A 144,179-nucleotide genomic window follows, 5' to 3' on the forward strand; every position below is an offset into this window, starting at 1 on the left:
CTTCAGTCGCTTTCTGCGCAGTACTCTGATATCATGAGAAAAATGCACTAAGATTAAGAGGAGGCTACAAGCTATCATAGGTGACAATCCACCTGGTTCAATAATTACACACGCTGTATATGTGCCAATACGTGTATGATTGCTGACACCTAAAAGATGTACTGATAATCATTCAGAGCTCTTCGCAATGCTGCTGCACTGAGAAACTATAAATGAAAAGTACACCAGGTTTTTTTCGTGCCATACTAATTTTTCATATTTTCTAGTGATACGAATAATCATGGTGACTGCACAAGAATCGTATCACCGAAATTTCAGTATATAGCTCGATACAAAAATACCTATAGTGAAAGTATGTCTAAGATACTATTGCAATATTCTTGTATAACGATACTGCCCAGGAGTAGTAATCAACAATCATGATGCGCTGTTATTCAAGTGAAGATCGTCTTGCAGCTTGAAGCTTCATCTTGTACATCCTTCAGACCACATAATCATTTTCGTCGGTAATGATTTGATTTGTGGAGTTTGACGTCCCAAAAGCACCATTTTATTATGAGAGACGCCGTAGTGGAGGGCTCCGGAAATTTCGACCACCTCGGGTTCTTTAACATGCACCCAAATCTGAGTACACGGGCCTACAACATTTCCGCCTCCATCGGAAATGCAGCTGCCACAGCCGGGATTTGATCCCACGACCTGCGGGTCAGCAGCCGAGTACCTTAGCCACTAGACCACCATGGTAGCGCATTTTCGTCGCTATCTCTATCCCTTATTCTATCACTGTGCCATACGCAAGTCAAATATTTATTATCAGCTAGCTTGTACCCGTACCTGATAATAATCAACCCTGTTTCACTCACATATATGGAAACACTGAGGCATTTATTTAGTCGGAGCTCTCTCACGCCATGCAATTGAAGCGTGGATTTCCTGACTTCATGGACTTGAAAAATCCGGATAAATTTCCCCAGCTCCTCGTATCACTTTCCACGGCTTAACTGATGACAAAATGCCTATTGATTTTTTTTCTCATTATGCACTTTTAGTGAGCTGTTGTTTATGAGTTTGCGATATATTTTTACTGAATTTTGTATATTTATGCATTATGCTTGCTCATGTATGCAGTATGTTTAGAACTCCAATACATTTCTGTGATCTTGTTTATGGTATGTTTATTAATTTATTGTAATTTTGTGTGCGCAGTACATTGAACTACCTGTTTTTTATACTGTAGTAATTATACTGCCTGTGTAATTATTGGTATGTAATCTCATACTGTCTTACTCATTCTGTGTTAAATTAATATTTACTAGAGAAATTGCCCAAAATTTTGTTTAGCCTAAACGCTTTACTGAATCAACCAGACAGGGACTTGGTGTACTTGTTTATACTTTGGTATTGTTCATTCACCTTTGTTGCTGCAAAAAGCCCATGATGTTAAGAAAATGAGCACACTTTAAAGGGACACTAAAGAGCGAACCAATTGTATAAGTAAGGTAGTTTTCATGTAGTTAAAACACCATGCTTGCTGCGAAAAGACGCATAATAAGCAAGAACACGCGCACAAAGGAAATGCAGGTGGCAAGACAACCTTGAAATTCTCACACCATTTTCTGTAACGTCACAAAAATTAACAGTGCCTACTAGGGCCTATGTAGTTCTTAATCAGTAAAAATTAGGTATATTGTCTTCTAAGGGGCCTTAAAATCAAGATTACCATGTGTGAAGAAATTTCCTTAGGCCAGTTGCACCGAAATATGATGAATACACTTTGAAATTTCTGACGTGACACGTGCTAATTTCAACGCAAAATGTAAAAATGAAACTTTCAACTTGATTCTTACCTGTATCATTAAACCATGATGCTGAAGTAAAGGACACTACAGTTTTCAGAGTACAATATATCAATCTGAACCAATTCAATATTTCCCTTTAGTTTACCTTTAAAGCATTTACAAGCTTTAGATGTAAACTCGTCATTCTTGGAAATGTATCAGTGGAGGTGAAATTGCTTGGGGCCCGTGTACCTACATTTTAGTGCATGCAATGGTGTTGGGGATGAGGGTGCAAAAGGGGTACTTGCTTCCCTGAAGCAGCTGTAGCACTTGCCCCTACCCTACCTATACCAGCACCCTTCTCCCCCAACTAAGATGCTACACAAGTTTGCACCCCTCTTGTTCAAAACGCTGCCGACGACCTTGGGTGCATTAAGAACACCAAATGGTAGAAATTTCCAGAGCCATCCCTTACGATGCCTCCTAATCATATTGTAGTTCTAAGACATAAAACTTCTGAAAATATTATTATGATTTAGGTGTAATGAGTGTGCTCTCCAGTGCTGTCACATATCCCATAATTCAGTTAATTATTCATTAGTGTTCATGTGGTTATATGTAATACATTTGATGAAATAGTACTTCATCACCTGCATTCTATGCAGCATGTTTCAGCCACAGAGAGTTATTCTTGAGAAATTACATTATAACAGTTTATTTGCACTAAACGGGTTAATTATGTTGCCGAACGATTGCTGCAGTGGAGGATCTTATTTACATACATTGACCCCCAAAACAAGATATTGGAATATATTTTTGAACAATAACCTTAAAAATCATTTGGATATAAAAAGTGCTTTTTTATCAAGCCAATTAAAGGTAATGAATAGAGTTAACAATTGTGAGTGTACCTGAATTGACTTGGTTCAGTTTGCTCAAGAATTGCCGACGACATGAATAACTTGAGTGCTTGAGCATCACCTGAAAGAAAAAAGAAAATTTGCCACCATTTTTGAAACTGCAGCTCTCTTATGAAGTCTGTAGCCAGGATTAATTGGGGGGGGGAGAGGGGGGCTCTTACTGAACGCTTTGAAAAACACGTTTATTAGCTAACGTGGTTGCTTGGGCGAGTTGGTACGACTTTTTATGTGAATCACGTTTATTAGCATTTTTGGTAAAATACGCACCATCAAAATTTGGGGGGGGGGGGGTGCTCTTCTTTCCCTTCTGGCTACGGGCCTGTCTTACAAACTAGAACTACTTCGATTGTACGGAAGGGCGTCCGCAGAACGTTTTACAAGGGCGTGCATTTATGGCGGTTTGAGGGTGAGGGGAGGGAGCCGGGTCATTTCACGGCCGCTGGATCACAGCGCATTTGCTGCCTTGACGTGACTCCAGAGATTAGTTTGTAGTGTGTTATAACCTGCAGAGTTGGCCGGCATTCTTGAATTACCTCTCACATGTATATGCCCGCCCCGAGTTTGCAAACCAGCGTGTGTCAAAACCACTGGGCGTGCGCACAAATTTGATGCTTACGGCCGTTTGGGACTTCCACATGTTATTCTTGACGACTTACGGTTCCCCTCTGCTCATCGCAAAAAACTCAAGCAGACATTATATGCGCACTGCTTTACTTTTTTGACGATACCCAACTTTATACGAGCCTCTGAGGCCCACACGGGTGTTTGTTTACCTTCCGCAGCGACGAACTCTCAACGCGTCCGTGTACCTATCACGTGATGTTTGTTGACATCTCTTTTCTCCTTGCCGGCCTACCTGACAGCTTTTGGTGTTTGTTTGTTTTTTCCTGTAGAGGCAGCGCGCGCTTGGAGCAGACGAGCATTCCCGAATCCCCTCTCCAATCCTCTCTCGCATTCCGATTTATTCACTCCATACTCCCCACACCCTACTTGGATGGCTTTTGTAGTCAACTAGTTAAAAACACTAAGTGAACTTTCTGGTTAATGAAGGGTGCGCTTTACGAGCCTTACTAACTGCTGTCTAGTAAAAAGATTTCGTGAAGAGGGTAAAATACGCTCGAAACTAGTAAATGCATACTTTTAGTAACCATTCACTAACTATTTAAAGAGTGTACCTCTTCGAATGCAGCCATTTGTGAGGTAAATTCTTTTTTAACACGAAAGTGTTTAATGCCAGCGTTCACGAAGACTTCACGGACGTACATCCATCACGGAAATGACTTCGAAAAATGCACATGAACAGAAGACAAAGTTCTGTGAATAGGACTCAGAACCACCAGCGACAACAGTGGCCGGGCACGCTACTTAGGTCTCATACTTTGTAATTTTTGAAAACACTTCTTTTTACCAACCACTGCTCTCCGCAAGTTCTCTTGGTAAAGTGTAGTATTGCCTCATGTTCATGACATGTACAATTGGTTCCTTCAACGTGTCGTTTCTGCCCGTCTGTTCTATTCGTTGCGTTTTCCATTAGAGAAATGCAACTTTGTCAACGTCTTAACGCACCTCCAGGTGACGACCTAATCCAAAACGTCACCGTGGCTTATAGCATCCATCTATACTAAAAATTGCACTGCATGCAGAGAGCGACGCACCTCCTTCGTCTAGATGTAACTCCGCGTTTCCCGCTAACGCTCACCCCGCGAAAAGTCGGCGCCGGCCACCAGAGAGAACACAAAACACGTAGCGTTCCCCTCAAACTGGGTAGCGGCGTTCTATAACTAACTATCCGCGAGTAAGCGACCTTAGCCGAAGTTTGGCGTAGAGTCCGTAACGCTCCTCAGGCCACCACACCGCTTTGTTTGTTTGCGCTCTCACCGTTTAGATCTACGACAAGCATTCAAGATCCCCGAGGGCAGCAAAGCCGCTAAACGTTTAGAACCGGCTTGTACTTGCCACGGAACATAAAACAAGCACAATACCTTTGAAGTCTAAAAGATGCATTGATAAACAGCGATGGGCTCTAGGGGCAGCTTTCGGCCGTATATCCCCTTGGTACGTCTCCAAATGTGACTTCAATCATGACGTCAATGAAAACGCTGCCGTGAAAGGGATGCCCTTGGATTCACATTTGGTGCTCCCTTGTAGATGGTATCTGTAAAGTATGAATTATTAAACAAACAATCTCTTCTTACGTCAGCAGTTAAAAGACAAAAAATTTTTCGGTATAGGAACTCGATTTTTGTAGCTTTTATTTGCATGTACGATGTAGTTATTTCTACATTTATTGATCGTTCATGCCGTTGATGCGAGAGCGAGAAAACGTCACTGTAATTATATGCTGAATAAATGGTGCCAACAAAGGTTGCGTAAGAACGCCGTCTTGTGTTGTTCGCACACTTTTGTTTTTTTCTATAAAGTAAGCTATATTAGGCAGCAATAAATAGCCGATCCTTCATGTCATTGCACAATGTTATCTTTCTTTTATTTTTACGTTGGTGCTAGTACAGCGTTTCGCCACCAGGCACCACAACTGGAGTAGAGATGCCACCGCGTCGTGTCTCGTGCAAACGCATGCTGCGGCTGCATTCGAAGCTGCTATATGGCTCGGCTTTAAGCTGTATTCGCATTTTTTAAGATGGAAGGGAAATTCGGAAACAAGAATCGTGAAGCACTTGTTGTTCTAGACACCTAGCTCATTTTGAAAGGCATGTGTCGTTCGCGACTACTTGATCGTGGTCCTCGCGCATCATCAGCTAGGCCGATACCAGGTAGTTGATGCCAGTAATCCGCGCAAGATCGTTTTGTCATTATGGCGTTTGCTTGACTGAGAGTTGCTTTTTTCACTTACTGAAAGTCGAATTTTAAGAGAAGTCTTTGCCAGAAGCAAATATTAAAAGATCGGGGCCTAATTTTACCGATGCTTGCTACTCTATAATGGTGTAGCACATTATGCGAAAGTCTGCAGTACATTCACAAAATAGCACCAAATGTCACTAGACTGCTTCCAGGGATATAGATGATCATCCGTTCCCATCGCAAAGCATTTAATCTGTTGCCACCGAGAAAAAGCAAGTGTCAGAAAATTAGGAACTATGGCAGGTGACTTCTCCATTTGGCAGATGAAACAATGATATCATCGTGAAATAAACAAGAACAGCACCATATGCGGCGCAATTTCTGCGATCATTGCCTGTGTTTTGAACAGGTGCTGTTAAAGTCTGAAGTCTATTGCCGACTTTCAACTTGAGGCAAGGTGACAGGTATGAAAAGTGCGGCTTGTGGTCAGTTACTTGTACTTGTCTGTATATTCGTGGACGGAATGTTGTAGCCTTAATATCCGGCTGTTCAGCTCTGTTTCTTTCTCATTCCCTCTGGCATCTTGATTTGATAGCGAGGAGACTTGAGCCGAATGCCTGTGTGGTGCCCAAGGGCTACCATTCAGCTTCGAGGCGTAATATTAGCGTTGCACACGGCAGCGTGGCTGTTGATAGACTCATTTGTTGACTGTTCTGATGCAGCGCACTCCCATTTAGTGATACCAATTCCAATGTTGTCAAACGTGAAGGGTAGTCTTCAGCCCGCACTACTTATATTCTATAAAATACTAGAGTTGTATATGACGGCTACATATTAGAGTGCATTACAAAGATTTATTTGCCTTATTAGTGCAAGAACGCTCTCCCCGAACACCAGAGGAAGATAAAGTTTTACGGAGGTACAGCCGTATAGTACATTAAGGCGATAGCTTTAAATGCCTCCATAAAAGCGAAAATTCATCGCCGGTGGCGTCCAGCGTCTTCTAGCGTCGACGGCGTGAACACGAGTGATTCAAGAAATCATTACGTGAAAACGAAATCATATGGCGTCACATATAAATGTTTGTGACGTATCGAAAAGTCACATAATTTGACGGCCCCAATATCATCGCTTGGTCGAAATGGGCCAATCATGAGGGCAGTGCATGACCAGTTGCAGGGCAGGAAGCTAGCTTTGTCTCCAATCCTTAAGGCAGTAAGAAAACCATGTTGGGCGTAGAAATAACCCGGCTAGAAGTAGGAAACATTTAGTGCATGAATCGGAATAAAAACGAGGATAGTTCACGCCTTTCAGTGGTCTCGAGTGAATCCACGAGGGGACCGGCGAGTTTTTTTTTTTTTCAACGAATGAGAAATGAAAAAGATAGTCTGATTTTTTCCCGACAAATTTGCAGTAGTACACTGCAGTATAATATACTGAGACATGTAAGTAATGGGGTTGCAATAGCTTGAAAGAGAAAATAAAACGCGAATGCATGAAATTCCGACGCATATATCGAACCGGTTGCACGGCCTGACACAGCCAGGTGAAAACAGCGCGCCGCTATGATCGTGTTACTTTTCATCCTCCCTACATCCATGAAAGCCATCTAGAAGCATGACTGCAAATTAACTCGCATGAAAACATGAATTCACGAGCTTCCTAATACACGCGGCCGTTCAGAGCCAGCATCCCGTAGTCAACATTGCAGCGCCATCATGCGGCGACGGCGAGCGGAAGCGGAGCGCGCGCTCGACGGCCTGAAAAGAGCGTTCGCCCGGGCATGAAAAAAATACAGTAGGCACTGGTCAAGTATATCACGTTGCATAGTGGGAATCACTTTTGCGCGTGTACTATGCGAACACGCCATCAATTAGGCTAATGCTTTCTTTTGCCTGGTTAATAGACATGTTGTTTTGATGTTACCCTTTATTTTGAAAGAAACGATAATAAAACAAGAATAAGTCAATTAAAAAAATAAGTGGATAGGTCACCTCAAAATCAATGGCAGTAGCACTTCCAACAATTCACTGCTGGAAGTGAGTAAACGTCAAAAGTCAACAGACTAAAAATACATCTCTCCGTGAGACAAGCAAACTTTCCAAATTTGTTTTGAACAAAATATCCAAAAGCAGCACAGTTGTCCCCCCCCCCCCTTTCTGCTGTAAAAAGCTGAATGCACACTTAACACTTCTTTTTTCAGATGAGAACAAACGATGTCGCTTTCCAGCCACATGGAAAGAGATCTCCCACATGGAAAGAGCCGCATGGAAAGAGATCATGAAAGAAAGGAGAGTTAACAAAGCGAATGACAGAGAGTTTGGTCAATGCAAATCAAACGATTGTATTTACGGCGCCGAAGAAAGCACGCGGCACAAATAATGGGAGCCAGAGGAAATCCCTCCCCCCCCCCCAAAAAAAAGGAAAGAAACGATTGGTCATAAATGTGATCCAGCAGTTCAAAATGCCGGTTGTTTGTAACTATGTATTCAATTATTTCAAAAACGCAACAATGCTTTCAGCGCATTTGACGCGGAAGATGCTTTTTACCAGCTTTTCAGATTTATTGCTCCTAATAAAGGGGAAATTGTAACGGCTGAGTGAATGCTAGAAACTATTTTATGTCGGCAACTTATTCTTCCCTGGCGCCGTTATTAGCTGAAACGTAATACACCGGAAAGCAGCCTATTACTACCCGAACATCACAATTCAATTGGTACAAAAAAATATATTGAGTCTCCTGCAGTTCGATGACGCTTGTTCGTGTCCACCACGTCGGGAATTCCAGGACACGACTATAGTCGCCGCTTGGCGGAACTCAAGGATGATCTCTGTGGAATTACTTTTTTTAATTATAAACTGAAGAGCCGCAAAAGAGGTAGCGAGTTTTGTAGCCGCCGATGACGTGAGTGAGTTGCCTTGAATTGGATGTGTGAGTGGGAATAACCACTATTCATGCTGTGCTTGCAGAGTAAGGGCGCGTTCATACTTGGCCTCGACAAGAGTGAAAGTGGCGAAACTCTCCAAAAACTGGCTCGTTTCGGTGCCCAAGCGGCCGGAAAACCACGCCGCGCAGCCGGTGCGAAAAAATCGTTTCGAGACCGACTCTCCAGCCAAGCGAAACCAGATACGATTTCCGCTTCATTGCCTTGGCTGCCCTAGATTAAACCACGTGACCTTACTAGCAGGCCGCAGATTTAACATGGCTGCAAAGGCATCGGTGGTGGCTCGCATCAGCTCAAATTGCAAACTACCCGTGCAGCAAGACAAAACTTGATGTTCTCAATGAGAACGCGTTCATCAGGAGCCTGGTTTGAATTATGATCGTCGAGAACTCTGGAATCAGACGGTGCAGCAGAAGCAAGTCGGCATGCCCCAGCGTGCCTCACGTTTTTGTACAGCTAGCCGAATCCGCCACCGATGCTGCGTTCGCTCATGTTGTTTCTCCTGGCTTATTTCTCAAAGCAATGTTTGAAAAGGTGCGATCTGTTTGTTTTCACTACATTGCGTGAATAGCTGGAATTCGGTACCAACTTTAGTTCTAAGAAAGCAGGCAAAATCGAATTAATTCTAAAGGTAGTGAAGGCAACGGTGGCGGGATGGGGCAGAACGAATATAAACATCTTCGACAGGCGCAGTCGTGGGTTTCATTCAGGCCACTCTGGCGTTTTCGTTTTCTCTTCACTTATCAAGCGTGAACGTGCCCTCACACTTGAGACGATTGTTAATTCAGGCTTTATCAGTTAACAAATCACTCAAGCTAGTAAAAACGTGTAGTAATAAAACACCGTTTTTTTGATCGTGTTAAAAGGGCTGCCAGTTTTATTACCTCTGCGCAGGCGCGCCTTGTCGAGTTTATGTATGCTGCATAAACTCAACAACGCGCGCTTGCGAAGCCCCGGAGGTCAGACCGGCACTGCCAAATGATGCTGTACTAAGCCGCTGCGCACGGTTCGACTATTTGAGTAAATACAACAAAGGCGAAGCGTGTACGCCGCGACCATGAACTTCCTTCTTAATGTATGCGCGCGTCAGTGGTTCCACCTGCTGTCTGTTGATTATTTTACCTACTACTCATTCATGCTTCATTATTCATCAATCGCTTGACGTTCGCATTTGTTTATTTTTATTGGCAAATTGCAATGACCTGGTGCATGTTTGCTTGTGATTCCAGTGGTTTCTGCGCACTGCCTATATTTTCATTCTGACCAGAATCGACCATTAAACCGACGTATAAAACGACGATACTTGTTGTGGAGGCAACCCTTCAAAAATTACGTCTACTAACGTGTCCTATTTTCACAGAAGTTTCTTTGTTTAAACTGGGGTTACTTTCAGGGTACCTTTAAAAGTCCTGTCCTTATCTGTCACAAAAACACACACGCAAGAACACGGGATAGCCTCTATATGGGTCAATGCTATTTTACTACCTGGTACGACAGTGATATATGGCAGACGTCGACCCATGCTTACTTTTTCTAACGAAGTAAAGTGAACTCTCTTGTTCGTATTGCGTATTTCTGTACTGAGCCCCACACTATTCAGTCTTGTTATGATTGACCTCGTAAAAACTATACCAGAGTCTGTGCAGATATCTATTTATGCAGATGATATTGGTGTCTGGACATCTGGTGTATTACGCCAGCAGGTACGTGCGAAACTTCAAAAAGCAGCGAACTCGATTTCGGGGTTCCTAAGACAACAAAGCGTCGAGATTTTTCCAGACAAATCAGCGCATGTTGAGTTCACGTGGAAGGCAATGGCGTCATATCCCATCACCATCAATGAACAAATTGTCTGCTATGCCCACACACATGGATTATTGGAGCTCACCATTGATTAAAATCTGTGCTGGAGTCTCCATGTGGCCGCTCTAAAGAAGGGCCTAACAAGCATCCCCCAACTTTTCAACGTCTTCGGATGAAAATGTCGGTTACGTCAGTACATGCAATGTTGCAGCTATACAGAACATTGTTCATGGGGTACCTGCAGTACAGCTTGCCGGTTTTGACGAACGCCTGCAAAACCAGCATAAGTACAGCCACGGCCACGTCTGCGTAGATCATGCGAGCACCTGGTTTTTGCGCTGCGGGGTAAAACCTCGTGGCATTTTCGGGCTCTGAAGTGTTGTATCAGAAGCATGTGTGGCCTAGATGTCAGGCTGACAACATCAAATCCCGAAACTGCATCGAGGTTTCACCCCACGGAGCAAAAATCGCCTCCTCGCGTGCTCAACACGAACGTGGTCGCGGCTGTACAATGAAAAACGCTCAGGGACAGGCACTCAGTGTTTGTATAAGGCTACCACGCTGCACATCTACAAAGAGACTATCACAATCGCCAAAGTTATTCCGGCCTCAGTGCACATTACTCTAGAGGTGCATGGAGCGCTATTAGGCACCTCACTAGCGCCCTGCCCAGCACCTCGCTTCGCTTCGAGAAGACCAACCGAGCGCCTTCTTCTGTAAGAGAATATTGAATTACCGTGAGTGCCTTCCAGCAAGCCACACACCTCCGGAACGTATCCTGACACCTCCTTGGTGTTTGGACCGACCAAACCTATGCTTAACAGTGCCAGAAACTCGCAAAAAGGTGGATCTATCGCCACCAGATTTAAAGCAGTTCACTCTATTTATGCTGCACAAAGGATACAAACACCACGTTAAACTTTGTAAGGATGGTTCAACAAATGTTAGGGGATCTGCCGGAGCCATGATCTTCCCAGTAAAAGCTGAAACCACCCAATTTCAAACGTCTCACAAAACAACATCGAAAGCCTTAAACCTCGCACCACTCCGTTGTGCACTTCGCACGGTTTATCAAGAAGCACCTCTGAAATGGTGCATGTTCAACTCTTCGAAACCAGCTTTGTATTCCATTCAAGCTGCGCTACGTCCTGGACCTCATGAGCTATTACTGTTAGAAACAAGACAACTATATCAACAAGTACCACAAAAAGGACATGATGTGACTTTTCAATGGTTACCATACCGCTGCAGAATCATCGTTAACGAACATGCCAAAGATGCATCAAAGAACGCTCACGCAAATGACGGTATAAATTCCGTTCCACTTTCAAGAAGCGACGCAGCAACCAAAATTAATACGCTCACGCATGATGTTGCCAAGTCTCTGTGAAACACGCCCGGATTTATCCACAACCGTCTTCACCACCTGAAGCCATACCTATGACTTACCATTCCATCTGGCTTATCCAGATCTGAGACAACCGTTCGCTGCCGCATGTGGCTTGGCGTGTCTCACACGAACGCCTTTGCTGCCGCATCGGATGGGCAGACAATGCTGCGTGTGACTTTCAGCACTGATGAAATATTCGACCATAATTTGTGTCAGTGTCCTCAGTACAACTGTCAGAGACAGTCCCTATCAGCAGTGTTTGCACACCTAGACGACCAGCCGCTTTCCGAAAAATTAATTTCAGAATGCCGGAAAGATTCAGCTTCACGCCGAAAAGCGTCGAAGGCCCTCTTGAAGTTTGTGCGATCGACCCGCTTGGTCGAACAACTGTGACGTTCTAGTGTGTGTGTATTTTTGCTTCCTCCCGCTCTCTTTTTCTCTCTCATTCGTTTTCCTTACTTTTCTGTCCCTCATTCCTCGTTTTCCACTGCAAGGTAGCAAACCGGATATTTAATTTCTGGTGAACCTTGCCTTTCTTCATGCCATACTTCTTGTCTACTTTAATAAGAAAGTCAAATTAAAATTGTTTCTCTTCGGAGAATTTGTTTCTCTGTGAGTGAATTTATCAATGTACAAAAGCCTATATATCTACATTTACGCAAAGCGCATCTACAGAAAAGTTCAGCAAAGGTTTAACAACATCTGGAGATTTCACGTGGCGAAACCACAATATGATACATGAAATACCGTAGCGAAAGGCAACGCGAATGTTTACCATCTGATATTCTTCACCACACACTGGCATTGCCCATTACAAGACTTTTTATAGTGTTTCGCCTCCATTGAAACGTCACCACCACGGCCGGGATATCGAGACCGCAATCTGGGAGTCGGCTGTCGAACACCGTGACCCCTACAAAACCGTGGCGGACTTTATCAATGTTTTAAATGTATTCAGGTGCACTACAAGGAGATGAGACCAGAGGTATGCTTTGCTAATATTCATTTATATTGATGAGTTCCCTAGTTCTCCTAGGCTACGTGATTATCTTTGCAAACATTGAAGACAGTGAGAGAAATTGTAGAGGGGAAAGCAAAACTGGAGGGTAGTTGGTATCAAGGATAAACTTAACACAAAATAAACAAACAAGAAAGCATACTGATGTGTAGCAAAAAGCTTGGAACATAAAGATGGAAAAGAAAGAAGGACATATGGCGCTTATCTGCCTTTCTTCATTTACCGTCTTTATGTTTCGAGGATTGCGAAACAACTTGTCCAGCCAACTTGCGCATCGGAACTAGCACAGGAAAACTTTTTCCTGGTGAAAGCGTGATATGAATCTCAGTTTAAAAAGTGGTACACATTAAATACACAGGCATATCATCCCTAACGTTTCTTGCCTTCAACAACTGTGATAATGCACATGTCGGTTTCCACAATTTTAATTGCATTCGTGCTAGCTCGAAGCATATTTTATTCTCCGTGAGCGATGTTGAACGTAGGTGGTCCATCGTGATGCAGAAACGTCTGGTTGCCGTATAGACAGTAGCTATAGACAATTTTTCTAAGGGCACAATCCTCCTCGTCGTAGTCACCGCCTTCCTACCCCTGGAGCTATCGCCAATAACCCACCTCTGCGATGAACAACGGTGTCTGTGTAAGTGCCACATCAATATGCGAGTGAAGCAACATCACTGCATTGCATCTGGAAGGGCCTTACCTGCCATTTGCCTTATAGTGAGAAATTGCGTCATCAACGAGTCGCCGAGCTCACGAGCTCTCCTTTGTGACTACAAGGTTACCCTTTAGATGTTACGCCATTAAGCCTATACGACGTGAAATCGCAGAAATTTAGCGTCTAAGGTCTGATATTAGCTCATCATTGTGCACCATGGTTCGCAGGGAAAGGGCGAAGCGACACGACGAATACGGCACGGCAAATGCGTGCGTCCGTGTTTCCGTTAGTGCTCAGCCATGAACGTTCACGAACTTGCGCATCCTGTTTCTATTCTTAACGGAAAATCTGTTTATAATGATCCCGAATATGACCAAAACGTTCTTTTTCATTGGTTGCCTGGTCGCTACAATGTCGTTTGCAATGCCCTCGCTGGTGTTGCCACTGATATTCACTTGCGACAGGGTAGTGAGCCGGTATAAGAACTGGCTAACCTCTTTGTTCTTCCGCTCATTTATTTCCTCCTCCTTTTCATTTGTGACATTGCTGATACGATAGTCAACAGAAAAGAGGCAACAAGAAAACTTGAATAGATGGCTCCTCAAACCACCAAGAAATTCACTGGTATTCATCGTGTGTGTCGTAGTGCCGATGCGCGTGATCTTAAATAATAAAGTAAGAAAAAGTAGAAAAGCATTAAAAGAAAAAAATGTGAGCCTGTTACGCAAATGATCGATTCAATCTAGAGACTGTCTTATCATACTGTTTTAAAACTGAGAGGTAGCATTTCCTGCATCGCCCCGCCGCGGTGGTCTAGTCGCTAAGGTACTCGGCTGCTGACCCGCAGGTCGCGGGATCGAATCCCGGCTGCGGCGGTTGCGTTTCCGATGAAGGCGGAAATGTTGTAGGCGCGTGTGCTCAGATTTGGGCACACGTTAAAGAACCCCAGGTTGTCGAAATTTCCGGAGCCCTCCACTATGGCATCTCTCATAATAATAAGGTGGTTTTGGGACGTTGAACCTCACATATCAATCAATGAATCAATCAATCAGCATTTTTGGATCAAAGAGAAAGCCTGCGAATAAACAAAAAAAAAACCTCACATTACTACACCTTGACGCACCATAATAACACACCGTAGCATTTAAAGATTTTGGGCGCTGCAGAAGACAAAAAAACTAGGCAATGACCTATACATTCGCTTCTTTAAGGTACACACCTGCCGTTTGTGTTGGTTGCATGGCAAAAAGCAACACGAGTGCTGGCTGATGATAACGAAAGAGTTGCCACTGCATCTCCTGCGTCGCAAGAGTGGGAAAAAAATTATTTCGTATGTGGCATACGTCACGCTCGAGAGCAATTCAATAGCGATGCTTGTGAGATAATCTCACGTTTTGAAAAGCTCTTTTTTAATATCTCACAGTTTATTAAATTTTTAATGTTTAGTACTTTCAAAAGCGTAAATCACAAGTTTCCTGGTGTGCTGTTATAATCGCTTTCGAGATTTCATTCACTAGAAATCTTTTGAAGTTTGTTAACCAAGATCAATCACAAAACAAAAAGAAATGCTAGAAAGTTGTGGTTTTCTCTAATGAGTAATTTAGAGTAGGGGTTTTTGAAGTGTAGAAAATATTCTAAGAGCCTTTGCTATTACCGGCACACATGGGAAGCCGACGTTTTCAGTTTCGTAGTGAAACAATCGGTACGTCACCGAACAACCGGCACTATTTGATCCGACCACTCAAGAACTTAGAGAGCGCAACAATATGGCGGCGCCCCGGCGAGAGCTAGTAGCGGAACTGACCATGCGAGCACGGCTTGGATGTTCGGATAATATCACAACAAAAAAAGGCTTTGTGCCAGATAATATGTTGAAACAATGCAGAAATTTTACAAGAACTCACAAGTAACAACAAACCTACGGTCCACTTACGGCAGTTTTTTTTTACATAGGCTATATAAAAGCGCCAACTTTTCAACTTTACTGTATACGTCTAATAAACAGAGCCACTACTCACAAAAACATTTTAAGCTAAAGTTTTTCGTCAGAAAATAATTCAGACAATTACAATGCAAGACATATTACAAGCGAAGTGACTTAGATAATGAAAAAACGCTCTCACGCGGGGAAAGTTTCATGAATTCGACTTCAGGCTTACTATACGTAGAACAACTATAGATCCTTTATATTTTTCATTTAAATACCTGTTTTCGAAGAGCAAATTTCTACTTGCATTTCAAAAAAAATGATCCCCGATTATGTGTGACATTATTGTTTCGTCATTTGCTCTAATACCAGATGAGCATTGTCTAAGGTTCGACAAAATCACGTAGACGAGGGTGATTCACTTAAGAAATGAAAGAGGCACTGAGCTTGTTCAAAATAAAATAAACAAAGCAAACTTGAAAATGTGAATGCCTGTGTAATTCCAAGTAACACTTCGTGAGTTGGTGAGATCCCAGCCATGACTTCCACATTTCGATGGAGGTTAACTTGTTGAGAACACCAGGTCGAAAATTTCCGAAGCCCCTCCAGCACATCGTCTCTCGTAATCATAGCGTGGTTTTTTGGACGCAAGGCCCCCATGAATATTACACATTTTTCAAAGTTAGGCGTATATATACGCAAGCAGCCTACGTCTGCAGCGTGGCCGCGGAAAAGCGGTGCGCATGCGTGGTACGTAACGTAGCTATAAAAGATGCGTTGCGTACGCCCGTAACAAGACGCTGCGTACGCAACGTAACGCTTACTACGCAGCGTTCTCGAAAAACTTCCAAGAAACCAGAAAAGAGAGCTCATGATAGGTGGCTGCAGTGCACCGCTCAACGCTTGGAGACAGCCACAGTGAACTCGATGTGAGTCATGTGTATACTCGAGATAGAAAGGGCATGCTTCCATGCCAGACAAGGTACATGCAAGCGTCCCGTTGCGGCGCCCTTGCGAATTTGAAGACATAGCCTAGCATTTCACAAAAATCCTCAAGCAATCGAATTCGACAGAATGCGTGCGGAAACGCGTTAACCTTTGTTTGTCAGGTTTCTCGGCAAATGACCATGCAAAAAAGTATGCTTGGTAAGTACTGTTATTCATGCTGAAACATAGGGCAGCATGAAAGCTCACCATTGTGTGAGCTTTCACTCGGTCAAAGTGCTGCTAGTAGGTCGGAATGTCAAGAATACCTGCAGCGAATAGGACCAGTTGCTGCAGGGTATGCCAAGCCTCGCGTTCACTGCCACGATGGATAGAACGCTGTGTTCGATCCAGTTTGCCCGTGCCCTACCAACTGCTGTTTCTACGTTGTGAACCCATTTCAGTACTGTGCACACAGAGTAACATTGACCGTACATGGCGAAGGTCACCACGCGACCAGTGCACCCAAGAACGATGCTGAAAGTACGCATCGAACAGCATGGTTTGACGTGTATGCGCAGGAAGCCGTGACACAGGCCATGAAGAGGTCATGCGTGCCAGTCACAGAGGCCACCTTTTTACTAGAACGTAGCGTACTTGTCACATCAGTGGCACTGATAAGCATGTGAATACGTTTACATCATGCCTACGACTTATCTGAAGTAAATTGAAACGCAGCAAGGTGCGTTAAACTGAAAGTGTTGTAAGCCACATCGCTTGCAGTGTACTCATCGTATTTTGCACAGCGTTAACGACTTTTGCATACGCCCAGCTAAAGGTGTCTATTATTGATGATAGTGCAAATGAGAGAGAAGAAAACTTTTGTCGGAGAAGAAGCTGCATGAAACTGAAGTACCCTCGTCCACATCAACAGATAAGCACCACATGTTTTTGCCGACGTGTTCACCCCAAGTTGCGCCACGTGCATTTACTATTCAAAACACGCAACACCACTTCTCTGAGTTTTAAGTAGCGGAATAACCGATGCATCAGCGCAGCGACTGTCGACAGATGCCTCGGTTATTCCTGTTCTGCGTGTTTTACTGTAAAAGAAAAAGGTAACAAAAATAATAAATGAGGAAGTCGCATGGTGTGGCTCTTTCGTTTCTTGTTTTAGCCTCGGAAACACGATTGCTTGCAAGTCCTTGGCGGTAGCTCGAATATGAGGCAGATTTAGTCCGACAAACTCTTCAGTGGTTTTATAGCCTTGAAGAAAAAGCTAGTTTTTCGCAGTACGCACTGCATTTCCAGCATTTAACATCATCTCAGTGGCACTTCGCAGAGATGAGCCCACATTTTCAAACGTGGTAGCGCTTACGCTACAGCAGTTCACGAGTGCACATGGGAGCTAATCATGTTGAGGGACATGCCATTTAGGAATGCTGCCATTCAATAATATTGAGCAAATACAAACGAAAACATTCGGAACTACGTATGGCTCCTGGTTTATAGTCGCTGTAAGTCTTGAGGACGTCTACTGTGTTTTCGTGGCCACTGTTGCCCACCATATTAATTGGCCGTCTCAAGTATCCGCCGTGAAGGCCACCTTTGTCTTTAAATTTGGCGAAAATAAATGGAACCTGCGCTAAATTATGTTTGCATTGACGTGAGGTGGCATAAATGTTGAAGCATATAAACGTTGGATTGTGAAATCGGAAACACACTTATTGCAGAATGGACAAAGACCAGCCGTCAACACTGAGAAGCATATATATTGCGCTTGTCCGTGTTCAGTGCTTAGCCTTGCCTATATGTAGATGCGCTCTGCGCATGTGAAGCAATTCTTGGAGAACTGCAGGCACTTTGAGCGTTTCTATCTACCTATCTATCTGTCTATCTTTCTATCTATTTGTCTATTTATCTGTCTATCTAGCTGCCTACGTACGGGTTATCTCATGTTTTGTTCCTCAACTTTAGGTAGACCAAAATCATTATGGGGGCTAACAGAGTTTGATGAATATGTTTGGCTAAGCGTGATTTGTATAACGTAAAACTATCGTTGCGTACGACATCAGACACATTTCTCCAGACACGTGTGGCACATCTGTATACCACGGGCTATGCGGCTATGAGCCAAAGGGGATTGACATTATTTATCTACGCAGGAGCGGCAAGAACATACATTGGTAATTTAAATGTGGAAGCGTTAAAGAAAACTGCAATGGGCAATACCAACCCGACGAGTACAGAGTAAACATTATGATCTCAGCGGAAATTGAACCCAAGCATTTTGAGTGGCATTTTGAGTGGCAATCAAAAATTTTACCACAGAGCCACGCCCCGCCAAGGTGGTTTTATTTATTTATTTTCAATACTGCCAGTCTAATTCCGAGACCATAGCAGGTGGGCGTACAGACTGCACATGCAGGCGGTACATTAACAGCGCAGAAAACGGAAACAGGAATGCAGTGAAATGACAGTCATCACAAAGTATAAGAGCGAAAAATATACAAATTGTTTACATTTGCAAAGACAAAGAAACCATCACCAAAAAGAAGAGAAATTTTGCATGAAGTGCAGTGGTACACAGGCAAACAAATAGCAAACTTCCAATCACTCCAGTTAACACTTGTACACTCCACTAATACGCTTTCACTGGTGGCGCAATGCTTCTGGTAATGCGAGTATTGCCGCATTAAGAGAACATATTTTCTAATTTTGGTGCAAAGTCGGATACCAATTTCGCACTAGTTATGGAGGAATCCAGACAGTTCCATTCCCTTATGGCAAGTGGAAAAAAGGAGTGCTTGAACGTTACGGTGCTCGACTGCTGGCCCGAAGGTGGCGAGACCGAAATCGGTTGCAGCGGCTTCATGTTCAGTAGAGACGGAATCGCTTCAGGCCTGTGTACCTAGATTTAGGTGCATGTAAAAAAAAAACAGGAGGTCTCAATTTCCGGAGCCCTCCACTTCGTCGTCTCTCATACTCATTTCATGGTTTTGAGCCATCAAACACAAGACATTATTACCATGGCCTGGCATGGCATGGCTCTATAGCTACCGAACGTCTCTAAACTGCTTCGAGAAAGAACCATATACAGGCGTAATATAGGTGGAACGCCTATTCTGGTTGCAGTGCTGGGTGTCAAATTTCCTCAACTCTACATATCTACTCCGTTGATACAGGTGGCACGGCAGGTTGCGTAAATTGTGCAATTAGGTGCTACCCACTACAATGCATTTAAATAGCTCTAGCCAGGTCTATACGTACTTGCAAACACAAGAAGCACTCGCTATACCATAGCATATTACTGCTTCTGGTGTTGGTAATACCCACGATATTATTACAACCTCGGCGTCATCACAACTGATATAAAAAACATAAGTCATTGCTCAGCTTATGTTGGTGTGTACAAAATTTGTACATATCTTAAGCGTCATTTTATAATGTTTCACTCAATAATGAAAATCACACGATAGTCTCCTTCCCTCTGCAAGCTTCGCTCGCATAATATCGATTCCTACGGTACGTGACTTCTGCCATTTTTTTTACATGCAAATGCACAAAGAACCACTTTTACGCACTTCAATCGTGGTGATATCTGTAATCACGCTGTGTGAAATGAGCTTGGCACTTGGAGGTATTGCTCCTACAAAAGAGATCGTAAGGATACATAATGTTTGCTATTATCTTTTCCTTTTAGTCTTTCACGCATTCTTGCTTTTTTTTTAGTTTACGAGTTGTTTTTTTCCCTTCAGTGGTCATGGCTACATATGTGTATGCCACTTGTTTTTATTGCCAGTAGTGTCAACTTCTGGCCAAACGAAAGTAAGATGCATTGTTCATTTGACGAACTGAACCTTCTTTATGGTCAATATAGCTTGGCTTAACCTCAGGGTGCTGCGTGTGATTGAAAGCGATCAATTCGGTAAAGGTACTACGATGTTCTATAAGTCGTTCGATCTGCTACGTCAAAAGTTAATTTTCTGTACTTCAAATAGTGTAATCAAAAACTACTTGCTCACACACTTGGGGGCCTATGTTTTCATTCTTTTTATATCAAAGTAAAACACGACTGAGCAGAATAACTGAATATTTATAAACATGTCAGCTAAAATTACCAACCAAAACTTACCGAAACTGACAAATTGCTTTATTTTGTTTTTCTTGAGATATATTATTGAGTGTCTTGGGATAATGCTATGTGAATTCGACCCATTAATAGACACTGCAACTTAACTGGTGCCTGAAGGTTAGTTTTATTTGAAATGATGATGATTTTGATAGCTGATTCGATAAGAAGGGTTTCACGTCCCAAAACCATCATATGATTGTTAGAGATGTTAAAGTGGAGGACTCCAGATGTTTCGACCACCTGCAGCTTCGGCCTCCTTAACGTGCACCTAAATCTGAGCACACGAGCCTGCTGCATTTTCGCCTGCTTCCAAAATGCAGCCGCCGCAGCCGGGATTGAGTCCTAGGAGCTGCGGGTCAGCAGCCGAATTTAAATGGAGAATAGGAGAGGTCGATGCTTCATTAATAGCATTGGCTACTCCTTTTCGATAACGAGAGAAAATTCTCTGTAATAAAATAATGATAGGGCACAAAATATTGTACATTCAAACATTATACGTGCATATACGGTAGTATACTACACCAAATGAAAGTTTATATACAAAAACCGAGTTTTTATGAATGCTAGTGAAGTACAAATTTAATGGCCAAAAGTAATTCGCATGTGGGCGCCCCAGAGTAATCTGTATAGATTGGCACACACTTAAAGATAACACACCAAGACAAATGGTTATACATAACATGAAACATACCAACAAAATACTACCCATCTGCTTTCAGTATTAGCACACCATCGCTGACAACATCATTGACGTTCTAATCTCCATAAAATATTTGACATTTCAAGAACCTTCATGAAAGCTAGAAGAGCTGTTTTCTGAAGAGCCGCAGTTGGCCATGGACCAAGCATTTTCTTCACACCGAGTGGTATTCTATGTAAGCGCAACAAACAGGCCTGTAAAATAATTCGGCGTGAAGCATTTTTAGCACTTGATGACGTACATATTCGTCAGTGTGGCTGTATTAGCACTTAGGAGTAAAGGCAGGATTTATCCTGTACAGGAAGTTTCGCGTAAATGCTGTATCAAGCCGCAGGTGGTGACATGTTGTGAATTTCTCATTTTCACTCAAATCCGTTGAAATGAGCAGTGTTATGCAAAGGTTCATGAAATCTAAGTCAGAGCTTTTAGATTGCTCATAAAGATACCCTTTTTCTTTGATGAGATTGCGGGATATATGTCTCAGGAGGGGGTGGATTTTATATGATGACAGGGGAAGACTATGATAAAACAAGCGCTAAAAATACACACACTCAGAGAGGACACAGACAAGCGCTTACTAGCAACTGAAAATTTCATTTTGAGGCGAACACTAATAAACACATCACACGCATGTACGTCATTCCCAACTACTCCTGTACATGCGTGTGATGTATTTATTAGTGTTCGTTTAGAAATAAAATTTCCAGTTGCTAGTAAGCACTTGTCTGTGTCCTCTCTGAGTGTGTGTATTTTTAGCCCTTGTTTCATCATAAACCTTTACCAACACGCCCAACTGGCAGTCATCCTAGGGGAAGACTAATTACCTATGCGTTATTGTGAGCCCGATTTGCAGCTGTTTCCGTTGTAGTATTTCCTGTAATGTTGCTGTGACTGGGTATTCATTGAATTTCAAATGTGTGCATATATTAGTGCGTTGCTGAGATTGTCGGCTATAATAATCTGCTCGTCCATGTTCCTATATATAAATAACAAAAACTTTCACGATAATACTATTGCTTTTTGTGTTTCAGACACCTATAGTTAGAGCAGAGTAATGAAAAGTCTCATACAAGCAGTCAATTTACGCACGTCGACTCACTCAGCTTTCAACGAAGCTGTGAACAATGAGGGCAATAGAAATACGCCTGTTTGGTGTGCACGTCAACGACATTAAAAATGAGTGGACAATAAGCAGTTAAAGAAAATTATAAAGGCTACCTGATGTGCTTCCCTAGATACATAGTTTGACACATTCCTCAGCATCAGAAAAAAGAAAAAAATTGGGGGGGGGAGGATATGGAAATCGCTACGTATAATGGGGTAAGCACCTCTTTGTGCCCGGCCATTTTCAAATAGCATGAGCTTTATTTTGTTTTTACCGACGTGTTTTCGTTTCTCATTATCTCTTCCTTCCTGTCACCTTCGAGGTCGACCAGGTGACGTCGCGCGCTGGCCAACATCCAGGTGAAACCAGCTTCCTCTGGACGACGGAGTCTGCGGCTATCCTCACGGCATGGCGATGGGGAGAGTGAGTGCGTTGACGAATGTTGACACCGGTGATCTTGAGCGGCGCGCAGAGAGAGGAGGAGCGAAAGGCCGCAGCGTTTCTACGGCAAGATTAGGTTGGGCTGCCCCCTGACATTCACTCCCGGGCTTCCAGTTGACTCAGTACGAGGATGAGGGTGTGCCCAATCCAGCCTTTTCCGACGTTTTACCTTTACGTCCAGCATTTACGCGCATGTTTTTTTAGAGAGGAGGATTGCTGCCGCTCTGCGCATTCGAAGCTCTCGCAGTGAGTCGTCAACACGCATTTCCATCGTTTGCGCGCATTGCGCTCGCCGGAAAAGTAAAGTCCGTTGATCATTATGCATGTTTTATGTGCGTATAATAATTGCAATAGGTGACTACCTTTTTATCAACCGGGAGAAATCATCGCTACGTCGGTAAAGGGTCACTCGTTTAAGCTTCCGTGGCGCCATCGTTCTACAAGAGGCTGTGGATTACAAAACCAAGGCTTTAATTTACATTCTCACCCATTCTATTCCGGCTGCAAACTATTCATTTCCATGAAATGGTTTCGCGAAGTGCATTCACCGCGTGGCGCCGACGCGCAAATATGTTGCTCGCTCTCTTGTTTACGCTTATGGCCGGCCCCATGCTGTGTAAATGCTCGCCCTACGACACAGATTTACAGACAGTGATGACATTCACAACGGCTACTACAGTTTCTGCTGCGGACACAGAAGCCAGCTACGTGAACACGCTCAAGGAATGGATCGGCAAGGCAATGGACCAATCTTCTCCAGAGTTTACCCGCAAGCTTCTAAAGGCCGAGGTGTCGACTGACTGCAGCTTCGGCCTCCTCAAGCTTGTGCGAGCAATCAGGAACCTCGATCCTTGGGCGATCAGGCGTAAGTTGAATCTGACATTTTTTTTGTTTACGTAGCCTGTGAGCTATATTACCAAAAAAAAAACAACAACAGCAGGGTCAGAGAAACACGACCACTCACTGTCGGGGTTCGTTCGACGCAACTGTCACGTATATCTTCCTATTTCGCGCCATTGGTCACATCCGCTTGTGGCTGTGAGTAAATGCAGTGACGTTGGACCGATCGGCCACTAACACCAGTTAACAATGTTTCGTTAACGCCCGAGCAGACAACAACATTTTGTCAGTGAACTACCTACACACGGTATCGTATCAGTTGATGCACTTTTGGTAATGAGTTCACCTGATTAGCGCGCGGCGAACTGCTCCATTATTCATCAAACATTCGATGCTTGGGGTGTATGAATTATATTACTTTGAATTTCTGCAGTTCATTCAAAAGGACAAGTTATACAAACAAATTTGTGCCGAAACATTACACTACCATTTGCCAGAACAAAAGAAGCGAGCACCCAGAACGAGAACCTATTAGGGAAAACAAAGTGCTGCGTACGCAACACGTCACGTGATAACGGTTTTTGCAGATAAATTGCACTTTAGGGCTAGCAAAGCAGCCTCTGAAAAACAAAAAAACCTAATACTAACCACTGGTACACGCTATCTAAACCAATAGGTCGAGTCTCATGCCTTGACCAATTCAGAAATCATTCAATAATTAGTATTTTGACTGCAGTATTCTAAAGTTTTTTTCTCGGTGCATCCACATGCACTTTGTTTCTCAATCTTAAATTTTTTTTTGCCTATTTCATTTGGTTATGAATCACTATGTGAGTGAGGTGTAATTCTGCAAACGTTCTATGTCAACTTTTTGTCTTTGTGTCTGTAGAATTTTCGTATGTGCACTTGCCAGCTACTTGTAGTCGATTTCTATATAACCATTGTATTGGTTTTGATTTTTGTCTGTTTTGTCTGTGCTCATATTGAAGCTCAGCATGCACTGCGGAATGACAGGGGCTTTTGTCAGGCTGATTGCATTTAGCCTTTGCCCCTGCAGTGAGTTCTGTAATGTTCTTACTGTAAATAAAGTACTGTAGATAAATAATAAATTAATAAACTTTTACAGAGCCCTTCATTGTAGTCGTACACGCTAAATGAAAATAACCTGAAATAACCTCAAAAACTGGGTAAACCATTTGTCTTCTAGCGCACTACCTTTCCCGTTTTTTTTTACCACCTACTACCGAGGTAAAAATTTACTCTTTGCTAACTGAGTTTTTGAACGTAGGGAGAGTAGTAATTACTTACCCCAGTGAGGTTTTCGGCGAGTATAGAGAAAGTAAATTTTTACTGCCTTCACAATTTTTTGAGGTGATTACTGGGAGTTATTTCCGGTGGTAAAAAAATAAAAATTGACTTGTGCATTCGCCCAGAGTTGACAAATTTATTAAATAGCAGAATTGATTTAATTTATTGAACGGCAGAATTGGTGACACATAGATTCACATACAGACAAACACGCGCACACAACAAATGCAGAATAATACACCACTGGAACAGACTGCACGCGTTGCTCGACTACACTTCGAAAATCCGGCATATATAGGCACGACTTTTTGACCGGCCATGTAGCACCAGTAGGAGAGCTCTTTTTTTGCATCGATTAACAACAACGTTTGAAGGTGCAAGCGTAAGCTTAAGGTGGGCTGCAGGGCACTAAATGTCACACCGACCTTTTATTATAAATCAACACGATCTCACCTTTTTGATTATCCAATATTTACTTGGCACACCGGGCTCATGGCCCCACGTGTGTTAGCACTGCTGATGCACAATTCCATAAAATATACCTAAGTACGGACAAACCATGGTAGCTCAATGATTTTCATTGAGCGACGGTGCACAAACACAGTAGCAGCACGTATTCATCAGAACGGGCGTAGTAGAGCGGTCCACGCCTGCATACAAGCTGCTTACCGACGGCGTTCTAGGCCTTTTCGAGGAGCACGGCTATCCGATGAAACACAGCTGGCGATCACAGACCACATATCCTGTGCGAATTTCGTCGTCATTTCAGACACAAATGAACACGTGACCACTATCTTACGGGGACGGGGCGGTGTATGCATACTTCCAACGAAAGACCACCGTCCGGGCAGGTCCGGGTTTTCTTCGTGCTCACCGGCCGCCGCTTGTTGGTTCCGTCTGCCTCTTATCGGCTTCGTGCTATATGTTTGAGAACAGTTGTTGCATGAGGTGGGCGATTCGGGCAGCACTTTACTCATGCAGACATCGCCTACTATGAAACAAAATATGTGCGATGCTTCTTTCGCCTGCCCCGGCGACACACTCCCACTGGTCACCGGCGGCCGCGGCTCGGTGCCGACGACAGAGTGAAGCATTTTGCTTATTGCTTCTCCAGTAGGCAAGCACGGACGATGACACCAGATTGATTTTGTTACTACTGGCAGATCTTCGCGATTCGGCTCGGAAGCGAGATATCCGCGACGTGCAGGTTCGGAGGCACTCCGAAGAGCACGGTCGCTCGATGATGTAGGAAACCCGTGAGATCCATCAGCCCAACCAGACACACAGATACCGAGCTTCTTGCACTGTCTGTCTCCAAGGCCAACGCCGAGCAAAAGCCAACAATTTGCGAAAATATGCAGGACAACTTTCCACAGCAGGTTTTCGTTCTTTTTTTCTTTTTTTGAGAGCCTCCCCGTCTTTTTTTTCGTTCAAAGAATGCTGTTCTCGCTTGTTGTGCTTATGCTGCCCCCAGTTCCAGTAAAAGTGCGTTGACTCGAGGTCAGTCCAGAGGCACGGCGACGCAAAAAAAAAAAAACATCTGTGGGCTTCGCGTACCTTCAGTATTCACTGAGAGCGTCACAAGGGGCGTATGGGGCAAAAGCCGCAGAAGCAGCTGCCCCTTGCAGTCACGTGTTAATAAGGTCTGAAACGCAGGTTAAAAATCACCTAATAGAAAACTCCCTACGTGGTATAACTGGATTTTGACATCCTTTTATTACTTGCCTGAGAGGTGGTGGTAAAACTAGGTCATGTACCATCTTTTCCTCCTACGCGAGGTAGTAATTTTAAACGCGAGAGAGTTTTCAGAGGTCATGAGCCTTGAAAAACCCCAAACTCGGATAGTTTTTGCTTACAGTGCATAAACCACCGCAGGGTAAAGGCATCGAGTTACAAGTCATGGAAGTGACACCTTGTTACCCATAAACTTTATGTGTTAACTGCTAGGTGGGCTGAAATGCCCCGTATACTTATTGTTGAAATGTTATTTTCATGTCTAGCAGTAACTGACGCTCTAACGATCTGACAGAACTCCACGAAAAAGCAAACCATCTGAACAATATAAGTTAAAATGTGTTTTTATATTTATTCATTTATTTATCAGTGCCTTACAATGATTTTGGAGTTATTGTGTAAAACGATGGTAAGCAAATGCACAACTGAGAGATATGTACATCGGAAAAACATTATTTCGTGCCATATGCACAACTCAACTCACAAACTTAGAAACGTTGATTGATTGACATGTGGGGTTTAACGTTTGACGCCACTGACTCGATATGTAGGTTTAACGTTTGACACAACTTTTATTTTCATCAAATATTCTTATGTACACAAGCAGCACCTCTTGTGCTATCAATCTCATCTCTACCTTTTTTATTATTATTCGAAATTTTGAATAACAGATATTTTGAGCACTCGCCACTGAGCACAAAGATTGCTAATTCAAGACGTATAAATTCTGCAACACAATAAAGTAGCTTTCTGTTTACGGAATACTATTAAAAATTCACCAATAATCACGATAATTTCTATTGCGAATTTTCAGTCAAACATTATGTGGTGGCTTCGCCAACTGTGTTTGGAGTTTTTGCTATGCGTTGTTGTAGCAATGTGACATTCATTAAATATTGCCCCAGAATTTTCCAGCGGTCGAGTGCTACAAACACCGTGAGTGCATTGCAGGCGTCGCCAAACAAGCGAAATGCCGACAGCCCCATTACGACAAGCGAAGTCAGCCGCATTGCAAGTGGCAGCCATGTATGTGCGCACGAGCTCCGACCGAGAAGCCAGCGTCCCAGTGATATGGACAAACTGCGCGCTCGCTTCTTTTCGTATTGGTTCGCTCTGTGGCTTACCCTGACAAAGCCAATGTCCACGGCAATGTTTCTCAACGCAGGAACGAGCGCCGAAGGGTTGCGCTCTCAAAAAATAACAATTTTCAACGTACACTCGCGTGGCTAGTGGGATTTCGGGCAATTCATAATATTTCTTGGAATAATCAACTGGTTACACGACACTAAATTGAAAATTCTGCGTGAAAGTATCACGGAATGGTTGGGCCACAATGTCATTTGTTTTTACGGGAACGTGATTATAAAGACAGTAATAATGTAATGTGCGTCCTGATAAACATGACGCCGTTAACGAAGCATTTCACGATTGCGTAATGTCCGTGCAATAGGCAATAACCATGGGGAAGGATATGACAGTCGAATATGCACATCCAATCTGTCCTGCTCTTTCTTACTCGTAACAGGGCAGGAACTCTTGACGGAGCCTGGCAAGTTATATCTTAATTATTTTCGACCTACAGAGTAAAGATAGAAGTGTGGCAGCCTATAAAATCTATTGTGGGCTATGAGGTCTATTGTCGAATCCTCTCATAATGGCCGAGCAAATGCATATTGGCCGGTGAAGGGGTTTTTTAAAACACGATAATCTATTTGGGGAACTTCAAAGCAAAATTTTTGGTCTGTCCGTCTGTCTTTCTATCTGTCAGTGGACTTGTCTCTTTGTCCGCTGAAACAATACTCGGAACGGCCAAAATCCAACCCCATCCACAGCGCCCACCAATATTGCTCAAGTTTCATGGTTCATACTTGTGCGTTTGTGGATTCAAAAGCAATTATTGCGCATATCTGAGGTACAATAACAACGCGTTCATATTCTGTATGTATCTATTTATACTAAAAAAGACATACATAAGTGATTCTAATGACCGTAGCGTTTATGACGCTGCGCTGACAATGCAACGCTTGCATGAAAAGGCAATTAAGTGTTTCCAACGCTTTGCTAAGATGACATGGTGGGGGCACCTACCCGTCACCTCGTGTTCTACACCTTATTACCTCAGAGACGGGCGTGCACGCCGCGCTTCGTCTTCCAAGATAACTGCGACATAGCGCTCATGCCTCACCTGTGACGTGCCTCGATGCGCTCATTCGCTTCCGCTGCACGCATCAAGGCACTCTCACACAGTGCCTCCCGAATACCACTCACCAAGTTTCTCGCGCAGAATATGAAATTAAAGTTTTGTTCACTCTTTCCTGACGCAAGACTATTCGCAGTGAAACATGCTGATACGGGGCCATTTTTTTAACCAGCTCACCTTGAATCTGCGTGAGAGACTCGCCAATGTGTTCGTTTCGCTCGAGGCCATAAACCTGTCGCAAGAGACCTAGGAATTTAGAGCTACGTTGCTTGGCTCTAACGCCTGAATTGTGCTGGGATTTTGCAAATTAGTTTTATTCTCATTTTCTGTTTGATGAACACCAATCAACCAAACAACAAGCCAATGAGATGTTTCCAGAGATATTGTGCAGGTAGTTTATTCCCAATGCGGTCTAAAAGAAAAAGCCCATGTCACGGGGGTTAGTGATTAAGAGAATGTAATGAGAAAAGCAATACTGAATGTTTTTACTTAAAACAGACAGTTAAAAAAACCCTAGCATTTACGAAATGTCAGTGGACACGAGCAAAAAATTTGTCCAAGCCACTGAAATTTGAAGTGATCACACGCGCTTCAAGTCAATCGTGAGTTTCAGCAACGTCAATTTGACGCATCCCTCGTCCATTAACGTTAAATTGGCGCGATTAGTTCCGCAAGGTACGTCATTCCGCGCGGTGATTGATTCCCATCCACCTATCTCTGCTCACTTCAGCGATTAGAGGCACACACGTTTCCGGGTATCAAACTAGGGGAGAAAGGCAACATTGAATACCTCTTTTCAACGTCTTTCTTCATTTTTTTTCTTAAACACAACGCAGCTGTATTTCGGTCACACAACTTGTCCGCACGCATCCAAGCATGTACGCACACAATGGTGCTTGATTGGTAAGGGGGGTTTAACGCCCCAAAACCACTTTGTGATCATGAGAGACGCCGCAGTGGAGGGTTCCGGAAATTTCGACCCCCTGGGGTTCTTTAACGTTTACTGAAATATGAGCACACAGACCTACAGTATTTTCACCTCCATCACAGCAGTAAATGGGAAGATGCGATTGGTTGAGTGCTTGTGAAAATGTTATTTATAAGCAGGTGCTATGTAGGAACTGAAAGTGTATGGTGCAATCATAGTTTTATATATACATTCCTAAAGACAAAAGTGCGAAGCGTGAAATATGCTTTCAAAATAAAAAGACAGCAAACAATTGGTTGTTCTCGCAGCATCAACGAGGGTGTAGCTCAGAGGTAGAGCACTTGCATCTCGCAGCATCGATTAACAAAATGATTCGAGCAGCATTATGAAAGTATTCAAGCTTACTGAAAGCGTGCAAAAGTGGCTCTCAGAACATTTATTTTAATGTTTCACAAATTCGGGAATACTGCCGGGCGGGGTGGTCAACGCTAAATCTTCCCCGCAGATACGGCTACAGTAACTGAGTAGAGCGAAGAGAATGAGCTGACTATAAAAAATTTGAGCGCCGCAAATGTGAAAGCCCACCACTTAATGGTTACCCCAAACAATTACGGGCCCAACCGGTATGACGGAACCAAGAAAAAACCCACGCGTTGCCGCGCCTCATGGACAACATAGTACGCAGGACTTTAGGACCAATTGATGGCTATCGACAGTTTCGTGCCAGACTTCTGGGAAAGCGTTTGCGCCTGAGTCGGCGAGGTCACTTCACGCCTATTTATTGACGCATCTCTCAGATAAGCGTGTGTAAGCGTGAAAAGCCGAAGCAAGTATGCCTAATCATTGAAACCTGTTTACTCGCGCTGAAGCCAGCATCTGCATTTGTGTTGTTGTGAAGCAACCAGAATAGAATTGCGTTACCAATGGTCTCAGGGCATTATTCTAAACTTTTTTTTTGCTGCCTGCTTATGGCATGTCAATGAGGATATAAAGACACAAGTAAACCTAGAAATTGCCTTGCCTTTTTTCTTTGGTCTTGTATACCTCCCGCACGGCGAACGTTTCTGCTATTGAAACGACAGAGGTTGAGTAACGGTCACGTACTTGAAGCGGCCGCTGGCGTTACACGTTTTACAGTTGCTAACGCACGGCAATCCAGGATATCTAAAATTTCAAAATATTACAAGAAAACACTTTTTCAAGTTTAAGTCTCGGCCACACTGACCATAATAACGAATGGGCATGTGTTTATGTAGGTAAGTCCTGAGGTAATTAATAATTACTATTCTGTATAGTGACAGATCTGCCACGACACATACAGACGTTAGATCCCAAAACTCGACTGCAATTTGCGTATACAGACAGCTTCCTGTACAAGATACACGAATTCAAACAGCCCGCTGGCGTGGCCAGGGGGAGGGGGCACACCGGACCCGCGCCCCGTTCCCTTGAATGCTTTTTTCGCCATAGTGTGAGCAGCGCAAAAAACCATTTGCCTTCCTGGCGCCCACCTCAGATCAAGACGGTGCCCCCCTCCTCTTTCCTGAAAGAAATTTCTGAATACGCCCCTGAGCTAGTCGGAATACTGCTTTGGTCACGAAAACAAGAATTTCAGGCATACTGTTTGAAAGAATCTATGTATAGTCTGAAAGCGTCTATCTACTAACGCAGCTTTATTTACAGTGTTTCGGCAAGCTAAATTGTCTTCGACAGGGCAACAGCGTTGCCTTAGCGAATAAAAGTTCACTAGCAAAAACGTTGGCTTCATTGGCATTCTCTGTAATAGTTTTTAGAATTATTTAGTCTATCACGTGTGTCTGAGTGACAGTATTAGATTTACTCGCAAATGTTTCATGAGCAGAAAGCAGCCTATAATTATTTGACTTCATGTTAACTACACGCCCAAAGTAAAAGAAACTAAAACTATGTAGCCGAGTCAACTCGAATTCAAGATTTTTAAAAAAAATGTATTTTCTTACAGGAGCTTGGCTGTCATCTTCACCAATTTGTCAAGCGATACTGCACTTCTGTCAGGCTTGCACTTCTGTCAGGCTTGCACATCTGTCAGGCTTACAGGTTTACTCATGTGCACTGATGTAAAATCAATACCTGCGTAAATTATGGCACAAAATTCTTGTGGTCACCTGTTGCCTTTAGGAAACGCTGAAAAAAATTCCCCGAACTACAAATCCCGGGGTTGATGATATGTGAAGTTGAACGTCCCAAAACCATCATTTGATTATGAGAGACGCCGTAGTGGACTCCGGATATTTCGATCACCTGGGGTTCTTTAACGTGCGCCCAAATCTGAGCACGCGGGCCTACAGTATTTCCGCCTCCATCGGAAATGCAGCCGCTGCAGCCGGTATTCAATCCAGCGACCTGCGGGTCAGCAGCCGAGTACCTTAGCCACTAGACCACGGCGGCGGGGACAAATCCCGAGGTTAACACACCGCAGAGCCGCGGAAAGAATGTGTTGCCTGATTAAGTCATCTTGGACGAATGCACGGTTGCCTTGTTCGGCATAGCTCACTGCGGCTTCCTTTCTCTGCCCACCACAACTTGCTGTCTTTATGTTTCTCATAGTTGAAACGCCAATCGAGCGAGATAACTGAGCGTGACCCAACTTCTAATATCGCCGAGCGAGGGGCGAGAAGGAGTGGAGGCAAGCGCTCCGAACGCAAGTCAATCCCTCACCGTGCTTCATCTGACTTAAAATTCATGAAATAAGGATTAAGAAAAGTCATGAACAAACGAGATTTTCTTTATGGGGTATTGTATTATTTATTTTGTAAAACTTGTGAAAGCCACTAAATGCGAGCATTCACGCCAACCTCACTCCGTTCAACAGGATCTTGAGATTCCCGGCAACCACTATGGGTGTGTATGTTCTTTCAAACCAAAACTAGCGCTGAGTTTTAGGGGCCTGGTTAAGCAATGGTAAGATGGTACGGTTAGAAAAAGCAGAACCTTCGACAAAAAAAGCAGCTGCCCCGTGCGAATGCGATGCGAGACCGGAGGCAGCATTCTACGAAGCCGTTGCATTTTCGTTTTTTTTTTTACTTTTCGGGCTGACGAGAAACATGACGGAGGTGGAGATGGTGATATTGTCGTTAAGCAAGGATATTGAAAGCACAATGGCAGTAATTCATGAAGAGTTCTTTAGTCGTACTTTCATTGTACTACGTGTAAATGCTCTTCTGGATACTTGCAAGCATTATGTCACAATTGGGGGGGTGGGTTGAAAAGTTAATCGCTCGTAAATCGTCTTCATTTGGAATATCATGTTTAATAACTGCCTGTTCGAGCGAAATGTCTACAAGTAAACAGAACGATTAAAAAAGCGTTCGGTGTTTTAATAGCTAACTCTTGAATAATATGAATACTAGTTATTAGAAAGAGATCAAAGTGCTTTTATTGAGACGTCATGGGCAATTTCGCGGTGTGCTCAAAGAGCCCTCTAGTCTCTATACAGAACAAGTCGGCACACTTTCTGTCGCATTTAGCTGCATTCCTGGAGTAATTTAGTGGCACAGATCTGCTATTTTTGACTTCAGTCTCTCTGGCTTTGTCGCCGTTTCGGTTTACACGCGGTATCCAATGTATCGCCTTAGAAAAAGATTCTGTGGAGTCGAATCTGGTGACATAGCTGGCCAATCGACAGGCCCAATATGGATTTTTCACTTCTCAAAAAATTTTAGGTCAAGCCATGTGCGAGTCTGCCGCAGCTGTGTGGGGAACCGAATCTTGTTTGAACCAGATAATTAAGCTGCGCTATAGAAATGTTGCAGGTGAAGTCACTCAGTGAGCTATTTATCGCTAACGTAGCGTTTTGTGGTGAGTTTTACGTCAACAAAAACCGGACCAATCGTTTTGCAGTCGTAAATGTCACACAAAACACTGAAAGCCACTGAACCCGGTGTTGTACCTGCAACAGCTAGTGAAGATTTGTAGTGCTACACTAATTGGCGTTGTGAGCGCGCTCTTGGGCATGGCGCGAAAAGTGAGCTTCGTCGGCCCAGAGTATGTTATTCAGAAAGCCGGTATTATTTTATGCTAGAGCCCTGCAAGGCCCGGGCTGGTGCTGGCTAGGGTCCATGAGCTTCGGGCTTGGGTAAGGCTCAGGCCTGAGTCAGGCCCGTATTGGGCCCGGGTAAGATGTGCGCGTTTGCATATATATATATATATATATATATATATATATATATATATATAAATCATTTCGAGTATGCCGCTGCGCTCGCATGCCCGCCACGCCTGTTTCCGCCAGCCTGGCTTGTAGACTGGTAAACGCGACTAGTGTCAATGATACTTCAGAAGCTGTTTTTCATGCATTTTAAGTGTCAGATGCAGAGTGCCTCTTATCATAGGTTAGGCAATCGATACAAATGGGCCGATTTTTGTGCTAGCATGTCGGTTGCAAATGTTCAGCATTTGGCAATAGGGAAGTATTATTTAGAATTTAACTCAAATGCCCCTTCTATAGAGAGAATTTTTGCTTTTTTTTACGGCCTCCTAGGCCTTTGCTTATTTCGCCAGTAATTCATACGGTTCCTCATTTGTAGAAACGCGTGTGCTATCATAGCGTTCAAAAACCTGAATGGGCCCTCGCGACGACCAATGGATTTCAACGAAATTCACTTAATACGTTTATTCGCACGTTTGTGCCATTCACGCCAAATTTCACGCTTGAGAGTTTCGCAGATTCTGTTCAATTGAATTCATAGCTTGCCTCTAAACACTGACCTTGCTTGCCAAATAATGGCAACACTGTGTGTGTGACGTTGATTCTTGAAAAGCGAAAGTTACGGAACTGACGTGCCACTACAGCGTCTGCTTTTCTGCGATGAATTGTGTGGGTTCGGCCAGTGCTTCTTTGGTTTAGCGTGCCATTTCCTTTTCCTTATAGGCGGGTATGTGATAGCTGGCAAGTAGTGTAGGGTTCACTATTCGCCCTATATTACCCACAACAGAGTAAGCGTTTCAGCCGATCACCACAGGCACAAACTAAAACGGCGTGGACATGGAGTACCATCTGGCGGCGTTATGTGCAAGCAGGCAAGCTCGGGCAAAAGATGTCACACGTTGACGCGCACTTGATTGGGTTTCAATATTGGTATATTGGTTTTTCACTAAATAAAAATTCTTTTCAAATTTGTTGAGCATTTTAGCTATCGGACGCGTGGCAAGAATGCCGCAGGAATACAAACGCATAGTTACTCTGACATAGTCAAAACATCGTCGGAGTCATCGAGGACGGAAAAACTGAGGAGAGGTCCTATCTTATCCCAATGCATTGCGAGAGGTGTGGCGGAAGTGACGTCCAATTTATGGGACAAACAAACCACTATGGAGCAAACAAAACAGCAGACTGTCCGTGGCGTGCTCTCAGTGCTGATCCGGTTCTGCCCGGACTTACAGCCCGGTGTAAACTTAATGCGTATTGTATGGTTTGCATTCAGTAAAATGTTGCCAGCACACCTTTGCGAAACTGTTCGTGCGTGGCAAGCCCGAGCACGGAGTACTGAAATACTTCGTGGAGTGTTTTTTGTGCAACAGCACAGAAAGCACCGGTACGTGTAGTATTCAAAATCATTCAGCCGCTGCATCATCGTATTCGAACTCACCCGGCAGTGACTTGCACGTTCTACTCGCTATAAGGCTTTTTTTCTCTCTCTCAGCCAGATTTCCCGACCTTCGGGCCGATTAGCAGTTCTTTTCTCGTATATAGTGTCAGTGTGGCAATGCACGATTTCGAGAGCTTGCTTCACAGCTATTCCGTGCAACGCCCGCCTAGTACTTCACGTACTTCACGTCGGCAAGAAGGTACCACTGTATTGTATACGCGATCGTGCACGTAAAGTTTGTATTTCCAGTGCGCGTGCACACAACTAACACGCAGCGAGCGCACACCGTACAATACATACATATTTAGTCTGATAACAAGAAAAGTTTATTGTCCTTCCGTATGAATGACACAACTTCTAAAACGTGACACGATGCCTACAAAACTAAAAATGAAAGTTCGCGTCTGTTTTAGCTCAGTTCAAGAAATGAGTAAGAACCATTGTAGCACACAGCTGAGAACTCCGCATGCAAATATTATGCATTATTGATCAACAGTGAAGCGAATATACGTGAAAAGTGCCACCAGGTACATCCGGCGGTGCAGGCGATTCGCACCGAGTATACACACAGCTGGGCATCGCACAGCTTTCCTAAAACACGCAAAAGAAGCAGCACTCGTGCATTGACACGCTGCCGGCAGAGAACACCTACCACTCCGCCGGCGCCTGCGGCGACTGCTTGCCGGAAATCGTGAAGTGTTTATCTGCTTTTTCACTAGGAGGTAGTGCGGGTGTTTGCGATGCAGCGGCTTCACGAATATGACGTCATGGCCTCTCCTATATTTTTCCTTCCTCCATGGCCGGAGTTGGCCTTTGAGGAAGAAGATGATTATGACAATGATTTGCTGTTGTACCAGTTGTAACAAGAACGTGTAGCGGCTCAGGTGTTTGGCAACTTATCCCGCATAAGTGTTTCACGCCACCAGCGACCCTTCGAGTTCAAGAATTTTTAATCCCTTGAGACTCCTTCCCCGAATTCTGCCGTTTCTGGACATTAACAAAACAACAACACACATCAAAACTGGAGACATCAGCCCCTTCTCCTGTAAGAAATTTACGTGTACAGGTTGCGTGGCGTTACTGGTTCTCTTATTGTTGTCCGCAAAGGTCCAAGTTACTTCTGTCCTATAGTTTTGCAAGCTACATAGTTGTTTTATTGGGGACCTGATGGGGCCACATGCACTGCGTACCCCATGTTTGTTGAAAATTCTAATAATGTCTGTCACCTGGCTCATCGAAGTGTCTCTGGAGGACACGTGGGTTCTGTGTACTTAACTTCTTTTTCCCCCGCCATAGCGCCCGCTTTTTACTTTCTGCCCCACACCTCCTTCTCCTTTGTTGTCGCTGCCAGAAGCTGCATGCCTGCAACACCACGCACGAGCTGCAGACAGCCAAACTTTGCTCCTTTCGCGCCCCAAAGCCTTCGGGCATCAGCGACTGGGAAACCCACTCTACCACTTTTGGTCCCTGCGGAGGATTGAACTCCGGATAACCGACAAGCAGCATTCAACGGGGAGGGCTAAAGGAGCCGGGAGTGGGTTCACTTCGGCGCTCTAAATGACACTTGCTTTGAAAGGCTTTAGTCCAGTCTTGCGTTAGGACAAAATTTTCAAACACGGAAGGCTGTCACAAGAAGACGACGAGATAGGCACCTCGAGAAAACAGCGAAGACGGTGGCTCACTCGCTAACAGAGGCGGCTCGCTTTGACCCACTTATATGACATTGCGGTGACGGCGCCTCGTAGAAGAAGGGTGGGGGAAAAAACCTTGTTGTTTTGAGTGTGCAAACATAGTGAACGTTGGAGACAGTTGCCTGGCGAGTAGTCAACATGACAGCTTTAATTTATGTAACGCTGCCCAGCCTGGTGTACCCCTGCAAGAAACAGCTAGAGCGCATAATTTCTTATTGACTTGTGTCATAATTGACGTTTGTAGGATACTTTAATACTTTCATTCAGCAGTCCAAGCTAGTATGCAATTTATGTAGACTCAAACAGTAAACGTTTGCAATTCTTTTCACTTTGTGGGGGTAGTTTTTTGTAGTAATTATTTGAAATGCAAAAATAAGACTGCGTTGTTAGCACTGCGTACGTCAGACAGCCAGCAATGGCTCCAGTTATAGCTGATATTATTTTGCAGAAGTATTACGAGTGTAATTAACCGCAAGTATACAGAGCACCAGTGAAAGTTATGACACTGAAACAACTTCCCAACACACTCACTAGAAATTATCGTGTGTGTGGTAGGTATCTTCACAATAACGCCAAATTGAAGAGTGCCTCATTTGTGCGCAATGCATAACTGGCTCTAAGGGACCGGGCCGGGCCTGGCCCAAAACTTTGGGGCCTGAGCTGGGCTTGGGTCATATTTAAAAACGCCGGGCCAGGCCGGGCTGGGTCTGACCGGAGCATAGTGTTTTCGAGCCAGGCCTGGCCTGGGCTGGAAATATCGGCCCGTGCATTGCTGTACCTTCCGCCTGCATCAATATGAAATTGCAGAAGTCAAGGCACCTTTAAATATATCATCCTTCCAACTGCTGATGCAGGTAGGTGAACATGATAAGTTTAAAGTCCTCCGCTCTTGAGTATACGCCCAAACACTACTACCGGAAACGGCGATCTCAATGCTGGCGTCACGCACGCTTGCGTGGCGATTAGCTGCCATGAAAGCAAGAATGTCTGTTCTATGCAACTCATTGAGACCTTTTCTGGGCTGACGCGGCTTTCTGAACATGACCATCTCGTTTAGAGTTTCGTGATTTGTCACCAATGTCAAACTATTTGCCCGCATTGAAGGTCCCAGCTCGGAAAAAAAAAACCTTCCCACTTCTCTCTTTTTTACGCTCGGCCAAGATCGACAGTCATATTCACATATTTTTTATTCGCATATCATATTCGCACGTTCTTTCCTAAAACGAACTGCGCAGCGCATATTGCCGGTGTTCTTTTCATATCATCCCTACATCACAATGTCACCTTCTTTTCCCCCTCCGTCAAGTTTATAATTATCCCGTAAAGAAAGGGGAAAAAAATCGGCAGATCCCACGTACCATGGTAATAGAAACATGAATTTTCGCTACTCCAGAAGCGGTAAGCTCATAGTATCCCTGGATAAATGTACATAAACTAATTTCAGCGCATCACGCCTAAGTACAATTGCCGTTAACCAAACGTGGTGGCTGTAATATTCGAGAACCTATATAACGTTTATAATTTTCGATAACCAGCAGTGTATCAAAAATAGATGTTATAAGAAACATCAGGGTCTATTTGAAAACTAGTTCCGAAACCTAGTGTGACTATGAGGTAGAATACTTGATCTTCATGCAGAATGCTGGGGTTCAACCCATGCTGGAACGCTGACATTCATTCTTTCTGTTTGCCGGGTCAACGTTGCCGATTTCAGCGTTTTTAGCACTCACGTGTTAAAATTTCTCGTATGTGTTCTCGCCGTTCCTGGATAGATTTACACTCTCGATCATGTGGCACACACCCCCATACCTGTGGCACATACCCGCGGCTGGAGGAAGAGGTTGTTTGACGATGTACACGATGGAATTGGAAATTATTCATTTCATGAACAGTCATATTCGTCAAGCCATCTTACCCTTCCATGCGAATTTTGGGTTACTCCAAGTTGAACTGGTGATCATGAGAGCAGCCAGAGGTAGGCAGCTAAATAGATAGGTAGATAGATATTAGACGCTCAAAGCGCCTGCAGTTCGCCAAAAAATGTTTCGCATTTTAATAATGCTGGCGCTGTGCCAACTGCTGCCTTTGAGGGCACTGAAAACACCACTCATGAGGCGGTAATCACGCGGTATATTAAAAAAATTGAGCACTTTGAATAAAGTCTAAAAGTAAAAAGCGCAGTTATCTTGCCGCCAAAAAAAGTTTATTTCTGGATAACCGCTAGAAGTTTTGTGTTTAAAACCATTCGCAAGAGTCACTATTTAAAACGTTCATTAAGCAAACTTTGTTAATTGCCAAGCCTGGCGGATCAAAACAAATATTGCTAATTGCTATGTACGGCTCAGAACAATACTGCGCTGATTGGAGACACGGAGTGCTGTTGTTTAATTTCTTATTATTTGGTGCTTTCTAGGTGAAACATCCTGTATAGAAAAAATAGTTATGAAATGTACATGAGAAATGAGGATATGTTGTGGAAAATCAATCTATTAAAGAGATTTATGTTCATATTGTAACAATGCTGTGACGTTGTCGAAGGAAGCAGACTGTACGTCGAATATGAAACTGTTTTTTGGGCCAAACTTGTGGCCGGTACGAAAACTCAAATTACAGCAATACACTGGCAGCGGTGAACAGAGCATCGGCCGTCGATCAACTGACAAGCGATGAAGCGTGTCCGCATTTGTACATGTACCATCAAATATTTCATTGTTATCGCCAGCACACACATAACTTCCTTAAGAAACTGTAATGTTAGCGTTAGGCGCGTTATCGCATTGGAAGCTTTTACGAGTATATCGATTGTTCTTGATCAATGACGTGGTTTGTGCATAGCAGAATTTACAGTGTAACAGGGTGTTAACAAAATTCCAGAAATGAATGTAGCAATATATTCACCCCACAGAACACGTTGAAACTGCTACCAAACAGTAAAGCAACCCATCAGTGTAGAGGAACGCTTGATATTCAAATATAGCACTGATACTACTGTCGAGATATACGCTTGTAAAGTAAGCTGCCAAAATACGCTGGCTCTTTAGTCTGTTTTTACGAAATCTGGTCAAACAGTTCGGGTCAACATCAATGCAACACCAGTGCAATTTTTACCAAATCCGTGGTGAATCAAGCCAGTCGTCATATTTTGGTTAAAAAAAGGCTTCACTACATTGTGCCACCGAATACGCATTTGAAATTAGTGCAGTACTGTCGACTATTTTTAAATTTTAGGTACTAGATCTTGAGTTACACAACCCAAGCTTTGTAGTTATTCACAACAAATGGAGAGCAATGAACTTGTTTTCTGCTAAGCTCGATAACTTACCGGCGGACCAATACACACAATGGAGCAACATACTGCTTCTAAGTACGGCTGACAGAAGGGACAAGGTGAAGCATCCTAAAGAAAAATGGTTGGGACCGCAATAGTACAACACCACCTCACAAGAAACTCAATGAGCAAGAAGCATGGGACTACCATCGTTAGCGTCGTTTACAGACTAGCATATATCTTCATTTCCACCAACTGCATGTAATATATTCATAGATATATGTGCCTGGGCACAACCCAACACAACCCCACATAACATACACGTGCTGGGAGACACCGGTCGCTGTGTATACACTTGGCACACACAATCTATGTATACGTGCTCATCGTATAGGCGCATCTTCCCGATCTCGCCCTGGAAAGCCATCTGGTGACCCTCAGTCAGGTCCGGAAAGACGATGTGACAAGCGGGGCCATCGAATAAGAGGTGCCACTGCCGTAATCTATGTACTGTTTTCGTTCATTGGAGTCTATTTTCTCGAACAAGTATACAGGCAGATAAGCTATTTCAAATCTTCCTTGATACTCTTAATTTTGAGATCAGTTGATTGCGACATGTTCTATTTTTACTTTTTGAAATGACACAGACTCATGCTTAGTACGTGCACTTCGTATACTACAAATAAGCATCTTCGTTTCATATGATCCTGTAGCATCAAGGTTTCCGAACGAATGACTATGTTGCATAAACAATAGCCAAGATTACTTGACCGTAATTGAATAGAAAGTTGGGCGAGTTGGTGTGTATTCATATTAAAAGAAAGGCGGCGCACAAAAAGACGGAGACAAAGAAGAGAACCACACACAGCGCTGCACTCACAACTGAAAGTTTAATCCGAGCAACAAGAATTCAAAAAGTAATAGCCGCGCATGACAAGTGAGGTACAACGAGATTAAATGATACGCTCATCAATAAAAGTGAACTCTTTTTTGTGCAATGTAACCGAGGTCTGGCATACGCAAGCATCACTTAACTTGTTAATATGATAGGCTTCAGACACATCACGGGGGAATTGATCGTGGTGCTTAAAAATAATAACAGTGTTAGACAGATCAGGTGTGCACCCACACCTTCATTATGTGGGACAGACGGGCCGCTGTGTCCAGAAAAGGTTGCGGGAGCACTATCTCTCTTCGCATAACGGCACGCCTTCCCATTTGGCTTCGCATTGTGCCACGTGTGGGTGCACACCTGATCTGTCTAACACTGTTATTATTTTTAAGCACCACGATCAATTCACCCGTGAGGTGTCTGAAGCCTATCATATTAACAAGTTAAGTGATGCTTGCGTATGCCAGACCTCGGTTACATTGCACAAAAAAGAGTTCACTTTTATTGATGAGCGTATCATTTAATCTCGTTGTACCTCACTTGTCAGTGCGTTGTCATTAAATCTCGTTGTACCTCACTTGTCAGTTGTGAGTGCAGCGCTGTGTGTGGTTCTCTTTGTCTCCGTCTTTTTGTGCGCCGCCTTTCTTTTAATTTTACCGTAATTATAATGCATATAAATACGAACTGTTAAACACAGCCATCCCTCTCTTTTCTTACATTGTGAAGTCTTGTCATATTGTGTCCCAAAAAGCTGCCAAGATCCCCTTAATCGTCATTTACGTTTCTTATGCATGCAGCTTGTTATATTTGTATGGAGCCCAAATTTTATATGAATCAAATTGAGATCAGCGGTCAAGTCGAAATAATAGATAACTTCACGAAAAACAGTGACGTTAGGCATGTATTTTGATACCCAGCTCATAATTGCCTTGCACATAAGGGGGAGGGAGAAGTGAGAAAGAAACAAGATATGCAAAACATTCGCAGGAGGTTGCAAATATCGGCCCCTTAACGAAAAGCAAGCCTGCGGCAATGCTCCTATTAATTGTTCGGCCAGTGTTACCTACTTCTTCTTAATCTGAATGCTTACGTAACCTTGATGTGCTGCTGCAGTTGTCTGTCACTGCGCAATTCAATCAGCTTTGTAAGCGGCGGGATCATTGCAGTGTTCGATGCATCAGGCAAGTACCCTACGGGAGCTCTTCAGGCAACGCGGGCGGATTTCGGAGCGTTCGACGAGTGTCTCGAGACTGTGCTGCTGGATCGCGACGGGGACGTAGAAGCCCGCGGCCAGTACTGCAGCCTGCTCGTCTACGCTCGGAACAACAGTGACGCGGAGAATTACATCCTGCCGGCCATCGAGCTGGCCCATCCAAAAGTAAGTCATGCCAGACCAGGACACACTTGTGATATTTTTTTTGCGGAAGCTTCAAACGCTGCATCAAACGTGAACATGGTCCTTTTTCGGGTCCGAACAGCATCTCTAGTTCAAAGCCAGAAATCAAAACTGGTGTCTCTTGACCTCCGAAATAGTGCGATAGACCATCTCAGAGGCCTTCACTGACGGCTTTCGTTTAGGGAAATTTTCGCAATTTTGTGACACGAGATGTCACTTGTTCCACACTTGTCGTAGAACAAGTGAATCCTCAAACTCTTCTTTAAGAAAAAAAAATAAATATAGTTTTTGGTTCATTATATATTACGGCTTGGTGGCGCTAGCCACCGCCCGATCTAAAGGGTACAGCCATATCCATCCATTTATCCATCGTCGTGGTTCGGGCACCAAAAATATTGGCACGTGCCTCGTCGGTGCCAGCGTGCCTATGTAAACTCATCATCATCATCAGTAGCAGCAGCGACAGCCTGACTACGCCCCCACGGGGCAAAGGCCCTCCTATGTTCCAAAAATCAACCCGGTGTGGCGCTATCTGCTGCCACGTTATACCTGCATATTTGGAAATCTCATCGGCCCCCCCAGGATTGACAGATCTGGCTACTTTGCGCGAGATTGGGTACTTTTAAAAGGCCGCAGCGACAAAAAAATATACTTAGGCTACTTGTATACATCCTGCCTATTGTTCTGACTCTAGCATCAACAGGTAATAAACGTTAAAACCACGAGCAACTATAGAAAAAAAGCTCATTCACAGTGCCGGCTATGGTTCCACCGGCGTAACTGCATTTCTAAAGACGATAGTCTTTCTTGGAGACCTTCGAAGCAAAAAGTTTGGTCTGTCTGTTTTTCTGTATATTTCTCTGTTTGTTGGCCCTTAACGGTACTTTAAACGGCACCAAAGTGCCCAAATGATACTCCAAACAGCGAGCCCCATCCGCAGCGCCCAGCAATATTAATCAAGACTTAGCGTTCATACTTGTGCGATTGTCAATAAAAAGCAATTAGTGCGCATATATGAGGCACCATAACAACACGTCAATATTCTGTATGTGTGTCTTTTACTAGAAAAGGCGTACATAAGTAATTCTAAGGCCCGTATTCACAAACGCTCCTTCACTAAAGTGCCCCCCTCGACTTGACGAAGTCAAGGCGGAGCGTGCTGTTCTACTCAAGGAGCCGGTGCATTTCATGAACGCTCCTCCACACTTCCTTCGCCAAGAGAGGCTTCGGAAATGCTCCCTCCACTTGAGTGAACTGCATGGGCCGAGAAAAGCGCCTGATAACGAGAGTATTCGCAATTGTGGTTAAGAAATGCCTATCTCTGTATAATAAATAAACTCTTTTCTTACTCAAGCTTTTTTAATAAATTGACATTACAGCAAAATACATGTATTTAGAGTGGTAGCATGGTTTCCCTAAGCCTTGATCCGGTAGAGTTAGTGAAACCCCCGCTTCAAGTCTCGCAACAGTTGCGCCCAGGCTGCTGAATGAACAGCTGAATGCGTTTCGTCTGCTGCTGAACGTTTCTACGTACTTAGTTTATTTCGTCTCGTGTGCGTCTATTAATTGCAGTTTATATTTACGGTAGTGTCTGAGTGGGTGTTTGAGACCCTGCTTTCACCGGGGTGACTAACGAACTTCGTGAGTGATGGCAGGAAGCGGAACATATGGTTTTTTGCTTTGTTTACTTTCGCTTTGCTGAGAGCCTTCTGATCACTAGTGTAGCCACCAAACGTATAACGCGGTGGAGTGAGTAATTTCTACTTTATATCATATTACATTGGTGTGCTTTTAGTATGCACCTCCGACAAAGATTACTTGTACGTGAATTCGTTTTTGCTGCGGGAGTACGTGAACAGTTCCTGATTTCAGGAAATTGTGCTATGTTCATTTTTCTCAATTACTGCGAATTTCAACGTGGCACTTTCGTAGTTCCTCTGCATGTAATAGAAATTTCGGAAGACAATGCTCACAACTTCCATTCAAGGTTATACCCGGTAGCGTTCATTTGATTGACATGTGGGATTTAACGTCCCATAACCACCGTTTGATTATGAGAGACGCAGGGTAGCGTTAAAAAGTAGGCATGGTACACTCGTGGCTGAGCGTTTGAATTAGACTGCTATGCAAATTAACAAAAGCGATCGTGTGCCTTTCTTCAATTATTAGCGAAAACATCATATTAAAGTTGTTTTTTAATTAGCAACATATATAGACAGTTAACAATGCGTGTTTGTGTTTTTTGTGTTTCAATTTTAACATTTCAATCTTCCAAGGATGCCTGAGTAAGCAGTTATTTTTTCCATCTTCATTTCGCCCTGCATTTGTGGACGCTCTATAATGACAGATTAGAATAGACGTAACCTTTAAATCTCTGTAGCTTCCGTCTCCAAGTTCACACAGCGACCCCGTCTTAAAACTTTTGTCCTGATTCTTTACCTGCAAGCTAAGAAGCACATCCGTTAAAGCAGGAAATACCTTTGCACTTATGTTTTGGCTTTTATTTGTAGAATATTATTGCCGGGAATACCTCTTGAAGGTGATCGTGTTTTCTGTGCTTTATTCTAAAGCCTTGGAAGTACATAATTTATGGAAGGTGGTGTATTCTATTGGAAATGATAAAATTGAAGACGCTTCTGACTTTTGGCGCTGTTTTGTCTTAAAAACGGCAGTGGTGGTTCACTGAACCTTGGAAAAAGTGTCGTCAAGAAGCAGAGTTACTCTGCTGATTTAACGAAGACCAGTGCAACAAAGTGGTAAAAAATGCTCGAGAGTATTGGAGACATCGCGGATATATCTGGTCAAACCCCTGTAAATGAAATATCCGTTATCGTTGAAACATTAGCAAGTCTACACGCTGGAACCACGCCATCTCCGTTTCATGGAAGGGGAGTGGTGCTGGTGTATATAAAACAAGCTTGATTTTGTAGAACTGCTCTCCTGTAGAATCGTAGAAGAGGTTTTTGTGATTCTGTCTCATCCTTGAAAGACAAAAATGACAATAATTACGTATTCAAAAATAAACAAAGTAGAAATTTCGAATGGCAAAATAAACCTTTATTACATTTGGCTGATGAAGAGCCATGTGGCAAACGCAAATGTGCAGCTGAAAAGTGTGAATTAATCAAGCATATGCAGCTGACACACTGTCGAAATAAATTTTGAGATTGTAAGACATCATAAATAAGACCGAGGTAGTAGACACCATAGCGTGTCTTTTGCAGTGCAGCTGCACGCATTCACTGCAGATTTCGTCCTTGTGTATACAGTCATGCAAACTCTGCAATGCAATGCGAATACGGCACGTTTTAGGAAACTTTTCCTCTGTGTTCTTCCGTCGGCAGCCTGGCCCCTGCACAAAAGAGGCAAGACATATTATTATAAAAACCTAATAGCTAGAACACCAAAGCCACATTTTTTATTTCTTGGGATGCACTCATACAATATATTACTTGATTTAAAGAACCGCCATGGTTGAGTTATTGAGCTTTGCCTTTTTTGACACATGTTTGGCTCAGGCACTTTGGCCGCTCACCAGGCATATGGTTATGTAATTCCATAACCTAATTGCACAAATCAATGGCGTAGCTAGCAATATCTCTCCGGGGGGTGGGAGGTTCAACCATAAAAAAAGTCTTATAATGCATCTGCTGTGTTTCTATTTCGTATGTTTGCGTCTTTATACGACACTCCATGCATTCTTGCATGCGTGTGCTTGTTTCACCGAGCGCGAGCCTCTACTTGATTCACTAAAGCTGTGTGTGGTTGTTCATTGGTATTGTGACCTGCATAGACATTGTATATCGAAGCTATGTTTCACGCGTTGTAGCAACAACAGCACACTCAATGGGCCCAACTGCATTGAGTTTTGTTCTTCCTGAACTGTCTAATAGTAATCTGACCTGAGCAGGGGAGAAATGAACAAAAGAAAGAAAAAGGAGAACTTACCTTCTCGCAGATACCAACGATCATCTAACGAAAGCGTGCTTCGCCGTATATTTCGGCTAGGGTAGCAAAGATTCACCGGAGAAGAAGCCGCTCAGGAGTATCGTGAATGCAGCGCATCGACAGTTAGCTATTACGTTTCCTCTCAGCTTGTTTGTCAAGCTTTCGCGCGACGCTTGAAATGGTGTGGTGTGCAAGCTTCATCGAAACACTTGAAAGCACTGGCATTCACAGTAAGTCTTAGAGCACTCGCACGACGAGTACACGCACGGCCGAAGGCAGGTAATCCACTGGCTCATGCGCGAAACACAACACATCACGGCACTGGTGAGCGCTCCGCTTGACACCACGCCCGCCTGTCCCGGCGCCACAGTAGCCGTTGTCCAACCGTTACAAGACAGCTCCGTAGTGAACGTGCTCCGTCACTGTTGAAAGAACGCGGCGGTGGCAGCCAACTTGATTGATAAACGCTGTCAAAGCGAGACGGGCTCCGCCATCGACGTGATGTTGGCGCAGAAACTTCACTCGAGGAACGATTCAACGTAGCTCGACCGCTTCCTTGACAATCTCGAGGAAACGCTCGAGATTTTCTCAAGTGAAGGAAGCGTTTTAAGTGAAGGGCAGTTTGTGAAAGGGAAAACGCCAGTCAAGGAGCGTTTCGAGGGAAGGGTCGAGTCGAGGAGCGTTTGTGAATACGGGGGCACGGACCATAGCGTTTATCACGTTGCGCTGACCATGCAATGCTTGCACGAAAAGGCAAGTGTTTCTAACGCTTTGCTAAGACGGCATGGTGGTGGCACCTACCCGTCGCCTTGCGTTTCTCACCTTATCACCTGCGAGACGGGCGCACAGGGCGTGCATGCTTCGTTTTCCAAAATAACTGCCAGATAGCGCTCATGTCTCACGTGTGACGTGACTTCATGAGCTCGTTCGCCTTCGCTGCACGCTCGAGGCACTCTAGCGCAGCGCCTTCAGAATACCATTCACCCATTTTCTTGCGCAGAACATCTGCGCATTTCTTGCGCAGAACATTGCGACATCTGCAGTGTAACTTCGACGACATCTGCAGTGTAACTTGTAGATACGGGGCCGATGTTTTTAGTCAGCATGCCGGAAGCAATTGTGTGCGCATTAATTTTTCTAGGCCACCATGGTTTTCGTATTATTGCTGGGAATGTTTTGTTCACTCTCTCCACACGCAAGACTATCGTCTTTAAACGACATCTGCAGTGTAACTTGTAGATACGGGGCCAATGTTTTTACTCAGCATGCCGGAAGCAATTGTGTGCGCATTAATTTTTCCAGGCCACCATGGTTTTCGTATTATTGTTGGGAATCATATAGGTTTGGCAGCACTGTAACGTAGCTGGCGGGGTACTCGTTCAAGCTTTCTATCTGCTATCCGCCTCACGCACTAACGGTCTAAAGTGTACAGCTAGAGCCATCCTAAGCAAACGTTGGGGAAAAGCAGATGCGTGCGGCCGATAAAAGCTTCGCGCAAAGTGCATCCATCTCGCTGTTTTTGCAGTAATTTTTTGTTATGGTTCAGGATTATTACTTTCACTGCTGGTGCTGTTGCACTTATCAGTCATGATGCCTTTTATGTCGCCTGCTCTATTTTATTTGTTTTGAAATGACAAGCTCGTTTTTTATCATTGTGCGCAGGCACAATGTACTGCATGTGCTTCTTACGTGGTAGCGTCTAAGCTGAAGTTTGCGTAGGATGTTCATTGATTGATTGATATGCGGGGTGTAACGTCCCAACACCACCATATGATCATGAGAGGCGCCGTAGTGGAGGGCTCCGGAAATTTCGAACACCTGGGGTTTTTTAACGTGCAACCGAATCTGGGCACACGGGCCCACAATATTTCCGCCTCCATCAGAAATGCAGCCACCGCAGCCGGGATTCAATGCGTAGGATGTTGGTACAGACACAATAAAAAAATTTGCATGCGAAGAGCCCAGCTGTTCATGTTTTTCCAGTAACTATACCTGTATACTGCACATCTAGTCTTCTGTTAAGGGGCCATTAGTGATAAGCGCTTTCAAAATTTTGCCAAAAGACGTATTTTGTTGCCCCGAGTCCGTATTAGAGAGCCAGTACAGCACCTTCATCAAGTGGAGAATATAAGTGCCGAAATGCCAGCATTGACATTCTGGATCAAAGTCTAAACCTACGGAGATGCATCACGTGCAAATCTTATAGAAGCCAATGCAGACAAGGTAATTAAACATTTATTGCGATTGCAAATATGTGAACAGTCTCGGCTGGTTCTTACCGTCATGGTCACCACCACCGCCGGAGCCGCCGTCATTCACATATATGTATATGTATGTATATACCGGGTGTTCAAAATGAAGAATAGTAATAGCGCACTGAAAACGAGGACACAAGGAAGGAACACACACACACACACACATGCATAGCGCAACTTTCAGCAGTTTTATTTTGCGATACCAAGGCTATTTATAGAGCCAAAATAAACAATAAATATGCGCACATCTGTTGCACAGAAGAATAGGATTACTAAGCATCAAGGCGAGCACCAAGAAAAGCAAATATCTTTCTTTTCAGCGCTATAGAGCTGATACGCATGTCACCCAACTTCTCTATCGCCCCGGCTTCTATATGATGTCACGTATAAGCTGATTTCCGTTTCGTGCCATAATTCTGCATTTTTCAAACAGAGCAAAACAAGCACACTTTCTACAGTGTACTGCTAAGAAACCGCCTGCCACTTTTCTAACATCGTAATGGTGTTCACGCAACCGTTCATTTAGGCAACGGCCGGTCTGACCGACGTAGCAGCGGCCATGAGATAACAGCAGGCAATGCACTACACACAGAGCGCAATCAGCTTCGCCGTGGTGGTCTAGTGGTTATAAGGTACTCGGCTTCTGACCCGCAGGTCACGGGATCAAATACTTGTTATGGCGGCTGCAGTTCCGATGGAGGCAGAAATCATGTAGGCCCGTATGCTCAGATTTGGGTGCACGTTAAAAACCCCAGGCGGTCTAAGTTTCCGAAGCCCTCCACTACAGCATCTCTAATAATCATATAGTGGTTTTGGGACGCAAAACCCCACATATCAGTCAATCAGAGCGCAATGAACAGACTTGTTTTTGTGCTTCATTTGGTACCCCCTTTTTTCGTTTGCATGCCTCGTCGTGATCACACACAACCGTTCCAACTTATTTGGCACAGAAAAAAGCTCATACACTTTGGCCCACTGCGCAATCTTTCTCAGATTATGGGGAACCACGTGTACATAAGGTATTAGCCTTGTGCGATTTCCTTTCCCAATTATTCTCGCAACAGGATGGGCTTCGTTTCTGCAGTCCTTCGGAATACATTCAGCCACCAAAACGAGCAAAGGCTGAGAAAATCCTGCATCCAGAAGCCTCCTTCGTTGCTGGTTGAAACTGAATTGTACCATATTCTACCAGCAACGAAGGAGGCTGCTGGATGCAGGGTTTCTTCAGTTTTTGCTGGATGCATGATTTCCGAAGCCTTTGCACGCCTGTGTTCTGAGATATCCGGTACCAACGTTAGATTGTCTTTCGCATTATTACGCATGCAAGGTAGTGAGGGTCAGCGCAAAGCTACTCCCTAAAGGGGCGCATCTGTTTCGTGTCGTGTTAAGTGTGGGAAGAGGGTGTAAGCATAGGCATACAAGGTAACAATTGCCTGTGTCCTCTCAGCCGGGAAAATCAAAATGTGACAGCGTGGTGCTCCATGAGCCTTACGCATGATCATGATGAACGCGATAACAGGAGACCATTTCTTGTGACTTTAGATCACACGGAGTTAACTTGTTGTTAACGCGTTAGCTTGACCGTCCTGTACTAGGGTACCTCTGGTAGCATAGAGTCTCTTCACTGAAGGTCTTCCAAGTAAATTCACGTGAAGTCCTTTCGAGCTAATATGGCTCCTTGTGGCGTGAGCTTTTATACCAAACAGAAAGTAGACGTGATGCTCATAATTGCTGAAATGAATGGCAGCGTTTCGTGAGCGATAGAGCTTTACGCGTCTCGCCACTCACACCATGCCTTTCCAATAAGGTTCACTTTCATAAACCAATTTCGACACTTTTGCACAACAGACTTTGTCCACCTTTCAAGAGGGAGCACGAAGGTAATAATTGAAGACGACTTTGAAATCGACGTTATCGCGTGCGCAACCCCGATGCCAGAGCTCAGTATTGGACAGATGGCTGATCAATGCAGTCAGAGCGTCGGAACAGTCACAAATGTTCTAAGAAGGAACAAGTTCTATCCATATCACGTTCAACTTCATCAGGACCTAAATGAGGCGGACTTTGAAAGGCAAGTTAACTTCTGCGATTGGGGCCTCATCAAAACTGATCAAAAAATGACTTTTCGCATAAAATAATTTGCACTGATGAAGGTTGGTTTTGCCTAACAGGAAGTGTTAATCTCCACAACGCCCATTATTGGGCACAAGAAAACTCACACTGGCTGAGACAGCACAAGCATCAATTGCACTGGAATGTGAATGTATGGTGCGGCATACCTAGGGACAGGATCATCGGACCTCACTTTTTTGAGGACAACTCGAGTGAAAAGTTTTACACAGAAGAAATATTAAGTATTGTCATTGATGATCTTGTCTGCAGTCTTTCACTGAGTGACCTGCACCAAGTATCATTTCAGCCTGATGGAGAACCACCACAATTTTCTACGGGGACTGGTTAGACAGATGTTTTTCACTACATTGGATTGGGCGCGCAGAAGCAATGTTTCGGCCGCCAAGACCTCCTGACCTTTCTCCACTCGAATTTTTCCTTTGGTGCTACGTTAAAGATCGAGTTTACATAACCGAGCCCAGCGATGTTAATGACATGAAGGACAGAATCTCATCTGCCTGTGCGAGTATTCCTGCAGAAGTAGCATGCCGAATCACCGATTGAACGCGAGAGTGGTTTATGCCTTGCGTTGCTGCCGAAGGCCGATATTTTAACACTTTTTGGGCACTGACGTCTTGAGAGGTGAAGAGTTTTTAGGAGATTTGTGCATGATCGAATTAAGCTTATGTAGCAGCATGAAATATGCATTAGCAAGGATGAAACTGTTTCAGTTATTATTGGTGGAGTTGTTCCTCTTCATTTCAATAGAAGTTACAGTACTTGGACATCAGTAGTAACGTTGTTCGCGTGGACTAGGCAACGACCTCACACGTTTCTCTAGTCATTGTTATGCACGCGCACTGGCATCCAGATTCTCCGCTCGCACCGTTATTTCGGCATGGTATCTGCCACTATCGTTAGAGGCTCTGCAGTTGCGTGTTACGACACTGGTTGAAAAGGTCAATGCCTCTTCTATTTTATCAATGCCAGCCAGATGCGCCCAATCCAGCTATTCCCCCCCCTCTCCTCTAGCCCTTTCCCGCTTTCCCCATCGCCTAGCCTTCGGCTGTGCTTTGCGGTCATGGGAGAGAGTAGCCCCTCATGCAGTGTCTCATGACGGAAACCATATGAAGTAATCTTTTGTTCAATTGTGTACCGGTCCGTGGGGCAGCGTCTTGCATTCCTTGTGTTTAAAATATTATCAGTCACGCTAGCTTGGTGAAATATACGGTGTTTTTTATATAGCGTGTCGTCGTTGGTGGCGCTATGCGGACAACCAATAGGAAAGCGTTTCTGCAACGTTTCTACATGTTCTGCTCTGTGACGTGGTGGCGGCATTGTCTCGAGCCAGAAAGAAGCAGCATGAAGGAGCGAATCTTACAGACGTTTAATATTGGTGCGGGGAACAAGTCAATCGCATCTTCGGGAAAAAGTGCTTGGACGTAATTGTGGCGCTTGCAGCGCGACCCCTCATATAACACCGCATCACGACCACTCTCTGAATTAAGGTGGACCTACGGCTCCCGTCGAGAAGCGCGCGTTCGCACTGTTATTGAAATAAAAAAGGCGTTGCAAGGATTCATCGATTTTTATTTCGGTGGCTGAGAGGGCATGGCTAACTGTTATCACCTATGCCTACACTTTCACCCTTCTCATACACTAAGTATCGAACACAACAGATTTGTCACTTTAGGGAGGACCTTTGCGCTTACCCTCACCCTCTTGCATGCGTAATCATGCGAATGACAGTTAAACTTTGGAGCCGCATATCTTTGAGCACAGGTGTGCTAGCGAAAATCTTCCAACTGAAACTGCGTAAAAGCACCACTGCCTACATTTTTTCATATAAACATGATAACTTAACGGCAGCCAGTAAAAATGTAATTAATAAATTTTAGTTAATTGCTCTGCGACTGTGATCAATAACATTTACCTTTCTGTCACCCTGGCCGTTTAACGCATTTGCACAAGTGGTTCTGACATGTGTTCGAGCGCCTAAATAAAAAAAAATTTGAAGCTTTACTTTCAACACCATTTACATAACAAGAATACGCAAGTCTTCTCTTTTTGCGGAGCAAACATCACCTTTACGGCTGGGGTCGTCTGCGAGCGCGTTTATCTCATGAGTGAACAAGGGGGGTGTGGGGCTTGTGGTTGCTATCGTGGCAACCATCGGTGCGCAACTTGTGCTTTTCCCCCCAGAATGCAGGAGCTTCTACGGGCTGTGTTATCACCACGATATACGGTGCCAAAAAGTGTACATGGAGCGGCCGTGTTCTCTTACACACTATTCTGTAGAGTTACGTGAGATCGTATCTAAATGAGTTGGCTGCAAGCCTCACTTCGTAAATCAACGGCGTCGCTACGCATGAGCCTTGTTGTGGTCATTTACTGTGGCAGCGCCGTAGAAAACTTGGTCACTTAAGAAGCGCATGTTTACTACAAATAATATTGCTCCTACAGATGCTGGCCTTGCTTGGTAAAACATTCGAATATGTTGCTGTCACATTCATTGCATTTCCCTTTCCGCGAAACTGTGATTTTTTTTGTTTTCTCTAAGTCTCACACTAAAGCGGAGCGAATGTTTTCTTTTGTGCCTCTTACAGAAACCGACCCAAATGTTCACTAAAACCTACTCTAAAGTCGACGTTGATTGTTGAAATGGTAGTTCAGAAACCTCGTAGTGTTACTTTTATGCCAAGGAAGTGCTTATTTTGAAACTAAATTACGTTTTAGTGGCCCGCATAGCGTTAGCGCACTTCAAACTACCCACCCAAGCAGCACGCCTCACATCACTCTTGCCATGCACAACGTTGTCCGGCTTTATTGCGCGGCCGCCGACACCAGAAGCAGCAGAACAAAAGCAGTGAGAACCACAGCAGCAACAATGGTAATTCAACAATTTCCTGCCATTCGCTCAGAGATGGCAGACGTTATTGGTCCAACTGAGACCCGCTAGATAGCACAGCCTATCTTGTTCAACTATGCAAAAATTGAGTTTTCCAACCACTACGTTGTTCAGGATGTTCTTTTTCCATGAATCAAACAGAAACCAACAAGCAGCGTTTTATTACGCGTCTTTATGAACGGAAGGTTCTTTATTTAGTGCAGGTAGTCAAATTACTAGTGAATAAATGTAGGCGTTTTGTCTGACGTCAACGGGATCATATTTAGGATGTCGTATTGTGGCGCATGTATTCTTGTACATTTAATTTGATTTTTCGCTAAGTAGGGCACTGCTGTTGATAATATTGTCGTTTTAAACGTTGTGGTACATTCAGTTTTCACTCTGATGTACAATGCTGTTTGATTTTAGTGTCCCTTTCAGGTATGTAATGTCGCACAAACGTCTCGCGATCACCTGGATCAAATTCAGACTATGTCTGAAAGGTGTTACAAGCTCTGTATTATCGTGATAAAAAAACTGCGCTACATTCACTGCGAAATACGAAATGCTTTGCTCACTCTACATGAACAGGGTCGGGGTGAGAGCTGGCAAAAGTGAACTGTATTATAAACACTTGATGGTCGGTGCCCTATTAACTGCCAATACTCTAGTCCTAAGTACAGACAAGACGCAGCTGTTATATACCTTCTTTTTGAGAGATTGTGGCACTCTACCAGTCATAATATTAGAATGCTTGCCGATTGTGCTCCACCCCATTCTTACTCTTCTAGTTACTTCAGCCTCGTGCTTTGGCTCCGCGGTTGCTACATGTCTTAAGTAGAAGTACTCTGTCACAACTTCGACCACACTGCTACCTATCTAGAATCGCTGTTCTCTTCCGAGGTTGTTGTTCATTACAGTAGCCAGAGCAACCATGACTATAATGTAAGAGCTAGCAGTAACCCAGATGACATCCAGGAACACAATGGCTCGCAACCAGGAACGCAATGGCTCACTGACAGACTGTTTTCAGTTCTTTTTTGTGTGTTAATAAGAGACACTTTCTAAGGCCGATTTCGCCAACTTCTTTCATGTTTTACGCTTTAACTTTTTTTTAAGTAGAGAGCGTATAACAACGTCTCTAAGAATGGGCTGCTTGCCTTTCACAGCACGTTGTGTAAAGACTTGTTCACTCCTTCGACTAGCACCGGTCAAGCCACAATTTGTACCTGGGGACAAAAATGTGACCGAAGGCGACCGATGTTCACACGGGCGAGTGGGACCTACCGGTCACGACATAGAAGTCACGTGCCCTCACCACACCTTCGTCTCGCAGAACCAACTAACGTGCTGTTCCCGCATACATTCGATTGGTTGCAAAGTTTCTGACCAAAATTACATGACTGAAGAGTCGGGCAGCGATAATGCTTAGCCTAGTCAGTAGCTTTGCGACCATAGCGGCCATTTGCAACCAGCTGCTTCACGAATAACTTGTTCTCGTGATCATTGCTATAGTTTTAGAAAAATCAAAACGGAAGGACAAGGAGGTTAGCCAGGGTTGCTTGTTAGGTGTGAACCGACGTCAAGGGCAGAAATTTGTCATGCAGCAACATTTAAAGGAACAGTGCAAGAGCAACAGCTTGAATCTCTCTAACGACTTTCTAAAGTTGACATTTCAATGTCATCACAAGAACACGCCGAAGCACTGAACAGAAAATTCGCGTGCAAAAAAATACTGAGCAAAATCGACATCGCTGATGTCGCAAATTTTACAAGTAATCATCATAATAATAATTGTTGGGTTTTAACATCCCAAAAGCACCATATGGTTATGAGAGTTGCCGTAGTTCAGGGCTCCGGAAATTTCGACCTCCTGGGGTTCTGTAACATGCGCATAAATCTAAGCACACGGGCCTTGAGCACTTTCATCTCCATCGAAAATTCGGCCGCCGCGGCCGGGATTCTTTTACGCGACCTGCGGGTCAGCAGCTGAGTGGCTTAGCCACTAGACCAACGCTGCGGGTCTTTCGAATATTATAATAGCTGTTTTGGTTGCCAGCTGCACTCAAACAGACCCCGCGGCCCATTCTAGGAAAAACGATTCAGGAAATCAAAACTGATGGATTCGGGCCAACAACACTTGTAACGATGCCATTATTGTCGCCGAGTAGCAATTAAGCAACCACTGCCGAGAGCTGGAATGAGGCAATTACGCACGAAGTCGATCGCGCGTAAGCACGTCAAAGAATACGCATCCCGAACATCGTACACAAGCTGGCCTGCTACATGCCAACCAATGGCCGAAAGGAAGAAAGAAGGCCGGGGGGGGGGGGGGCGATGATATATTTTTTTTGGCCTTGTATGCTGTCATGAAGAGCCGCTATGAACATTTTTTTAACATTTTATATTTCAGCTCAGCGATGAATCTCTTCTTGCAGCGAAGCTGCTTATTGCTATAGACCTATTCCAGGCTTGTTAACAGTGACAGGTGCCATTGGCATACTGATTGATTGATATGTGGGGTTTATCGTCCCAAAACCACCATATTTCATATTTATCGTCGCAAACCACCATATTCCACCATATTTATTATCCCAAAACCACCATATGATTATGAGAGACGCTGTAGTGGAGGACTCCGGAAATTTCGATCACCTGGGGTTCTTTAACGTGCACCCAAATCTGAGCACACGGGCCTACAACAGTTCCGCCTCCATCGGAAATGCAGCCGCCGCAGCCGGGATTCGATCCCCCGACCGGCGGGTCAGCAGCCGAGTACCTTAGCCACTAGACCACCGCGGCGGCGCGCCGTCGACATACTAAGGCGCTTATATAGGGCCATCGTATTCAGGCGCTGTGCTTGGAGGAAGCTTCGTAGTTGTTACTTGGCTGTCGTTCCAGTTTTAATGTAATATAAGAGGGGGTGGCGGCCAACTTTGGGCTGAGCGGAGCTGCCTGCCACGACTTGCTGCAAGCGGTTCAGTAAATTTAGAGCACCTACCACTCTTTACAAACAAGGAATAGGTCTATTGGAAAAACCTAAATTCGGCCGTCTAGGTCGGCAAAACTCCTAGCGGGTATGTGCCACCGATATTGAACAAACACCACTGCTCACCGCTGGTCTTTCGAAATTGAGAAGGTGTTCGTAAGCATAACTGTGTGTGCCACAAATATGACCAGATCCCAGTATTCACCAATGCTCTACAGAAAATGAAGAATAGGACACATGTGTGGCCACACACACAAACATTTGCGGGCCGATGTGACGAATAATTTGGCAGGCACTAATTAGCCATCCAAACTAGCTCAATCATATGCACCGGGGCCATTTCGGCTTCGCTGGTTGCCCATTCGTACGGAGTGCATTAAGGGGGGGGGGGGGGGTATTTTTAACGTATTCTTGAGAAACTATAGGCCTCATTTAAATGTTTGCCTGCGTAAGTATTCGCTAACAAATATGCATGCTTTACTTGCAAACTCTCGAGTGCGAAGTGAAAACTAGTTCAGTTGCGATCAAAGCACCACAGTGAACGTGCCATCTCCACTAAAGTGCTCGTGAAGACGAGTATGAGGGCATGGAAACGACAGATTCCCAAGAGGCTTTAAAGAATTCATTTCACCAGTGTGAATAAAAAAGTGCGATAAATCAAATCATAAAAAATAACAAGCTTCACACTACTACATCTTGACTGCTTTTTAGATGCACCGCGCTGAGGTCCGTACGTCTACGCAACTTCGCTTGCTAAACAGTGTAAAAAAAAAAACACTGTCGACTGCGATTGGCGTACTGACTAATTGCCCCTTATAAGTGATGAGAAGCATCTCCGTGGTATAGACCATTCATAGGACATACAAACCTTGTAACGCTCAATAAACCCATGACTGTACACTGCGTTTTATTGAGTATTTATTCTGCCTCAGTTCACTGAACTGTTATCTGGCCCTACCTTATAACAATCAATGTCTTGTGAGTCTGAATGCAGAACGAGAAGCCGGTGTAACAATAGCGGTACCTGCTCGAGTTCCCCTCGATTTCATCCCACTTCCTGTCTGCCATCTCGTTTGCATAATACTGTAGTTCTAAATATTTGACTGATGCCCCGCCACGGTAGTCTAGTGGCTAAGGTACTCGGCTGCTGACCCGCAGGTCGCGAGATCAAATCCCGGCCGTGGCGGCTGCATTTCCGATGGAGGCGGAAATGGTGTAGGCCCGTGTGTTCAGATTTGGGTGCACGTTAAAGAACCCCAGGTGGTAAAAATTTCCGGAGTCCTCCACTACGGCGTTTCTCATAATCATATGGTGGTTTTGGGACGTTAAACCCCACAAATCAATCAATCAAATCAAATATTTGACTGATGTTTTCCAACAGAGTGGCCTAACAACAGCAGACTGCCACTCAGTCATGTGTGCCACACCAACCACTGTGCCAGTATTCATGTTACGTGTGATGATTGCAATACAACTTTTAATAAAAATACATCACCTAGAGCAGAGGTGGCCCAAGAACATACTCAATAAAAACTTTTAAAAAATATGGCATGAAGCGATCCCGTCGCTTCTGGCCCGTGGCGGCCGCTTGACTGGCTTCGTGCCGTACTTTTTAAATTTTTTATTAAGTACGTTCGTGGGCTAGACAGGCGTGACTTGTCTAAAGCATTCTTTTCGTGAAACAGCGCATGTGTTCACCATGGATGTGTTAAAACATAACCATGAAACAGAAACTGTATTTAGGAATCAGCGTCCTATTTTTACCCATTTCGGTGATCGGTGTAAACATTTTGTGCGCATTCTGGTGCCAGTTATCCTTCGGAAATGACCTCCAGATGAAGTAAAGGTTAATTTCCTTCTAATGCCCCTTCCTCCCGCACTCTTACCGTTCTCCCTGTACCGGCCCTTGCTGGAAGAAAGTGCGTGAGTGCGGAAGTAAGTTTGAGTAAGTAAGCGGAAGTAAGTTTGATACTCCTGAGCTAGGGAGACAGGGCCAGAAAAAAGACAAAAGAGCAGGAAGAATAGCTAGAGACCTACCCCACCTCCTCCTCTGCAATTGTTAAGCGTGTACTTTGGAAGAAAGCTTCGACAAGATAAGACATCCAGGATCCACTCGCCATTCATAAAGTATATGCACAACCCCATGCTCCAAGGCATCTCTAGGTATTGGCACGTTCATGGCCGACTTTGCGCAATAATTTCACAATCGTGTCACTACGCTTTTGGCATGCTCACATGCGCCAGATGTTTTAGTTAATGTGTTTGCATTCTCCTTCCGGCTGAAACTTTAAAGTACTGTTTGAATGACCAATGATCATCTCAGCTCTTTGTTCTTCTTTTTGCAGGTGATAAAATTTAAGAACTACTTCTACGACACCAGATTCCCCACATTTCGGTTGGCGGTGTGCACCATGAACTTCTGCAATGAACAAGAACTGCAGGAGTTGGCTAAAGCAAGTACGTCAGCATTAGAACTTCAATTTCAGTTAAAAAAAAAATATGCTAAACTCTGAATTGCGCTCTCAGTGAGTCATTCATTGAGGATTTCTTTCTTTCTATTTATGTTTTGCAGCTTGGTTTCCCCATGCAGTGCAGGCTCTTCAAGGCCGCTTAACACAATCATACTACATTTTTAATCTACCGGCTTCCGCAATGGAATTGAGAGACAGTTAATTATATGCATGTTTCTTTTTTTATCAGCGTTGCTAATTCTGCAGTTGCCTCATAGTGTTAGTCAAAGCCCACTTCCTTCACCATAAGCGCGATAACAGTTTCCTGTTATTAAGACTGTCTTTAAAAACTTCAAGGACACACATGATTTGCTCTTCACGGCGTGCATGCACTTTTGCGACGTTTGTGGACGTGTCACTTGTTTTTTGACAAAGTGTATGGGGGAGCCATCAATGGTAACATTTGCAGTAGGCGTTTTGTGTACCTCGATCTGACTTCAAGAGGATTGAACCTTTCGGAAAGTAGACAACGAATGCACGAAATCATTACGGCAGGGCTATAGCATCACCTACAGGGTCGTTTGAGTTGAGCACCAACTAGGCGGCTTTTTTCGTTCCGAATGTTTGAAGATACCACATACCTCGTCTTGACTGACGCGTACTGTGCACCGACCATGAACGACAACATTATTTTGCAGTGTCAGTGTTTCCTGGTTTTCGCAGTTATTCCTCCTGTGATGGATTTCCAGGTCAAGTACTGCTCGACCAATGAATACCACCGTCCAACTCTGACGGAGCAAGTCATCCTGTGAGTGTACCATGAAAGTCAAGCGAATAAGAAATGCGTATATTGAAGATATATATGTTCAACAATACCATAACCGGTCTTGGGTGAATGAACCATGCTGCACCACGTGAGTTCTCGTTGGTGTGCCGGCTTCGGTAATAGTAAGTACTGCATCGTGCATGGCTGAAATATTCTCTTACTAAAGCTTTCCGCATAAGACGCTTTTGAGAGTACAGGCTCTATTCATCGAAGATCCTTTTCGAACATGCAAAAAATTCATTGAACATCCTATTCGAGCTTTTTATAAGGTTTTCCAGCACTGCAAAAAATTATTTTTCTTATATTTTCTTTTTTTGTTAAGCTCGGACTGCGCTTGAATTATAATGTCTCAAATCTCACCTACCTTCTCGTAAATAGATAATTGTGGCAGAGTAAAAACTTGGCAGCCTTGGCAAATTTAATACTTCGCTTCTATATCCGCGATCACAATACAGCTCTTTGGCCAGTTACTATTTTCATTTGCTTCCCTCTTTCGACAACATCAAAACGCTGTAAGCTGTGGCCGAAATACTCTGCTACGAACGATTACAGCTAAGGTGTTTCATTTCGACAACAGATATATGAATAATCGCGCCTCGTTTCTGCATCTCTGCCATGTTCCGTACAATACCAAATCGATCCCATCGAACGTCCTACACGGAGTAAAACTAGGTGCGCGAGCGTCCCGAACAGATGCAGCTGAAGCAGAGATGGAACGAGCCGGCCATCACTGTCACACAAATGGCGTATGCGATAAAATCGACTCTCTGGTTAAATTTCTGAAATTGATTAGATTTGGTGTGATATGTCCCAAAAGCACCCTGCATATATGATTATGGGAGACGCCGTAGTGGATAGCTCTGAAAACTTCGACTAGCTAGGGTTCTTTAACGGGCTCCCGAATCTAAGCACGCGGGCCCAGCATTTTTGTCTCGATAGAAAATGCAGCTGCCGCAGCCGGGGTTTCATCCCGCGACCTACAGATCAGCAGCCGAATAGTTCAGCCGATGGACCACCGGGGTGGGGCTTCTGGAATAGAGCTAATACCACCACCCCCACGCGTATGAGAACTGCCGTCGGCGGCTCCGCAAGCAGATAGCAAACACCTCACTCATCTCTCGCCGGGCTAAGAGCATGATGTTCACGTCGCTGGAGTGCAAAGTGCGAACTTTGATTGAAGCCATGTGGCTCCGAACGCTGGTGCACACGCTACCACGACAAGCACCAGTAGACGGCTCTCATATCCTTGTACTTGAGGTGATGTGCTCTCACCGCTTACTTCGCGTTCGGAAGGCAGTGAGCACAGAAAGTGCTCCGCTCTCAGGGGGAGCCGTTTTTTCTTACACGAGGGTTCAGTTTCACGCGAGCTCGGGCACAACAGAGTTAGCTGCTATCCTGACTTCGTAAAACATTCCAGGTTTTAAATGCGAAGCCTTCCTGTTGTAAACTTTGGCGACTTGAGCGTATCTATATCTATCTATCTATCTATCTATCTATCTATCTATCTATCTATCTATCTATCTATCTATCTATCTATCTATCTATCTATCTATCTATCTATCTATCTATCTATCTATCTATCTATCTATCTAGCTAGCTAGCTAGCTAGCTATCTATCTAGCCGCCTACGACACTTAGCTCTCCTGTTCCTTCCGATAATGGTATCGATGTCAAAATTGGTATGGTATATCAAGACTGTATGATCACATTGATGAGCATGGGTTACTAGTCATGACATCAAAATCATGACAAGTATGTCATGAATGTTATGGTGCTGCTTCTCCTACGGTGGTTTCGTTCACAGGCTATATTGCAGAACTGGAATGGTATAACTTTACTGCACGGTGAACGTAAGTGAGAACGTGTAAATGATGACATGCATGTCATGACCACACGCCATGCTCATGGTGCGCGCGCGGTTGTTTCACCAGCTTCACATATACTAAATTTGGTATTACAGGACGTGAAGGATGACAATGTTATATGAGTGCTGCAAACATGATTATCATGAGATATGTGTCATGTAACATAGGACTACTTGCTACGTTCATAGCACACTCGCGGCCATTCTGCTAGCTCCCCATATATAGTATATATAGGGTTTAACGCCCCAAAACCACCGTATGATTATGAGACACGCCGCAGTGGAGGGCTCCGCAAAATTCGACCACTTGTTGTTCTTTAACGTGCACCCAAATCTAAGCACATGGGCCTACAGCATTTTCACGTCCAACGAAAATGCAGCTGGTGCAACCAAGTGCTCCACATATAGCGAATTCGGTATATCGTTACGTTAGCAGACTATGACGAAGGTAAATGACGCCTCCAAACATAATAATCATGACATCAAAGTCTTGTACGGCATAATTTACGTAAGCCTCGTAATGTTGTGCTGATTTTAAAGCGACATATCAACCTTTGTTATTCATGCTTCGCATATCATCGATTCCCACTGTACGTGGGATCTGCCAATTTTTAGCTACTGTTGTGTGTGTGTTTGTGCGTGTGTGCATTTGTGCGTTTGTGTGTGTGTGTGTGTGTGTGCGTGTGCGTGCGTGTGTGTTTGTGTGTGTGTGTGTGTGTCTGTGTGTGTGTGTGTGATTAATGAGCCATGTTTATTTACTTTCAACCCGGGTGTTTCAGGTGGCATACATAACCTTGACGCGGCAGTTATAACCGGTCTTCGCAGTCAGCAAGCGACTGCCAGTTCTCCTGGCTGATTAAGGGTTCACGCTATAGCCGCCGGCATGCAATGGGGACAGGTTGAAGGCTATGGTCCCCATTCGTTTCAGCTGGCCTGCTGTCGCTGCTTGAGCATGTGTTCAACTCTATGCGATACAAAGGAAGGTCCCCGCCACGGTGGTCAAGTGGCTACGATACTTGGATGCTGACCCACAGGTCGGGGGGTCAAATTCCGGCTGCGGCGGCTGCATTTCCAATGGAGGTGGACATGCTGTAGGCCCGTGTGCTCAGATTTTGTGAATGTTAAATAACCCCAGGTGGCCGAAATTTTCGGAGCCCTCCACTACGGCATCTCTCATAATAATATGGTGGTTTTGGGCTTTTAAACACTACGTATCAATGAATGAATACAAAGGAGCTTATATTGACCAACATATCAAAGGTTGAGCCCAAGCACAGACGAGAACCAGTGTCGTAACAGAAAGAAAGTGCGCGTACTCCAATGCCGTGTCGGTATATGTCATTCTTACGCTTTCTACTTCAATCTCTCTCATTCCTTTAGTGGCAACAGTTGCCGCATATGCATACTTTCTTTAATTCACCAATACAGTTCAAGGTATTCTTCTTTTGTTTTCCTGAGCTGAGGAAACACGTTGTAAATAGAAAATTGTGTCCACCGTGTATGTAGTCAAAAAAGTGAATGTCGTGTCCCTTACCAGCCCAAGAGTCCTTGTACGATTGGCGTCAAATCAACTTTGTCAGCGGAGCACGTGTCGCAAGTCTTACCGAAGGTGTAGCATGCAATTTCTAGTCCACATAATAGGGTGTCATTAGTTGACCGATTCTGAGTGGCCGACAAACTCTGTGCTGGAGCACTCAAGTCTGGCGGAGAGCAAGAAATGGGAATCAACCAAAGGAACACACATGCTCTCTCTGAAGCCAATTGAAGGATCAGAATGAAACGTGATGCGCGCGTCTCTTTTCTTGCATGAGTGAACACGCTGGGCGTAGTGACGCTACGCTAGCGAAATGTGAGCGCCAACGCGAGGCACCACTGAGTCGACCGGCGTCCGTTGGTGCGCCGAACGTTGGCACCGCTTCAAGGCTACGGGTGCTTGCGACTTCTGGTAGAATCCGCCGCTTTTCACGGAGCATAAAAAGTGCATCCGTAGATTGAATATCAATACGGAGTGGCTTAAAATCTGCCAATTGAACATATAAGGAGAACTCTCAATCTGCCAATGGAACAGACTTGCTCCTCATGTAGTAGAAGAAAGTATTATCGGAAGTGCTCCGAAACTGCCAATGAATGACACAAACGGACAGATCCGCTCCACATATAGTGCTGCAATATGGCAGAAGTATGCGATTCCCTGGCAGTAAAATATTTTTGCTGCTGTTCTAGTTCTGACATTCAAAATGAAGGAAACAAAAGTAATACAAAATAAAAGTGAAACTAGAAAAGGCGTTCGGCACGCCTTTGAAGACCATTACATTCACCACGTCCGAACTAGAACGCAAGCATAAATAATATAACTAAAATAAAGAAATGACGCAGTGCTGCCAAGCCGGATGTGCGCCGATGTCATTGGCGATGACGTTACGGTGAAGGCAACACCATCGACAATGACCACGCGCCCCGCTGTGCGCATTTCATTTGACACTGGTAGCACACAATTGTTAAGCCAATCGTTGTTGCATTAAACTCAAACACGACTTCTGCTGACAACCATCAACTACGGCGCTAGACTGCAGATATTCCGCGGTGTCGTGCAATTGTGATGGAAGACGCAAAACGCCGTCTTCTTGTCCACGTTTTAAAGTTATCATTATGTCGGTACTGGAAGAAACACGTAAACGAAGCAACTGAAGCTTCTCGCTTTGCTTACCCCTTTTTGTGTTTTGCTTACAGCGCATTCCTGGCCATGATCTTCTTTATGGTTGCCTTGGGCACTGGATTAGACATTTACTCTGAAACTAAAGCACGCAAGTATCACAAAAGTAAGTAGCACATGTGAACGCATGCATTTGTTTTTATGTAAACCATTTATTCGTAAACGAGAATATGTTATCTTTTCTACTACTACTACTACTACTACTACTACTACTACTACTACTACTACTACTAATAATAATATTAATAATAATAATAATATTTGGGTTATTTATTTATTGATTGATTTACAAGAAAATGTTGTGAAATACTGGGGGAAAAAACTGATACGATCAGCTTGTGGGTGTCCTGGCCACCCTACACGTGTTACAGCATAAAAAGTGGTAACCAACACAAAAAAACAGAAAAATGACATGCACAAATTATATATATATATATATATATATATATATATATATATATATATATATATATATATATATATATATATATATGAATATCCCTCATGTAAATATGTAACGTGCTTCAATATACATAATAAAAAATGAATTATTTTTCTTGAAAAACAGCAAAAAACGAAAAAGATAAGGACGTGCCAAAACCACGATATTGCTGATTAGAGACGCCCAAGTGCAGGGCTACGACAGTTTCTGTCATCTAGGGCTCTTGAACGTGCGCCTAAATTTAAGATCACGGGCCTCTAGCATTTTCACCTTAATCGAAAATGCAGGCGCCGCAGCCAGGATTTATTTCAGTGATCTTCGGGTTAGCAGTAGAGTGTCATAACCACAAGACCACCATGACGTGTCTGATCTTTTTCTAAGAACGTTGCTTTACGTGGTAGTGGGTTTTATCTCACCTTACTCTTATCGATAATTGACGCATCCTCACAGCGGGAATCATTGTATAAAGAATCATTGTGTAAATAAATTTAAAAAAACGAGAATATTGTATATACAACATTTTTGCAGGAGTATTTGACCTAAATGACTTTTCAACGTCCCTTTAAACTGCAGAGAATATCATGTAAGCCTGCATTCATTCTGGCGTAGTGTAATTGATGCATTAGCCTTGGTGCAGTTCCTGTAGTTTCACCCCGGCGCGGTCGTGAAGCTGTTACGGCACTTGGCTGCTAACCCGAAGATCGTGAGATCGAATCCTGGATGCAGCGGCCGCAATTTCAATAGAGGTGAAAATTTTTGAGACCCGTGTACTTAAATTTAGGTTCACAGGTGACCGCGAAGAATCACAGGTGGCCGTAATTTTCGGAGTCTTTCACTACAGCGCCTCTCACAATGATATCGTGGTTGTGGAACGTTAAACTACGAAAATTATTATTACTCTACTTTATTTTCCAGCTAAATTTCATTGTTCGAAATAATGTTCGTCGCGATGGATGCGCGCTCGTTAGGCGTGCTCGACAATTGTGCATACAAGCCAGCACTCAAACAAGGATGAACGAGAAGGTTACACTAGAGTCCCACAATACAGTTCACGTGCTGAAGCAGAATCGCTAATCATGCGAGTTGGTGGATGTTCACAGAGAGTTCACATACGCGTACTTTATGCCCGCTTCTTTTTCTTCCTTTCAAGAGCAACGTTTAGGTTTTTTGACTACAACGCTAAACATATATTGTGCGTGCAGCACTTTAAGGGACTCGACTGTCGTATTCTGTCATCTTAGGTGTTCTTAGTCGCTCTGAGTAACGCAGGCAAAACTTATATGACATTGCCAGCTGTAGCACATTGAGCGCACGCCCCCGCCAAAAAAAATCAACTTTCTCTTGTATTTAGAGCGCCTTGACGATGATGTTAGAAGCGCACATGACAGCTATGACTTGAGAAACACGGCAACAGGAACAACTTATAAATATTGAAAGAGGAAACAAGCAAGCAACAGGGGGAAAGAGAGAACAAGCGAAAAAAATGCAAGCAAAAATAGAACTGAAAAGTTATAAGGGGAAAAGACACAAAAAATGAACGAGGTTGAAGAAGAGTAGAAAAAAAACGAGAAAGAAAGCATGCTACCAAGATGCACACTTCCATCAAGCTCACGACCACCAGGGCAAAATCTTCTTCATTTTACTTTTTTTAAATATAGTTATTGCATAAATTCAATGCAGGAACACGAATAGCACAGCAAACACTGAAGAAACTAAGGACATGAGGTATTTGTGGGACTAGCGCACCAAGCGTCTTTTTGTAACAAACCAAAACAAGAAAACTTCTGCCAATAACAACTTTTTCAAATATTGTGTCTCACAGCAAGAGCCTCAGAATCTTTGGAACCAATGAGACATTGCCCTATCGCATTGGAGATTGTTGTTCTAAGCGGGCTTGTTGGCATTCTTAACTCTGTGAATGATACATTTTGTAGGCAGGCGCTTCGTAAGATGCAAGAATTGGTAACAACGAAAAAAAAACGATCATTTCTAGAGCACTATGCTAGTTTTGCAATGTGTCCCATTTGCCAGAAGAGTAGTGTGACTATGTTTCCTCTTTCTTTATTTTGGAAAGTCTGCCTTTCAGCATAAAAATATTGATTCAAAAATACGCATGGCAATTTGCTTTGTGTATAACATGAAATAATGAGCGCAGATGGCGTCTACAAATCCAGAGGTCAAAGTTACTTGGTGAGTCAGCACTGAGGCTTTTTGCACGGATCTGACGATAATAGTTTAATTGTACATCCGTGCAGGTACACATGAGGTATGTGTCAGTCACATTGCTGCTTAATCGTCGCAAATTGGGCCCAATTTATTATGCGGTCTCGTCTAAACTAAAAAGCTCACTTATTCAAGCATATTTGAATATTCCTTCGTGGCCAGGTGTCGTGTGTAGATCTGTATCTGTGGCTCTGCGCCAATGATGTCAGTTTCTGAATATATAGGCGCTGCTTAGCCTCCTAGACAGGCGCCGCTCTACCCTATAGCTATTAGATTCCAGATAAAAAAGGTGCACAGAATTTTCCTAATACCAAGGAGTTATTGTAACATAATTGCTCTGAACGAAAAAGTTGCTGCAGCCTCAGAGAGGCTGCATCAACTACAGATGCATCAAACCAGCCACGAAGCAGCAATTAGTCGGAGTAGCCTAGTGATTTTCATTTATAGAATCACCAGATATGATAAAAAGAAACCGAGATAGAAGCTGTCTTATTTTGAACGACAGACAACTAAGCTCAAGCAGCCTTGCGCGTAAACGGTCCTAGAGAAATTTCTTCGAATGCAAATTCAATTGGGCTGGCTAAATGGGCTTCTGGGTCATGGTGGTTATGTCTACAGTACATGTTAATGCAGATACGAGGAACAATACGTACGATCTGGTATATCTACTGCATTGCATGCTTGTACAGTTGACATTATTTCAAATATTTAGTAGGATATTGCTAACCGGGGTTTTTCCCGTCATTTGCTTTGGGGGATTCACTTCACAACTATACCCACGAGTGGCCTTTTGTGTGCACCTCTCATTCTATAGGCACACGTCGCTTACGCCAAAATTCCCTCGCGACTGCAGAGTATCCCAAATATTGCCACTAGCACTATATCCGCGTTAGCTACTTTGCAAGTTAACGCCCACCAAGATAAGCCATTGACGCATATTGAGCCACATTTCCAAGCAACCCTACAGCGTAAAGTGCGCTCGAGTTGACCCCTGCTGCCAAGTTTCAGTCGCAATATATCGTCGTGTGCGTGCCACTTGGCCCGTATTCCTCAGCGGTTAACCATAGATTGTTATGGATGCTTTTGCGACAGATGCCCTGGTTCGGGTCGCACTTTGCTTCTCTCTGCTAAGCAACACGCGCTCCATGCTGAACATCAACAGGGATAGGAACTCGGACGCCTACAGATTCCAGTTCCTGCACGGACTACGCTTCTTCAGCATTGTATGGATCGTCATTGGACACTGCTACGGAACGCCATCGGATGTCTGGTGTGAGTACAAACAAAGCATGCATGCTTATGAAAAAGGTGCGCACATTTTACGGTGTTACTGCGAAAAGACCCAGTAAAAATGAAAGCTGTTATCAAGAACAAAACAGCCAATTCTGCAGCTGTCATGCTGTCTGTGCACGCAGGAACACATTCAATGATTACTGGATAAAACGTGTGCTCAGCGCAGCGTAAATTTGATATTTGACGTGCTATTACAAAAGGTAGGTGAGTCGCAGGCCTGTACACACACACACACACACACACACACACACACACACACACACATATATATATATATATATATATATATATATATATATATATATATATATATATATATATATCGGCTTGAGCGGACAAACGTACGAACACTTTTATTACTCCTACGTTTCAGCCGGGGTCCGGCCTTCCTCAGGGAATCCCTGACCAAGGCCCTGAAGCCTCGACGAAGGCCTCCCCGGCCGAAACGTAGGAGTAATAAAAGTTTTCATACGTTTGTCCGCTCAAGCCAATTTCAATATATATATATACATATACCTATATATATATATATATATATATATATATATATATATATATATATATATATATATATATATATATATATATGTGTGTGTGTGTGTGTGTGTGTGTGTGTGTGTGTGTGTGTGTGTGTGTGTGTGTGTGTGTGTGTGTGTGTGTGTGTGTGTGTGTGTGTGTGTGTGTGTGTGTGTGTGTGTGTGTGTGTGTGTGTGTGTGTGTGTGTGTGTGTGTTAAGCAAAAGAGAAGAGTTCAGAGAGTCCGGTACGTATAAGAAAAAAAATCGGGTACAGGGATGAGAAAGCAATACTTTTATGCCGAACGTTCAAGCTATACAACAACCCGCTATCCACTCACTACTTTACGCCATACATAAATTATGTATGGCGCAGCTCTGCCTTGTTGCCATCTCTGAAACCTTCTTTTTTCGCAGACTGATTGCTTCGATGTGCGTGCTGTGCATATGTTTTGTTTATTGTTTCGTCGTCATTTCACTCCATTGTAAGGAAAAATAGATGCGGTGGTGACATTTACGCAACAAAAATTTTCACTTGTTAAAACTTCAATACAGGCTCAAGTATATAGCTGATGTTATCCCATATGTACATGTTTCCTCTGCGTCCTTGTGAGAGGCAATACGTGGAGGAAATGTTTCAGCGAAAATTAGGCTAGGGTCTACTATACATGGCTATTTTTCTCCCTTTATATAAAATACCGGCAGTAAAATGAAAACAAAAAGGGTGAAGTAACCTATCATGGGTCTCAAAGCACAGGTTTCCAAATGACCTTGAGTTTTCGCCTCCTATATTTCTCAAGCAAGGAGAAATCAGCATACCTGTCGCAGTAGAAATATGCTTATTAAATATTCTACGTCCATCTGGCTAATTATCTCTCGATGTGGCTTCAAGATAAAAGTGGCATCGCTGAATTGATTCGATATTCTGTGACGTGGAGGTATTTATCCCTATCCCCGTCATGCGGAAGCAAGCAAACAAACAGAGAAACAAATGTAACCCTCGCTTACGATCAAGAAAGATTGGAAGTGATACAGACAAACTTTAATTAAAGCTCACAATGAGGAACAAATAGTACTTTTCTTGGCATCATCGCTGATGTCATCATAGAAGTGGCTAAGTATAAAATATGCATCTACGCAATTCAGAATGGTCGTTGGTTCAATTATAGCATGCGCTCGCGCGCTTCGTCACTTTTCGTAAAATGAGATAAAAATAAAGGCACGACTCAGACGTGTTTGGCGAAATGCCAGGCTTGTTCTTTGAGTTGTGTAATCTTGTGGGGAAAATGGAAGCACACGCGCACTAGTGGCGCCAAAGCAAGTCATTTGAATTCAACAGTCGTCAGCGGCTGAAAACACTCGAAATGGCACAGGCTGCGATGCGAGTAACATTCGAATTTTTTAATATCACACCTATGTGAACTAAAAATTTTAGGTTGTATGATTCATACGTGGGATTAAACGTCCGAAAACCACTATATGAATATAAGAGATGCCGTAGTTAATGACTCTAGAAATTTAAACCACATAGGCTTCTCTAACGTGTTCACAAATGGGTACACATATTAGGACACAGTTGAAGCTCCGCATCGAAAAAGTACAAAAAATACCCATAAAAAGAGCCCTAATTAGGTCACAAAAAATACAGTCACAAAGGAAACTTCTACGGTGGCCTTATCTCGCGGAATCAAACCGACTATCTGCCCTCATACACAAAAGACCAACGTGTTAACGACGACGACACGAAGAATGTTTTTATTCGTGAGCTTTTGAAAAAAAATAGGTACAGTATAGATGACACCTACATATTTAAAAAAAAAAAACGTACGCCGCAGCCCTGTCTGCGCTTTGTGTTTAAAAATGCTTCAGAAAAGCTAATTAGATAGTGTTCGCCCATCTAACAGTTCACCGTGCGCTTTGAAGAAATGTCATGTGTACGATCGGCACCAATTGAAACCCGAACAGCAGAACGTATTTGTAGTGCTTGTCGTGTTATGTCATAGACATGCGCGCGCATTCAGTTCGACAGCATTGCACATATACGCGCCATTCCATGGTGATAACTAGATGGCGTGCATTGCACCCCTGCGGAGAAGGCGACGTACCACATCGCCTTCTCACCAAACTAATTTGCTCCTCAGTCAACGTATCCTTTATTTCGTTCAATGCAAGGGAAACGTGTGCTCATCAAAGTGAGCCATGGGCCGCTTTAATTTAGGGAGTGGTTGCTATGCGACGCCACATTTAGGGTAGGGCTGGTATGGCTGCTTGCGTCACACATGCGTACGAGCGCTGTGCCACGAAGGTGCCATAGACGTGTCTCCCTTTCCAACATCATACGTCGGTCGGGTTTGTTCTTTCGTGCTCCTTCTTTGTGACTCAAAGCAAGACCACCGCCACCTCGCAGCGCTCTTAAAGTCAGCGCATGCATCAGCATCGCAGTGACGTTTCCCCATCGGTTGCCCACATAGCACCACGAATAGCGACACGCTATCTCAAAACACTCTACATTTATAGATCCAGAGTGATCGCCATCATTGTGAACATATGGAATGCAAGGCCCCGCCCCACAGTTCTGTACACAACTAAGCAAAAAGTACTTTAAGTCTATTCCGCTGCGAGGCACCACATTAAAGGTCATCTCCCCCATGGCCGCAAATCACACACCAAGCATAGGCAATGGGCTAGAGCAGGTCTATTAGAGAAGCTGGTGAACGGCTGGAACGGGCACATTACGCTGGCTTTGAAAAAGATACAGAAGCCACTGGTTAAATGAGTCTGCAAATTAATACGCCATACGTCAAGTCATGTCTTCCATATAGAGTGCATGAAAAGCAATGTCAGCATGTCACTTAGCGTTCTTCCTCTATCCAAACATGGATATAGGGGGGTATAAAAAATTTAAGTTTCTGAGTCACAAGTTCTCAGCAGCATCTCACACAGAAAGAGTGACACGGCAGCGATAAAAACATTTCGCCTATAGCATCAGGTTTACTGCAGATTAAGCAGTTCATTGATCATGGTACTTAGATACCATTGCCTAATAAGGTGGTTTTTAGAGTGAGAGCATTGTTGCATTTTTAAGGAGGAAAAGCTTTAATTGATAGAAAGATCGACGTCTTCATAGCGTTTAGGACACCACTTTCAGCCCCCTGCCTTCACGCAAAGTGACATAGATCCGTTGTACAGTGACATCATAACTGATTTCGTCAAGATAGCTGATTGATATGAAATATATATTGCATGAAAGACGAGGGCAGTTGCATAATAACAGAACGTCAGGCCATTTTTGTGCTTTCGAACAGTGGGAGAACCAGTGTATATGGTATCTTTGAGTGTATGTTTTTTTTTATTCGTCCAGTACAGTCAATGTAGGTACAATATATGAACACATTATTATTTCAGACCCACCAAAGTCACAGCTTCACTGGCTTCTATTTCACAGTATAGTCAAAGAGCTTTGAAATGTGTAGTTTGGTCGCATTATCCCGTGTCATTGACTTGCCTTTGGTGTGGGCTTTGAATACACAGCAGCACTGCTTCCTTACTGCCTGCTGATTCACTTGCAAAAGCGATAAGTACCAATACTGCAGCTTCAAGCATCAAAGCATTGCTGTAGTGTGCCCAGGTGTACATATCATAAATATAGCAACAATAAATCAACGGGAGCACACCAGCGTGATACGCAACCTAGTCGCTCGTACTGATAGCTACATCTTGCATTCGTAATGCTGAGGACGTTCAAACTTTCCGGCTATCACAAATACACCCGAGCTTAACCATAACTCGTGGACGCCCGGTAAAGTCAATCGGCATCAGGATGTGCCATATTCCAAGCGACCCCGAAAGATTGCCGCCACCGACTAACAATCATGTGGCTTTCGCGGCAGATGGTCGCAAGCCACTTTGCTGGCATTTGTTCCGACAACCTATTTCTGCTTCTCATGTGTTGTTTTCGAATAAGCCAAGCTGCGGCGTTAACCATCCACTGGATTGACTTGTAACGTCATTTACTTCAGCTTCAACAAGCGGTTGCTGATCTTTGTCACCATAATTTATCAGGATGGAGGTATATAAGCGCCAACACAGGTGCATTAGCATCAAAGACTGCTTGCCACCCCAATTGCAGTACACTATTGGCTAATTTTATTTTTATCTTTTATCAAAACTTCAACTGCTTGTATGACTTCACTTTTTTTGTAATGAACAGTATCTATGAAAAAGTAATGAACTGTCATCGTTTGTTCTTATAAATCGCAGGTAACATTACGCTATCTGTAAGTGTGTAATAAATTGCCAAATACCATGACCTCATAATGCGCGTTTTATTTCAGCTCGCCTGGTAAACAACATATCCCTCACTGACCGGTGGGACATCACAATCATATCGGCCGGATTCATCAGTGTCGACACATTCTTCTTCCTCAGGTGCGCATCATCAATACCGCCATATTTGCACCCGAATGTGCAAGATTTATCATTTTCAGCCAACAACTCAGGGCTTCGTCAAGCGGTGATGATGCGCGATTTTTTTTTTATTCAGTAAAAGCGTGACGCCGTCAATGCTGCAGTGAAGAGCAGCTGCAAAAGGAAGGGAGGTAACTTATCCTTGTTGTTTATGCTGTTTTTCAGTGCTTTTCTGCTTACGTGCGTCGTTTCTAAGCATGAGCATGTCGGCGTTGTCCTCTTCGTCGTGGCTGTGTTCAGGAGACTTATCAGGTGAGCTTGGATAACAAAACGCTACTGACTTTCACTACACGCCAGCATGCATAAAAGTGCACACCATCACCCTCCTTGCCCTCTGACAATGGTGTGTACGGAGCAGAAAAATAAGTACGGAAATGATAGCGCAAGAGCCTGTGATGCTATCTGAGCGAATGAACAGAGGGCGAACAGTGGGTTTGCTAACAGAATGAATAGAGATGAAAAACGTGAAAACTCGCATAAATCAGTCGGCGAAAGCGGTATACACTTGTAACCAGCAACTTGTAAAACTTCAGAGTATGCTACTTGCAATGAAGACTGATCTAGAGAAGTCGCTAGTTGACTAGGAATATTTATTGTATTTCGTTTATTTCGCTGAAAGTCCCAGTATTTTGACAATTTTATTGTATTGGTACAGCTTGTAAGCTTCACTTGGAAATCTCTAGAGCGTGGTTATGAACAACCATGCTGAAGTCCCATCAAGTTTATACAAACAACTGCATATATGATTCCACAAAATCATTTTTGTTTTCATTTCCTATTTAACTGCTAACGAAAAGTTGTAAGGTCCTAATAGCTTAGAAAACTATGGAAACATTTAAATGGTTGCAACTAACTACCTGCTGTTCACCACATTTGCATCTGACGTACGCCTCTACGTAAAACAAACAAAAAGAACACATGAAGCATCACACTATCCCGTAATAGAAGATGGGTTCACCTGTATCGGTGGTATATCACGGAGGTGACACCGTAATCATTTTATACAAAGGTTACGGTGTTAGGCTACTAACCCGAAACGTGGCGAAATGTTATAGGGGCCCATGTACAGTAGCCTTTCAGTGCACGTGAAAAAAAAGCCAAATGCGATAAATATGAAAACACCGCATATTAAGAACAAAATAAGCGTTAACTAACGGACAAAGCCACTTTTCAGAGCGTGCGTCATCTCTTCATGAATAGGCTAAGCGCGTATCCTATGCTACTGCTTGAAGCTGGACTATGCGCACATTATGAAGCACTGTTAAAATAACCGAAGCAACATAAAGTGTCCAAAGGCACGAATACATTTCGTTTTACTACTTGGCGATGCGTCCATGTCAGCGTAACTAAGAAAGTTTTGTTGTTTTTCTTTATTGGTTTGCAGGACACTAGTGCCACTCTTCTTCATGATAATGTGTATGTATCTGCTGCCACTCATGGTGTCCGGGCCTGAGGCACCAGAGTTCTTCGAGAAGCTGAATAAAGAAGTTTACGAGAACTGGTGGATGCTGTTGGCACAGGTCCGAAACTACTTCTACAGGGATGACGATGTGGTAGGAATTATTTTTGCATACTGTCTCGATGTTACATTACTTTTGACTACAGTGAACCCACAACGTGGTCTAGTGGTTATGGCGCTCAAATGCTAACCTTCAACTCGCGGTATCGAATCCCCGCCATGGCGGCCTCATTTTTTGACGAAGAAGGAAATGCTCGAGACCCGTGCACTAAGACTTAGGTGAGGGTAAAGAACCCCATATATATATATATATATATATATATATATATATATATATATATATATATATATATATAGTCTAGTCTGACCTAGAGTCTCGGTCAGACTCTAGGCCGTTTCGGCCTAGAGTCTGACCTTCATCCTGATGAAGGCCAGACTCTAGGCCGAAACGTCGAAATAAACCACGTTGTGACCGCTCACGGAGGATCTACTAGACTATATATATATATATATATATATATATATATATATATACATATATATATATATATATATATATATATATTGTTAATTTCTGGAGACGAACCACTACGGCGTCTGTCGTCTGTCAAAGTCATATCGTGGTTTCGCACGTCACAGTCCCCAAAGTTATGATCATCGGCGAAATAGGACGTCAGTAAAGAATAAACAAATAAAGTTAGAGTCGGGAATAAGGTATTACGTCTAAACATGGCACAGCGTTATTTTTTAATAAGGCCGATTAAAGCACTATCATTAAGATTCAATTTTATGGTTTGCACTGTATTCCATTTAAATGGAAAATTCTCCCCCTTATCGCTCTCTTCCCCCCAAAAAAGTCAGCGCGGAAGCGTAGGCGGCATGTTACTTTGACTATTTCAAATTTTTCGTCAATTGCGGTATATGTATTTTTAACATTATGTTCACATGGGATTCGTGTGCTTCTGTGCTTCCTGCACTGTTCTACTCAAGTTAATTTTTCTACGTTGCCTCTGGGATTCAAGATTATATGATTCGTTCGTTTTCGTCAATTTAATAAATACATATCTCGCTGTGTCGTAATTTCAGTAGCACTAATTATTATCTCCTGACCAATTTATTGGACCCAAATGCATGAAAAATGACAGCATTTTCTTCGAAATTGTATCAGTGCTTTTGGCCAAGATGCGTGATGTGACTGTCGTAGGCGCGCTTGACTTCTATTGTCAATTATGAAGTGGCACAGCTTGTAGTTTCCTAGGTAAAATGTAGGACATACACCTTATGCGGAAATGCCTTTCAGCCACTGCTTCCTCACCTGTGGTACTTGTCACTGGATTTCCAGTTCTTCCTGGTTGCTCTACCCATCCTCGTAATCTGCAAAAAGTAAGTTGTTTATTGTCGCCGCATTTGCTTTACTATTTCAAGAGAAAATTTAGAGCATGTTAATCCTTCATATCTGCCCGAAAGCTTTAGTTTTTTTCCTCATAAGTTACGTGGGGCCTCAGGAAGTGTTGGTCTAAGAATCAGTAGAGGAGGGGGGTGGGCGGAGCAAGTTTATACAGTGGCATGCATGCCCACAATAGGCACTGCGCCGTGCTCCCGACCAGGTTGCAGAAATTAGGTGCCTCTCCTCATCTTCTAACCACTACCACCATACCCACAGAAGAACGAGGCCGTGTTACCTAATAGTGAGTGTAAACATGTGCGCCAGGTACGACCCTTTACGTCAGGAGCCACGAACATGTGACCCGCCAGCCGCATGTGGCCCGCCGGCCTCTTGCGCCCTGCCCGCGTCCCGCGCATCATTCCTCCTCCAGTACCTATGACTTTATGGCTATTTGCGACATTTATAATTGTTGCTGTCACTATTTTTTGCATATCGTGATTCGTAACGCGTTCTGCGGGTAAGCTGCACATATGCGACTGATATTAAGCTTTTGTTTAGTGAGGCACTCATTCGGCAACCTTTTGTTGAGCATCAGCCGTGGAACAAAAACATTATACCGTAGGATTGTTGTCCAAAATATAGTGAAGATGTAGGTCGGAATCGATACGTTTCTCGAAACCTGACGCCCAATGCCCTGTTGGAATAGACCATACAGTGGATGTCAGAAAGGCGTTCTTTTGAATAACAACTTCAGCTCACATTTTGTTAAGTAAGCTCCCACCCACCACACCAATTTATACTTATTCACTGCACTGGCCCATTGCGGGATACGTTAAATGGCTCTGGTCGGCAGGTGATGCGAGTTGGAGAGCCCTGCTTTACCGATCACGAGTGAAGCACAGAGCTAAAAATAGGCGATATACAAGGGCCCGAGACCACGGCGCTGTCTCTGAGCAGGCTGTCTTTAATGTTCTGTTGTTGATAGTGGAGAAGTATATATGTATATATTGTAGTGATGGCCCCACGGCGGTGGTCTAGTGGCTAAAGTACTTGGCTGCTGACCCGCAGGTCGCGGGATCGAATCCCGGTGGCAGCTGCGGCTGCATTTCCGATGGAGGCGCAAATGTTGTAGGCCCGTGTGCTCAGATTTGGGTGCATGTTAAAGAACCCCAGGTGGTGCAAATCTCCGGAGCCCTCCACTACGGTGTCTCTTATAATCATATGGTGGTTTTGGGGCGTCAAACCCCACATATCAAATCAATTGTAATGATGAAAATTGGCAACGGAGCTTTGGCTCTCGCGCTCGGCCAGCGCGAAGCAGAGGAAGACGAGGTCAGATAAGAAAAAGTCAGCCTGCATCAAAGGCGTTGTCGCTTCATCTCAATCCTTTCTTATATATATATATATATATATATATATATATATATATATATATATATATATGTGTGTGTGTGTGTGTGTGTGTGTGTGTGTGTGTGTGTGTGTGTGTGTGTGTGTGTGTGTGTGTGTGTGTGTGTGTGTGTGCAACCTCACCAGCCCTCGAGAATGGACAACATGGATAACGAGGTATGAAGATTACGCCTTAATTCGCGGCCGGAATTGACACAGCCAACGACGAGGTCAAAGTGCGAACTCTTTTATATTGCATAAGTTCCTAAAGCACCTAGCGTCTTGTCACTGCTGAGACTGCTTTGCTCCGGAAAACCGCCCGTTTGCGGAAGTCAAGGCTAAGCTAACTTCGTATTTTGTCCACGCTATCAATCAGATTTACGAGAGCCGCCGATTTCACCACCGTGTGCAACAACTTAGGGAGCCGGTGGATAAATTTTTTACCGCGCTTAAGAATCTTGTGAAGCGTTGTGGGTACAACAACGCCGAGATGGAAGACCGCCTTGTGCGAGACAAGTTGTCGCTAGATTGCGGAATGAGAAGCTATCGGATCAATTGTGCCGATGTACGAAACCTACAACCGGGGAAGCGTTGTGCCAAGTGCGTGTTAACGAAGAAGCTGAAAAAGAGCGTCTATCCCGCGAAATTTCCAGCGACAGCGGGGCCTTCGACAGCTTAAACCTGGACGCGTTGCTACGCGCGAAGAACGCATCATCGTGTCACAGCAAGTCGGTGCAGCCAACTCAGTCTACTTGCGATTACTGTGGCTGTCATCACCACTCTCGAAAAGAATGCCCAGCTCGCAAGGTCACATGCAATTTGTGCAGCAAGGTCATTTTATTGCTGCTTGTCGGTCCAAGCGCCAGAAAGCGCTGGTAGGCTCAGTTGAACTTCACGCGCTCAGTACGCGTCGGGAACGATATGCCAACATTCACGCGAATGGTCACCTAGCACACTTCAAAATAGACCCAGGAGCCGAAGTAACGGTGGTTTCACCTCCCTTTCTGGCATTACCTACTGTTTTGGATTAAGTGGACGCCGAGGTATCTGTTCCTGGGAAGCAAAGGTTGCACGTTCTGCGATCTTTCACTGCCACCTTGCAGTGGCGTTACAAAGTGTCTGTGTAAAGACTGTATGTTATCAAGGAACAAACGACACACCTCCTGGTATTACCAGCAACAGAAGACTTGGGGACTGTTCAGTTTTTGGACTCTGTGGATAGTATTCCGTCCCCCCTAGCAAAAATTGTTCTTGGACTCGGGGGAGTGCAAGAAGAATACCACATCCGCGTCGCTCAAGATGCTCGTCCCTTTTCATTAGGTGTTCCTCGACGAATACCTCTGCCTCCGTTCTAGCAGGTGAAGAATGAATTGGATGAAATGGAAACCCAAAGAGCCATTCGCAAGGTTGGCGTGCCTACCGCATGGTGTTCAGGCCTCGTCGTCGTGCCGAAGCCGTCGGGCGGATACAAGCTCTGTGTCGACTTAACGAAGCTTAACAACGTAATTGTGCGGAAACGCTACATTCTGCCAACAGTTGAAGACATCTTAGGCCAGCTTTGTGGGGTAGACGTTTTTTCCAAGCTTTATGCAAGATCCAGCTTCCACCAAATCAAACTAACTCGTGAGAGCGAAGAACTGACTACATTCATAACACATTTTGGCCGCTATCGCTACAAGTGTCTTTTCTTCGGAATTGCGACAACACCCAAGTATTTCCTACGCTTTATGTCGAGACTGCTCGAAGGCATGACTGGAGTCGTCAACATGTTAGACAACATACTCGTCTTTGGTCGGAACCGTCAAGAGCACGACCAGCGTCTAGCTGACGTCTTGGCACGTTTAACTCAATTGGGCGTAATTCTTAAAGAAAAGAAGTGTCAGTTGCGAGTTTCTTCTGGCAAGTTCCTGGAAGTTGTCATCAGTGAGCGAGGAATCAGTCCCAACCAGGACAAAGTCAGGGCTATCAGGGATCTCCCACCACCAATCGATGTTAGTGGTGTTCGCCGATTACTTGAGATGGTAAACCATATGGCTCGATTCATTGAAAACCTGTCTAAGATCTCCGCACCTATTCGAGCACTCTTCAAAAAGAACAACGCGTGTAGCTGGAGTTATAACCAACAGCAAGCGTTCAAGAAGATAAGGTTTTTGCTCAACTCCGACACATGTATGGCCATGTAGAATCCGCATTGCCCAACTACACTATCAGATGACGCAAGCTCTCACGCCCTTGGCACCGTCTTACTCCAAGATCAACTGTCAGTAATTCGACGGGCAGTTGCCTATGCTTCTAGATCTCTCACTACTACAGAAAGACGCTACAGTCAAATGAAAAAGAAGTCTCTAGCTGTCACGTGAGCTCTCACCAGTTTCGACCAATAGCTGCGTGGACTCAGCTTTGAGGCCGTATCCGATCACCTTCTGCTTGTAGCTCTCCTGTCAAGCAACGATCTAGACGTCTTGCCACCTCGAATTCAACGTATGAGGATCAAACTGATGCGCTATCAGTTCTCCGTCAAGTATGTTCCTGGACAACTACTAGCCATAGCCGAAAAATTATCAAGAGCACCCTGCGATTTGCCAACTTCCAAAGCAGTCGGCAGCTTGGAAGTCTATACAGAAGAAATTCTCAAGGATCTACCTCCACAACTGGCGAATCAGCTGGACAAGATCCATCGCCTTGAAGCTCAAGATAGCGAGTGTTCTTTTACTATGGCTTATAGTGAAAAAAGCTGGCCGTCCAAGAAGAGAGTTCTGATCCATTTTGCACCATACTGGAAGGAGCGGGAAAGACTGAGTGAGTACGTTGGGTTGTTCTTACTGGATCGCCGCATTGTCATTCCGTCAGCTTAACGCAAGGAAATTCTTGCACTGCTGCATAAAGGACATCAAGGTGTCCACCGCTGTCAAGAGGGCGCCCGCGAGTGCGTTTGGTGGCCTCATTGCCACCAGAATATTGAGGACCTTGTGGCTCAATGTGCTAAGGGTGCTGAGACCCGAGTTTTGAGTTCTGAGCTACTGACACCAACGACGCCAACACCGGAACGACCATGGCAACGCCTCGTAATGAACTTGTTTCAGTTGGAAGGACGCGACTACGTTCTCACCGTGGACTACTACTCCAGATTTCCAGAAGTAGTCACACTCGGAATTTCGTCAGAAAAAGTGGTGGTTTCTGCGGTCAAGAGTTGTTTTGCTCGTTTAGAATACCAGACGTTGTGCAGACGGACAATGGACCTCAATTTCCGTGTAAGAAGTTCGCCGACTTTGCAACAGCGCATCAATTCTGCCACGAGACTAACAGTGCTCGATACCCTCAGAGTAATGGAGAGATAGAGCGCATTGTGCGTACCGTGAAAGATTTGCTGAAGCAAAGCCTGGATCTGTACCTCGCTCTACTCGCATACCGAGACACACCTGGAACTTCAGGCGTCATTCCAGCTCAGTTACTCATGGGAAGGAGACTACATACTTGTCGTCCGGTTCTGCCTGAACGACTTCTTCCAGCCTTACAAAATCACGAGGAATTGCAAGCACAAGATACTGCAGCGAAGTTGCAACAGGCGAAGGACTACAATCGCCATCTCAGTGCTACTCTTATTCTTTTCAATGTGGGGGAGGACGTGTGGATAAAGGATTAAGGTTGCAGCGGCCGTGTTCTCAGCCCCGATCAGCGACCGAGGTCGTACGTGGTCGAGACTCCAAATGATCTTGTCCAGAGGAGCCGTTGCCATCCGGTGCCGTTTGTAGGTGACAAAAATGTCCAAGGACAAGCAGCGACAGCTTCATCACCGACGAATGAAACTGTCATCAAATACGTCAACACCATCAGCCTCTACCTCAGCGCCGGAAGCATCATCTCCCAGTACTTCGTGCACATCGCCTGTGCCGCCTGTGAGGATGCTTTCCTCGCCTGAAGTGCAGACTCTACCTGTGCAAGCAAGTGCGTCTCAGTGTAGTGAACCTAAGCGTACGCGTAGTGGCCGCGCTGTGAAACCACCGCGCACGTTGAATATGTAACTATCCCGGGAGGGAAGGTGTAGTGCGCACGCCACCTCATGTGGAGTATATAGCAGGGGGGGGGGCAGTTCGGAATAAAGGGGACTTCTTGTTGTTGCTATGAGCTGTGCTCGTGTCTTACTCGGCGTCTCTGAACATGTGTGTGTGTGTGTGTGTGTGTGTGTGTGTGTGTGTGTGTGTGTGTGTGTGTGTGTGTGTGTGTGCGTGTGTGTGCGTGTGTGTGTGTGTGTTCTTAAAAATCAACAAATTTGGTTGCTAGCGCCATGGTCTCGGGTCCTTCCTTATCCAGTCTTTCAACTGTTTTTGAGTCGTAATCACAAAGCAATTGGCCCGAATGCGTACCCTATTGTTTTGCGGAATGCCGGCACAGAAATTCTAATTCGAATCATGTAGAGTAGCCGTTACTGCTATTAGACAGCAACCTGGATAAGTGTGAAGGGCAACAGGTATAATCATATCACTGCTTTATGCCATCATGGTTCTCGCTCACCTATACGACCATTTTCTATTACAGGAGGCCACAACTTGCCATCACGTTGTTTGCGCTGCTGTCGCTGGTCGGCTGTTTGATTGCCACGTGGCAAGCAGCCAGCAGCAATAGGACACCTTTCATGGTGGTGATTGTCGAGTCCATTCAGTAAGTATGCAAAACCACAATTGACTAACGAAAAAAAGGTCCTGAGAAATGGGACAGCAGTTTCATTTGAAGACCCAAAGAAGTGCCGTTTTTCAAAGGGCCACTAAGCCAACATCATGTTGCGCAGTCGTGGACACAGAAAACTAAGTGAAAGTGTATCGCTCGTGATACTCATGCGAAACAAAGCGACACAGGCGTGCGTACGAACGAATGGCGAAGTAACTTAAGTCACGATTCACAACCGATATTTATCGCATATTGACCAATAGAGAGATTATTACATCCTAACGTCACGTGAAAAAACAGCTCACATCACGAATTGTGCTGCAAACACAGAGACTCCAGGAGAGAATAACGTGCTCGTTCTGTACATTTTCCGAGCTTGTGTAGAGAAAATTTAAGACGGATTCAGCCTTCAGAAGTGAAGGGCAAGGGATAACGTCAGAATGGGTGGGGAAACCGTATTTGAGGACGTCGAAAATGTTCGCATTTTTTCTGCCCCTCCTAGATATTGAGACATTTTATTTCACCTGCCTCCCAAAGTTTTAATTGCGTATTGACTTTAAGGTTTATATAAAAAACAAGGAACAGCAGAAGTTTTAGCTTTTTTTGAAGCCATTGGTTCAGCACGTAACCAGTAAGAAGTATATAAGTGGACAGACACATATGCCAGAGCCGGAGGATTCGTCCAACTACGCAAAACCGCGATATTTTGGAGCAAGCCAACTCACTCCTGCTGAACCTTCTGGTAATTCTGGTCTGCTCAGCAATAATAATCCAAATAATTCTCTTAAGAACACGTACTTGTAGAAGCTTTGAGCTTTAATTGTCATGCAGCACGGGTATAATTTGCGACTCAGTCGATCAGAATCACCGCAGGCATCTTGGCAGCCATTTTGAGTTTGTGATCAGATGTTCATATCACGTCGCTGTTTATGTGATAGTGCCGCTCAAGTACGGCTTCCCATGCAATGGAAACGTTTTCCACTATCGAGTGGCTGAAAGTATAAGTACGCCTCGGGTGAACGCGGCTCAGCGTGGCCGCGCTTCGCTGAGCACCGGCGCATCCGGCGTGACCACGCATCAAAGCGTATCGTCCAGCACCTACAGGGACCCTTGCTAGGTACTTCACGTTGCCTGCTACAGTGGTGGAGCCCACTGCCTTGTAGCAGCCACCACAGCCAAAGTGCCATCACTCTAAAAATTATGGAAGGTATCGTAAGAATAAAAAGGCCAAGTTACTCTTCAGAGCATTTTCTTCTGCTCTGAAAAATTGTGAGATAGAGTGAAATTAATTTTTACTTCGCATAAAAGGAGAGAGAGTGAAACGGCTTTCTGCTCTACTTCTCTCTGTGAAAGAGCAATTCCCATTTATTCTTTATGCACGAGAAAGTAAAACGTGGGTGTACTGCGGCTCTTCATTATATTTGGACGTGCTGGCACACCGCGAGTGATTAGCAGTACTTACTAACCACACATATGCGCAGTAAAACGTACTGAATTTGTTTATTCACACTTTAGAGACGATTAACAAAAATAACAGCGTTTCAAGCGCGTGCCAGTGAATTTCAGCACACTGTAAGACTCATAGAAATTTTAATATCTGCGTTTCCCGGTTTGGATTTGTGTAGGGAAATAAGTGAATACTACCTTATTAATAAGTCACCTTCAAACACAAATTCGAACAGATATTGCATTTTACTTATATTAATATTCATGTTTTTCTCTATGACTAGTGCACATGGGGGATGCTGTCGTAAGATTAACGTACGGTACGGCTACAGAGAAGTATTCTGAGCTTAGTCGTAGAATGTGAATAAGAATGACTGAAAATATGTACAAGGGCGTTAAAAATTGGCAGATCCCACGTACAGTGGGAATGATAGGCGAAGCACGAATGAGGAAGGTTGATATGTCGCTTTAAAATCAGCACAACGTTACGATGTGGACGTAAAATATGCCGTGCATGACTTCTATGTCATGATTATTATGTTTGAACGTGTGATTTACCTTCGTCGTCTACTCACGTCCCGTGATGCTAAATTTGGTATATGTTGAATTGGCGAAACAGCCGCGAGTGCGCTATGAGTGTAGTATGTAGTCATCTTTTACATGAAAAGCATGCCATGATTATTGTGTTTGCACTAGTCATTTACCTCCGTCGTTCATTCACGTCACGTAATACCAAATTTGATATATGCCCCGCTGTGGTGGTCTTGTTGTTAAAGTACTCGGCTGCTCACCCGCAGATCGCTTGATCGAATCCTGGCTGTGACGGCTGCATTTTTGATGCAAGCCAAAATGCTGTATGTGTATTTGCTCGGATTTGGGTGTACGTTGAAAACCCCCAGGGGATCGAAATTTTCAGTGCCCTCCACTACAACTTCTTTCATATTATTAGGGTGATTTTGGGACGGTAAACCGCATATAATAATCAATTGAATTTGGTATATGTGAAGCTAGCAAAGCGGCTGTGAGCACATCATGAGCGTGGCTCCTAGTCATGTTATTACATGACACGCATCTAATTATTATCATGTTTCATGCTTACATACCTACGCCATTCATTCAAGTCCTGTAATTCCAAATTTGGTATATGTGAAGCTAGCGAAACGGCTGAGAGCGCATCATGAGCTTGGATAGTAGTCATGTTGTTACATGACACGCATCTAATTATTATCATGTTTGCACTAGCTTTCATACCTACGACATTCATTCACGTCCTGTAATTCCAAATTTGGTATATGTGAAGCTTGCGAAACGGCCGAGAGCGCATCATGAGCTTGGATTGTAGTCATGTTGTTAAACGACAAGCATCTCATGGTTATCATGTTAGCCCTAGTCACATGCCCTCCTCATCCAGTCACGTCACTTAATACCAAACAAAGTATATGCGAAGCTAGCGAAACTGGTGCAAGTGCATTATTAATGTGGCATGTGGTCATGTTCTTAGTAGACACGCATCTCATGATTATCATGTTTGCACCAGTCATATACCTTCGTTATCCATTCACGTCCCGTAATATCAAATTTAGTGCATACGCAGCTAGTGACACAACTGCAAGGTGCACCATGAGCGTGGCGTTTATTCATGACTTAGATGACATGTATGTCATGATTTCCACGTTAGAGTCTGCCACTTGTGTTCGCCATGCAGTCATGCCATGCCATACCCGTTTTGCAACATGTCATGTGAATGAAACCACTGAAAAAGCAGCAGGGCCTTGAAATGTAATTCATGACATTCATGAAACATGTCATTGTTTTTGTGCTATGAGTAGTTTCTTATGCTCTTCCTGTAGTCATGCTATGTCATACAAACTTTGGCATCGATACCATCATTGAAACAGCCAGGAGAGCTAAAGGTCATGCCGGCTAGATAGATAGATAGATAGATAGATAAATAGATAGATAGATAGATAGATAGATCGATAGATAGATAGATAGATAGATAGATAGATAGATAGATAGATAGATAGATAGATAGATAGATAGATAGATAGATAGATAGATAGATAGATAGATAGATAGATAGATAGATAGATAGATAGATAGATAGATAGATAGATAGATAGATAGATAGATACGCTAAAGATCACCGCCGCTTGCTAAGAAATGCTTTGCATTTAAAAAAATTAACTAAGTTGTGCAGCATACGCTTCAGAAGCGCGATGTTTCCTAACCAGAAATGACTAACCGCTTAGCGAGTCAGTGAAAATGCAGTCATTATGATCGGTTGCTCTGATAATCTTTTTTTTTTGCTACTGTAAACGTGTCGAACGCACGTTCTGATCTCACGAATCACAAAACAGACACATTAAACGCGGGAGCTACAGTCCTGTTATTTTGAGATAGCACGGGCACACTAAAATCGGTGCTTCTGAACAAGAAAATTTAACATCATTTGCGACATGAACAATTATAAGTCAACTCAGCGTCTTCTAGTGTAGTGTAGTGGCTGGCGTGTCGGGCTCGCAATCCGCAGGGTATTCTGTAGTGCGGTGAAAAGTTCGAGTCCCACTCGGCCGTCATTTCTTATTTCATAATTTTTTTCCCTTTACTTTGTCATAGTGGCTCGTATTCCATCACCGTTACGATGCGCGCGCGACGAAATACGTCAAAAATAACCAAGGGGCCCTAAAGCTTCATTTTCGGGAGTTGAACGCTATAGCGAAATTCTGTTCCTTGCGCGCATACTTAGTGCATGAAACCTTTTCGAATTGGCTATGCTCCCTCTATACGAGTCAAGTGGTTAAGGTACTCGGCTGCTGACCCGCAGGTCGCGAGATCGAATCCTGGCTGCGACGGCTGCATTTCTGATGAAGGCGAAAATGATGAAGGCCCGTGTGCTCAGATTTGGGTGCACGCCAAAGAACCCGAGGTGATCCGAAATTTTTGTAGCCCTCCCCGTCGGCGTCTCTTGAAAATCATATGGAGGTTATGGGACGTTAAACCCCACATAGCAATCTATCAATCTTTGACCCACTCTAGAAGAATCACTGCACTCAGCCTCAACAAGAGGTGGTTTACTCGGAAAATGGAGCAAATTAAGCGTCTAAAAAGTACTCTCCCGAAGAAAGTGCTTAGCACTCTCTTAGTTTTTAGACTCTTGCTTGACAGTGGTACAGGAAAAGCGGCGCGCAATGCGCTTGCGCCGCTACGATTGGGTGTGTGGTGGGAGCGAATCCAAGAGCACTTCACAGAGTGCAGCCATGCTCAATTATGTTAATTCAGAGTGGACTACACTGTACGTGCGAGAGCGGGAACATCTGTGCACACTGACCCGGTGGTTGGCACTGCAGACGCTTTTTAGCTTGTCCGAACTTACATTACATGCAACTTGCGATAAACCACTGAACCAAAAGGCGTCATCGCGTTACGCAGGCAGTGGAAAGTAAGACGTTTGCATGTTTCTCTAACAACTCTTTTTTTTATGGCTTCACGGGCTGTTTTATTCTCACTCTATAGACTACAAGTAACGAAAAGCTTCGAGCTCTTTGACGCCCTCTTTCAACGCAGTCCTTATTTCAAAACAGCGTTAAACATTATCCCCATCAGATTCTTCGAAGAGTGTTTCGTAAGCATGTAATAGCAAAAGGATAACATAGGTTAGATGCAAAAGCATCATCGCGTTACGCAAGCAGTGTAAAGGTGAGCGTGTGCATGTTTCGCTAACAACTCTTTTTGTTGTTGTTATCACGGGCAGCTTTATTGTCACTCTATAGACTAGAAGTATACGAAAAACTTCGAGCTCTTTGACACCCTCTTTCAACGCAGTCCTTTTTTCCAGTCAGCGTTTGACATGATCCCCATCAAATTCTTTGAAGAGTGTTTCGTGAGCATGTGCAAGCGAAAGGATGAAATAAAGTTTGATGCAAAGGCATCTTGTTACTCGGAAAGCAGCTTCCTTCTGGAGGGTTCAATGCGTGTTTGCCTACACACATGCGACTGATTGTTTTTATGTGAAAATGAGCAAGTCTCAATGCAACGCAAACTGGTATTTTAGTAATGAAACTCGGTGCACTATGTTTTGAATCATTTAACGGAATCAGCAAGCAAGTTGATGCTTCAATCGTTCATGCAGAGTGCAGCAACAGTTGTATTAACAAAGAACATTTGCCAGCCTACTTGTATAGCGCAAGCAGTGAGTGGTTCTGTTTCTCTGACACCAGCATATTTAACTCCATAATTTCCAAATGCTGTTGAAACACTCAAAAAACAAAGCACCAATAAACAAGTCAATATTTATTTCAACTACTCATTCAGCCGCTGAGACAGTTATCTGACGACCGAGTAAACTTGTAAAGTGTGATAAATAATTAGAACCCCGGCACTTCAGTAACTATACCCATGACTGGATATTAGCAGTAAGGCTGGCATTGCAGAATGAGGGCGTCGACGCAGCATATACGTACAAACATACTTGAAGAATTCTCTACCGAATTCACAGCCGCCACAGACCGCAAAAGAGAAAGAGACCAAATCCCAATAAGAAAATGTGTTAGACAAAAAAAAATACGATTCTCCTAGTGCTGATCCTCCAGTTTTTACGGAGATTTTCAAGACCCTACATTAGGATGTTTACCTATGAAGTAACGCACAGAGAGATTGTCGACACAGCATATACGTACCAACATACTAAAAAAAATCTATAACAAATTGACAGCCACCACAATTTCCAAAACAGAAAGAGTCAGAATCACCCCCAAAAAAGCGTGTTAGACAAACAGACAAGATTCCTCTAGTGCTAATCACTGATTTTTTACAGAGGTTTTTAAGGCCATACATTGGAATGTTTACGTATATAAATCAGTGCACAAAAAGAAGCACAGAAGCAATGAAAAGGACACCGCTGCAGTCGCAACTAGATTGTTTCGCAGAAAAAAAACTTGGTTAATATACAACATAATAGAGTACAAGTGTCGCATTGACGATCAGGTTACAGCATATTTTCCAAAATAAAAAAATTGCAATCGCTTAAACCGACCATTGCTGCATGGGCTATTACAGTTCTCTTATTGTTTTGCGATGTGGAATAGCTAGTTAAATTCGCTCATCATGCACCGGATCTCTGTGACTGGAAAGTATTTTAGTCTAAGACAACAGCGGATCGCAGTCACACTCTAAGCAATGCCGCCTAATGTAAGAGTAAGAATTACTTGCTAACGCTCTCTCCAGCTCTGAAAGCCTCGTATTTACGCACCGGTCAGTTTGGCTTATGTAAATCTTTCTACATGACAAAGGCAAACAATATGCAAGCACAGCTGTACAAACTACATACGTGGAGACATGCTTAACAGAGCACCGAAATCTATCATTTGTGCCGATAGTTTTCGATCTAGCCTGGCACGAACTTTTCTGAGTTTGCTAAGCGCAGAAAAAAAACATCATGTAGGCTGTATCCTCTGCCCGCATTTTTTTTATATTACCTAATATAATGTGTGAATATGGTTTCGAGACAAAATTCTTGTTGTTTGCTTAAGAAACCTTATCTTTTGGAGGCTGCTTTATAGACAAACCCCTGCGCAAATATTTAACCAACTTCTGCGCAGATCTGCATCTGCGCAGATTATGCTCTTCGTAACCAGCACTTATAATCTAGCAACAATTCTATTGAAACTAGCCTTAATTTGGTCGGGACAAGACTTGTCTTTATTGTGTAAGCCGGGCTACGTTTGCTTGCTATATAGTCCACGATCAGAAAAACCCCTGCCTAACTACTCTTCCGTGCATTCAAAGACCGCAAAAGAACAGCATAGCGTACTTAGTCTCCACGTTGCCTTGGCGAAATCTGGTCCCGGCAAAATAGAGGATAGTTGACAAGCGCTGGTTACGAAAAAACATGTTCTGCGCAGATCTGCGCAGAAGTTCGTTTAACATGTGCGCAGAGATTTATCTATAAATCAGTCTCAAAAAGATAGGGTTTCCAAAAAAAAATAACAAGAAATGTGTCTCGTTATCTTTTGCACAAAAAATATCACATAATCGAAAGAATATATGGAGTAGATACGGTCTACGTGTTGGTTTTTCTGCGCCAAACAAACTCGGAAAAGTTTGTGCCACCCTGGATCGAAAGCTATTGGCAAAAGAGGATAGATTTCTATGCTACGTTAGGTATGTTTTAACGTTTGTAGAGTGTAGAACTGACGTTGTATATTGTGTGCCCTTGCCATGTGGAAATTTGTACATTGGACAAACTGGCCGGTGCGTGAATGCAAGGTTTTCAGCGCACAAGAGAGCGTTATAAAGCAATGCTTATTCTCACATTAGGCGGCATTGATTAAAGTGTGACTGCACTCCACTATTTTCTGAGAGTAACATAGATTCCAGTCACAGAGATCAGGTGAACACGGAAATTATTGACGCAATCCGCATCGCAAAAAAAAGGATATTTGTATTAGCCAAGCATCGTTTGGATTAAGCGATTGCGAATTTTTCATTTTAAAAAATATGCTGTACCTGATCGACATTGCAACACGTGGTACACTATCATGTTGTATATTAACCGCGTTCTTATTCTGTGAAAAAAAAAACTAGTTGCGAGTGAAGCGGTATCTCTTTAGTTCTCTTTGTGCATGTCGCTGTGTGCTGCTCCATAAGTAAACATGACTTCTCACCAGCTAACCAAACTTTCAATGTGACTTAGCCTACATTGGGAAGAGGTGTGGATAAGAGTATTTTATATTGACCTGGCATTCGCTGATAACACTACGTTGATGAGTACTTGAGATGACGAATTACAACTTGATAATAAAGAATTACACAAGGAAAGCAGAATAGCAGATTTGGAAATTTATATGCATTGGAAATAACTTAAGTTGATAGGCTAAAGTAATATGCAGCAGTCACGGGAGAGATCAGCGCTTTTTGGTAGGTAGCGATACAGTGCAAGTAATAGAGGAATGCTTAGGGCAGGTCGCAACTGCGGAATAAACTTGAGTGCCAAAGAGCGAGGCACAATAAAAAAAAGAAGACTACACGAGTGCTCTCATCAAATGAATATTTGTAGCAAAAGAGTCATCAATAGACAAAGTTCTTAAACACTTCAGAAGGTACCAGCTATGGTACAGGGACTTGCACTAGCGTACTGCACTAGTCGAACTTGTTTAGGCAAGCAGTAAAAGCCATACTAACAATCAGAAAATCATGCTCATGTGCTGTTTAAAAACCACGCGTGAAATTAGCAGATAAATATTATTGCCAGTGATACATTCTGAAGCAACTTTATTTATAAAGATTCTTAGAAGCCAGTGTAAAAAAAATCTAATCACAGTGAAGAAAATAAAGGGTTTCGCTGCGTATCTACGAACAAAAGCTTGGAAATTTCATGATATACTGTACTGAACTTAATTAAAATAGAAACTCGTAGCATTAAAGTGCGTATATTTGTGGAGAGATGCTAGAATGACTTAAAAACTTTTGGCTTGTTTGGAATAGCTATCAAAATGAACGAAGCACAACAAAAACATTTTCTGTTTTTTATTACTCACTCACACGTTTTTACATTTTAAAGCATGCTAAACACAGCGATGAAATTCATAATTGCACGTCTCGCTACACAAGCACGCACAGAAATACGAACTCGGTGGCACGCACAGTGTCCATGCAACGCTTACGGCACCGGTATTTGACAGCCAACAATTTGTCATGAATAAATATTACCCAAGCTGCAGACGTCTCAGTTGGAAAATACAACATGAGTTAAGCTATGTGGCGCATTTTACCCGCTACACAATCACACAGACAAACTCGAAATGAAATTTCATTTGAAAATACAACATGAATTATGCTATGTGGTCCATTTTACCCGCATTACAATCACACAGACAAGCGCGAAACGAGATTTCACCATCAATGCGTATATTGTCGCTTGTTATGTGCACTCGGTAGACATTATGCTATCACCCTTACTCCTATCTCTTTCATACTTTGCTTGCTTATTTATAGGGTGTTCTTGGAAACGACCTACCGATATTACTTCTACCCTTTCTACCACGCCATTTGCTACTTCATGGGCTGCATCGCCTTCCTCTCCTTAAGTTGGTTCAAGAGCAAGAAAATGTCTCAAGTAAGTATGTGACGGAAAAAGCGACTGTTGCGAAAATTATAATATTATATGGTGTCATTTACCTGCTTTGTGCCAACTTGAAATCTTTTCGAACGTGATATATCACTTGAAGCTTTTCTTGTAATACAGCTTGATCATCAGGTCTGAAGAGTTGTTTTTGAGCCTCATATATTCCTATCTAAAAACAAAACAGCATTTGCATGCAGTGTCTCCCAGTGCGCTGGGTTACACTAGAAACGTTGCACAATGTGTCCCCGTGTACTAAAGTGCTGGGAGCCACTGGGACCCACAGTACAGTATGGCCAGTGCCCCCAGTGCAATGAAACGCACTGGGTCACACTGTGCAGCGTATCCCAGTGTCTTAAAGTGCACTGGGAGGCACTGGTCATGCTGTGCAGTCTCTACCACACACTGGGAACGTTCGCGGCACATTGGAAAAAAAGTAGGCATGATCGGCACACTTTCTGTAAGACTTCATATTGAATTACGAGATGTAGAGCATGAAATTCATCGAATATGAAGGTATTCTCTTTTGTGTGCTACACATATATGCCTTTACTTTTAGTTATGAAATGGACGACGAAGTGACTTGGTGATAGAAAACGTCTGTCACTACTAGCCGTTTTTTGTTATATTTTCCCCCATACCTGTGACGCTCTCCGCGTCCCGCCTTGTGGCGATGGTAACGGCGACTTTTACAGGCCCACGTGGTCATATGTCGGCGCCCTGAAGCTCTTCTGTGGTTCAAGGTTTATGGTACAACCGCAGCGGCGGATCAAGAGATGCTTCTTCTCTCGTGCCCACAGATGAAGAGCCGACTGCCAACCCGTCTGGCTACAGCTAAACATTCGTAAGCTCCGCAAGGAAACGAGGCTCTTGGTGCAGCACCAGTGAAGACACAGATATCTACTCAGTCGATGGCGACGACTCATCGGATGACAGCTTCGTGTATGTGAGGAGTCGGAAAGTCAAAAGGAGGCTCATGAAGGTGACATCACCCGCAAGCACGTCAACCGTGAAGGCAAGGAGTAAACGCTGGCCGCATACCATCCTCTTCATGCCCGTGGATCCTTCCGTCAGCTTTCGAATATTTAACGACAATCAGTAAGTGTGCTTAACTGTTAAAAGGGAAAGCTTACATTCGCTCTTCTATGTGTGTATATATCTCCATCAAGTAGATTGGACACCAACAAACTGAACAGCATGTAAGGGCACATTCGAGTCGATGTTTTATCACCGGGGACTTCAATGCACGTCATTCCATCTGGGGAAGCTCAAGGGTCAATTCAATGGGATGACGTCTAGCGTCATTGGTTCCAGCCATGGTCTCCTTCTTCTGAATGACGCAAGTCCTACGTTTTTGCGAAGCACCACATATAGCAGCTCTCTTGATTTGTCTTTTGTTTCACGCCGATTCGCTACACGAGTAAATTGGTTTTTGTACATTCAAACACACAGAAGTGACCACAACCACACTTACCTGAAAATCAAAGGTATTTCGAACTCATCTACAATGACACGAAGAAGAGATAGGACTATGTTCAAAACTAAACTTGAAGATGCTTGTGAGGAAGGCATATTCCATGGTCTTCGGCAAGCTATTAAAGAAACTTCACATGCGACCATGCGCACAATATTATGGTCTCCGAAGTACTCTGAATTTTACCTCTAGCCAGAGACTTCGTGCGATCCGCCGTGGTGCCGAAAGAAGATACCGACGTGCCGATTCCACAGATGATCTATGAACAGCTCAGCGCATCCAAAAGAAGATACAACAGCTCCTCGACATATTAGACACCCAATGATGTAGGAAATTCTGTGCGTCGCTAGATCCTCATAAACCACTGTCCTAGACATAGAGAACTGTGCGAGGCCTCTGTTCTGTCCCAGAGAAGCACTTTCCTTTCAAAGTCCCTGCACTTTAAATTAATTTTCAAAGCCCCTGCACTGACAATAAATTGTGCTATAGAAGAAAATTTCTGCGTTATAATTGTGGGCCAGACAACGTACACAAGCCTGCATACAGTAAACCAAATACCTAACTCACGGGACCAGCGCATAGATCTACTATTTACATCACGGAAGCTTGATGTGGTGCTCGTCCTATGGTATAGGTCATCGTAGACTGGCCCAGACAACATTTCTTACCGGATGCTGTGCCATCTTAGTGGACGGGCACGAGAAGCACTCCTTAACATCTTCAACGAATCCTGGCAATCCGGCGTTGTTCCGCAAGATTGAAAGATAAGCCGCTTTGTACCACTTCTTAAGCCTAGCAAAGCTTCCTGAACATTACCTCTTACCGACCGATCACACTTTCAAGTTGTGTTGGAAAGGTAATAAAGAGAATTATCTTGGCCTGGCTTGAATGGTGCCTTGAATAATATCTGAACGCCATGGCTGGTTTACGCCATCACCGATGTTTCATCGACAGTGTTATAGATCTTGTCATGTATGTCCAACATCAAAAGACATGTAAACGATTATCTGCAGTCACGTTCCTTAATGTAAAAGGAGCATACGACAACGTTCTCCATGACGCCGTCCTCGAAGCCATTGAGTCAGTGGGCCTAGGTGGACAACTGTGTTATTGGACACGCTGTTGCTTACAAGAGCGTACCTTATTTGTGAACACTAATGATGGTCCATCCTCCCAACACCTGACACATTGTAAAGTTGCACAAGGTGGCGTCTTGAGTCCAAACCCCTTCAAGCTCGTTCTCATTTGTTGTGGAGCGACTCCGAGTGTGGTAAAGCTATCTATGTACGCTGACGACCTCTGCGTCGGGGCATCTGGCGTGACAAGACCTCAGGTTCGTGAAAGGCTTCAGAAAGATACGACGTTGGTATGAGTGTACTTCAATGGTTGAGTCATGGGGTTTAACGTCCCAAAACCACCATATAATTATGAGAGACGCCAGTGTACCTCAATGAACAGGGTCTGAAAATCTCGCCAGCAAAATGCGCGATGATTGCTTTTAGTCGAAAACCAATGACAACATGCGCTATATCTATTGATGGCCAGGTCATACCATATGCCCGGACGCACAGATTTCTAGGCGTATTCATTGATAAAGACCTCTGCTGGGGCCCAGTTGAAAAAGAGACTTACAGACATTGCCAACATATTCAAGTATCTTGGAAGAAAAACCTGGGGGACTTCAGTACATGCAATGATGCAATTGTTCGAGATGCTTTTTCTCAGCTATTTGCACTACAGCTTGCCTGTGTTGACAAATACCAGCAGAACCAGCATTCGCACTCTCGAAAGCATCCTGGCTATGGCTCTGCGAGTGTGTCTGGGGCTAGCGCGATGTTCATCAACAGCCAAGACAATCGCGATTGCAAGTGGCTACCCGCTCAAGCCGCATATTGTAATAAAAGTGCTCAGAGCACACGTCAGGCATTTTACTCGCACCGCTACTCATCATCCAGCCTCACTGCCCGAAGAACGACCTCGTGCCTCATTTTGCCAGACAGTCTTGTATTATCGCACACGCATACCCACAGAATATACAACTATGTCCAGGATTGCAACTCCCCCATGGTGTATGGCTCATCCACATGTTGAACTCAATGTTCCAGGCATACGGTCAAAAGCACGGCTCTCATTTCCTGCGCTAAAGCAGCTTTCTCTTCTTTTGTTGTATGAGAAGTATAGTGAGCATAACCATCTTTACACTGACGCTTCAACTAAAGTGGATGGGTCGGCTCGGTGATCTTTCCTGCAACACCGACAACGAAAATTTAGTTATCCCACAAGACGGCAGTGACAGCTGCAGAACTTGCAGCTCTACGTAGCGCAGCTAACGTCATTAAACACCAAAATGCCAAAAAATGAAGTGTTTTCACAAACTTCAAGGCAGCCCTAGAGTGTTTCGAATTCGCCTTACGCAGGGGACCTCATTAACAACTAGTGCTGGAAATTTCAGAGCTGCCTCACCACATCTTCGATCAAGGACAGGAAATCACGTTTCAGTGGCTTCCAAGGCAGTGCGGCATATTAGGCAACGAACATGCCGATGCTGCTGCTCAGTCAGCATACGGACATGATCAAGAAAAATCTATCCCATTTCCAAGGATCTACGGTGCAATAAAAATTAAAAAATCGCTAATGAACAAGTAAAATCCCTGTGGAACGCTGAGTGCTTTCGGCACATGCAACTGCATAGGCTAGACACGTCTCGTCGACTTTGGCTTCCGTCCGGGCTCTCTCGACTTGAGACAGCGGTGCTTTGTCGTCTGTGGCTTGGTGCCACTTTCACCAAAGTTTTCGCCTTCCGAATCGGTATGGAAGACAGTGCTGCTTGCGATCATGGCGGCAGTGATGAAACTATAGAGTACGTTCTTTGTCACTGCCCTCGTTACAGCGTGCAAAGACGGCAGTTAGCTGATGCGTTAGCTCATCTTGACAACAGAGCTTTGTCAGTTCAATTAGTGCTTGAAAAGCGACAAGATCTATCTTCGCACAGAAAATCAGTGAAGGCCGTATTGAACTTTTTGCGTGGTAGCGGCCTATGTATTAGCTATAGCCCCCAGCTCACCTTTTTTTTTTTCTTTTTCGCGCGTCTATTTCGCTCATCCCTTTATTTCCCATCTTTTTCCCCATTCCCCTTTAGTCCAGGGTAGCTAACCAGCTGCTACAATGTTTGGTTAAATTCCATGCCTTTCCCTCATTTTATTATCTCTCTCTTCCTCTCTCTCTAGGCAGTGGATGTGCGGGTACGCTGAAGCAATTATCTGTTGAGGGCGCGGGTCAGGGGGGCCGCCAGGATTTTGCGGGAGGGCACCAACGACAATTGTGTTACTGTAGAAAGCATGGAGACACATAAGTTATATGTTGTGTTTTAACTTGGCCCCGCCGTGGTGGTCTAGTGGCTAAGGTACTCGGCTGCTGACCCGCAGGTCGCGGGTTCATATCCCGGCTGCGGCGGCTGCATTTCCGATGGAGGCGGAAATGTCGAGGCCCGTGTGCTCAGATTTGGGTGCACGTTAAAGAACCCCAGGTGGTCAAAATTTCCGGAGCCCTCCACTACGGCGTCTCTCATAATCATATGGTGGTTTTGGGACGTTAAACCCCACAAATCAATCAATCAATGTGTTTTAACTTGCGTACTTTTGGGGGGGATGCAAAGGGAAAGGGACAGACGAGAATTCTGGGAAGAAAAGCTTCAGCCTACCCTTGCCCCACCCCACTGGCACGGGTGTGCTTTCGTTGAAGCATGATCGAGTTTCGTCAATGTATACATAAATGGCATCAATATAACTTATAACTCGCAACACAGTATGACAGTCTTTAATCAAGACTTCTCTAGCAGTAAGTCGTTCCTGCTCATACCGCCTAAAGCAGAGTCCCCGGCAGCAGTTAGCCGCTGCAATTTCCAATCTCGGAGTTATTAGCTTCTGATTACTGTAGTCGAAGTGAAAATATGACCACTCATGGGACAGCTATGATCTAAACTACATAAACTACAATTGAATGGTTATAAGACTCTTTCCAACTAAATATTTATGATTTTCACTGCGGCCGTGACACACGAAGTACGGCCCTAAGCCTAATGGCCGTTTCGGCTGGAGTGAACTGCTGCGGCTGTCGTACCTAAAACGTAAACGAGGAGGACAGGAAATACTTCCAAACGAGTGCCTAAATATACAGTGTTCAGTGAGCAATACAGGTGCACGCCGTTTTCTACATAGGTAGGACTGACTGCTTAGCGAGTCATCGCAATTTCCGTAACACATCTGTGGTTACGCTAACAAGTTTTCCGGGAAAATGTGCCAGATGGATGTGATCGAAAGCAGCCCGAAAGAAATAAGGTAAAAATCACCTGTTAGGCGGGCGCGAGCACAGAGGAACGACACTCTCTGTTTCTAAGGGACAAAACGAATATATTGAATACCTGAATTAGTTTTAAGATCAAGAAAAATACATCAGTTCTCGTCTTTGAGGCGTGGTGCAGTGGGCAGCGTGTCAGACTCGGGATTTGTGATGCGTTGAGTACTGGGTTCGACTCCGGCTCACTTACTTTTTTTTTATTGCGATAACAATCATATTGACGCTCCCGGCTGCAGAATTTTCCCAGCGGCATCGACGTCGTCATTACCTTGAATTACTGTATATATATATATATATATATATATATATATATATATATATATATATATATATATATATATATGAAGACGCAATAAAGAAAAAATCTTGAAAAAAAACTGCAGCGCGTGGTGGAATTGAACGTGAAACCACGGAGCCACGATTGTCACGAGTTTACCACTGAGCCACGCAGAAGCACGCCTTTCATACGACAAGTTATTTATATCTACCACTTACCGCTGTTAATGGGCATCTCGAGAGAAAGGGAACTACAGTGTTTGCAGCATAACCATTAAGATTGCACGGTGGGTGCGTGGTGGCGCGTGGTCTCTTCTCCTGTGCGTACTTTGCCCCGCAGAAAGGAGAAGGTGGACATTCACTCGAACCTCCTTATCTCGCAGAGGGGAGGATTGTACGTCTTGGCTGGCCTGTGGCTTACATGAGAATGATTATGTTGTAGCTACTAGGCGCACAAAGGTCACCACAATCGTCGCAAAGTCTTCGTTTGTGAAAAGAGCGCACTTTTCAGACACAGCGAAGTAACAACTGAGAGGCTTATTCGCGTTCATCTGTACCTGTGAGTACGTTTAGTGCGTCATTTGTGCGTGAGAAACGCAGGGCATGTTTCAATCAGCTTACTATTTTGTGCGTGACCTCCCTATTTGTTGCTATCGCGTACATTGGTTCGCTTTTGTGGCAAATCTGTGACCTTTTCATTTTTTTCTTTTTCTTTTTTTGCTGCGCTCGTGTTTTTGCCTTAGGTACGATGTGCACATGGCTAAAATTTTCAAAAAAAAATTTTAAAATCCAAATTTTGGCTGATAATGGGTGTCTCAGTGTGCAGCACGCCCGTGTGTCTAGTGCAGCGTGCCAGTTTCCCAGTGTCTCTCGCCACACTGGACCAGTAATCAGGTATGGCGCTGGGACAGTGCTACTGTATTTTGCGATAGGGATGCTTACAGCGTCCAGTTTATTTCGCTCGAATGGTTAGCGCAAAAGTGAAAGGATACACCAAACAATAAGAACAATGTTTACTTGACGTTTCAGCACCTCTTTCAGGAGCCTTCTTCCAATATAAGGCTTAAGAATGGCACGCGCTATTTAAGTGAGCCTAAATATGTGACATAAGCAATGAGAGTGCATTGTCGGAAGCGCCTCATCACTCATGTTTCGTGTATGTGCAGTAGTCCATGTATGCTGGGATACCAGTGAGAGTTTTCTCTTTCCCAAGCCACACAGGTTGCTGCCAAAGTGTGGGTTTCATCCTAATATACCATTTTTGAAGAGGCTGCGCACAGAGGGGTATAAAACACCCAAATATAAAACACGCAAACACATGCGCTGTACTCCGACTGATGATTTATTTTCATACGACCCGGCCTATCTATTGTTACGTTTAGTAATGTATTTATTACGCTGTGGCGTACTGGTAGACTTCAAGGGGTCGTGCATCGGAGGCCTATCTCGCTAGCTGAACGTCCTCTTCTCTAATCAGCCTGTTCCCCGCTACCCACCGGCTCATACACAAATCACATATGCAGTAACACTATGTATGAGAACACTGTGCGCTGCTTCTTCAAAAATTATGCTTCACCACCTAGCCCTTCAGTACATGTTAAGAATGGTAGTAAGGCACATGATTCAGACCACGACATGTCGAAATACCATTCTTAATATTTTTGTTTCAATAAGAAGAGGTTGTTCAATGAGCACAACAATAGGCATCACGGTTATTAAATAGAACTTGCAGCTGAGTACCTTTCACACATCAACTTCTACATAGTTTAGTAGTTTTTTTAGGCGCTCCAAATAATAGGCATATTTTAAACGGCAGTTCATTCAATGTAGCCAATGTCTACTTGGAAGTGAATTATAAGTGCGTAATAATTGCTGCAGATGAGATGCAGAAACAATAAATTGTCCAAATAAAATGAACAGGAAAGAAAACATTACAGCGTGAAAGAAGTAGACACGAACCCGAAAAGTACTGCTCTGAGCCCCAATAGTGCTGTGACATGTTCGTAAGCAACAGCACCTAATAGTCTGAGCACAAACTCTTAGAAAATCAGATAACTGAGGTGTGACCAGTTTCCTCCAAATATGCTCAATTACAATAAAGTTTTCATTCTCGAATATACTCGCTGTACTATTATCGTTACCCGTTGCAGCCACTTACCAATAGGCTCCTGTGCCATTGCTCACTTACGACAGCCGTCAATACTGCTACGAGAGCGTGTCCTTACTGATAATTAAGTCGGTATTGCGAGGCTGAGAATGAATATATGCGACATCAAGGTATTTGGTTTTACCGGCCTTTCTGCTGCTTGCAAATGAACAATTCTTGTTTGCTGTCACGAGCACAGCTAAGGTCTCAGTACCCGTGTGTTTTTTGCAATACTTCCTCTCTTACCGCCCGGTAAAATACTGCCTGGTGAAATAAACGAATGGTCGACCTTAATTCTTGTTTTTGTGATGCCGCGCGGCTCGGAGGTGAATGACGCAGAAAAATTGAAGGGCGATAAGCGACATGCTATCCGGCACTATTTTATGCGCAGAAAATACTTCGCAGGAACCTATGGGCATTGCTCCAGGAGGAGACTATAAAAGCGTAAGATGTCACCCTTCCCCTTGGGTATCACTTACACTGTGAAAGGTAGCAGTCTCAATGTCTCTTCACAGTTACTCGTTGTTATGCCAATCTCAGAAGAATAAGCTTTTCAGTAAGAGGTGTATTTACGTGCTACGCATATATGCATGTTCCAGAAAGACCCATTACGGGCTTGAGGCCTTCCAGCGGTTTTAAGATTTGCTTATTTGCAGTTGTTCCAAGCTATCGGCTGGTGCATCGCAATCAGCAGCGCAGTGTGCTGCATCACAATGAAGCTTGCATGGTACAAAGAGCCTGAACCAACTACTCTATTTGGAAAGCTCTCCACCGCATTTTTTGACCGGATACTGTGGTGCATCTTCCTATTGTGGGTGACCATGGCCTGCGCTACCGGAAAGGGAGGTGAGATCTCTATTTTATGCTAAAATTGAATCAATAGTTGAGTGTTCGAAAATCATAGTCATTCTTCAGGACAAGCACCCAACCACATTGAGCTGACCGCAATAACCCAGTAGCTGTAACGCTGCGCTGTTGAGCTAAATGTCTAAGGTTCGATGCCGGCTGGCACAGCGTCATGTTTATGGTGGCGAAAGAAAAAAGAACTTATATAAAGTGCTGCCTGGAGATACGCATTTACACAATGGGGAATATCGCCTGCAGTGAGGCGTAACAACAATAGATAACTATTGGAGTTAGGTTTAGCTACCCTGTGACTACTAATCATTTATGGGGTGTGGCACACTGAAACATTGCTATGGTCAGGGGTCACACAATGGAGGACATTGGTGTAATTATGACCACATGGGTTTTTTTTTAACTTGCTCCTAAATTTAGACGGAGAAAGAGAAAAGCCCAGTAAAACGAAAGGATGTTAACCAGAAGAAACATTTCCGGTTTGCTACCCTCTACTGGCGAAGGGTAAGAATGTAAGAAAGAGAAGGAGGGTAAAAGGAAATTGGGAAAAAAGAGGCGTTCTTTCCCAGGGAGGCCGGTAGTATGTAACAACAATGCACCTAGTCAGTCAATGTCAAAATTTCTAAATTATCACTTACCTCATATATCATTCATCCTACCGCCTTATATTTGAGATACACATCATTTCCGCCGAATGATAGATTCCATAAATGAAACGAACGCTCTCGTATCAGGCGATTCGGGTAACATTAGATGTCTGCTCCTTGTATCGAATATACCTATCGCTGAAAGAATTGAAGCAGTTTCACGGTCACTCACAGAAAGCAAGAAAATGCATAGCACTTCAGTTTTCTTCTTTTCATTGAAATTAGTTCTGATGCATAATAATTTTCAGCTTAATTCGTCCTACTACCTGAAAACTTTCAGCACTTGTATGGCAACCCCTTTTCTGCCAACACAGGGAAGCATTGGAATGGGGTAGTTAGAATCGGAGCTGTTGGATTCATTTCCATTAGAGCCTTCTATCTACCTCCGATATATAGACAACATATCATATGAGAACTTGTCACAAGCACACAAAACACATTCATTCATCTCGGTAACAAGTTTTACGTTAATACTAAGTTTACCGTGCTCCATTCTGCCGATGAAATTAGTTTTTTAGACGTGACAGTAATAATTGACGCAGAAAAAATAAATACAACGCTTACAGAAAACCAGCAGACAGCCAACAATACCTAGACTTCGGGGCGTATTATACAGGGTTCAAAAGGTTCAATTGAACAGAGCCCTCCTGTGTTAGGGCCTCCAATGGCCAGAAAAAAATGGCCGATTTCATTGTTTTGTTAGAAGAAGTCTAGATCTCCAGCTGAATTTCCCTAATAGTAACATACTATCTATTTCAACAATCAATATAAATGCTTCTGAGAAGTTGCTCGTTGGATAACGGGCATATTATTGCCAGCTCACAGTTCTCCAGTCTGCGGTGAAAACATTTTACTCGCCCAGGACCATGCATCATGTAGAAGGAAGGAGCTTATGCAGTGTATGCACATATAGAGCAGCCTGATAACGATTTTATCAGCTACGGTCTAATACGCAATGAAAGGCGCATTGGTGTGGTTCCTATTTGAAATATTTTTTAATGCGGAAAATCAAATAACCGGTGTAAAGCTGACGCATAGGTACGCTATAGAATGCTTTCACTACAGTGTAAATACACCATGAAATGTTTGGATACAACTCTACGAACCTTCCTAATTATGCAACGACTCTGAATGAGTAATGGTTTGATTTGCTGCTTCCGGCATTGCCGTTCTTTGTTAATTCCTGCTTAGTGGTTATACAGAGCATGCCAATCATCTCGTAGCACGATTTAAAAATAAACAAGCAGCGGTGTTACGTGAAGCCAACCTTGTGCATATTGGTCCCAGTAAGAATAATGAAATAGCGGCTACTAATAATTTGTTAATGACGAGTAATAAATTTGTCTAAGTATATTTGCAAATAAAAAAAGAACTCGCCGACATATCGAAATGGCAATGCGGCAGATGTTTACATTTGGAAATTACATCTGGCTGTGCTACTTTTGACAATGTATTATTTAGTGCTCATTTTTTTTAAGAATATAGAGTAATAACGTGTTTCTGCACTCAAAACCGCTAAATAAGAGGCGCCCTCAAATAATCTCTCTGAAAGCAACCGCTTTGCTTCTTTTTATTATCTGGCTGTGCTACTTTTGACAATGTATTATTTAGTGCTCATTTTTTTATGAATATAGAGTGATAACGTATTTCTGCACTCACAACCGCTAAATACGAGGCGCCCTCAAATAATCTCACTGAAAGCAACCGCTTTGCTTCTTTTTATTAGCGACAGCGACAGCGTTTTGCACATTGGCAAGGGCACGGGTCTGGTGCCAACAACATCTGTTGCAGCCTAACTGTATGTCGCCATCGCCATTCACATTAAGCGGTTATCTGTTTGTGGCCGGATCACTGTTTTTATTAGACCGATTACTGCCTGAGTGCGTTAGATCAAGGCGCTTTGTTTCTTGGAAGTGGAAGTTAGCGTAATCTGTCTTTGTTCTTTCTACATTTACTTCATTGCTATATACTGGCCATCTCAAAGTTATCTTGTTTCAAGGCGCTTCTTTCTGATGCACGCAGCGGTCTAGTCACGTATTATTTTTCGTATTACGTGGGCTTTCTTTATTAACAAGGAACAATGAGCAAGCAAGTAGTACGTTGTTGAAAGTAGCCCAGACAGATGTCGTTTCAATCTGCGCACATCTGCCTTATTGACATTCTGATGATTATATGAGTACTTCTTCAGTACCAAATGTGATTTTACCTGAGTAATTAATCATTTTCAGCGAGAAAATTAGTGGCGGCTACAACAGTACACTGGAAACAATATGCATTAGCTTTGCTTCGAGTAACACCGTTGCTCTTTTCTGAAATTGCGCTGCGCGATAATTGAGACGCCCTGTATACAGAAACTCAAGAGACCATCAATTGGTAAAGTTGTGCACAGGAAATATCTGCAGCATATATCCACTACCTGGCCACCAGCAGACCCTTACCATAGGAATATTTAAAAGCCAACAATTTGTGCAGAAATGAAAATAAGTGTGGTCGTTTTTCGAATGTTACTATAGATGTTTTTGGTAAAATTCTGCATGGATCTCATTTTTATAGCTATATACCATCCTTTACGGACGATTTGGTCCACCCTCTTACCATATTGAAAATGTTTTGTTTTAAACCATCCGTATTACTTGTTCTGATAACTAGGTTTCAATTACAATATGCATTATATCACTATATAGAAATGCTGCTTCGGAAGAGCCAAAATATGTGTCGTATGAAATCAAAAATAGCTAGACGATTGGTAGCATACCTACTGTATATGTGCGAACAGTTTCTGAAAAAGGCCCATCTGTCAACTTCGGCAGTGCTAGCACGCAGGCAACCAAAGCATGTACTATCGAATCAGTGAAGCCGAAGCATATAAAGGAAGCTATTTGTCACAAAGGCGCAGCCTGGGGGAAGATGTCTTCTCTTGAAATAATGGATAACAACCCTACAGGCTAACCGAACGGAAGAAACCCACACGGTTCTTGAACTGGACTTCTAAGCGTCGTATGAATTCATTCTTTTCGTCTTACCTTCTCGCACAGTTTAGTGTGATCCAACGAGCCAGACAATTCCTATTGCTGTCCATGTGTCTTTGTATCCTGATATAGTTAGTTATAACAAGGACAGTAGAAAGATTCAGTATAGCGGAAACAGCAAGCGCAAGGATTTATCGTTAACTTTTGCGTTGAGTGCTCTAAAGGGAGCATGTGCAGAGCGTGTACACAGCCCGTACTTCTACGTACGAATATTTCTGGAATATATCGTTCAACGCTAACGTACAGAAAAGATCCCGTATAGGTAGAAAAAAATGGCGGCTCCTGTTGAAGCGAGAGCCGTCCACTTCGAATCCTTATAGTCGTCATCCTACATTGGTAAGCCCTTTCACTCCCAAATACTCCATGGTCAAATTTCATTCATATTAGAGTATTAAATGAGGCTTCGCCAGCTGTATACTGCCAATTAGAAAACTACGTTTTTGAGATACGCAAATGATTTGAAGTGCAAAAGGCTTATAATATGTGTCTGTAAGGTTCGCTCATGTTTTTGCAACGCAGAGGTTGTGGCGCTTACTTATTAACTTGTTTCTAAATATGGCAAATGCAGCCATAAATAAAGCTGAGCCAGGTAATAGGGGTCTTGAAGAATACTCAATTACGGCATATGTCGAAAGAAAACGATGTATATCGGACTGTCAGACACAACACTGAACCAAACGCCGGACGGAGAGGCAGCAATAGTGACTTCGGGTCAACTCATTTTATTGGCGCAACTGAAGTTTATACAGTGCAAATAGTGCTTTTGTAACTGAATGTAGGCTTAGGTGCTTGCGTTTGCGTTAGCAGGAATGCCTTCCGCTGTACTAAAAGATCGCCACTTGGCACGCAGCACGTTTTCATTCAGCGTCAGCGCTGAGACGCACGCTAGCGTAAACGTCTTCCGATATGCTCAAACTCCCTGAGCTCTGCACGTGCTCCACAAAGAAGAAAACGCTAGGTGACATTGAGTGCTTTGAAGAGACTTACAAAAAATATGGCTTTTGTTTTTCGCAGCTTAATCTAAAAAATGTGAGGTCTCAAGCAGTACCAGGTGACAAAGAGGAAAAGAAAGGCGGCGAGGCAGGGCCCCCCCCCCCACCCCCCTTATTTTTTTTAATCGGTCCCTCCACACTGCTAATCCAGCGCTCACTAGACTACACTGGTCAAAACAACCTGCGACATTACAATCAAGGAATATCTTTCGGATACGCGAGGCGCACATGAAGACTCTGCAGTGGTGAGACTACCTACGTTCTGAAATTATGCAACCTACAGAAAACATTTGTTGGAATAAATTTCCCGCAAGAATACTTAAACAAGTTCTCAGAAGAAACATGTAAGCTAAGTAGGAAATCAGCACCAGTCAAAATGGCCTAAATAGCACGACCCAACTAGCCGCCAGCACTTAATACCAAATACTCAAAAGTGCTCCGAAACATGAATGATATTCTTCATAAGTACTATTCAACACTCGCAAGCATCAATCATGTTAGAAAAATATTGTGGGAAATACGAAAGGTCACGGATCGCCACAATGAGAATTTTAAGGGTTTGTCAGTGTATGCAAAAATACACGGCATTCTACAGCCCAGATAGCACCTTACTCTCGTCCAATATTGCACCGAAAGTGATTACGTCCATAATAATAAATTTTGTTTTACATGCCGTAGTTCAAACATTATCTACCTAATCGAATGTTCATACTGTCACAAACAGTATGTTTGTGAAATAGGACAACACGTTATTGTCAGATTCAATGGTCATCGTGCGGAAACAGCAATAAAAACCGAAAGCAGTGGCCTACCATTTTAATGTAGCAGGTCACAAGTTCTGCGGCCTCAAACTCTACATAGCACAGTCACACTTCCGTTGCACACGTGACAGATATTATACAGTTATACCTTGTTCTCCAGTTCAATTCGCTTCCAACCAGCAGGTGTAAACGTTTCTAAGAAAGCTCTTCAATCCAATCGAATTCGTACAGGTGGAAATAAAACCACTGCGATTCTTCGAGCCTGCAATTTTCAGCTGGTGCTTCTTTTGACAACCCTGATTAAAACCAACGTGTAACCCCTCCCCTTCGCCTTGCTTTTTTCTTTTCTTTCCTTTTATTCGCACAATAAGTCTTCTCTATTACCCACACAATTCATCCCGATGCCCCCCTCCCGACTTCCTCATGTACCTTCTCTCTTTCGTTCGGTCTGGAGGAGAGGGCATGAAGCATATGCACGTTAACGCTAAGGAAATTGATTTTAGCCTTGAGGACGACAAGTCTACCGGTTAAAACGACGACTAGAGCACAAAATTTACACAACTCCAGTGAACAAAATTACGATTGCAAATTTCCATCTTCCCTTTCCGGCTATTTTTTGTATTTTTGATTTTCGAAAAAAAAACCAATGCATCAGTCATACTTTTATTTTCTCACACATGAAAACATCTTTACTTTAAGCACTGATCAACCTACAATACTTCTAGCACAATTAGCGCATTGTATATCACGAGTTACGTCGGCATGAAAAAGAAATGGCGTCATAACGCATCCTTTCACGAGTTTACTCCTAGACAATAGCTGCACACAATGACAAATAATTGCACAAGAAGACCGTATGAGCTCACACTCATATTTCCGCCTCATAGAAGCTCAACGTTTTTATCTTTTTTCTGACTTTTCATGTCCTGCAGGATTCATTTGCAAGTTTCTATCGTGGAACGCATTCGTACCCCTCAGCAGACTGGCCTTCGGGGTCTACCTCATTCATGTTCCATTCATCCAGGTCTTTCTTCACACATCTCGGGAGAGGGTGCCCTTGGAGCATTATATCGTGGTAAGTTGCTTTATACGTACATTGCCTATTTTTAAATAAAATTATTGAGAACTCACCAAAAATCATGCCAAGGAACGTATAGGTGATGTTGGCAGTATTAATTGATATATAAAAGTGAAGAATAAAAGTGGGCGAAAAGATAACTTGCTGCTGGCAAAGGCTGAACCTGCGACTCTTGGATAACGCATGCGATGCGCTACCAATTAAGCTACAGCTGCAATGTCTAACAAAGAGAAATGAGCCCTTAAGTTTCACTGCTTTTCTTCGCTTTGATATGATATAGATAAGAAGTGCATGTGAATATACGTAACTTGACTTCAGTTGCGTTTTTTTTGTTTTTTGTTTGCAGCAATACACACCGTTGATGTACAGACATAAAAGCTGAAGCAGGCAATATCTAGTCATTAGGATAAAACACTAGTTAAAACAATCAGTATAAATTGTGACGAGAATCAGTAAGAAGATAACCAGTTATACAAGAATAAAAATGCTATGTCGTCAATACTATGAAATAAAAAAATACCTTCTCTCACCGCAGGTACAAATCTCTACTCATTCCTGTGTGCGTTGCGTATGATAATAGGCGCGACCATAGTTAACATGCCTAAGTATTCATGGGCACCCAAACAATAGCCCTTGTGTGTGTCCGCTTTGTGTTGCTCCATCTCGAAAAAACCCGTCGTAATCCCTTCAAATATATCCAACCAACAAAGCCATTATAAAGCGCCAAACATGTTTTGAAAATCAGGTCAAAGACATATTCAAATTGCACAATAAACATCCGCTTGAACTTAGCCTATATCCTTCAGCTAAAAACCTTTTATTTAGCATGAGCTTTTCTATGAATACGTGTTCAATGATTCTTATGAAATTTACGGCTGTTTCAGATATTTTCTACCTTTAGGGGCATCGTAAGTGGGTGGGTGCAAAACTAAATTTGTGCCCGCTAAGACGCACGTTAGCGTGCAGTGGGCAACTCCCACGTCGGGCTTTCCGTGCAGCTGGCCTGCTGCACAGCCCAAAGTAGGTCGGACAGGAGGAAGCTGCGGAGGGCCGCATCCCAACTGGCATGGGTATACCGTCGGGGTCAGTCTGAAATGTCTTGCCCTCCAAGAGCAATTTAAGTGTTTGCGAAAATAATAATGAGGCCCTACAATGCACCTTAATTCAAAGATTCGGTAATACTTGTCGGAGCTCGCTCAAGGTAGAGAAGCATACTAATGTTAACAATATATGTACTTACTCGCCTTAACAAATCAATAACAGTAATCTACGTTGTCTTCATTTAAAAAAGTTCACAAACGAGATCGTGCGCGCAAACTTGCATCCCGTTGGTTAAAACTTTTGGAAAATGTCCAATTTCAACTTGTGTATGTTGGTAAATACATGAACGTTTGAGCTGTCGGATGAACAAAAAAACACTGCAGTTACAATAGTCTGACCTGTTAAAAGTGAGTGACAGCCAATACGTGGTGGCCATGACCTAATCGCTTCTGGCACGAAGAAATGTGCTCTTCAGTATGTTTTTATACCAATTGTAAGGAGAAGAAACGGGCGCAAGAGAATGGGTGCTCATAGGACAGAGCAAATGCTTACATGACAACAAAAGTGTTGTATCTTTTTTGACAAACTATTCTTGTACCAGTGGAAACAATAAGGTTATATTGAAGTGAAAATTCGAACAATCTCAAAGTACGGTTAGGCGTATAAAGGTGTTTTTAACGTTTTTTAAAACATTATGCAGGCTCAATCCGCTTGATGAGTGTGGGCGACCAGGAAAACTGTGCGTTGTGGTAAGGTAGTATCACTGCAAGTTTCACATGTTCCCATCAACGGTCGCGCGCAATTTGTCGACAAAGTTTTTTTTTCTGCACACCTACACACATGAATTATTTCATGTGTGTTTCAGTCTTTCAATTTGATACATAAAAAAGCTAACAATTTCATAATTATAATTTCCAGAGATTATCTTGTTATCATAAAGCTTGCCGACTTGAATTTTAGCGCTGATTCCTAGGCGTGTTGGTCGAAAATTTCAAACGCATGCAGTGCTGTGTGTGCGTTGCTCTTCCTTTTCCCAGTCCTATTTTGGGTGGATGTTCCCCTACAAAGAATAAAATTATTTTTCGTCTCAGTTCCTATTTGGCTCAACTCTGAAAGTTGTATTATAAACGCGTAGCAAACGCGTTGCAGTTGCGAAGAAGAAAGATTTCAGGGACATTTTCTGAAAACTTATTTGGGAAGGGCACGAAGAAAATCCTTTTTTTTTAAGTACAGTGGTTGATGTTTTCAGATACGTCATTATTCGGCATGATAATGAAATAAGTTGAGTTACGGAGCTTGCGGTTTTCCTTTACTACAAACAATAGTCATTAACAATATATCAATTATTTTAATGTTTAAGCCAATTTTCAGCACATTTCTAATATAATTCCACAATATATTTGCTAAAAACAAATAATGTGGAGGCTTCTGACACCTGCTCTGAACTACACAAAACGTAAATATTTTCCTTCAAGGGCAAGTATATCGATACTTCAGGTACATTTTTGCCATCGCGGTTTCTGTGAAGTTGCGTACAAGGTCCAAAGACGATGTCACGCGGTATCGTTACTAAGGTCACTGCCGTCATATAGACCTTTCTCATATCATGTGTTCCGCTAGCTACGATACGTTTATATGGACATGGGTTGCTGTGGTTAGAGTTATTTTTTGTGTTTTACGTCCTAAAACTATGTGATGTATAATTATGACAGGCACTGTAGTAGAGGGCTCCGAAAGTTTTGACCACCTGGTGTTCTTTATTGTGCACCAAAATTGAAGTACGTGTATTTCTATAGCCCTTAACCTGCATCCATCCAAATGCAGCTGCCGCGTTTGGGAATCAATCCTGCTAACTTCGGGTCAGCAATGGAGCATCGTAAGCACTAAACCACTGTTCCAAGTTAGCGATATGAACGGCCGTCGCAAATTTAAAATCCTCGCGCTCCAGTTTTCCTCTCATTCATTCTTTCACTTTCAAGTTGGCACCCTTCGTTCCCTTTCAGGTTTCACTTGTCTTCACCACACTGGTTTGGAGCTACCTGCTCAGCTTTCTCCTGTTCATCTTCTGTGAAGCCCCGACGTCTAAGCTTGACAAACTTGTGTTCGAAGGTGGCCGCCGCAGTCAACCAAAGCCTGTAGCCTGCCCATCCTCAGCTGCCGAGGCCCCAAGTGGCCTCTCTCCGGACAAGAATATCATCATCATCCCGAGTGTCGACGATGCGCACAGCGCGCTGGAAGCACAGAGAATCAACAGCACCGCTGATCACAGTGGGTTTTTCCGTAGAAATGGACATTCGGGTAGTTACCAGTTGTAAGACTATTGTGCCGCGTATAAGGCAGTCACCATCATCAGCGTTTCACTCACACAAGCGCTGCTCGTCTGTAAATAAAACTTTGTTTCATTCTTCCTGACAAATAAACTCTGAGTTTATGCTTTCGTAAGTCGCAAATTATGAACGGAGCCATGTGAAGCTGAAGAAAATTTGTTGTTCTATCAAACAGCACAGTGAAGGTGGTTTCAAACATTGACTACAGAATTCGCAAGGTGCGTAACACAGCATTAAAAACAAAGAAACATTAATCTATGGAGTGTGTTACGTTCGGTCATTAACCCAAGGAGTGTGTTTCGTTCAAGCACACAACGCTAGTGCTATGTTTTGTTTCGTTCATCTTGTATATTTCGCACTGTTTTTCTTTCTTACGCACCCCCAAAAATGAAGTGCCTGTTGAGGCGTGATATGCTCGGTATCCTATAACGTTCACTGCTCAGGAACGCTTTGCCTTTTTGCTACACAAAAGTAAAACAAAGTTTAGACCATTTAAATGGCACTTATTACAAAAATATTTTCAACAAAAAGTTGCTTTCGTCATAGCAAATATACATTCAAACCGAAGAAACAATGACGCTTTTTGCGTAACCTGTGGGTGTAGTCCGCTTAGACTCCATGGGCTAGAGGAAAATCAGACCTCAGTTTTAGTTCACAAAAAAAGTGTCAACTAATTACAATGTGAATGCTTACGGCATATTTGGGTCACTGTAGCCTTCCCATTTTATCTATACTGATCAAGGAACTGCGGTGGCTACAGTCATGTAAATAGTACATCTTCATCTCTATTCTGTTAGTGCTAAATTAATAAATACATAAGCAAACAAATAAAGAAAGAATTACGTGTGCAAATGAGCTCCTCTTAGTCGACATTAGCCACTCAAGACTTTCGTGCGAAAGTTTCTTTTTTTCATTGGAGTTTATTTCATGTTGTTCTGGTTGAAACAAGTAAGGCACAGCAATTCTGCTGAAACGTTTTTGCTTCAAAGAAATTCCATACATATACAGTTTATTTTTTTAGCGAATAACTGTTCTCTTAAAACTTCTATGACAATATGCCGCATATATTGCAAAGAAGAATTAAATTGCACTGCACAGGTTATGACTATTAATTAGAAACTTCATAATTGCTTAACAACCTGAAAGCAGTTTTCGTCCTACTCATTATCCTCATCAGCCCACCATTGCAAGGCAAGAACCATTTCCACATGTCTAACCCTTAACTCGTGCTTGTGCTTGGTGTGGGTTTAGTGTAGGACCTGAATGTGGTATATTGTTACATTTTGCAGCAAACGCTTTTTTCAAAAATTCCAAAAGCTCACACATTTACCGCTCTTCATCGTTGAAGCAGAAGGGTAATATCGAAGCCAGGCAGGACTTGAAAGGCAGCTGCTTTGTTACGTCTGAGTAGAACATCCTATGACGAAGTGACGATCATAGAAGGAAGAGTCGTCGAGACAGTTTATTGTTATGGGACGCGGAAAGTCTTCCCACTTTCACCAGTGGTCTAGATGTTCTTATGTTTGCAAGGAAGTTTGAGTGCTCATCTGTTCTTTCGCGTTGTGTTTTTACGCAGTTTTTTACGCAGTTTTTTTTGCGCTGAAAGTACAGTATAAAACATAAGTGCTGTAACTGTAACGCTTCTTCAAGATTCTGCCACATGCAAAACAGTGCTTTGGTTCTATTTAAATAATAAAAATGAAAAGATAAGCGTTACAAGTTACGCGCGGATATTAAGGGGTGAATTTGCACATCAACTGAACGGGTCCACTGTCGCGCCGAAGAACGCACAGTTCAAAAGTATTGCCAGTTTCAGGGCGTGAAATCCAACGATTAAAAGTATGGCTGTTGCAACCTCGTTTGAAGCCTCTTTGGTTTTGCCCAGTTACTTCTATGTAATTTCTCTTGTCCCTCTTGATTTGAGCCAGGTGTCAGGTGTTTAGTTCCAGCCGATGGCGCCGCTAGGCGTGAGTTATACCTGACCATAGCTCGGCAAAACAAAGTCGAGCTGATTAACCCTCATTCAGTAAATCTATCCTAAGGCTGACTCGTTAGCACACTCGCAGAAGTTTTTCTCATGCGAAAGCACTCGAACCCAATAAACATTTACTCAGTGGGACACACTGGGACTGGCCCTAATATTACTCAGCCAGACTCAGTCAGACTCGTTGCTCGGTACAGCATGGTAGATTTTGACTGCGTCGACTCACGTGTGCGCTATCGCAAACTAGCTTTGCGAGTCATGGTTTCAATGCTCTTGGATGCGAATAGCTCAGGTAATCGGAGTTCTGCGTTGTGCCTTTTAACCTTGTAGCAACAAATGCATGTAATCAGTGACTGTAATCACAATAAACTAATAATGATTGAAACATATGACTTACAAGACATATTTTTATTGTGAACTTCCAATGAAAGAACCCCCTTCTTCGTCTGTAACGCCCACTTCTGATCAGTATTGAGCTGGTGTATGAATGCTATAGTGCGATGAAATATGTGTAAATATATATGTTTATACACACTAGCAAACATAAAGCTGAAGATGATTGACGCTGAAGGTGAGTATATAAGCCTATAGATTGGCAAAAAAGGGGAGTTCAACCAAGAAATATGTTTTGCGCGTAAGACAGACTCGGACTCAGACTCAACGCAATACTGGCGCGATAGCGTTAAAGCGTTTGTTTCGCAAAACGTCCAGCATCGGCATTGTTGATAGTAAGAAAAAAATCATTATTTTCTGCGTGACTGCTAAATTGAGAAAGATGCAAATAAAATATTTTGTGAAAACTTTGGTGTCCTAGTGCGGATTTAACCCGGGTCGTTTACGTTGCAAGTAACTGTTCTTCCACAAGGCCACGCATCTGCTTCAAAGTACCGTGAAAATAACTTCTCTCCTTGAAAATGCAGTGGAAGTAATCTTGATGCTTTAAGAAACACACCCGTTTTATATACATGCTTCACAATAGAATATATGAAAAATAAAATAGAAGAAATATAGAATATAGAATAAAATAACGACTTCATGGCCTAAAGCCGGCCCCCCACTACAAAAGGCACATCCCTTAGTGCGTGAATTGCCTTAAGACCGTGTAGTGAGTGCACAGCAAGTTGGAAAAGATTTAATGTGCATAATTGCTCGCGGTTTACAGCGTGCTACATTTTATACAGAATGCAGTCATATGCGAAAGTCTTGCTGATACAAGCAACTTTCATCTTTTTCGATTACGTGGTTATTGGTATTCTCTAGTTTAAGCTTCTCGAGTAACATCATACAATACAAAAGTAGGCATTGATTGGTTGAAGCACGCCTTGGAGACAGAATATCGCTATCGTGTTTACCTCCCAAAGCAAAAGCTTAACGGTCTCCCAATTTTTTATTTACTGGAATCACTCTGATCTCCCTAGTGGGTAATTAGAAAACAACTGAGGACCGTCGAGAAGAAATTAATTAGCAACGAGACAGATACAATCGGTATCTCTGCATTTGTGGCTATATCTTTCAAGCATTGCTTATATCCGCCACAGTGGACTACTGGCCTGTTGCTGAGCCGAAAATTGCGGGTTATATCCCGGCATCGTCAGTCGCATTCCAGTGGAGGCGGAATGGTTGAAGCCCGTGAGCTGCGTGAAGTCAGCGCACGTTAAAAAACACCACATGGTCAAAGTTTGCGGAGCCCTCCTCTGCAGCGTCTCTGATAATCGTGTCCTGGTTTTGGACGTTAAACCTCATATAATATTATTTGAACACGGGGTTACTTCTGACTTGGCAAGAAAGGGGCAAGTTCGGGCATATAGGCCAACTAATATTATCCAACTAAAAACAGAGGGTGTCTGGTCCTGATAACATCCCTCCAAAAATACCGAAATCCACTGCAGCTATTGCGAGCGGTATTCTGCATATCATGTTTTCTCAGTCCCTTTCTGATGGCGCCATACCTGAAGATTGAAAAGCAGCCAAGATAACCACGGTATTTAAAATAGAAGTCCATTTTGACTCACACAGTTATCGCCGTATGTCACTGACACGATAGCCTGCGAAATTCTTGAGCTCAATATTTATTCGCCTGGTAACGACCACCTTTATCATTACGGATTTTTTTCTTCAAAAATTAACATGGATTCCGGCCTGGTCTTTCTCACACAACTCAGCTTTTTCGATTTAGTTCTGACCTCTATTAAAACGTAGATTCTTTGTTTTAAACGGATGTCATATTCACAGATATCTGTACAAACTTTGATCATGTCACTCAACAACAAATAAAAAACAAAGCCTGCTGTCCTAAGTTTGGCCCTTTAACCCTGTAATGGATCATATGAATTCTGTCAGGTTGATTCTAGTTCACTGATATTGCCGGTATACATTTCACTACTGCTTCAGTAAAGTCTGCTGTCTCTCAGGGGTCCTTGCTTGGCTCCTTACTCTTTTTAATATATGTAAACAACCTGCCAACACAAGTTTCATCATTCATTCAAATATTCGCGTGCGATTGCGTCCTGTATCGCCAAATAACCACCACCATCGGTCATGAATTTCTTTAAAATGAACTCGCCTTAGTGGACAGTTGGTGTTTACCCTGGATGATGGAGGCTAATGTTACAAAATGCACAGTCATGCGTGTATATCACAAGCTGTCCCAATTAGAATACTTCTAGGTGTTAAACTTCTTTATTTCTTTGTTTGTTTGCCAATACATGATTGCATTGGTCCAGGATACGAAAGGCGACACCATTAGTTGCCTGTCTAGGCCTCTAGCAGTACACCATACATTCTTCCCACAGAGCAACTGCGTTCGCAAAAAAAAAAGAAAAAGACATAAGACCGCAATCACATTGCGGAGAAATAGGAGAGAGCTATTACAAAATAAAGACTACAACAAGGCTTCGAAAAACTACTTTGATTACATACACGTATCATTGAAAAGCAAATAAACAGAAGAGATAGTGGTGTGGACACATATCTACATGAATATTCTGAAAAGTATATATATATATATATATATATATATATATATATATATATATATATATATATATATATATATATATATATTCATGCATGCAAATACAAGAAAATGGCGTAACGTAGTGCGCACATTTTATATGTAATTTAAGAAGTACAACTTCGACTCCTTTCTGAAAGAGAACACACAAAAAGCACACATTATAAGAATTATTATCTAGTATGACTGTTTAGTAGATTAGGGTTTTGCTATTTTAAATGTTGCTGACCGTAGGTTCTTCTACTTCTTGGTTTTAAAAAAGTGGGATGTCTAAAGTTGTAGTTTTGAACGTTGTTAGTGTAGGTATTGAGAAATCGCTCAGATTCATGTCTGTATTCTAAAGATATGAACTTGGAGAGACGCTGGCTATATATTACATGAATGCAAAGAATGTTTTCTAATGAAAATTACGACTATACGTGTTCGTGACATGATAAGTTACGAATGAATCGAATAACTCTTTTTTGAATAAGATACATGCTCTTCAGATTAGACCGCGACGTGACTCTCCAAATAAGAACACAATAGTGCAAGTGAGAAAGAAATAAAGAACATTATAATTGACGTGTTAAGGATTTTGGTAACAAGGCCCAGTAGCATCCAGCATGAACGGGATGCCAGCACGGGTTATCTGAAAAAGCAGTGCTTTGCAATCAAGCTGCTGCATATTGTCCGCTGCCACTGCTGTGAGAGAACTTGACAAATTTCGCGTGTGTTCACAGTCGCTGGTACTTTGATATAATAGCACTCTCTCGTGAATGGACTATAACACACGCTTATGGGCTGACGCATCAACAAAATTTCATTTGTTAAGAAGACTACTATTCCTATCCTCCCCTTCCTACAGTCTGTAAAAGACCACACGTAAACTTTTTTCGTAGGAAGATTGAAAACGCGTCGTCGATTCTGAACTCTCAGAAAACCTACCAAGCAAATCTTCTGGAATCCGTTTAAGATCAAACTGCCCTGTTTATTACGTTCAACTAGGATCACTCATTAAGCATCACTTTTATCAAAGGAACTTTAGACTTGCCGAAAATCTCTGTCTGACGTAAACTTTCTCCACTCTGTTTGAAATTCCTTCCTCAAAAATGTCTTATCTGCATACACCAGTGTTTTGTAGTTTCGATAGATCAAACGAAAAGGAGATGGCTTCATGCATTAGTTATGACATTGCGACATGTTGTTATAGCATTCACTGGTTCTGCCACAGAGTTGTCAGAATTCCAGAGACAGAATCCCATCCCGAGCAACTCATGAATTCCAAATATCCTTCCCCGCCCCCTTCCCATGCCACCGCCGATCTGATGAACTTCGCGCCGTTGAAGCCCCGCTACCACAGGTTATTTTGGGACCGGTGCCCGTGCTTACGGAGGAGACCTTGAAGGCCCACGCCACAGCATTTGCTAATTGTTTTTATGTTTCAAAAACTGCCATATATAACCTCAGAACGAGTAGACTTTGCAACACAGCCCGAGTGATTCTCTCTACTAATCGTGCATAAGAAATTTGTTCATCAATCTGGACATCTGCTCACGCAAGCCTAATAGATAATGAAGTGGCACACGCAAGTCCTGAAGCATTTACAAGCCGATCGTATGCAAACCTCTCTCATGTCTTTACCTCTAAAGAAATAATAATTACATACTGCGACATTTTCTGGCATTACCGCCTAGGTCACCAAGCACTGCAGCCTTTAACGCTTCCGTCCGCATGTAGGGGCGTGGTGTCACGGGATTCACTACAAACCTGCAATTATGCTACTCAATTTTCTTCGGAATGGTCCTTAATGCGCAGATTGATAGTTTGGTTTCGCAAAAAGGTGGATACTAACATAATGTAGCAGTGTAAAGAGCACTCCCCTCCCACTAGCGTTCGTAATCAATTTAGTGAGCTACTGTTGGAGGCTGCCCCGCACATCACCGGGTTATCCTAAGTGGGGTCAATGTGGTATACGAGGCCAACCACGAAAGGATCTCTCAATTTCTCTCAACTGCGCTGAACAGTGAATAATTTTTTTCTCAGTCGACAAGGAGCTTGTGTGCGTGAACGACGGGAGCCTTATTGTAATATTTTTTTTAATCTAATATATTGCCACCATTGATGAACGTGTTGCTGTGGCTCATACTTGTTCTGGGCTGCGAAGAAGAAGAGAACATTTTCGTTGCTCTGGTTCATGTGAACGCCTGGCTGTAGGGGTTGTTTTGCTCGTGACATTACTGGTGGAGACGCTGGGTACGTGTACTTTGGCTGTGTCGGCCATCTTGGAGACAGCTACATCTCCCAGAGCAAGAAGCAGCCACCGCCTGCGTGGGCTGCCCCCTGAATTTGGTGCCTTGGCATCTACACCCAGAAAGATGGCAACTCCGATGACTGTTTCGACTCTGTTCTCCTCCTTTGTCTCTATGTCTATTCTTTCTGAAGTGTTTATCCTCAGCGATCTGCCTTGTGTTCTGTATGCCGAAAAGTAATTGCCAAGTTTAACTTTAAATTGTTGATTAAAACGTTTCTTTACAGTAAGCGCATCCAACAAGTGCCGAAACTAAAGTAGGCAAGTTTTTGAAGTAGAATTTTACAACTGCTTCGTATGCAGTGTGACATTTGTTTAATATTGTCACGGGCAAAACAAGACCTGCAGCCAGGAGTTCACCTCAACCAGAGCAACAAAAATGTTCTCTTCTTCTTCGCAGCCCAAAACCAGTATGAGCCATAGCGGCTCGTTCATAGCATTACCTCCTCTCCCAAGAAGCATTGTATCGATGCTGTACATGAAGGCAAAAAAAAAAGAAAATGAGACGAAAATGACCGTGCAAGCAAAATAAATGGCACAAAGGGGAATAATGTAGTTGGTTGTGGAGTCAAGAGTTGAATGAAAAATAAGAAAGACAAAAAAGAATATAAGGGAAAAGATGAAACAAAAAAAAGACGCGAAGTTGCCAATAAAGTCCGTCATTCACTGGTGATTCAAAGCGCGAAAAGTATGGTGTGAGCCGTTAAACATGAATGACTTCATTTTGCGGGGTGAAATGGGAAAGTCTCGAAGTGCCTTTTGGGAGAACCTCGTAAGTGACGTCGCTGAGATGTGGTACGACCTTGTAAGGGCCGAAGTAGGGGCGAAGAAGCGTTTCTGAATGGCCACACTGTCGGATAGGGGTCCACACCCAGACTTCGTCGGCAGGCTTCAAAATAACTTCACTGTGACAAAGATTGTAGCAGAGCGCGTCTGCGGTTTGGTGATATTGAATACGGCGATGAGCAAGTTGACGGGCCTCTTCTGCGCACTGTGCGAATTTGGCAGCATCCGTGTGGTAGATTCCTAAGTTGTCAGGCAAAAGCATGGCGTCGAGCATCGTCATGACCTCGTGACCGTGGACTAAGCGAAAAGGTGTGAAACTGGTACTTTCTTGAGCAGCAGTGTTATACGCAAAAGTTACATAAGGAAGTAAGGCGTCCTTGTTCTTGTGATTGATATCCACATACATTGACAGCATTTCTGCAATTATCTTATTGAGTCGTTCAGTCAGCCCGTTTGCTTGAAGGTGGTAAGCCATTGTTTCACGATGTTCCGTGCCACTTAATCGCAAGACTTCCTGCAGCATCTCTCCGGTGAAAGCTGTCCCACGATCAGTTATGACGACAGCTGGCACACCATGACGTAAGACGATGCTGTTAACAAAAAACTGGACGACGTCTGCTGCGGTGGCTTTTGGAAGTGACTTTGTTTCACAGTAGCGTGTTAAATAGTCGGTAGCGACCACAATTTACCAGTTTCCAGACGAAGACGTAGGGAATGACCCCAGCAAGTCTATGCCAATCTGATGAAAGGGCGCCTTTGGTGGGCCTATTGGTTGCAACATTGCCGCTGGTCGTAAAGGTGGAATCTTACGACGCTGACAGTAGCGACATGTGCGAACGTAGTGCTTCATAGTCTTTGCGAGACGTGGCCAGCAGTAAGAGCGTTGAATCCGTTGCAACGTACGCGTATAGCCGAGGTGTCGGGATGATGGCTCATCATGACGCGCACGTAAAATGTCACCACGAAGCGTAGTTGGCGCAACAAGCAGATACATAGCTTGTGTAGAATGAATGTTCTTTTTATAAAGCTCTCCATCGCGAAAACAAAAGGAGGATAGTGAGCGTGCAAAGCTTCGAGGAGGGTGGGAATTGCGTCCTTCCAGGTAGTCAATGAGCGGGATGACCTCCAAGTCATGACGCTGTTGCTCAGCCAAGCGGGTTGATGATACGGCAGAAAGAAAAGTGTCGTCGTCTTCAAGGTCAGTGTTGGCATTTTCAACCGGTGAACGTGAAAGACAGTCAGCGTTGGTGTGTTTCCGCGCAGATTTGTAAACGATGGTGACATCGAAATCTTGTAGCCGAAGGCTCCATTATGCTAGACGACCTGAGGGATTTTTGATAGTTACAAGCCAACAAAGGGAATGGTGGTCGCTAACTACCATGAATGGGTGTCTATATAAGTAGTGGGGAACTTTATTTTGGCCTAGAAAACAGCGCGGTATTCCCTTTCAGTTACAGAATAGTTTTTCTCCGCTGGGGATAACGTTCTGCTCGCATAGGCAATCACGCGCTCTACGCCATTATGCCACTGAACTAATACCGCTCCTATTCCAACGTTGCTGGCGTCAGTGTGTAATTGCGTTTCGGCGCTTTCGTCAAAATGACCCAGTACAGGCGGAGCCTGGAGAAGGTTTCGGAGGGTGTCGAACGCATAGCTCTGATTGGGACCCCAAACAAACGATTCACCGTCTTTTGTAAGTTTGTTGAGGGGTTCGGCAATCTTCGAAAAGTTTTTGACAAAGTGCCTGTATTACGCAAAGAGCCCCAGAAATCAGTGTAGATCGCGCTCATTTGTGGGCATTGGAAAGGTAGCAACGGCGCGGGTTTTCTCCGGATTTGGGCGGATGCCGGCATGGCTCACAACGTGACCAAAGAACTTCAGTCATTTGTATCCAAAATGACATTTCCCAGGTTTGAGAGAAAGCCCCGCTGTTATTATTGCCTGAAGAACTGCCTCAAGGCGTTGGACGTGTTGTTCTAACGTGTTTGCAAAGATCACGACGTCATCAAGGTAAACAAGACATGATTGCCATTTGAGACCCGTGAGGAACGTATCCATAATTCTTTGGAAAGTAGCTGGCGCGGAGCATAGACCGAAAGGCAACACTTTAAGCTCGTACAGGCCGTCGGGAGTAATAAAAGCCGTCTTTTCGCGGTCGCGCTTATCCACTGCGATTTGCCAGTAGCCCCTACGCAAATCCATGGAGGTAAATTATTTAGCCTTGCGTATACGGTCCAACGAGTCATCCCTTCGGGGTAGAGGATAAACGTTCTTTTTGGTGACTTTGTTCAGTTTACGGTAATCAACGCAAAAATGCACTGTGCAACCCTTTTTCTTTACGAGCACAACTGGCGAAACCCAGGGAGTGGTCGATAGCTAAATGACGTCGTCCTGAAGCGTCTACTGAACTAGGTCACGTATGGCGTCTTGCTCTTTTTGCGACGCCCTGAGACATGTTGTCGGATGGGTCTCTCGTTGGGTTCCGTGATGATGCGATGCTGAGCAAGTGGTGTCTCTTTAACCCCTTGACGTAGTGGCAAAGCAGTCTTGAAATGAGCCGAGTATACGCAAAAGGCTTTCTCGTTGAGCTGAAGGTAGTCACATGTTTGCGTAGAGAGTGCTCACGAAGGACCCGTCACGGGGACCGTTTGATGAAATTGAAGCTAAGTTCTTCAACATATGCAATGGCAGTGTGTTTCGATAGGTGGCGATATTCGTCGCTGAAGTGTGTGACCAGCAGGGGAACATGCCTGTTGCTAGGCTGAATCATTTCTCGGGTAACACACATTTGTCATAAAATAAGGAGAGACAAATTGGCCTCTGCAATTACCGCGTAAGACGCGTCCTGTCCCAATTCTTATTCGACAAAGAGGCTGCTTCGAGGTGGGAGAGTCAGAGAATCGTTGGTAACCCGGAGCACTCTTTTCTGGAATTGGGTACTGTCAGTTGCATTGCAAAAAGTATCCTCGAACGATACAAGCAATTCACGTAGAAAGATGACGGCGCCGGGTTCACGAAGGCAGTCAGTTCCTAAAATGACTGGTGGAGAGCACACACGCAATACGAGGAAGGAGCCCGAAAATATCAACGTACGTGTTCGAATGTCTGGCGTGACATACCGGTAGGCATCACCAAATGGCCACCTGCCATGGGAAACAGGGGTCATTGCCACGGTGTTGTAACTTTCTTCAGTTCAGATGCCAGTGTGGCACTCATTACGGAATAGTCAGCGCCGCTGTCGACCAGAGCGTTGAAGCATTATTGTCGACGAATACGGCGATTTCGGCAAAAACGATCTTTCTGCTGTCCGAGAACAGTGCAAAACCGAAATGCTCCTCATCGAGTCATTGCTTCCAAGGAAGGTCTTTTGCAGTTCTCCAGACAACGACTTCACCCCTAGAAGTCGCCGTTCCTAGTTTCCCCAGCGGGTACTTGGTGAGCGGCTTCTAAAAAGAGTGGAAGACGATGAGGGCAAACTGGGTTACGTAGACCGGCGAGGCGATGGTGATCTCGACTGGTGGTGCTGAATAGTCAAACGAGTTCGCTGGCCCATGAGATAGGCTTCGATTTCATGGGGGCACTCATCGTAGCGTGGGCATCCAGCATCAGGGTTGAAGCCACGGAGACCTAGTTGCCGGTATTGACAGTTCCGGTATACGTGACCCGCTTCGCCGCAATAATAGCAGAGCGGACGGTTATTCGAGGTGCGCCACGCGTTCGCCTTGCTACCACTTTGTCTTCAGCCAGACGGCTGATACGAGGGTGTGCTCGGAACCTTGATCTGAGAGGCGGGCTCGAAGCAGTGCCCTGGAATGGTTACATAGCCTGGTACCTTGACGGCAAAGCAGGATCTGTAGCCGGTGGCGCAGGGGATCGTAATGCCGCTGTGTATGCCAGGACTGGGGCCTCAGAAATCGGTGGTGCGATTGGGGCCAAGGATGTGACGGCCTGTCGGACTTCTTGTCTGATTACATCTGCGAAGGCAGAAACAGGTGGATGGGATACCACTGCCTGAAGCTGTCGTAATTCGTCCCAAACGATACTTTGAATGAACTCTGTGAGGGCCTGCCTCTCGCTTTCAGAGCCGTTAGAGCATGAGGTGGCCGGGATCTTTTATTCGTATTGTGCCGACCACTGCTGCAGAGTACGTTTCATCTTGGTTGCCTCACTGATGAACCCGGCAACTGTCGTCGGTCGATTGCGCACGAGCCCAGCGAAAAGCTGTTCTTTTACTCCGCGAATCCAATGCCGTACATTTTTTTCCTCTGGCATGGCAGGGTCCGCGCGCCTGCAGAGCCGAAGCATGTCCGCGACAAACATGGATACTCGTTTGTTCGGCTCCTGGTTTCTGAAGTATATGACTTCTTCAGCCCTCTCCTTCCTCTCAGTGTTGCGATAGGCGTCATGTAGCTGTCGACTAAGCACTTGCCTGGTTGAAAAGGAGCCCTCGTGATTCTCGTACCACATCTTCGCGGAATCTTCCAAGTAGAAGCAAACTGGGAGATGCTTGCGGACATTGTCCCATTCGTTGATACAGGCAACTATTTAAAGCGGTTGAGCAAGTCATCAAGATCCTCCAAGATGTCTCAATTGAACGGCTTTGGTGTCTGTGGCGCATGAAAACATGCGCGAGAAGAGAACTATGGGCATCGCTAGTTTGGACCACCTGGCATGTCATCGGAGTGCCATCTTTCTGGGTGTCGATGCCAAGGGACCAAACTCAGGGGGTAATCAACGCAGGCTGTGGCTGCTTCTTGCTCTGGGAGATGTAGCTGTCTCCCAAATGGCCAATGCAGCCGAAGTACACGTACCCAGCGTCTCCACCAGTAATGTCACGGGCAAAACAAGACCTACAGCCAGGAGTTCACCTGAACCAGAGCAACGAGAATGTTCTTTTTTTTCTGAGCTCAAAACGAGTATGAGTCACAGCGGCTCGTTCAACAATGGTGGCAATATTTTTCCGTACAAGCCTAAATTTCAATAACACAGGGTCCTAAATAGCCGCGTGCAAGATTACTTTGAGCACGTGAAAACAAATATTTTAATAGCCACTGATGCTTGAGTAATAGACGGCAAGCAAGAGTAGGTATTTACTCTCATTCGCTTGATTGGTCGTTTTCCGTAAGACTACCAGGCCTTACACCTGTTTTTGAACCTGAACTTTTGGCAATTGTTCTAGCACTACGAAAACTATTTTTGAGCGCCAACACTGCTATAATAAATACAGACTCTCTGTCCGTATGTACGTCTCTGACAGCTTCATCTAAATCAGATGCTTAAGAACATTCTTTCAATTTCCTCCACAGCTTAAGCTCTTAAAAATTATTATGGGTGCCTGGACATTGCGGGTTAAAATTAAATGAAATGGCGGACTTGTTAGCTCGAATGGCAATAAATAGCTCAATCCTTTCTCAGCTTCCAGTGCTGGCTAGTATAAAGGGTATATGATGTCGAGAATTTTCATTCAGGGCTGATGCCATACAATAAGTAACATCATGCACTGAGTTTAGGCATTTGAAATATCGATGCAATTTTGACTGGTGTCATACTAGACAACTGGAAGTCATGCTAAAAAGACTACGATGTCATGTACCGCCTTTAAATCTATGTTCATACAGGGCTTGTCTGGGAATATCTCCCCTCTGAAGCTTTTGTAAAGATTTGGAATTATTAGAGCATTATATTTTGTTATGTCGCTATTACAGACTATTAAGGAAACGTCTCCTTGTCATCCCATTCGCTCACCTTCGACTGTCCTTCACCATTGATAATATACTATCTTTGGTGCTTCAATTCTGGGCTCCAGCCAGAGGAATGCCCTAGATGTCGTTTGCAACTATCTTCACGAAACAAAATAGTTGCGCCTCTAACTTCCTAATTTATATTTGTTAATATAGTATTAGGTAAATTCTGAACATCAAGTTTAAACGTTTTAAAATTTACTGCAATGTCGATTCAAGATATATATTCTGTCTGGTATAAATCGCAAAAAGGAATTATTGCCACTCTTTCTGTATTTACGTGTGCTTTATCCTCCTCCTGTTAGGATTACGTATCGTTTGAAGGCCTAAAATTTCTTATCCTCAATTCTTGGCCAATCTCCCTGAGTGAGCAAGAGCCATAGTGAAGGCATCATTGTCATCATCATCATGTTGGGCTCCGATCTCCTTCGCACGACTCCCGGTGATACTGGTTCGCCTGTGAATTCTGACTTGTGTTCCTTTGTGCGTTGGAGTTGCCGCAAAATACACGACTATCAATCGAGGTCCGTTCAATCCAACCACACAATTGACCCGGTAATCCAACTAGCGGCTTTGAACGAAGTCCTCTTCCTGCATGGAACAGTCCACGGCTGCCATTCAGGTTCAGTCTTTGGCCTCGATGGAAGCTCAGCTGGTCCCGTTCCAGCCCGGGTCCGTCGCCGCTACATCTCATGTGACTCAACCAATGGCGTCGGTAACCACTGCTGTGGAGCTATACACCCAGTCTGTCATCCGAGACAGCCAGGCCTGGCCACCCATTTCTTTCAATAATGACGACAGTGGGACCCTCAATTCACGCCCTCTGTAAAAACCAAAGCCCCTCCCGTTGAAGTTCAGGCATCAAACATGGGTGGGATTAGACAACAGCAGTTTATTTTTATGGTGAACAATTTCGTAAGCGAAAATCATTGCGACCAGTACAAGAAGTGCGTCAAGCATCAGATCCTGGAGAGCTAGCTGCCTTGCTTCCCAGACGTAGAAGCTGACGCGCCTTAGAAGACCACTACGACAAGCGTGGTAGACGGGCATGAGACGTTCACGGTATACTACGACGCTGAGTGGTCCCTCAACCTCGTATTAACCAGTTGGAACCTCAGCTGTTATCAGATGGTCTTCAGGTATCTCTCCTACCTGACGTACGTTGAGCGTGTGCTCTCCAAGGTATGCGTGCACGACAAAGCATCAATAAGTGGTCGGCATCGTACCCTGTAGTGGCGTTCAGGCTGTGCCAGCGAATGATGCACTTTGTGATATCATATCCCGAAGGTCGAGGCGATAGGCGAGGTGCTTGAGTTGTACACGGACCTGATTGACTCGTTTGTCAACCTCAGCATGCCGACCACCTACTCGCTGTTGAAGCTCATCGAAACGCTGCAGCAGTGCCTTAGGTTTGACTGGCGAAAACGCAATTTATTGCTAAGTCGTATTTTGTGTATTTAAAACATATTTTGTGAAATTCGTGTTCGTTACTTAACAACTCGCACGTGCGCCTCAACATCACGCACGTTCGTGTACGTATGACTTGTAGCTTTACTCAAAAACAATGTCGACAAGCAGTGTTCGGTCAGACTGTTCAGCCATAGGTGGGAAACGAAATTCCTTGTATGTTTCGCTTCTTGAAGCTACGTCTTTAGATATATGTACATGTTCAAATTCTACTAGTGGTCAAAATTCGCAGACCCCATGACTTCACGTCTCATGATCATACACTGTTTTTTTATGTTAAGCACCAATGATTACTATTATCGATGCACTTGTGCTAAAGAACAAACTCGATCTTGGACCTTTAGGATAGTAGAGAAGAGTAGAACCTTTACGACACGCCTACGCTGAAGGATTGGCCGTGATGAACAAGTATTTTTTCTAAACTTTGGTTGTTATATTAGGTGCCGTTTTTTAGAGACCTGGTTGTTCTTTTTTCGGTTTTTCTATGAATAGATGGAGTGACTTTTTCGATTGAATGCGAACTCTAAGTCTCATTGCAATTTATTTATTTATTTATGTATTTCACACACAGTGCCTGGTGGCTTTAGAGTCAAGGAGGAGGGTGTTATATAGCTAATAAAGATCATGCAACATCGTGGTCATAGCATTGTCCCGTCTCCACCAAAATAGCTTTAAGAATATTTAAATAAATTGAATTACCAAATGCCGACGTTGTCTATGTAGTCCGAGTTGACTGTGCACGGTATTCTAAACAATGCAAGCTACAAGTAAAAGTGTGCGCACGCAAACAGTAGAGGTTGCAATTTCAACAAAGACAAAAGAAACACAGGTTCGTTATTAACGTTTTAAATAGTAACACTTATACAAACTTTTAAAAAGAACTGCGAAAAATCGTCCAACAATAAACACGTGAAGTCACACCACTGCGGCTTCCGTCGCCATCATTTGGAACTACAGCGTGGAAATAAAATCTGCGAAGCTAGCCATCAGGGCGCATCGACGTCGTATTGCACAAATGACTACTCGACATCAGATGGAACAATCCTGTAAAACAGAAGTTGCACGGAGTCCTCAACAGCAGCCACCTTCCCTGACTGCAGTGTCGGTTTCTCAGGTGTCATAGGGAGGGGACCGGTGACGAAGGCCCCGGTGCAGCACTGGTGAGCAGGCACGACGCCATGACATTCACAGGAGGTGGCTTCGACGTAGGCTGAAGCTGTCGAGCAAAACTGCTCGCTTCAGCGTCGTCGGAAACGAGGCCGAGTCGAGGTGGCCTACACGGGTAGCGGGAGGGCAGCTACACAGCCGTGGTCACCAATGCCATTGGTTGAGTCGCAGGTGAAGTAACGTCGACAGACTTGGGATGGAACAGGAAGAAACAACGGGGCTGCTGATTTTGGCGTGAACCACTCGGCCGAGGCCAGCAAAGGAACACCCATCGTAGCCGCGGAACATGCCAGGCAACAGGATGATGTCCTCCAGAAGGGCTGGTAACAAGGATGCAAAGCAACTCGTCTGCTGTCGATGTACCTCGTCCCAAACGCGGCAGATCGCCAATAAGGAAGGGCACACGATTCGGCATCTGGACTCGGAGCAGCTCTTCTATGTAAGTGGGAACGTGCCGAAGAGAGCGTAGCGCAGCGTTCCATGGCCAACGTCCGCTTATGATGATGATGATTAGGATGATGATGATGAGGATTCTACAGCCATGGCTCGTACGCGCTCAAGGGCATCGGCCAAGAATCGATGACTTAATTCAGTGAGACTTTTTTCATTCAATATTGAAACCACGCACCAGAAAAAAAAAGAAAAAGAAAACAACACAATCTTGGTAAATAGAAAGGAATGGAATAATTGTTTGTTACTTAGACAGATGATACAATGCATTTCTTCTTCTTCCTCTTCTTCTTCTTTTTCTTCTTCTTCTTCTTCTTCTTCTTCTTCTTCTTCATCTCATGGCTCTTACCCAAAGCACGGGATTGGCCGAATGTTACGTAAATTTTTTCTATTGTTTTTTCTCATTACTGCTCGTAAAAGGAGCTATAGGGATAGGATATACAACAAATTGATGTAAAAAATAATATTATTTAAATGGTAATAGGATGAAGAGTTTAGCTCGATATTCTTTTAGTCTGACTGATAAGCTCCGTGACGTCCCCTTCACTTGCCACGTGAGGCGACGTCGTCTTCGTCGTTCGCGTTCTTATGTAAGAACAAACGAGGCGCAATCAACTTGCTGAATATATGTGATTGGAAGATACAAATGTTTGTATTTCCTTTTTAGTCACTGGTTAGGAGGCAAACCATGTGCAAACGTGTGTATATATTATTATACGAATATCCTCAAGCAAACGTATGACATAATACCTTTAGTCAAAACAGCAAATTGAGAACTACGCGAAAAAATGCTTTACCTCTTATCCCTGAAATAGCACGTGCTAAAATTGTCCTATTCAGTCTTGATTATTGCAGGGTATTGCCGTTGTTCTTCTCGTCGTCATTTTTATTGCTGATGCTGGCATTCACTTCAAACATGTGGCACATGCCCTCTATAGGGCACCGGTTATAAAGCTCTATCAGTTTATAAAAAGTTGTTTCATTTGTACATTTTCGAAAACATGCACATTCGCTACAACAAATGCAAGACAATGAATTTCAAACCATAAACTGAACAGTATAAATTTGTGTTTTTTTTCTTTTTCTTGCATTATTATCATTATTATTATATTATTATTATTATTATTTTATATTATTATTATTATTATTATTATTATTATTATTATTATTATTATTATTATTATTATTATTATTATTATTATTATTATTATTATTATTATTATTATTATTATTATTATTTTTACCCCCTCCTCCTCCACTGTAAAGCCTGGTGGCTCTACAGTGGAGGATGAGGGGGTTATATAGCTAATAAAGATCATGCAACATCGTGGTCATGGCATTGTCCCGTCTGCAGCAAAATAGCTTTAGGAATATTTAAATAAATCGAATTACCAAATGCCGACGTTGTCTATGTAGTCCGAGTTGACTGTGCACGGTATTCTAAACAATGCAAGTTGCAAGTAAAAGTGTGTGCACGCAAACAATTAAGGTTGCAGTTTCAAAAAAGACAAAAGAAACACAGGTTCGTTATTAACGTTTTAATTAGTAACACATATACAAACTTTTAAAAAGAACTGCGAAAAATCGTCCAATAATAAACACGTGAAGTCACACCACTGCGGCTTCCGTCGCCATCATTTGGAACTACAGCATGGAAATAAAATCTGCGAAGCCAGCCATCTGGGCGCATCGACGTCGTATTGCACAAATGACTACTCGACATCAGATGGAAGACTCCTGTAAAAGAGAAGTTGCACGAAGTCCTCAACAGTAGCCACCTTCAATGACTGCACTGTCGGCTTCTCAGGTGTCATAGGGAGGGGACCGGTGACGAAGGCCCTGGTGCAGCACTGGTGAGCAGGCACTACGCCATGACATTCACAGGAGGTGGCTTCGACGTAGGCTGTAGCCGTCGAGCAAAATTGCTCGCTTCAGCGTCGTCGGAAACGAGGCCGAGTCGAGGTGGCCCTCACGGGTAGTGGGAAGGGCAGCTACACAGCCGTGGTCACCAATGCCATTGGTTGAGTCGCAGGTGAAGTAACGTCGACAGACTCGGGATGTAACGGGAAGAAACAACGGGGCTGCTGATTTTGGCTGGAACCACTCGGCCGAGGCCAGTAAAGGAACACCCATCGTAGCCGTGGAACATGCCAGGCAACACGATGATGTCCTCCAGAGGGGCTGGTGACGAGGATCCAAAGCAACTCGTCTGCTGTCGATGTACCTCGTCCCAAACGCGGCAGATCGCCAATAAGGAAGGGCATACGATTCGGCATCTGGACCCGAAGCAGCTCTTCTATGTAAGTGGGAACGTGCCGAAGAGAGCGTAGCGCAGCGTTCCATGGCCAACGTCCGCTTATGATGATGATGATTAGGATGATGATGATGATGATGATGAAAATTCTACAGCCATGGCTCGTACCCGCTCAAGGGCATTGGCCAAGAATCGATGACTTAATTCAGTGAGACTTTTTTTTATTCAATATCAAAACCACGCACTAGAAATAAAAGAAAAAGAAAACAACACACTCTAGGTAAATTGAAAGGACTGCAATAATTGTTTGTTACTTAGACAGATGATACAATGCATTTCTTCTTCTTCTTCTTCTTCTTCTTCTTCTTCTTCTTCTTCTTCTTCATCTCATGGCTCTTACCCAAAGCACGGGATTGGCCGAATGTTACGTAAATTATTTCTATTGTTTTTTCGCATTACTGCTCGTAAAAGGAGCTATAGGGATAGGATATACAACAAATTGATGTACTAAATAATAATATTTAAATGGTAATAGTATGAAGAGTTTAGCTCGATATTCTTTTAGTCTGACTGATAAGCTCCGTGACGTCCCCTTCACTTGCCACGTGAGGCGACGTCGTCTTCGTCGTTCGCGTTCTTTTGTAAGAACAAACGAGGTGCCATCAACTTGCTGAATATCCGTGATTGGAAGATACTAATTTTTGTATTTCCTTTTCAGTCACTGGTTAGGAGGCAAACCATGTGCAAACGTGTGTGTATATTATTATATGAATATCCTCAAGCAAACGTATGATATAATACCTTTAGTCAAAACAGCAAATTGAGAACTACGCGAAAAAAATGTTTTACCTGTTATCCCTGAAATAGCACGCGCGAAAATTGTCCTATTCAGTCTTGATTATTGCAGGGTATTGCCGTTGTTCTTCTCGTCATCATTTTTATTGCTGATGGTGGCATTCACTTCAAACATGTGGCACATGCCCTCTATGGGGCACCGGTGAATAAAGCTCTATCAGTTTATAAAAAGTTGTTTCATTTGTACATTTTCGAAAACATGCACATTCGCTACAACAAATGCAAGACAATGAATGGCAAAGCTAAAACTGAACAGTATAAATTTGTGTTTCTTTTCCTTTGCATTATTATTATTATTATTAGTATTATTATTATTAATATTATTATTAGTACCCCCTCCAGCTCCACTGTAAAGCCTGGTGGCTTTATAGTGGAGGAGGAGGGGGTAATAATAATAATAATAATAATAATAATAATGCAAAGGAAAAGAAACACAACTTTATACTGTTCAGTTTAAGCTTTGCCATTCATTGTCTTCCATTTGTTGTAGCGAATGTGCATGTTTTCGAAAATGTGCAAATGAAACAACTTTTTATAAACTGATAGAGCTTTATCCAACGGTGCCCCATTATTATTAATAATATTATTATTATTATTATTATTATTACCTCCTCCTCCTCTACTGTAAAGCCTGGTGGCTTTATAGTGGAGGAGGAGGGGGTTATATAGCTAATAAAGATCATGCAACATCGTGGTGTTGGCATTGTCCCGTCTCCACCAAAATAGCTTTAGGAATATTTAAATAAATTGAATTACCAAATGCCGACGTTGTCTATGTAGTCCGAGTTGACTGTGCACGGTATTCTAAACAATGCAAGCTACAAGTAAAAGTGTGTGCTCGCAAACAGTAGAGGTTGCAATTTCATCAAAGACAAAAGAAACATAGGTTCGCTATTAACGTTTTAATTAGTAACACCTATACAAACTTTTAAAAAGAACTGCGAAAAATCGTCCAACAATAAACACGTGAAATCACACCACTGCGGCTTCCGTCGCCATCATTTCGAACTACAGCATGGAAATAAAATCTGCGAAGCCAGCCATCAGGGCGCATCGACGTCGTTTTGCGCAAATTACTACTCGACAGCAGATGGAAGACTCCTGTAAAACAGAAGTTGCACGGAGTCCTCAACAGTAGCCACCTTCCCTGACTGCAGTGTTGGCCTCTCAGGTGTCATAGCGGAGGACCGGTGACGAAGGCCCTGGTGCAGCATTGGTGAGCAGGCACGACGCCATGACACTCACAGGAGGTGGCTTCGACGTAGGCTGAAGCCGCCGAGCAAAATTGCTCGCTTCAGCGTCGTCGGAAACGAGGCCGAGTCGAGGTGGCCTACACGGGTAGCGGGAAGGGCAGCTACACAGCCGTGGTCACCAATGCCATTGGTTGAGTCGCAGGTGAAGTAACGTCGACAGACTCGGGATGTAACGGGAAGAAACAACGGGGCTGCTGATTTTGGCTGGAACCACTCGGCTGAGGCCAGTAAAGGAACACCCATCGTAGCCGTGGAACATGCCAGGCAACAGGATGATGTCCTTCAGAGGGGCTGGTAACAAGGATCCAAAGCAACTCGTCTGCTGTCGATGTACCTCGTGCCAAACGCGGCAGATCGCCAATAAGGAAGGGCACACGATTCGGCATCTGGACCCGAAGCAGCTCTTCTATGTAAGTGGGAACGTGCCGAAGAGAGCGTAGCGCAGCGTTCCACGGCCAACGTCCGCTTATGATGATGATGATTAGGATGATGATGATGAAGATTCTACAGCCATAGCTCGTACCCGCTCAAGGGCATCGGCCAAGAATCGATGACTTAATTCAGTGAGACTTTTTTTATTCAATATCGAAACCACGCACCAGAAATAAAAGAAAAAGAAAACAACACACTCTAGGTAAATTGAAAGGAATGCAATAATTGTTTGTTACTTAGACAGATCATACAATGCATTTCTTCTTCTTCTTCTTCTTCTTCTTCTTCTTCTTCTTCTTCTTCTTCTTCTTCTTCTTCTTCTTCTTCTTCTTCTTCTTCTTCTTCTTCTTCTTCTTCTTCTTCTTCTTCTTCTTCTTCTTCTTCTTCTTCTTCTTTTTCTTCTTCTTCTTCTTCTTCTTCTTCATCTCATGGCTCTTACCCAAAGCACCGGATTGGCCGAATGTTACGTAAATTTTTTCTATTGTTTTTTCGCATTACTGCTCGTAAAAGGAGCTATAGGGATAGGATATACAACAAATTGATGTACTAAATAATAATAATTAAATGGTAATAGGATGAAGAGTTTAGCTCGATATTCTTCTAGTCTGACTGATAAGCTCCGTGACGTCCCCTTCACTTGCCACGTGAGGCGACATCGTCTTCGTCGTTCGTGTTCTTTTGTAAGAACAAACGAGGCGCCATCAACTTGCTGAATATCCGTGATTGGAAGATACTAATTTTTGTATTACCTTTTTAGTCACTGGTTAGGAGGCAAACCATGTGCAAACATGTGTGTATATTATTATATGAATATCCTCAAGCAAACGTATGACATAATTCCTTTAGTGAAAACAGTAAATTGAGAACTACGTAAAAATGTTTTACCTCTTGTCCCTGAACTAGCACGCGCAAAAATTGTCCTATTCAGTCTTGATTATTGCAGGGTTTTGCCGTTGTTCTTCTCGTCGTCATTTTTATTGCTGATGTTGGCATTCACTTCAAACATGTGGCACATGCCCTCTATGGGGCACCGGTGGATAAAGCTCTATCAGTTTATAAAAAGTTGTTTCATTTGTACATTTTCGAAAACATGCACATTCGCTACAACAAATGCAAGACAATGAATGGCGAAGCATAAACTGAACAGTATAAACTTGTGTTTCTTTCTTTTCCTTTGCATTATTATTATTATTATTATTATTATTATTATTATTATTATTATTATTATTATTATTATTATGAAAACTAAAGTGATAAGGCAAGTACAATGTACCGGAGTATTCAGTAATGAGACTCATAAAAGCAGTTTTTCAAACAGTCATCCCGTATGCAAATAGTTTGCCTCCTGAAAATGTCATTGCAAAGAAGGTGCGCATTTTGCGCGGGAACAAGAACAGACATTCAATACAATAACCACTTTTTCGTTTTCCCTGCGTAGGCATTTCTTTTCACTAATATTAACCACCGGTTTGTTGGCCAATCTCCTTAGTGGGTAAGGGCAAGAAAAGAGGCGCAAGCAAGCAAGCACGAAAGGTGACGTCGAGCATGAAATGCTGTGTTCCGTTCTTTTATGCGGGTTTCCTTAGACGAGCTGCTTCACATTCAGATGTCGACTCGGGCTCTATTTACATTAGGTTTGTGACCAGGAACACCACCACCAGTCGAGCTGCTTCTGATCCGACCGCACCATCTCCACCATTTTTCAGGAGTACAACCTGCTGCTTTATGGAACAGTGCACTGCCGTCATGCGTGTTCCTCCATTTGCATAGACCAAGTTGTTCCAGAGGGATTCCAGAGAATCATTCGTCATGTTCAATCCCGAATGCATTGCCGCTCTAAGCAACCAGTGGCTCATTAAATGCCATCGAAAACCACTCCTTTGCAGTCACCAGAAGGCTGCACACCGGTCGCTTTTGGTTTTCAATGACGTCAGCACCAGCACGTTTATATCAAGGACTCGGCCAAAGCCACCTGCTCTAAAGCCTGCTGCTACATGGAACGCGCCGCACTGCTATGCCGGCCTGTTTGACGCCCTTCCTCGCCCCACGGAACCTCCGAAGCGTACTAGCGACGTAGGCCGCACAGTGCCGTTGAGGACCCGGTGCAGCCTTCATGTTTCAGCACAATTCTACCTCACGTAGAAATGTGTTGAGAGATTTTCTGGATACGAAGATTTAACGTTGTGTCCCGAGGGGTGGCTACAAAAAGCGCCGCGTTAATGTTAATTATTGGTGTCATTTACTTATATTTAACCATTTTGTGTTACGTTACGTATAAATGGTGGCAAATGAAAGGTGGATTGTATCGACATTACAAACTCGAATTTCATCGGCATGCACGTCGATTTCACGTAACGTCTATAGCTTACTTGGTTTAGAATACGGTGCACTGTGAATTCTGAACGAATGAGGAAACTCTCTCCAACATAATACACAGCGTATAGAAAATTGGAGCCTTCATTATTTTATTATCCTTTTGCAAGAGAGGTGGGTAGGCAAGACCATTGTGTGATAGTTGGGCTCGACCCTATAGAATACTAAGGGCATCCTTTTTGTTTTGCCGCAATAAAATGCAGTGAAGTATTTTTTGTTTACAAAACAACCTCGAGCTCAAGGGCGCTCTCTTGTTGACTTGTGTTGCACCGACACTAAGTAGGTAAAGACATTGCTTACACCTATCTAAACACTGTGTTGCAAGAATATTTCTCGCAATAAGCCCTGAGGCTTATTGCACTTATCCAGTGAGGATCTTGTATACGCGTTTCATTTTGCACTTTTTAAAAATATTCATACGTACCGACTGACTCGCTTTCAGACGCTATTAATCTGCATGCTAGGGTACAGCCTATACATGCACTCTGATCGTGGACGGATGATAGCGCTATCAGAGGAGTTTCCAAACCTCCGCGGCAGCACATCACGACGATCTTTACATACAGTCAAGGATTATATCACTGTCGTTGACCTCTGCAAGTAAGGCATGTTAAACATAAAACGTGCATCGATATAACACATGACCAAAATCATTGCGCCATAAACTGCCAAGAAAGTGAGAGACAAACAAATTTCATTCACGCAGGCCTAAACCTGCACCTTCCGCCGAAAGAGAATGCATTTTCAAGTCATCGCCAGCATTCTGTGTTGTTTATAGGCGCATGCCTATATTGATGCAACATTGCGCTGTTTCAGTGTGCACTTCATTTCTCGAATCTACATCAGGGAGATTGCGATTCATGTCGACTACACGCTGAGAAAATAATTATCGAGACAATTATCGGGTGGTGGACCGACAACCAAGAAGTGCCCGGTATAAGCAATTGATGGAAAAGTTCCCCAACTCACCTATACCTTGGTCGATCAGAGGTAACGTTTGCAACAGCACACGGTGTGTGTTCGCAGCTCGCAGCCATGATCATACACAGCTTCTGGTAAAAGCTCTGCCAATAAGCCTTCTACATTTAAAAACGGTGCATTTTCAGACGACTGCATTGCGAGTAACGTTCTTTCACAGAGGACATATAACAGAGGAGTATAATAGGAATTGAAATAAGACACTGTGCGTTCAATATGTCCCAGCCAAGCCAACGCATTATGTAGTTTCTGAAAAGAACCATACACAGTTATCATGTAATACCCTATTAGAGTCGCGTTAACACGAAAATTACTATTGCATGGCAGAAGAGTGCCTCTCCTCAGTCGTCCTACCACGTGAAATTCGCAACCAACGCGTGGTCCAAAACTTCACCAGTTACAAAGTACTGTGGCTTACTTAAGTAAAAATCACCAGTCACGGGAGTAACAAGATGCGCAGCTCACGGAGGCGTGAATGCTTTGGATGTTAATGAAACCATGACGAAATGAGGGGCCACGACTATGCAGACATCACCTTGAGAGTACGTCAGCGTTTTTGACGACTGCACATGGCGGCGAAGTGCTGTTATCTGCTAAAAGCCATAGTTGAAGGTACACACGCAAGCTTTTTTCCTCAAAGCAGAGTTCAGAATGCTGCAGTAAAATAGCGAATGTTTGTAATTATCATGCGCTTAACGTTTCAGAACCACAATATCACTCTTATGAGAAACTCCGTACTAGAGGACTCCGCAAATATCAACCACCAGGGGTTCTTCTACATACCCCTAAATCCAAGTACACGGACCGAAAATATAGACGATGACCGAGGTCGTCAAAGCATTGGCACCAACGCACAAGAAACCAATTTTTAGCCCTGAACTACCATTGTTGTACACAACAAGTAGCCTTAATGTTTCGCCTCCGCGTGTGCAAGCTCTGAATCATAAATTAGGAAACGGCCGCGAGTGCACTACTAACGTAGCATGTAGTCATGTTGAACGGGACGCGCTTGTCGTGATTATCATGTTTTCACGTGTCATTTACATTCGGCGTCCGTACGCATCACGCAATTTCGAATTTATTATATATGAACTAGCGAAACGCCCGACAGCACATCACGAGTTTGGTATGTAGTCATGTTCTTACATGACACGCACGTCGTGATCATGATGATTTTACTAGTCATATATTTTGTAATCCATTCACGTCACGTAATTACAACTTTTGTACATGTCAAGCTAGCGAAACGGCCACGACCGCATCATGAGCGTGGCATGTAGTCATGTTTCCACATGACACGCACCTCATGATTATAATGTTTGCACCAGTCAGTTACCTTCGTGATTCATTCACGTACCGTAATATGAAATTCGGTATATGTGAAGATAAAGATACGACCACCAGTGCATCATTAGCCTGGCTTGTAGTCACGTTTTACATGAAATGCGCAAGTTAGGGTCTGCCACTTGTGTTCACCATTCAATCATGTGATACCATACCAGTCTTGCAATATGTCATGTGAAGAAGTTTACCGCAAGAGCAGTGTGTCCATGAAATGCAAATAAGGCATCATGACATACATGTCATAAATTTTATGATATAACTAATCATTTTGGTGGTCATATCATGCTATATCATGCAAATTTTAATATCTATACCATTACTGAGAGGACTAAGAAAGCTGAAAGTCTATTTATTTAGATAGATAGATAGATAGATAGATAGATAGATAGATAGATAGATAGATAGATAGATAGATAGATAGATAGATAGATAGATAGATAGATAGATAGATAGATAGATAGATAGATAGATTCCAAGGAAACAGAGGCGGTGGTACCAAAACGAACCATATCAATTAGGCGGTGAAACATGACATCATAATTTTCTGATTACTCCACGTAAAAGATCGGCTCACTAAGTATACTGTAGTGCATGCGCAATAACAAGCGCTCATTTTTTTCATCAAGCGGAAATGTTCAGAGAAGTTTATCGGATCACGTTCAGTGACCGTTTACTATTTTAAAGAACAACCGTTTCTCTATATTCTACTGTCGTACAGCATGAAATATAAAAAATAGTTCTCGCAAAGTAAAAACAATATATATACTGTGTTTTCGATTTGCTTTCCTTCTAGGGACACAGGAATGCAAAAACAAATTTGCTGAGTCAGCATTCTTGTTCCACCCCTAAATGTTCTGTGGCGGCAGCACCTAATATATTGCCCAGAACAATTTGAACTGCTGGGAACAGCTCTAATTATTATCTCAAATATCTGACCATATTCAGCCCGCTAAAATCTAAAGGATTTTAAAAAGCACAATACGGCTACAATGGTGTGATTCTATGAGTGAGCGTCCACTGAAAAAGCAATAATGATTTTATTAACGTGTTAAAGAGATCTATGGAAACCGCAACCAGTTGCACTAAGCCGACAGTTTGTTCATTGTACTTGCATGGCTCGAATGGTCACTGGAATATGCCGCAAATAAAAACCAAGTGTATTGAAAGTAAAGCCGTGAACTTTTTGGGCCGAACAGGTTATGCTGCCCGACTGACTCTGACCCGGCCACCGCGGGATCTAAACCCGGCTTTCTCAACCGCATTTTCGATGGAAGCGGAAATACTTGAGGGCCGCGTACTTGGATCTTGGCCTATGATGAACGACAAAAGATGGTCAAATTTTCAGAAGCCCAGCACTACAATGTCTCTCATAAATATGTTGTTGTTTGGGGATGTTAAACCCAAAAAGACAATATTGATTTGATGCCGCAAGCGTGCCACGGCATGCAGGGGGTACTTACGGTGTAAACAATAAATTATTACTGTTTTCTGAGTTGTCATGTGCCAGTTCGTTTACGAACTACAGTATTCCTGAACAGTTTTACAATTACTTCCGTGTTGAGAATGCTGTACAACTGATAGTTTTTGTTTCATGGTCGTTCAATTGCTTAGTGATGCTTTACTTCGATATCGGAGCACGAGTGCTGAGCACATTTTTCTTAAACAGAAAGAAAAGTTACTTCCCGATTTCCGGACTTCCTGTTACAAGTTCCCTAAATGCAAAAACAACTCGTTGCCATTATGTTTCGAAAACTGGAACGTGTCATTACGTTAACGCAACATTTGATTTTTTAAGCAAAATATTTTGCTAGATATTCTCGACGCCAATTAAAGTAAGACAGTTATGTTTCATTTCGCACAATTATGTTATATGTATTTAGCAACAGCGATGGTAGGTTCTATGTCAATAAAGAGAGTGTAAGGAAACGATTCCGAACGACCTTTTTAGAGGCCACCGGCTCTACTACAAAAAAAATCTAATTGCTACTTTAGGGCTCCTTTATTACATGTGCAACACATATGGGGCTTTCTACTTCAGTCTTCAAATGCACAGTCAGAATTCGGCGCTTCGGATATTAACACGATAGCGTTAAAGAGCTTGTATCGCTGAAATTGTGCTGTTGGTGTCGGAGTTGTAGGTGCTGAGATAGAAAATGGAGCGTCCATAAATGAACGTACGATACAACTATAAATACAATAATCGTAAATATTAAAAAGCAGGTGGAGTGCACATCAAACCCAAGCCGTTTATGTAGTAAGCGGTCTCTATACCAAACAATCGGGTGATTGCTTGAAACTGCGTCCGAAAAAAATATACAAATATCACGTATTCAGACGAGTTTTCTTAATGCATCTAGTGTTGCGCGGCAGGAGCGTATACAATCACGACCGGCGTCAAGACATCACAATTATGCAGTGAGTGGTTGTTTATAGGTTCACCTTTTACAAAGCTCTTAGAGAAAATCAACAGGTGCGAGAGGTTGGTGTTTGCATTCTGGACCCTTTCCTAATTTGCAAAAGGAAGAAGTATGGCGTAGTGGGCCATATCACGTATAATTGTACTTGCAGTGGGCATTTTAAATAGTTTGAAACTGTGAATGCTACGCGTGCTAACGTACCTTCATTTATTTTTGCGGCAAAGTGTAAGCGTTTGTCGGGAACCGAAATAACGCTTGCAACTGATGAGGTGAAATAAAGAGAAAAAAATGAAAAGATAACGTATTTGGCGCAAACAATACGGAAAAACGAAAAAAAAATAGCCGAGGAAAGAAACAGACTGGCGCCAAAATAACAACTGCCTTATTCTGCTCACGGCATCATGTATATATGCCAACAACCGCATGAATTGATACGTATATATGCCAACAACCACATGAATTGATACGCACGTGCAGATTCGTATTGTATACGTAACAAAAGATTAAATACAATGCAACATCACACTACAACCCCTGAATGCACACGCGTAGTGTCATATTGCACACGTAAAACACAATATTCTAACCAAGATATGCACGCAAAAATGCATATCCAGTGGCATGCAAAGAAACAAAGGTATCGCTGATTCCATCAGCTCCGCTTTTCATAATGTGATATGCTTCCAAAGCAGGCCGCGCATCTTTGTTCCTGCTTCTGTCTATAGTATATGCGTATCATGTAAGTGCGGTGCACAGTCGATGCAGGAGCTCGAATGAGCAACTTGATGTGCCCCTTTTTCCACTTTGATTTGATTGATATGTGGGGTTTAACGTCCCAAAACCACTATATGATTATGAGAGACGCCGTAGTGGAGGGCTCCGGAAATTTAGACCACCTGGGGTTCTTTAACGTGCACCCAAATCTGAGCACACGGGCCTACAACATTTCCGCCTCCATCGGAAATGCAGCCGCCGCAGCCGGGATTCGAACCCGCGCCCTCCTTTTTCCACTTTGTTAGCAATTTTTTTTTTTTTTTTTTATGCTCGTGTTCCCGGAGATGCTCGTTTATGCATCATCACACACAAGGAGCCCCACAACGCTCAGAATGACGACAAAGAGACAAGAGGGACATGGGCGCTAACTTCCAACTGACACTCGTGTCCTACTTGTCTCTTTGTCATCGTTCTGTTCTCACGCTATAACTATCGTCATGTCATACCAACTAGCCAAAACTGCCACACTTCTAACCAACAACGCTATCGCATTCTACACTTGAAGACGATTATCAAGCTTCATTTAGATTTTGTATACGAAGCATTTCTTAGCAAACTTATGCTACTTTGAGCGTATCTATCTATCTATCTATCTATCTATCTATCTATCTATCTATCTATCTATCTATCTATCTATCTATCTATCTATCTATCTATCTATCTATCTATCTATCTATCTATTTATTTAGCTGCTTACGTGTGCGTGCTCTCGTGGTCACCCCCTTAACTTTGCGTGAACCGAAATTGGCATGTGTGGGCGCGATGGTTTTACGAATATGACGTGCTGGTCAGGAAATGAATTTTGTTACAATCCCGTCACGTATGTTGTCAAACACTTCCCGCCACGCAGTGGCACATACCCACGGGTGGGTAGGTGCCGCTAGTATGCGAGTATGTGCCACTTGCGATAGACCCATAGTATCCACCCCGGAACGACTAGAACAAAAATGGGCAATATTAACGCTTGAACGCTCAGGAATACCCGAAATGAGTATCCTGCACTCGACGAATGCAAAGAATAATTGTTATGGTTCTAGCTGGAATCGAACTAAAGCATTCTAGATATGTGGGGTTTAACGTCCCGAAACCACCATACGATTATGAGAGACGCGAACTAAAGCATTCTGTGTGGCCCTAAAGCATTCTACCGCAGAGCTTCGCCAGGTCTCGGAACTACTTTTCAAATAGACGCTGATATTCATGAAACGTCAGTAGTGGTGTCAGAGCTGCCCTTCAAATTTTATAAACGGTACGTATGTACTCCTTTGATACAGCCGTCACGTCAGGTTTACGCCAATTGTGGTTGGGTGCCATGCTCTCAAGTTGATTTATGTAGCAGTGTTCAAAGCCAGCATCTTCGCGAGCATCAGCGCATCATATCAGCTTCTGGTGTTGCTAATATACATGGCCCAGTTGGCATCGTTGCGCAAGTGCAAACAACTGGTTATATAAACGTCAGATTTGAACATATATTTAGAACAAAGATTTGAACATATATTTAGCGTCGTTCCATGACGTGTCCCTCACTAAAAAAATTGCAAGACGTGGTCACTTTCGCTCCGCATGCTTCGCATGATGTCGATTCCCAGGTAAGTGGGATCTGCCGAATTTTTACTTTAAATAGAATTCGCCCCACATAACCAATGTAAATAAGTTTCATGCACAGAAATCTGCACCGAAAGGAAGAATACGTAGACATTCAATAAGTGCTGATTCAATATTGCTTTGTGAGTATATGTAGAAGATACCAGTCCCTTGTTAGCACTTAGCAAGGGTTTCATCTCGATGCTGGTATACGACAGACAAGCCTTGTTTTCATGTTATCAATTCCTTGGCAATCTTGAAGAGCCGCTCCATAAAGCGCTTGTGGGTTCTGTCTTGTACACAAATAAGAACAATATAATTGAGTTAGTAGGGGAGGTGGGGAAAGGCCTAATGGTGGCAACAAAAATGTATCAAATAAAAGCCTCTCAAAAAGGTTTCTCTGCATTGAAATATGGTATTTTTAATAAGGTGACGCATAAGTCGATGTTATTGTCTATACATTCATAGTTTATTGACGTGTAACAAAAATCGTCATAGTTTTGTGACAAACGCTCGGGATAGCCGACGCTGGCCTTGAGCCGATACTGTTCGAGCCTCACCATGATCGTTATTGCCATGTGCCACGCTTGAGTTCAGCTTTCAGCAGCGCTTATGTCTGGTGGCGTGATGCATGAGCCACCCTAAAGCCTGCGTCTTCTGCATACGAATAAAGTTTGTTCCTCCTCAACAGCATGCTAAGGAGTGCTAACGTAAGATTCGCGGGGATTTTAAAAAGAATGTTTATTAACATGACATCATGGCAATATCTCATGAACATGTCATAGTAAATACGTCATGCAACGCGAGCTTCATGGAAGAAGTACATGCTACGATTGCTATTTGCTATTCGCATAGCCGCATGTTGTGGTCATTGTTGTTTTTGGTGGTGCTTATGTGAACGAGAATTTACGTGATGATCGCCAAAAAGTTCGTACAAAAAGTTTTCGTTATACAATTCTAAACGCTTCCACATTGACTGCTGTCACGGGTCCCGTTAATTAGGGAGGCGATCGCCGGGCTAATTCCAAGGGTCGAAATATAGGTCCCCAGAGCTGCACCACGAAAACGCGGACAATTTAGAAGTGGTCCTGTTTGGTGCGCACAAGACGCCGGCTGTGGCTCAAAGAACGAGTCAGAGCCGAGAGTTGATAAACAAAACTAAATTGTATTCTCAAATGTGGCAGATCAAACGATACATTAATATGCACACTCGACAATATTTGAATACAATATGTCACCAATCAAACAACATATTCACTCTACAATCAGCTACACTCGAATCAATGTACACAAACAACAATATGCACTACAATGCAATCACACCCATCCGACAACCAAGACACTTAAAAACTAAAGAGTTCGAAAACTTATTCCGTCCAAAGTCCTTGGAACAAAGTGTGAAAGTTTCTTTTCTAGGAAAGACTAACTCAACGTACAGTGCTGTTGTCGATTAGCTGCCCCAAAGTTTCTCTTCCAGGAAACCTCGCGTCTTCAATTGGCCGCTTTCTAAGCACCAAACTTCTTCACCGGTAACACGTTGGCTTCTGACGCAATGCGATTGCAGGACGCGTCTTCGCGCTCTAGTGGAAGTTTCACATTCTTCTATTGGTAGCACCAGCCTTCACCCCTCGGGCGGAAACCCTCTTCATCACCTGCTTTGTAACTAAAGACAGAAACCTTCGCCGACACAGCGGAATGACCCTACGCACACTTGCGCAAAACTTCCTTCTTCTCCTACCTACACACACTGGCGTTAACTGTCTTCATCTCCTGCTTTGTCACTGAGGACAACAGCTTTCGCCGACACAGCGGAATAACCCTGTGCGCACTGGCTGAAACTTTCTTCTTCTCCTGATCTGCCTTCTCCACTGCTCACTTAAATACCTTTCGCGCTAGATTCCAGAAAATTTTAATCGTTTCGTCGGCGCGATGCACAGCCAAGCTTGGGTAAAGAGCGAGACGTTTCGACGACGGTCCGCGGCTCGTGGCGCAACTATACATCACCACGCCCCTTTCCTTACAGATCTTTCCAGGGCTTGCTGGGCGGCCGATGTGAGGAGCTTGGTCGGCGAAACTACGCTTCCGAAGGGGAGATGCGGCGCACCTGGGGAGTCTTTCGAGGCTTGTGTTTTCTTCTCTTGCGCAACCCAGAGG

The 144,179-nt window shown here is 43.5% G+C and overlaps 1 protein-coding gene across 2 annotated transcripts; it reads left to right on the forward strand.

Moving 5' to 3' along the window:
* Positions 1–22,669: 22,669 nt before the first annotated feature.
* Positions 22,670–110,973, forward strand: LOC119161987 (nose resistant to fluoxetine protein 6). Of its 2 annotated transcripts, XM_075879853.1 has the most exons (16): positions 22,670–22,789; positions 23,223–23,408; positions 42,198–42,409; positions 58,964–59,075; positions 59,792–59,876; positions 64,489–64,577; positions 68,229–68,408; positions 73,278–73,371; positions 73,576–73,662; positions 74,795–74,963; positions 76,170–76,252; positions 82,182–82,304; positions 91,752–91,872; positions 100,787–100,976; positions 107,350–107,492; positions 110,540–110,973. In XM_075879853.1, the coding sequence occupies exons 2-16, from the start codon at positions 23,285–23,287 to the stop codon at positions 110,849–110,851; spliced, it is 2,124 nt and encodes a 707-aa protein (XP_075735968.1). In that variant the 5' UTR covers positions 22,670–22,789; positions 23,223–23,284; the 3' UTR covers positions 110,852–110,973. The 2 variants fall into 2 exon arrangements, with proteins under 2 accessions (XP_075735968.1, XP_075735967.1); XM_075879852.1 differs by lacking the exon at positions 22,670–22,789 and having other exon boundaries at positions 22,796–23,408.
* The last annotated feature ends 33,206 nt before the right edge of the window (positions 110,974–144,179 follow it).

Source organism: Rhipicephalus microplus, chromosome X (assembly GCF_043290135.1).
Source record: "Rhipicephalus microplus isolate Deutch F79 chromosome X, USDA_Rmic, whole genome shotgun sequence".
Classification (NCBI taxonomy): domain Eukaryota; kingdom Metazoa; phylum Arthropoda; class Arachnida; order Ixodida; family Ixodidae; genus Rhipicephalus; species Rhipicephalus microplus.

Excerpts from the sequence above, each read along its gene's own strand:
- LOC119161987 (XM_075879852.1), top strand. The coding sequence starts at position 23,069 with ATGGTTTCGCGAAGTGCATTCACCGCGTGGCGCCGACGCGCAAATATG. Across the intron at positions 73,372-73,575 it reads GACACATTCTTCTTCCTCAG|TGCTTTTCTGCTTACGTGCG; the intron begins GTGCGCATCATC and ends GCTGTTTTTCAG. Across the intron at positions 100,977-107,349 it reads CTGCGCTACCGGAAAGGGAG|GATTCATTTGCAAGTTTCTA; the intron begins GTGAGATCTCTA and ends CATGTCCTGCAG.